Here is a 133,313-nt window from a genome sequence, read left to right on the forward strand (position 1 = left end):
CTCCAATCAAGGGCAACCCAGGAAAAACTAGACAGTACCTAGATCAGCGATCCTTAGCTAGTGAAATAATTATTAGCACCACTTCACAAGTATTATTATTCTCTTTCGTCTTCCGTTGTCGCTGAACAAGCAGAGTAGCAACATCGGAGGAGGCTATTGTTTATTTGTGCATATACAAATTTACGAATTTAACAAATATGCATGCATACGTCCTACCTCATTGATTTTTCATCAACCACTAAACTCACACAGTCACAGTTTTCATTTTGGGGACCACAGACCTAGATAAACAACAATTGCCTGACCTTTCGTAAAACGGATTAAAAACTGTGAACGGTCTTGCTATGATTTACTTGAAATTACTATTATATTAAAAGTGAAAATCTGGATTTGAATGCCAAAGCCCACTTTTATTCAAAAAAGCATTACTTTAGAGACTTAATACCAGCCGAGAGTGAAACCCCAAAAAATTCCACTGTGCACCAACTCAAAAGCAAAGTATAGAGAAAATTGCATGAATGAGATGATTTGTATGTGACTTCCAATTCGCCGCGCACCCACACAAATACAATAGCTTTGTGATTCGGGTGGCGTATGTATGCATGCATGTGGGAATACCTGCTCAACACTCAATCACACACCTACATACATACATATACATATTTGAATTCGCTCTGAGCGCACATCTATTGTGTGTTGGCGTTTAGTATATTCAGTTCGTTAGCACATCAGTTGCTTGAGATATTTTCGCCGAAGCGGATGGTTTGGTTATTTGGTCATACTGAACTCGCGCGTGTGTTTGTGTGTGTGAATGTAGTTTGAGTCTTTTTATAAGCGACACAAACAAACGAAAATTGTATTTAGTAAGAAATGTAAATACAATAAAATAATTATCATTACAATAAAAAAATATATATGTACATACAATATTTGCGCGTTTTTCATTTTGTGGTTAATAAAACAAAATTTTTGGTGTGAAAATATGCAAAAATTTGGTGACGGTACAATTTTGTTGTGCTGAAAATTGTAGGATTATTTGCTTTGCAAGCACTTTTCTGGCAACTGGAAAATATGAAAAAAAATATACATATTTAACTTAAATGTTTAAAAATTATAGATTAAAAAATATAAAACAACAACAAATACACATATAAGTGCAGTGCCAAAAAACAAATTGAAAACATAAAATTTTCAAATCTAAAAAACAAACAGAAACAACAAATTTATTAATAAACAATCAGCCAATTCCACATAAAATAATCAGCAAAATCTACAACGTAACGCTTTCAAAGCTAGCAGTAAGCAATCGCTGCTGATTATGATGAATTATAAAAATAGGTGCTTATACCAATTTAGAAAAAGTATTTTTTTAAATAGCATAAGTCTACTTAAAAAAATAAACTGGTAATTTTAGTATTATAAGTATATATAACTATTAAATAAAAAAAAAATTATAAAAGTGGACTTATGCCATTTAAAAAAAAAGTGCTTCCTAATTATGCAAAAGGAGCTAGCTGCTGTTATACATATATCCTACCAGTTCACCATCATAATTACTGAGTTTAACAAATTAAAATATTTCATTTACTATTAATCAACTTCACCCACATCCCTACCTCCTTGGCCCCCATATCACACACCTCTTTCCACTCAGCTTTTTATGTTGACTTAATTTTTGCTTTTCTACCAATCTGCTCCATTAACAAAAAAAAAAAAAAAAAAAAAAAAACACTCTCAAAGCGGTAAAGTGCTTGCTCACTTGCTTTCCTACGCCACCACCGCCGCACACCGATATCGGAAATATTCGTGTTTTTACCGTCGCACAAGTGCAAATTCATTCATTTCATTGACAAATGAATCCAACACAAAATAACAACAATACATATTATAATGTAAATAAAAAAAAAAAATTATATATATTTAGCTGCTATTATAGCAAAAATAAGCAAAGCAGTTCATGTGGTTGTTTGAAACAACAAAAGCAGGAAATAAAACAACAACAACAAAACATTTACAACACAAACAGACTACTTTAAGATTTAAGAATAAATGTAAATAAATAAGTAAAAATAAATATAAAACCCAAAAAATAACAAAAAAAAAAAAAAAAAACACAGAGAAACAAGCAACGAAACGATCGCGAAAAGCTACAAAAAAAAAAAAAAATAGCTGCGAAAACAAAATCCGCAGGAAGGTGTAAAAGTTAGTTCATCAATATTAAAAATACAAATACTTAAAAATACAACCAAAGCCACAATTTTGAACAGGTGGCAGTCCTTAATAAAAACATCAAAATAGACACTTTTTATTTTAAAATCGGTTATCAGCTATCTTTTGAAAATACGAGCTATTTCCTAATTTATTTGAGAAACGTCCTACTTAAGGATTTAATTCCAAAATGCCTTGTCTCAGAATTTATTTGAAAAATGCCCCATCTAAATAAAAATTGAATACATTTTGACGTAGGAGAACGCATTTTTGAAAAAATTTTGAGATGGGAAGTTCTCGAACCGATCTTTGAATCAAATCCTGGGATAAAGTGTTTTTTTATACTCAGCGTGCTTTGCACACAGAGTGTATTAACTTTGATTGCATAACGGTTGGTTGTACAGGTATAAAGGAATCGAGATAGATATAGACTTCCATATATCAAAATCATCAGTATCGAAAAAAAATTTGATTGAGCCATGTCCGTCCGTCCGCCCGTTAGCACGATAACTTGAGTAAATATTGAGATATCTTCACCAAATTTGGTGCACTAGCTTATCTGGAGCCAGAATAGATCGGTATTGAAAGTGAGCGAAATCGGATGATAACCACGCCAACTTTATATATATAAAAAATTTTGGAAAACACAAAAAACCTGATAATTTAATAAATAATTTACCTAGAATGTTGAAATTTGACATGTGGACTGATATTGACTCCTGAGAAAAATTTAAAAAATTTTTAAAATGGGCGTGGCACCGCCCACTTGCGATAAAATCAAATTTACAAATATTATTAATCAATAATCAAAAACCGTTTAACCTATCGTAACAAAATTCGGCAGAGAGGTTACCTTTACTATAAGGAATGCCTTGAAGAAAAATTAACGAAATCGGTTAAGGACCACGACCACTTTTATATAAAAGATTTTTAAAAGGGTCGTGGACGAATAAAATAAACTATATCTTTGCAAAAAAATGGCTTCATATCAATGATATTTCATTTCCCAAGTGTATTTATAACAACAAAATAGGAAAAACTTTAAATTTAAAAAAGGGGCGTAGCATCGCCCCTTTTATGACTAAGCAATTTTCTATGTTTCGGGAGCCATAACTCGAAGAAAAATTAACGGATCGTAATAAAATTGGGTACACAAATTTTCCCCATAGCAGGAAATATTTCTAGAAAAAACGGATGAGATCGGTTAAAGACCACGCCCACTTTTATATAAAAGATTTTTAAAAGGGTAGTAGGCGAAAATAATAAGCTATATCTTAGCGAAAAAGAGCTTTGTATCAATATAATTTTACTTTCTTAATTGAATTATAACATTAAATTGGAAAACACCAAAATTTTTGATAATGGGTGTGGCACCGCAACTTTTATGGCTAAGCAATTTTCTATGGTTCGGGACACATAACTCGAAGAAATATTGACGGATCTGTAACTCTGGTTTTAGATTAGGTTAAGAAATGTACGATAGTGAAGATAGAAATTAAGTTATAATGTATCAAGGCCAATACAGCTGTAACTCTGAACACAAATAGCGAATTGTATCAGATTAAGAAATGTACGACAGTGAAAATAGGATTAAGATAATGAGGTTGATACAGTTTCAGGTTGGCCGAGTTGTAAGATCATAAATGCAACCATGTCAACCAATGTAAAGAATAAGTAAAAAATACAACCATGGGAACTAATTAATAGAATAAGCAAAAATACATCACTGTAAAAGAAAGAAATGAAAGAAAGAGAAGATGGTGGACTTCGGGTTCATTATTGGCTGCACTTGGAGCACTGAAAAATAAAGTACTGATACAGATCGTAATGAAATTGCGTACATATATTTTCCTTATAGCATAAAATATTTCTAGTAAAAATGGACGGGATCGGTTAAAGTCCACGGCAACTTAGATATAAAACAAGTTTAAAAGGGTCGTAGACTAGAATAATAAGCTATAACTTAGCAAAAAATAGTTTTGAATTAATGATATTTCACTTATCAAGTTTTATTGTAGCAGGAAATGGGGAGACATTTTTTTTTTTAAACGGACGGTGCCACGTGTCATGTAGAAAAGTAATTTATCTGAAATGAAATTTGCAATTGAAGCTCACGCTGAGTATATAATGATCGGATACACCCGAACTTAGACACCTTTACTTGTTTTTTAATATTTTTAGATAGAACGGTTTCAAACTGGCAACCTAGAAAGGTTGATATTCCACTCAGCAGTCGATAATTTAGGCATTCTCTCTCAGCAAACTTCCTTTTTCGGGCATTTTATTTCACATTCTTGAAGAAATAATTCCTTCTTTCTCTACTCGAAAGACATTAGCTTATGTTCTTGCAAAAAAAACATGCTCCCAACAAACCTATTTAAAATTTATGAAATCAAAAAAACTTAGCTGCAGACGGTGTTATGAAAAGAAGTAGTCTAAAAGAAAAATATCTTCTACTGAAGCTAAAGATATTCAGAGAATTCTCACTTGTTGGTTTCTAAAGAGTATTTTATGTTATACCTATATTTTATCCGTCGAGTCGTATGTTTGAAACGCTCAGCTTTTGTGCCTTCGAAAATTACGAGTGAAAATTGGCGTGTAAGCCACTTATTTCAATCAGCTTACCGCTTACATATTAGACAAAAATAGTTTTCTCAGAAAACAATCTGAGTCAGAGCGAATGATTCTAATAATAGAAGGGGTATGCCAAGAGTAACTCACCTGCAGTTACCAGTCAAGTTGAACAAACCCTAGAAGCAACTTTCGTGTAACCAACAAAAATCTAAATTTTACAGTGGAAAGTTTTCAAGGTACAAAATTCTAAAAAAAAAAGTTGGGGCTATCTCACCTTTTGTAAAGTAACATAACGACAAATTTTGTCTCCCAGAATACTTTTGTTTGTTGGTTAGACAGTGTAACTTACACTAAAATTGATTTTAGGGCTCGATATGTTGATTTTTAAAAATACTTATATAGAGTTGAAACGAGTTGCAGAAACGTCTGCTGATATACGGCAATTATGTTGGAAGTCCTTGAGATATACTCACGGCACTTCTTGAGCTGAATATTACTTAATTTGATTTGTGTCCTATACTAAGTTGGGTTCAAGAAAATATATTTTACTAAAAAACAAGTTTCCTTAAAATAGCTAAACACAATTTCTAGAATGTTGAATGCGCGTTTTATCCGTTTTAAGGAATGTCAATAATTATTAATGACTTCGTCGAAACCGAACTTTAAGGCCAAATTTTGAAAATAAAATTCTGCCAGTATCATTCGTGTTTTATAAAAATGTTCATTAAAGATTTTGAATTGAATATAAAAAATTTAACACAAAATAAAAAACTGCAGTGGAAACTGTGACGGACTTTTCCTTGCGCCGGGGTATGCTCAGTCCGTCCAGAATCCCTGTGGAATTAGAGAAGAATCCCTATCGCCTCCTTTTAAAGAGAAAGATCCCGTTTTGTTGTTAAAAAAGAAACGTTATAAACTCTTTATTCCGAAATATTCAAACTACCCTTAAAGCTATGGCGACGGAGGTGGGAAACCACCGTCGGTTCTACGCCGATGGGGTTGGGAAAACCCCCACCGGGAATACGCTTAAACTAAAAATCTCAGACTACTTCGTAAAGAAAGTGGAGGTGGAGAACCACCACTTCCTCCCAGTCGGTGGAGTTGGTAAAACCCCCACCGAGTATATAGCTTAAGAATACCCTGCTCTTTCTGAAGGTTGCGGAGGTGGAAAAACCACCACAATCCCTCTAACGATGGGGTTGGAAAAACCCCCAAAGTTGCTAAAATAAAGAACTCGTGAGATGGAAAAATCCCAGGAGTCCCATTCACCGCTAAACAAGGCGTTAGCAGGCTACTATACCTAGCTGGCTACTCTGAATTTCCTTGTGTGATCTTCCTGTGATTTTACCACCTGTTATCCTCTGGTTGATTGTACTCCTCTCGTGATTATCCTCGTATTGTTACTTGTTTCCCATGAGTCTATGTATTCAGAGTCCCTGCTCGGGCGCCATTTGTGACGGACTTTTCCTTGCGCCGGGGTATGCTCAGTCCGTCCAGGATCCCTGTGGAATTATAATGTTCAACCAAAATATTTACCGTATGCGGGCAGAGAAAATTATTTAAACAAAGAAATTAGATGTTGTCATGAATGTTTACATGTATATTAGGGTAATTCAAAAATGATTATTTTGTATGTGTAAATTTAATTCATATAATTCAGTTTTGTACATTTTACATGCTATATGTATAAATTCATTGTAATTCAAGTAGGATTTATACACGTTTTAATGAGTTTTTGATAAATATTTGTAGGTTCGAATGTGTGGGCTCCAAAGCCGGTGGATTTGGGTCCTCACAAAACTAATGGAAATTTGTGTACTAAGGGATTTGAGACAGAAAGAATAATAACAGCAACTAACCGCTAACCTTTATATGTACCTACATATTATTATTCTGAAAAGCGGCTGTTTTCATGACTAAATAGCTTACTTACATGGCTACAGAGAACAAATATATTGTCGTTCCGATTACCACTTTTAATTTTGCTCTTGGAAAACCAACACAGCTGGTTGGTTATTCGCTTGGAACACATTTCGCTGCTCTGCGTGGAAGGCTAGCACGATTCAATTGTGTTTGTTTTCGACGAAAATTAACGGAATATTCTACCCTTTAATGCAAAAAATCAAAATGTGGGAGTCTGTCATTCGAAAATTGAAAAGTGTTAGTTATCCACGTAACTGAGCATGGCGGACCCATACAAAGTGGCATATATTTTGATTCTATGTCAAAGTGTCAAAATCGTACTACGCTGGCAGTTTAAATCAGTTGGTTCGGCAATGGGACCGACAGTATATTAAAAGAGAGGGCTTGAGAAGTAAATTTTCCACAAATAATAAAAATAACAGTAGGAATATTCGTTTTGAAATATGTGGGTGGAATTAATTTACACTTCGTGTTGAACTTTATAGAATGGTGATAAATAACGATGGTGTTGTTTCAATATGTTAGCTGTGTTTTCTTTCACGACTATATACGTTTACGCTTAAACTTTATATGGACTGCTAAGCGACAAACTTTAAATACACCTCTGAAATTGCTACGCATAAAATTAGTACTCCTAAATTTCAATACGCATTATACTCAGATGCAACTGAAATATGTGTCTGTGTATCACCCTCTGCACTAATTCCATGTATTCTATGCGCGTCCACTATCTACCACAACTGATTCAGCTATATGTGATACACAGAAATACAACAGAGGGTTATGTCTCCGCTCTTCGCTACACCCTGTAGCTGTAGCTAGTTGTTTAACCACTGCCGACAGATGGGTCTCCTAAGCGTTATCTAAGCGAGAATAGGCGTTTTTTTTTCACGCGCAAACAAAACGTATACGCGTGTATAAAAAACACGGCTGTTGTTAATTTATCTGACAGCAAAAAAACAACATCACTTGATTTAGAAAGAAAATTTTGGCTTAGATATAGCTTCGCTTGTTTTTTTCTGAGAAAAAACTGTTACCTGTTATACTAACAGGTTTCCCTCAACTAAAAATAACAGTGAAGGTTGTTCAGGTAACAGATTTATGTGGCACTATGATCGTAAGAAAAACGTAATGAGCGCTGTGAGCGTAATACTGTTTTCACACAGAAGCTTAATGATTTCATTTCACCTTCTAATGAAATCGTAAATTTTTTGCTTTCACACAGAAGTAACTGCTCGATTAGTATGAAGGATGAAATTTCAAGCGAATAAAATGACAATGCTATATGACACAATCATGGCGGAACGATACAAGGTGGCAACATGGTGACATACCTACATACATAAATAAGAATTCCATGTAATTTGTTTTTGTAAATTCGATGGACAAATGTCAAAATCGTACTGCGCCGGAAGTTGATGTATCAAATCAAATAAAAAAAGGTTATAATCAGCTGTTCGATGCGGCCACCTTGTATCGTTCCGCCATGCAGACAATGACATTTACTTTGACAAATGACATTTTTAAGCACTGAACACACCAAAAACTAAGAAATTGAACGCTCCCAACAGCGTTGCATTGTGCTTTTGACTTCATTAGGCATTCGATTAGCTACTAATGAAATAATTATAGATTCGAATTTTGTAGGGAAGATTGAGCTCAATAAGCGTCTTAATGTAGAAAAATGCCTTTATTATTCAATAAGCCGTCTGTGTGAAAACAGTATAAGATTCTTTTTAAAATTGCTTAATAATGACAATTTCTCTTGACCAAAAAATTAATTGAATTGACACTAACAAGATCAGTTCTAACGAAAATTTTTCTACTTATTATTCCAGAAACAAAATACAATTTTCCAAATTTAGAAAAATTTAAAAATAACAATAATTATCATTAAAAAAAATTAATTTTCTGGCCTTGAGCTCGAATCGAACCTTGAAAAATGTTTATGATTTTTAATAAATTTTTGGAAAAATTCCATTGAAGGCTTTTTTTCAAAACAGCAACAAAAAATCCGTTTTTGTTTTGGTTACTTTGTGTTGATGCTCATTTGTATCTGATCCATGTCTATTAACAGTTCGTTTCTGTGGCATGTGTCTCCACAAGTCTGACAGAGTTTTGGTATAAGTTGAATAAGAGAAAATGCAGAGTAGTTTCGAGTGCATGGCGGTTTCGGCACAATAATATTAACTAATACAGTTAACTGAAATAAATGAAGGCCACGGTATCAAGCTGGTTTACAGGATATAGTATAGTATGCAAATAGATTTTAGACAAAACATACCAAAATGATAGCTTGAGAGACTCAACCCCAAACAGCACCAAACAAATTTACAACAATTGCGCAAAAACAAATAGCTTAATATACATATTTATATGTACATATATAGTCACTATTAAATAATAATAATAGTTAGCGTAAAAACAACTTTACAACAATAATCAGCGTAGTCGTATTCGTTGTCATTAATTTTTACGTCTGTCATGTGCTCGGTTTGATTGTGGACCACGCTCTTAGTTAACCAGCCAGCCAACCCAGCTGTCACTCTCTAGTATGAAAGCAATCCGGTTCGCAAACCCTCAAATAGCAACAACTAAATAATCAACAACATTAGTACAATTATGGAAGCAATAGAGATGAACCGACGGTGATCAAACATGAGGAGATGGCGGTTCAGTTAAGTCCTCATCCAACTAATATTTAAACTAAACAAAAAATATGTATGTACATATATACAAGCGAGATCCGAAATCATACATAACTTAGTTTAACATTTGTATATATATTTGTACTATTGTTCGTATAAGTATCAAATGTTCGATTAAAAAACACAAACAATTTTTATGCGATATCAGCGAGTTTGCTTGACTCTCTGTTTTGATCTACTGTTGGCTGAATAGTTAAATTGTTCGTGCAAATTTGTGTCTACATATAAATATACAATAAATATGTACATATGTATTTGTGTTTGTGGGTTTGTTTGTGCCTTCATAGCGAAATTGAAAGCGCAAAAATTGCCCATTCAGTTCATTCAGCATTCAATTGCTGCTGTTCATACAGTGACTGTGACGACGACAGCGACAGCAGCAGCGGATGAGGACGATCAACATGATTAAAAAACACGATCTTCATCAATGTGTATGTATACATATGTGTCTGTGTTTGCCAGAAGTTATAATGAAAAAAACCAACTTCGTAATCACATTTCGCGTATGAATGTACCCAAGAGAGTACGTAATTATACATATATATATAAACGGGTCATTCCATGGCTTTTCACATGGTTTTTTAAATGACTTCTTTTACTTAAATTATTTATTTAAAATACAAATGTGCCTATCAGTGAGCTTTCGTATTATATCAGATTAAGCACTAAATTGCAAAACCAGTGTTCGGATTTCGACCTCTAAATTATTAGATTTACCACTTCGTTTAGTGAATTATAAAATTCTCCAACCTAACTTTGAAATCAAATATGTACATACTTTTTTTAACAAAAAAAATTGGCGTATCTACCTTCAAGCAGGCATAGGCTGAGTTTCTCTTCCAATTTGCATCATGCCGACTCCGACGCAAATAGGAAGAAAAGCTCAGCCTTAAAATCTCTTTGGTGGTTATTGCGCCTTGCATTTATTTTACATTCATACCTAGTAAAATATCACAGTTGCTTTGCGACTGTTCCGGCAATTCTTTACTTTCGCTCACAACTGCCAAAACTTGTCCAAAAATATCGGGAGAGGTGTCAAAAGACGCGGTTTGGACCCAGGATCACTAATACGAAAGCGGAAATTGGTAATTTTATTTCTCTTCGGAGATATTGCAAACAAATTTTAAAATTTTCATGTGGGTGTTGCAGTTTTGTTGATTTTGACAAGAAAAACTGTGGGTAAAAGTGTTTTGCGCGGATACAGTTTTGGCCTCCAAGCCGGTGTTGAACCCACCCAGGGTAATTCTTTATAAGCGCGGTCGAAGGTTTAAGTTTAATGTTTTTGTTTAATTTAATTTTATTATGTTAATTAATGTTAGTTGATTTTCTCTTAAAAGACTGTTGTCTTACATGTACAACCGCTGTTTGTTGTTAAATAAATAAATAAATAAATATCTTTTGACAGAAATAAAAATTTTAATTTCCGCTTTCAGATTGGTGATGCTGGGTTCAAAGCGCATCTTTTGACACGTCTCCCGATATTTTTGGACGAGTTTTAGCAGTTGTGAGCTAAAGTAAAAATTACCACTTTTCCTTCTCGTACAGTGGAGGGTTTCCGTTAACAATAAGCGTCAGCAAAGCAAGTAGGCTCTGGCCTTTTCTCCATCTGCCTTTTTTTGCCGGTCCTAACTCTTGCTTGATGATTTTTTGAAAAATTCTTCATGCAAAATTTTGTTGAATTGATAATGGAATGACCCTCATACATAGAAGCATATCTATTATGAAAACGATTGTAGATCTAACTATATGACTACCAACCCGGTATGTCGGCTTTTATTGCCGTCAGTTGGTAAGTTTGATTGCACACATACATACGACACGTATGCAGTCCATACAATTATGTGGCATAAGTGAGTGTGTGTATGTGTATATATGTGATTTGTGTGCTGGAACGCTCATCCGGCCCCATCCGTTCGCCTAATTACATACATGCGTACAAAGCAAGCACAGCATGTATACACATACAAACGTATATATAAACATATAGACATTTACGTATCTGTACACACGAATCAACGCCGAACAGCCCGACAGCGTATAATGGCCGGTCGTTTGATCGTCGTTCGGTTATATTGCTGCTGCCACAGCAAAAATTTGAGAATGAAAAATTCGTTCAATTAACAAAAACGAAGAACCATAAACAACAACGACAACAAGCAAGTAAAAACTGAAAAGGAATTTGAAAAAAAAATAATAATAATAATAATGTAGAAAAAAAGAGAATATGATGAAGCAAGTTGAAAAAAGGCAAGAAAAAAATGAACGGAAAAATGAAGTGAAGCAAGATCGCTTACGGGCGGCATAAACATACATATGTACATATACATATTTTTACGTGTATATATATGTATGCGCGTGAAAGTATGTATGTATATGCAACTATGCTATACGGGCGAATTAAGTATTTCCAGCGAATTGGACATTAAACACACTTTTCTACAGCTTTCCATATAAACAGGTACACCAAGCAGCAATGATCCACACCTACATGCATACATATACAAACACACGCAAATACAATAAAAATACAAAAATACTTTCATTTTATAAAGTGGTAAACTTTTTGTTGTTGTTGTTGTGCAGCAATGATGGTGATCGTTCGATGGCACCGGCATTCATTAAATTTCATTCAGACCAAATTGAATTCGCCGGAAATGGGCGAACGCCAACACACAGATATGAAAGAAAGAGAGCGTGGAAAGGAGTGTTGGAGAGGAACAATGCTTTAATGGCGTTTAAAAAGGCCGGTAGAATACTCCATGTAGGCGCAAGAGAAAAAGTTTTGAGGGAGATAAAAAGTGAGTGTGAATGGGATGCATTTTTTTTTTTTTTGAGCGAAAGCAAATTGAAATCGTGAGTGTACTTTTATGAGTGAGAGTGGGGTTTTTTGAGAGCGCGAGTTTCTGGATAATAGCACACATTTTATTTTTCACATTGGCAGACATAATTTCATTGAAACGACATTTTATGAGAATGGTTCCAATTTTATGCATAAGTATGAGCGTAATTCTATTCATATAAGTGAGTAAAATGAAAGTCTCATAGTAGGTGTGCAAACACGAATACATAAATGCGAGCTCTCAACATCTTATGAGTACACTTAGGATACTTTGAGTGACTTTTTCAGAACCGGAAACATGCAAAGGCGAATTCTCTCACTTTTTGAGTACTTCTACTCAATTTTCACATGATTCATCTACTCTCTTTGCCTTCGCATTTGCGCTCACTGCCTATGCGCATGTAGTAACAGACTATGTTTTCCACTCATACAATGTAACTTACGCTCATCGCCCACTTCATTTTAAACACCACTCAGCCCTCACTCTTTTTTCCATGAATGCATTTGTGTTTGTATGCGTCACTCTCATTCTCTTTTGCATATAGTATATGTGTGTTAGTAAACTAGTTGGCATGTGGGCATTTGTAGCATAAAGGCAAACAATTTTCTGTCGGTTAGCGGCTAATCGTGCACATTAGCGTAGTTCATTTCGCTTAAAAAAGTTTGTGAGTTAAAAACTCGTCAAACGTAGCGCTCGTCGTGCGATCAGAATTAAAACGTGTGGAACGGATCCAAACGTTTATTGTGGATATTTTTCATATTAATTTTTTATAAACGATTTTTTCGCGTTTGTAGCAAACGAAAACGCTACATACACTAAGAGAAAAAAACGCTGCTTAATTAACAAACAAATAAAAAATACAATTGTTGTAAGAATAATTTTAGAAGTTCTAAAATTTTTACATGGACTGTGTGCTGTTGTTGGAAAGCAGAGTGTAGTGCAAATGAATGAATTTGTGTACGTGCTAAGGTCTATAAAAGCAATATTTGTATATTTTTAATTGAAAAATTAAAAGAAAAAAATTCAAATAAGAAATATAAAATTTGCGAAATTGAAAAAAAAAGTTCTTTACTGAGCGGTGGTGGTTTCGAAAGCATATCCTTGATTAAAACGAAAAATAATAAAATTATCAACAAAAATTCTAATCTGTGCGTTTTCTATATTTCATTTTTAGATGCCTGTAAGCTTGTGAGAAATCAGCAAAAAAATTATTTCCAACTGAATAGCTATGAAATGCATAAAAAGTGAGGAAATAGTGAAGCACAAGCAAATACAAAATTCACAAAAGTAAGCAGTTTATAAAAAAATATATTGACCACCTAAACAAAAAGTTTTCAAAAATATTACGTACTACTGCAGAAAGCAAAATAATTACTTATTTAAAAAAAAAAAAAGTAAAAATAAAACGTGAACCGGGCCAACAATCAGTTAAAAGAAAGCTAGTGTCAAAGAGAAGTGTCAAAACAGTATTTACACCGGCAAGCGGGCAAAAAGTGAAAAAAAATATATAACAAATGTCTGTAAAGTTTTGAAAAAAAAAAAAAAATTGTTTTTTTACTCAATTAAAAATATTCACACAACAACAAGAAAATTTATGAAAATGCATTAAAATAATTTTTTCTGCTAAAAAAAAGTTTGAAAAAATTATATTTTATAAAATTTATTTCAACCACATTGTTGACTGCCGCTTATACAACACTACAACACCAATTTTTCAAAGAATTTTTCGTTGGAGAGGAAACAACGTTTGGATTGCTTTTAACATTTTTTGTAAGTTGTTCCAAACAATTACATAAAAATTTTAATTTTATCGTGAAAACAAACTTTGAGATTCCTATGTATGTATGTATATACACATATTTTAGCAGCTGAACTTTTGAGCTGAAACTGGTTACAAAATAAATTTATATGGAAGTAGAACAGTCTTCAAATTTTACAGAAAATCATTATTATAGAACCGAATATCGAATGATATAAACATTTCATTATTTTTCTAAAAGATATATTATTTAAGAAAAAAATATTGTCAACCATTTTTGGAATTTTATGCGTAAATTTATTTAATATAATTAAAAATCTGAAAATAGGTACAACTCTTAAGCTCAATAAATTTTATAAAGGTGGCTTAAGAAAAATGGCAAAAAAAAAGAAAATTTTTTGTACTGAATTTTCCGGACGAATTTTTTGAATTTCTTTTTCTGAAGGCATAATATTTTTTTCCATATGAAAACAACTGTTGTTCTATGTACATTAGACTGGGTCGATTTATTAACCGATATGGCGCCATCGATTTTTCGATAGGATTTGGGGCCAGGAAAAAAAAGCTCCAAAAAATAATATTCGAGCCTGCGGATAAAAACGGCGAAAGGGTAAATTTTTCGACCAAAACACTCCCCAAAACCCAAAAAGTATTTTTTTTTTTTTTTTTCAAAAAACTGTTATCGCTAACGTTTTTACAACAGTTTTTTGAAAAAAAAAAAATATTTTTTGGGTTTTAGGGAGTGTTTTGTTCCAAAAATTGACCCTTTCGCCATTTTTTTTTTTTTTGCAGGCTCGAAAATAATTTTTTTGGGTATATGTAGTGGAACTTTTTTTCCTGAGCCCAAGTCCTATCGAAAAATCGATGGCGCGATATCGGTTAACTTTCGTCCATACAAATCGACCCAGGTTAATGTACATACATCGAGAAATTGCGACGAAATAAGATTCAAAAAATGCAAGATTTGCAGTATAACGGTTTATTCTCGAGCACAAGCGAGAATTTCAAAACCCGAGAAGCTCGCTAGCTTTACGAGTATTTCGAGATACAAGAATCTGAATCGTGATAAGCCGAGAGGCATTTGGTTAAGTTCTAACAAATTTGGAAGAGTTACGAATTTATTATACTACAAAATATTGCTCTCTGTACAAGGCTTAACATTTCATACGAACACTTGAACTTTCCACTTTTAGTCCTTCCATAGTTTCTTATACACCAGAATTGAAAATGACGAATAAATCTTTAGCAACATGTTGCATCAACACCGATGAAAGGAGAAATCATGGTATTTCCAAGTGTTGGTATGACCCTTAATTTAAAAACAATTCATCGGTTTAAGGCACTTTTTTAAACTTTTTATACCAAATTTAAAACCACTCAATTTACTACTGCGTTTTTTTAGTTTTATTCGGTTTCAATTTGAAACTTAAACAAAACCAAAATTGTGTAAAAAATCCAAAAATTGAATCTTGTAGTCAGTTCTAGACTTGAAACAAAGCCAAAAAGTGTCAAAAATCTAAAAATAGATGTTTTTAAAACAAACCACAAGAAAAAACTTTGTGATGAAAATTTAACAGTAAAAAATTTCACTTGAGAAAAGTCTTGCAAGCCTTAGGTTCTTTTTCGCAACATTTTATATATACAAGGTGTTATGATATGTTTCTTACAAAGATGTGAAAGCTCAGTAGGTAGAGCAAGCTACTAGCATCCGTGGCACGTCGATTCGAAACTAGGCCACCACTCGCATTTTTATTTTTTTTTTTACCTGCAAGTGTAGACCTGTCTAGTTTAAAATTTAAACATAGTTCCATGTATTCATGATATTGAAACCTAATTTTGTTTGGTCATATATGTAGTGCAAAAAAGTTTCAGATTTAAGCCCGAACTTTTAACCGTGTACCAATTTCATTTTAATTTTAATAAACATTGAATTTTCACATTCAATTTTTTTCTTTTTAAACGGTAAAGTCTTTTATAAAAGTTAAGTCTAGATAACACGAAACTGAGGGTAATGTTATAACATTTGCTCAATATAAATTGTTTCTATTCGTAATAACTTACTGAATTTTTTTCCTTACATGATTTGTTTTATTACTTTCGTTTATTGTTTACTGAAATCTTCTCAATTCAACTAACCTTTACTTTTTAGAATTTCCCTTTGAGATTTGCTTAGGAGATACAACTTTTCATTTTACTAAACAACTTTTGTTTAGGAATAGAACAAAAAGACCTGTGCTACATTATACATATCTTCCAAGGCTGCATAACAACGTTATTTTCATCAAAAAAAAAAAAAAAAGAAATGTATTGTTGATAATAGAGAAAAATTACAAAATTAACAAACGGCCATGGTTACTAAGGCAGGTTTCTGAATTTCACTTTTTCATTAGCTAGCTTTTTGGGAGCTTAATATTGAACTTGAAATCTTCAACATTCATAAGGCAGATATGCCTTTATCAACTCAGCTATATGAATGCCACGCTGCAAGTTTTGTCTGTCTCTAAGTATTGCATTTTTGTTGCTATTCCTTTTATACACAATTTTGGTACATATGTATACTACATATATGCACTTTAATCCTAATTGTGTGGAATAATTATAGGCGCGCTCTAAGAGCTTAGCAACATTGGGTTTATAGCTGTGCTTTTATAAGCAGTACTTCCGCTGTTCACTAATATATCAATATTATTATGTGTATTTGAATAGTGAAATAGGCTCATATTGCTTTATAAAATTTTTTTTGTAACAGATATTAAAGAAAAATTACAAAATCATTTTGTTTTCATTTGTTTTTCAATATTCTTAACGTTTTTTTTTTTCAAACGAAAAGATTCCGTTTTGCTGATATCAATAAACAGTCTCAAAAAATTTCGTTTTCGAGCTGAGTATTTTTTCCATATAAACTTTACACAAAAAAAAAGGTCAAACTTCGAAAAATCAAGGACAAACTAAATATTTTGAGTTCGATTTTGATATTACCGAAACTAAATTTTTGTTGATAAATTTTCTTGATACCAATACAAAAAAAAATATAATAATAATAATAAAAAATTTTAAATTTGAAGATACTAAAAACATTTAAAAAATTGTGCTGATTTCTTTGTTGTTGTTTTTCTTAATTTGGACGGTTAAAAAAAAAGTGTTTCTGGTTGAAAAGCAATTTCCTTTTTTATTTATATCTACTTTCAAATATTAAGTGATCTCAAGGCCAGCTTTAAAAGCAATAATTAATGCCGTTATATTTGTTATACTATTTGCTCTGAGCGGTGGTGAAAAAACGAATTTTGTGACATAGGCCTGATGAAGTATACAACAACTTCATGTAAAGAAGTTTAAAACAACTCTCAAGAATTTGAATTAATTTATAAATAATACAACAAAACGACTGCTGGATAGAATATCCTATCTTGGCCATCGTTTCAAAAACGCTTTATTTCATTAGCGAGCGCTCTATCTCATCATATTATTTAATGCCTCGTATATGGGCATACATTTAATAGATGTTTAATATCTATCGTTTATGAAACATTTTCGCAGCCGATATAGGTTGATATTATACTCAGCAGTCGAAGTGTCATTTTTAATTATATAAACAGATATGAAGTCATGCGCAATATATACACATACCCCAACCAATAAAAAAGGTGTGGCCCCCAATTTCAGATTTTGAGAGTGTTTTCGAAATTAAAAGTTCGTATACAGTGTTCGTAAACACGGCCTACAGACCTTTAGCTTGTGGTGTCTCGAAGGAAGTATATTTTCACTGTCACACAATATTTAAAAAAAAAAATTTTTAATTCTAGTTGAATTTTTCAAACTAAGGCTGTGTGCGAGTTGACCTAAATTTCTACCAAAATAGAGAAAAAACCTAAATCACTGGAAACTGTCGGCAAGGCAGTGCAAAATAAAAATTTAGAATTTTTATGAGCATACTTTTCAACCTAAATTCAAATATCAAATTTCAAAAACAAAAATATTGATTTTTCAATATTGTATATGCAAATAAATGGCTCTTCTCCATTCAATTTAAGTAAATCATAGATCATAGAGCGATGATCCCTGCTGCGATTAATGTCCGATCGATTGTATGTGATGGTGAGCTCAATTTTGTTCAAGCTGATGTTGGCGACACAAGAATTGGATCCTTCTCAAATATGGACCACAATCTGAACATATTTGGCAGCCAAGTGCACTAATTGACCTAAATAAGTTATTGGAGGCGTACCAACATCACAGTATTGAATTCGAGATTGTGGAAAAGGTCAATGTGCACGTGCTCCACTATGTCCGAAAAAAAGCCTTATAAAATGGAGCCACTGCATTTAAGCGTGAAAATGTATCAAAAATATCAAATTTCCCGTATTGTTATTAATTTCACAGCAGAAATAAACAATTTAGGTTTTCAAATCAACTCGCACAGTTTTGACAGGTTTTTCCTAAATTATTGCAGTGCTGGAAAGTTCCAGTGGAATATTAGTTTAGGTACCTCAAATTTAGGCGAACTCGCACCCAGGCTAAATAGAACTATTTTTGTCTCTTTAGTGGAAATATATTTTTTATCTCTCCTTGTACTTGTTTCTCTCCTTGAGCAACTTTTATTTTGCAGAAGTGGAGGATTCACACTGAGAGTACCCAAAAAACCGAAAGAAATGTAAAAGTTATTTTCTAATCGAAATGTATCTATCGTGCAATAAATGTTGTTATTATAAACCCATGGCGGAACGATACAAGGTGGCAGCATGGTGACATACCTACAAACAGAAATAAAAATTCCATATACTTTGTTTTTGTAAATTCGATGGACAAATGTGAAAATCGTACTGCGCCGGAAGTTGATGTATCAAATCAAATAAAAAAAGTTAATAATCAGCTGTCCCATGCTGCCACCTTGTATCATTCCGCCATGTATAAACCATTGTTAATTGGTTGAGAGTTATTTCGGCTTGAGAGTTATCAGCTCTGCTAACACGTTCTCCATTTTATATAAGACAAGTGTGATAGCTTCTGCATAGACGCCAAAATTAGAAATAGAACCGATCACCTGAGTTTTTATTGACTATCGTGGTCTCATTCTGTTTCTCTTTTTATCACCCGCTGAAGATAGTTAGCCCTATGCACCGCCATATTCAAAACGCTAAAAAGTAGCCTCATATTGAACATCCTGTCAGGCAGTTGACTGATAAAATATCACACCCGCTCGCTATTTTCGTGATTGATAAGTTCAGTATTTTGAATTTGAGTTGAAGTAAAAAGAAATAGTACCTAATACATTCAAACTATGACTTTTTTAATTATTACATACTAAATAAAAATATATAAAAATAAAATATAATTTTGTACATTTTTTTTTTAAATACATACGACTTAACAAATATTTTCTACAATTTTCTCTCACCCAAAATGGCGCACATAAATGTTTTCTCTATTAAAATCAGTAAATTGTATGCCAAGCATTTGTAACGCCCGGCTCACATCCGGTGTTGCTATGCGCGTAACCAATGTGTGTTTCGTAGTCCATATGTGTACATATGTACAAACAAACATATTTTGTATATATGTATGTATGCCCACATACATAGTATGTATGTAGTTTTGTATTGAAACGTACTTGTTTTTGTGCACAACAACGATCGCCACAATCACGCTTGTGCTCCTCTCCACAGCAAAAAAAGTAAATAAAATGAACAACAACACAAACAACACGACACGATCTACTAATCTTTTGACCTCGACTACGGCCGCATTGCGCTTCGCCTCACTATGCCGTTCCATAGAGCTCAATTATATGAATGTACATATGTTTGTGTGTAGTGATATGTGCATACATATGTATGTGTGTGTTTACTGATTATGTGTGCTTCAATATCGCCATGATCACATTGCCCATCCGCTGCTGCTGCTCGAGTTAATGGTGAACGGTGGAACGAGTAAGCGAGGGGGTGGACGGTTGTGGATCATTTGAGAAATTCATTCATTCATTGTTAATTTTTTTTTTTTTCATTTTTTTTTTTTCATATATCAGTAAGTTTGTATGTTCATTTGCACATTCATTCATTCATACATATGTATATGTTTGTATGTGTTAAATTATTGCTAACATATGAATGTATGTACCATATGTATGCATGTAAATATGTTAATACGAGTTTATTGATACACGATCGAAACAACAACGTGTTATTGATTTGACGCTTGCGATTTCTTGATGCTAATGTCGTATAAATATATTTTGTTCGAAAATTAATACATAAAATAACATTTTATTAATTGGTAGTTGGTTGTTTTTGTATAATGGAACAACTCTTTGAGTTGAATTCTGTCAAAATAGTAATTAATTACCTTTAAATTCCAAGAATTCCATCAACTTCTTGAAAATATCATCAGTGAGAGTTATGTATGTATGTATATATGGGGTATTCCATCCCATTTCGACCAATTTTGAACCCGACCTCTTCTTTTTCTAGCTTACGAAAGACGTTTTTCAGAATTTTTTCAAATTTTATAATCCAACTCAGAAAAAGTTATGAATTTTTAAAAAAACACCGTTTTTGTTTTCAAAATGCTATACCTTTTTCAAAAATTGACCGTTTGGGATTTTTTTTTTTTTAAATTTTTGTTTAAATGTACTTTTCGGAAAAAATACAAAAAATTTTTAAAGTTTTTTTTTTAATTTTTCAGTTGTTCGAGATTTTTCGAGTTTCGCCATTTTTTTTTTTTGTTTTTTTTTTTTTATAAAAAATGTCAATCAATTCTGCAATCATCCCCACTAATACCGGAGTGGGCCGATTTTTCTTATATTTTTTTTTTTATTTGGTTGAAAGAAAAATTTTCAAAAATAAAAATTTTTTTTTATCAATTTTATTTATATAACAAAAAAATGTAAGAAAATGATTTTTAAGTATTCTTTTCTTTATATATTATAGTAATCTACGATTAAAATGACTCGCTTTCGCTGTCCAGCAACTGCATTATCGTAGATTACCATAATGTATAAAGAAAAGAATACTTTAAAATCATTTTCTTACATTTTTTTGTTATATAAATAAAATTGATTAAAAAAAATTTTATTTTTGTTATATAAATAAAATTGATAAAAAAAAATTTAATTTTTGAAAATTTTTTTTCAATTAAAAAAAAAATATATAAAAAAAATCGGCCTACTCCGGGATTAGTGGGGATGATTGCAGAATTGATTGAAGTTTTTTATAAGAAAAAAAATGGCAAAATTCGAAAAATCTGGAAAAGCTGAAAATTAAAAAAAAAAACTTTAAAAATGTGTTTGTATTTTTTCCGAAAAGTACATTTAAAAACAAATGTAAAAAAAAAGATCCCAAACGGTCAATTTTTGAAAAAGTTATAGCATTTTGAAAACAAAAACGGTGTTTTTTTTAAATTCATAACTTTTTTTGAGTTGGATGAAAAAATTTGAAGAATTCTGAAAAACGTCTTTCGTAAGCTAGAAAAAGAAGAAAACTTTAAGCCAGGTCCTCATGGACCGGCCAGTTCAACCTACCTACCTTCCGCCAATTCTAAAGGGGTCGGGTTAAAAATTGGTCGAAATGGGATCGAATACCCCATATATATAAAACTTCTAAATATGTAATAAGGTGTTATCAGCTAAAGGATTTCTAAATATGTATTATTTATTTCAATTTTTGTTTGTTTCTCTGTACGCACATCACGCAAAAACTATTTAATCGAATTATTGTTTTTATTCTCCGATATAAAGCTAAATATGTTATAAACTTTATTTAATTGAAGCGGCTGCCGTGGTGTGATGGTAGCGTACTCCGCCATCCACAAAGAAAATCCTGGGTTCACGCCCCGGGGAAAGCAACATCAATATTTTAGAAACAAGTTCTTTCAATTAGAAGAAACTTTTTCAAAGGGGTCACCCCCCGGCAGTGTTTGGCAAGCACTCCGAGTGTATTTCTACCATGAAAAGCTCTCAGTGAAAACTCATCTGCCTTGCAGATGCCGTTCGGAGTCGGCCCATTTGTAGGAAAAATTAAAAGGAGCACTACGCAAATTGGAAGAGAAGCTCGACCTAAAATCTTCTCGGAGGTTATCGCGCCTTACATTTATTTTATTTATTTTTTAATTGAAGAAAAATGTCCTATTTCCGCTATTTTTATTATTTTGCCCTTGATACAAACTCTTGGAAAACGGCCTATGTCAATCTTTTTTCAAAAACGTCATAATCAGAATTTTATTATTTGATTCCCCTATCTCAAGATTCGTTTGAAAAATGCACTATCTTAGCGTGAATTCAATGCAGTTTGAGTTCCGATAGGCAAGGTTGAACTGGCTGGTCCGGAAGGACCTCACATAGGCTAAATTTGGATAAGTCGTTTTTTTTTAAATATATTCTAAGGAAAATCTTTCTTCAATTAAACTATTAGATAGAGCATTTAAGAAAAAAATATGGTGCATTTTTTGTTCAAGCAAATTCTAACATACGGCGGTTTCGAAATGGAAATTGATATAGTGTGGTTGGTATTCCACTCATAGGCCATGCATAAAATCCTTTTTAAAATAAATAATTCCGCCTAACTTGACATCATCACTGCGCCAAACTAAAAAAGTTATATGTTTTTCTGTTAGCTAAGACGTAGATTTCAGTTTAGAAGAGTGGTCACCAAAATTGAAATTGTGGCTGCTTTGTTAAGCGTAAAATCGTCAAAGTGGTAGTGGTTTTGGTCGTTGATTAACGAGCAATAATGCAAAACGTATGCACGCCTGTCAACCTGGGTAAAATAATTATTACTAATGCCATCGAAATATTGTTTTATTGCTTAAGTCTAACGAAAAATTCAAATAAACTATATTGCTAACATTGGGCCACTAAAACCTTTTGCACTTGAATGTTTGCTTGCAAAATGCTGTAACGCTTTTTACTGCAATTCCCGTTTATTCTGCTAAGTTCGAATCACTAAACTGTTGAATAAATAACTCCACTCTTCAATAATGCAAAATGGCCTTTATTAAAGTACTTCACAATAACGCTTATATTTCGCTTACTGATAGCTTGCTTAACTCAAACTGATTGATAGCTTAAATGAAACTGATTCCAGCGCCTATACACTTGTTGCCTTATATACTGTCTGATTTCAACGTTGCATCTTCTAGGCGCTTCTAGAATCTACTAGTTGCCATTAGCTCTCAAACTTCTCAGCTGTAACTACAATTGCACAATTTTATAGCTTTTCTCATTGCATACTTATAGGAGTATCTCAGATATATGCATGTGTTTGTGGATTGACTCTCCGCTGCTCGTATACGTACATGGTACATATGTGTAGACGCAATTATTGTTTCGTTTATGCAGATACATAAAGATTGAATTATTGATGTGAATTCGCGTCACTGCTTAGCATCGGCTTAGAGATAGCAGCATCCCTTAGTTTTTCTAATATTCGTAACAATACGTTTTGTTTTGAAATACGCAAATGTTATATTAGTCTCCCCGATGTGAATGGAAACGCGTAGGAGGAAAAGAAAAACTTTGCGCTTTAAAAACTTGTTTAGCATATTTCCCTTGCTCCTTGTTTATTTAGGGTGCGACAAAAAGTATTCCCCAAACTTTGGGTCTTGACATATAAATTATACTGTACACATAGGTCAAAACGGCGATCAACTTAAAAAATTGCAATGTTGAGATAACGCGAAAAACCAAACGAACAATGCAATATTTCTTTTCATACTCAGCTCAGCAGAACTCACAGAGTATATTAATTTTGTGCGCATAAAGGAACTCCATAATGGCATAAACTTAATGAAATTTGGTATGAATGTTCTTGGGCACTCATCTCAGATTGTTATTTAAAATGAACGAAATCGGACTATAACCACGCCCACTTTTTCGATATCGAAAAACCGAAAAAGTGTGATAATTCATTACCAAAGAATGATAAAGTGATGAAACTTGAGTGTGTACACCATACACCATATATATCAATAATCAGTAGTGCGTTTCACGGTGTTATAAAAAAAGCTAAGATGCAAAAGTTGTCATATCTGAACAATCGATTTTATGAGATGTATGTATGTACATATGTTTGTATATGAATATGACCACACTTGGTGAATTTTCGAAATCACTATTGGTGAACATCACAAGTAATTTCAAAACCAATTACGAAAATCCTCTTAGGTAAAGAATTGTGCGGGGGATATGATGTGCTCCGACATGTTATTCCATCCTACCAGCTCCAACAAAACTTAATGGAACATAACCATAATGACATACCAAATCGCATGAAGATATTGCGAAAATTGGGTAACCAATTTGCTTTGAAACAGACAGACGGGCGGGAATAACTCAGGTCAGCTAATATTTTTGGTCATTTGGGTATATTTGTTGATAGGTCTATCACTATTGTATCTTAATATAAGATTTTTGGTCAGCTCGCCAAGCTAAATCTACCATTTCACATTCATAGAATTATAATAAGAGAACCAGAAAAATTAGAACTTACAATTTGTACCACTATTTTGTGGAATACGAAAAGTTGGTGTACCCCCAAAGAAATTTCTTTGCTGATATCAAATTTTGGAAGACTGAAACCTCGAATGTTTATGAACACCGCATACTTATTACATAGTAAAATCTTCATAGTAACTAATTTTTCAATGTAAAAAATAAGTTTAAATACACATGCACCTAACTATTAAACATCTTTTTTAGTCAATTCCTAATTTTAACATACAAAATTTTCTCAAATAACTACACATCATTTGTCGTTCATTGACGTCTTTGCAATGAAGGGAACGAAAATTTTGTTAATGTTCAAAAATAAGAACGAAGTAAACAAGAAATTATTTTAAAACGGTTGCAGGAAAAAAAAAGCAACCAACAACAACGTGCAACATGTATGATCACACTAAATTGCAGTCAAAAATAAGAGAAATACAAAAACAAAATAACGAAATGAACAACAAAAACGACAGCAAAGTGAACAACATATAAAGAAATTGAAAAACAGCAAAATAAACAAGACAAATTTTAGTAACAAGAAACAAATAAAGAAAATCGAAAAAAAAATCTATAACATTTGCTCAAACTACACTAACAAATTTGCATATATACAGTGGCTGCATTCATGTTGTAACTTTATGCCATAACTTCTGAACATACGCAGTTCTAATACTTTGGAAACTAAAAAAAAAAACGAAAATGAAATATGAAAAAAATTGGCCACGTAAAAGCAAAATGCACAACGTAAGCAACTGAAAAAATATGTTTTCAAAAAACAAAAAAAATTGTTTTTGTGCACACATCCAAGCGTTTGAAGAAAAAATATTAAAATGCTGCACTGCAACACTTTGCAGCATCAAGCGCAACAATAACAACATATTTGATAGCACAAAGGCAGCATCATATTTTTTTTCTTTTACTTTCTTGATTTTATGCAAAAATTTAAAAATAACCTAAAATTTTCAGTATCCGCTTAGACGTTACGCGCGGCGCTGTGTGTTTGCGGTGGGCGTGGAGGTGGTGCGGCATGCATAAGATGGCATAAAAATAAACAACAAAATGCAGAGCAAAGCGAAGAAAGTTGCCCATATGTGTTTAATATCTGTGTGTATGTAACGTTGTTGTTGCCATTTTTGTGCCCCTTAAGTTGTCGAATTTGCTGCACCAAATCAGTTGCACACATATTAACATAAATATATAGTTGTGCCTACTTTTTGTCATTTTCTTGGCTGATCGCCGACTATGATGACGATCATTATGCCGTTATTGTTATTGTTGTAAATATAGTTTGCAGCTACTATTCGTGATGCAGGTTGACTGCCTAGCGGACTGACTGGCTGGTTGGCACATGACTGCGTCAGCATTTGTCGCACACTCATTTTACGAAAAATTTGTTTGTGGCGAACATAAATAACTTGATCTATCTTTAGGCGCTGCAACTCTTGGCGCGCTAAAGCGTTGGTGGAGGCGTGGTTTGGTATACTTAGTTGACAAGTAGTCGATATGAAAAAATATGAAGAAAAACAAAACTTTTTTAGAATACAAATATTTTCATCATAAAAATAACCTTTGAAAAAGATTTAAATCGGTTTTCCTGTACTGAGTACGGCCTTAAATATGATTGAAAACAAATTTAAATAAATAAATATGTAAAACTGAAATAAAAATTGCTAAATAAAAAAACAGAAAATTTTCGGTAGGATAAAAACAAGTTGAGCTTACATGTATTTTTTGTTAAAAATTTTACTAAAAACAAACATTTTTGCTAATTTCAAAGAAAAAAAAAAATTGGAACTCCACAGTAAATAAATAGTATTTCATAATTTTGTTTATAATGAATAAAAATTATATTATTATATTTGTTGAAAACAAATTTTGAATAAACTTAAAATAGTTAAAAAAAAGTATTCAAATTTTATAGAAATCTAAGATTTTAATTAATTGAAAGTATTTTTAATTGTATCTAAAAAAATTTTATTTCGAAAAAATGTTTCAACAAATTAAGAATTAATTTTAAAAAAATTATAAAAATTTAAATTTGTTTTGAAATTTTATTATTTTGTTGTTTTACCACAAAAATTAGTATTTCATTTGATGAACTTAACGTTTTTTGATAATGGAATTAAGGTTACATTATTTAAAAAAAATTAAGGTTTGGCAACTGAACAATAATTTTTCGAAAAAAAGAAAAATCTTAAATTTGCGTCTGAATATTTTATTCCAACAACGAAACAAAAAATAGCTATTTTTGAAACATATTTAGCTTAAAGAGCTATTTAAAAGTATGAAAAGTAGGCGTTTTCAGCTTATTGTTTTATGGCAAATAAATAAAAAATAAAAAATATAGCATTGAAAAAAAAAAATTATAAACATTACATAGAAAATACTTATAGCCATAAAATATGAAAAATATATTGTATAAACACAATTTGATGTTTTCTTTTTGGTTTTTTTTTTTTCTCGGACGTTGTGGCAGCGCACTGCGCTCAAGTGGCCCGATGAAACCTGGCTAATCCTGTTATTTTTTTTTTTTGTTTTTTTTTAATTCATACATAGTTTTTTTTTATCCTAATTCTTATTTATGTTTTATTTATAATTTATAATTTTTATTGTTACCGAGTCTTTGAGAGGCAGTGGCTTCTTAAACGCCGAGATCTAAAACCTCTCAGCTACAGAGAAACTCATCAGCTGAGAAATATAGATTTACAAAATACAATAGATTAAAAGTATAAATATAATATTTTAATTATTAAGAGAAGCTGGAACCGTTTTTTTATGGCAAAGAGCGAGTTCGAAACATCAATTATTCTCGAGTGAAGTTATAATCTTCACACAAACATAGAAAAGGTTCGTTTAGTTGGAAATTGCTTCTGCATTGTTTAAGAATTATATTTTTATTATGCCTTGAAACTCGGCATGGAACATTCAAGTTTACTTCGTTCAAAAGAAATGGGCTTGAAATCGATCCATTTAAAAGTCTAGCCATAAATAGTACACCTAGCATTTCTCTACGTCTTGCAAAGGTAGGAAGATTAGTGTAAGGAGGAAGTCCTATTGAAGATTTCTCAAGGTAAAAAGTAAAAACTGTTTTTGAATTGATTCTAGTCTATCCACATGAACTTGATAACGCGGATTCCAAATTATCGATCCATATTCTATGTTGAAAAGAAAAAAGACGTATTTAAAATTTTTTGGAAAGGTCTCATAATTTTATTTGTGACAAAAAATCAAATTTATGAATAATAAATTTATTCATAAGATCTTAATTTTTGGAAAAGTAGAAAAAATATTTATTTAAAATTCGCACCTCACGTTATTTAAAATGAACAAAGATAAAAAACCTTTCATTAAAAAAAATCTTTCGAAATTTGCTTACAGTTATAAAAATTTACTGCTAAATTTTTTATTTCAAAAAGAATTGGAGAAATTTACGTTAAAAAAAATTCAGTACAAAAATATTTCCTTTTTTATGGTTTTCATTTTGGACTTTTTATTTCATTGTGCACTTTAAGATTCGAATTTTTCCGTACCAATGGTCACTTCCTTGAAAAAATCAATTGAAGGTTTTTCACTAAGAACTTTCTAAATATTTTTATACTTATATTTTAATGTTGTTGTTGTTCTTGCTTTTGAAATTTGTCTGATTTATAAACAACAAAAAGTACTCATATTCAAATGCAAAATTTTTTGTTTTGAAAATTAAAAATCTGTAATTAAAGAACTATAAATGAATGTTAAGTCGCACACTCATTAGAAAAACATTTTTGAAAATCACTTGCTTAAAACAATTTTTTTTGCTTAAAAAAATAAAATTTTATATTTCTGAAAATTTTTTCTGGAAATTTTTTAAAATCTTAAACAAAATATTCTTAAAATTGATAGGAGGCCACCGTGGTGTGATGGTAACGTGCTCCGCCTACCACACCGTATGTCCTGGGTTCGCACCCCGGGCAAAGCAACATCAAAATTTTAGAAATAAGGTTTTTAAATTAGAAGACAATTTTTCTAAGCGGGGTCGCCCCTCGGCAGTGTTTGGCAAGCGCTCCGGGTGTATTTCTGCCATGAAAAGCTCTCAGTGAAAACTCATCTGCCTTGCAGATGCCGTTCGGAGTCGGCATAAAACATGTAGGTCCCGTCCGGCCAATTTGTAGGGAAAATCAAGAGGAGCACGACGAAAATTGGAAGAGAAGCTCGGCCTTAGATCTCTTCGGAGGTTATCGCGCCTTACATTTATTTAATTTATTTTATTTAAAAACAATTGCATAAATAAATTAAAACTTTGCCATAGGAAATAAATGCATATTTTTGTTGATAAGTTTTTTAAAAGAATTTGTTTTACTGAAAAATAAAATTATGTAAGCAAAAAAGGGAATATTTTATTTTTTTTAAATTCTGAAGAAATTATTCTTTAAATAGTTGAGAAACCTTTTCAGATTAAGATGAGAAAATTTTGGTAGGAGAAATTTTGTAAATAAAAAGTTATGCTTAAAAATATAAGCTATATAAAAATGTTTCTAAAAAATATTGTTAAAAAAAAAAAAACATTTTATTTATTTTATAAATTCAAAATTTTTAATTTTAAAAAGTTTTACACCTACATGTGTAGTTTTGTGTATGAATTTGTAAAAAGGTCCCTCAGGCATTAAAAAAAATTACAAAGCTGAACTGTTTTATCAGCAGACTTTGCATAAAAGCATCTCTCTAGATATATGTACATTTACATTTCGTCATACATATGTATATATATGGTACTTAAGAACGTCTACGACAGTGACTGTCTACCGCATTGTTCATCACCATTGCAATTATTTCTATTGCTGCTGCGAGTGTCGCAGTTCCCTACAATCTTTCGGAAAATAAGCGTTTATTCTTACGTTTTTGTTTTTTCTTTTAAAATTTTTTATTTTTTGTAAGACTTGTTTGCTGCAGTTATTTTCATTTTGATCACTTTTGCTGCTGTTATTTTCGTTGGTGTTTTTCGCATTGCCGTCTCGGTCGTCGTCGTCATCATCCTCATCGACATCAACATTGTCCTCGTCGTTTGTTGTTGCTGTTGTTTAGCCACCGTCTGCTGATAATAAACGATTGCGGCGATTCAACGTTTCAACTTCATTCAGTAAATCAACGTTTTTCGCACCCTTTTTTCTGGTGCTATTGCTGACGGTTGTGTTTATTGTGCTTATTGTTAGTGTAATCGTTGGCATTGTTGTTGATTGCCAGCAAATTTTAGTTGGTCAACATACCATAGCTTTGTGGATGCTTTAAATGGCTAACAGCATAATATATTGCATGTCTGTGAGGTCTATTAGTCACTTTTTCGTCACTCGAGTCACTTGTGTCTGGTAATCAATTTTTGTTTCTTCTAAATTTTTTTGTTTATCATACTTAACAAATTTTAAGACTGTGTTATATACTCATGTGTATATCGTTTTTATTTATAACTAGTACATACATATATCCACAGAGGCTACACATTACGCTCCCCTGATAGCATAAAAATATGTTTAATATTCCGAAACTGAAAATAAATACATACATACAAACATTTGTATGTACAACTTTTATATGCTTCCTTATCGAATACATTATCACAACATTGAGCTCTAATAAACTTGAGGTGATAAATAGATACAAAATGTTTATATTGGGAATTTTATTTATAGAATTTCTTCTCATAACTTATCATTGAGCATAAGTTTCGGGAATTCCATTTAGGGATATGGAAGCAGAAATTATTTTTAGTTGGACACGTTATGTTAAAAAAAATACATATTTTTTATACCTACATACATTCATCAACATTAAGAAAAGGGAAAAGCTGTTAGGACCGTCCGTTAGAGAACAGAAATCTCAAAAAATGTATTCCCATAACTTCTTATGTGTATTGTAATTTCGATTACATTACAATTGCGCTCCGCAGTAATTTGATTGTTTAATCAACACTTGCAGTCTATAGGAACAGGAATTCACTATATTCTTAGTTTTCTGATTGTACAATAAAATGTAATGTTTTTTGGAATTTATATTTCTTTAATTAATTACTTTTCAAAATTTTTTGGAAAAAAAATTAAAATGTCGCTTGCATTACAATTGCATTGTTACATTGCCGTGTAACTTGATATACAGCCGAGAAATATTCGAACAGTCTCAGGTAGCAGAAAACATATAAGTTTTACAGTCCAGCGCTGAAGTGAGAAGGCCGGAACTGTGTTCCTGGAAAAATATGTGTTTTTGGGTATATTGTATTTGTTGTAATGATACTTCACTAACAAGAAATAATAATCATATTTAATTTCCAAGGAACTGAAAAATACAAAAAAAGTAATTAAAATACAGAAATATGAATAATAGACTTGCAAAACAAAGTAACAAGTATAAGAAAAATAAATAAATTAAAAAAAAAAAACAAAAATAATAGAGATTGATTTCCAAACAAATAAAATTATTAAAAAAAATGTATATGAAAAATAAGATTATTGTCGAAACGGGAAAAAATATTTAAAGAGCTAAATGGAATATATAAATGTGAACCAAGAATATACAAAAACTATATTGAAATTTTTTTAATTTTATAATAAAAGAAATAATAATGGTAACAATTTAACAAAAAATCAAAAAAAAAAAATATGTATATTAAAACAATAGTTCATTTTATGCAAAGAAGTATGAAATAACTTTAAATAAAAACTAAAATTAGTGATTAAAAATATTTTATTAAACGGGAAAAACCGAAGTCACATACAAACAAACGCAGGGATAGTCCAATATCAGGCCTGCGGTGTTAGAAATTTTACGTTCAACCCGTTCAAATCTCACTCGCGGAGAATATAGTTTCTAATTTAAAAAAAGAAAGATATCTGAAGAGATCTTTGGCAGGGTAAGAAGTTAAAAAAATAATCTTAAAATTTATGTTTTGGAACTTACTACCTTTTATTATGCAAATAAATATTCAAAACCTATTTAAAAAGAATCAATTTTCTTCAAATTTATCTTAAAACAAAATTTTAAGAAAATGCAAAGTAAATTAAAGTTTAAAATTAAATCAATTAGTTGGTCTAAGTCAATGAAAAAGTTATGCAAATTTGGACTTTTGTCAAGAGACCGCAAAATGAATTTTAGGGAAGTATTTAAATCCATTAGGAAAGTAGCATTTTGAAATAAATTAACTAAAAATGTTAAAATAGGTTTGGAAAAAAAATTATAAAACAAAAAAACATATAACAAATTGAAAGTTTATAATTAAGTAAATGAGTCAAATAATTTAGTCCTGCAGTAAAAAAAATATTAAAAAATTTTAACTTTTTTGGAAAAAAAATACAAAACGTTTTGCAAGAAATCGCAAAATTTATTTTAAGGAAATATTTAAAATCCATTAAGAAAGTTACATATTTGAAATAAATTAACTAAAAACGTATTTGAAAAATAATTATAAAATAATCAAAAAATTTATTTAAAAAAATACATAATAAATTGAAAGTTTAAGATTAAATGAATAAGTAAAACAGCTAAGCACTACTACTACTACGATTTTGTGTGTCTTACAATTCTCAAAATAGTGCCACTATGGGCAGCAACTAAGTTCATACACTAATACAAAATGCATTTTATATACACCAAATATATAAACATACATATGTTCATACAAAGGTTTTCGTTTGTACACAGTCCACATAAATCCAGAAAACTGAGCAATTGCTGTAAAAAACATTATAATAAAAAAAATTTGCGTAGGCAGATTTTATTATGCAACACGAATAAAGTGAGTACATATGTAGTCTGTGCACAAAAACAAAAACCACAAAAAAAATTGCAGTTTTAGCAAATTGCATTTGTGTGTGTCCTTACATACTGCAAGTATAATTACTGAAGTGCACAAGTTCTTAGATGCGTGACCTTAAAGTTATTGTTACTGCAAATATGTGAACATATTTTTGTTTATTAGAATAACAGCAATAATGTTGCATAGCTATGCATGTTTGTTTTGTATATATATGTATATTCGTGCATAGATACTAATATTTTAATATAATATATTGTAGACTCTCATATGGTTGTTGCACAAGATAGTTCGATCTGATAAAGCAGCTACGAATGAAACCATCAAGAATTTTTTCCAGGTTTCTCTGTCTTTGTATTTATTTAGTTTGTTGGCTTTTGCCACCTATCATGATATCGACCCTTTCTATAATATATGAACGTAAATCCCTTTATAAGAGATCATTTAGGGTTCCTTGTATGTGTACATATATACCAGGCATGCTTAACGAACGAAACGATATCATTTCGTTACGATAATCAACGTTAATAAACGAAACGAAGTCATTTCGTTTCGTTTATTAACGTTAAGAACGACAAATTAACGTTAATTTGACGATCTTAACGTTAATAAACGAAACGAAGTGACTTCGTTTCGTTTATTAGCGTTGATTATCGTAACGAAATGATATCGTTTCGTTCGTTAAGCATGCCTGATATATACTCAATACACAGTAGTGCTCTTTGGAACTTGCATGTGTTGGCAGTTGTGATGTTTCTAAGATACTCTGAAAACAAGTGCTTATTTTCTGTAAAAAGACTGTGAGATAATAGAAGTGTTTCTCACAATTTTCGATAGTGTTTCCTGCCTTTTCTAAATCAAATACTAGACTGAGTTACAAAACTAAAACGGACATATAGATAACAGGCAAGAATAGAAGTGAATAAAACAAAAAGCAAACAAACAAAAATATAGATATAAGACAAAAAATAAAAAAGATAAGCTACCAAATAATGCTACAAAGGAACAACACAATAAGAAACAGCAAACCAACTAACAAAAAAAATGAAAACAAGAAAGAAGATAGAAAGGAATAGCAAAATACGAAGTCGTTAAAAAGTAGACAAACAGCTACCTAAATAAGGAAACAAACAATAAATAAGAAAGCAAACACTAAACCAAAGTAAAAGGATAAAACCAGAAGAAAACAAAGGATAAATAAAGACATAAGGCAAAAAAATGAAATCAGAAAACAGCAAACAAAAAACAAACAAAACACAAACAAGGAAACTAATCAGAAAGAACACAGAAAACAAATAGCAAAGAACGAAAACATTCAAAAGGGAAATAAACTAACTGAATAAGTAAAAAAAAAAAAACAAAATATTATTAAAAGAAACAAACAAAAAATAAAAAAGGAAAAAAAATTAACAAACTAAACCAAAAGATTAAACAAACAAACCGTCTAAGCAACTAAATAACTAAAACACAACAAGAAACGGGAATATATGACAACAGAAACAACACCAAAGACAAGCACGCATAGCAAAAATGAAATAAAACAAATAACTTACAACAACAACAAAAACAGCAGCAATAAACCAACTGAGATGAAGTCCACAAAGCTTAAACAACAGCAAATATATTAACTTTAATAAAGAAGCCAAAAAATACATATTTATTTAATTTATTTTAAAACAACTTGTAGATGAATTAAATAAAAAATATTTTAAAAAATTCCAGCTCATATTAACAAATTAGAAATGAAAGTGAGCTTCCTGATACTAACTACTTAAACGTAACACTACCAAACTATTTGTATTTATCTAAGTCTTTCACTCACTTTCCTGCCATAAATTATAATGAAGGCAAGAAGCTAAAAAAAAAAACAACAAAAAATTAAATAAACCTCAAAGCCAGCTCTATTAAGTCTCCAAGTCTCAATAAATAGGCCTCAAGTGTTATAAAAGCAAACGAAAGCACAAACATATACATGATACTTAATATACATACTGACAAACTTACGTTTAAACAAAAACACGCAATCTTATTATGGATGAGTTTTTTATTCAGGTTTGTTTATTGTACGTTCATTTAGTGTGTTGAAGGTTTAGAAAATAAGCCACTGCATACGCACCATTGCTTGTGGCAACAACTGGCCGGTAACAACAACTGGTAGGTTAAAAGATAGCAATCGTACCTGCATATGAGAAGTAAATATGAGTACAAATATATGTATGCCTAGTTTATGGCACGTTTGTATGTATGAAGATATATTTATAAATATGTATGAACTCGTACATTTGTAATGTCAGCACAACAAACCAACCAAGTCATGCACTCAACAACAAAACTGATCCCACAAACGATCAACAACACACAATCAGGCATTCAGTGAACTAAGCAAAGAAAACAGACGTAAAAGAAGTTAAAAGAACAGTATAACAAAAACAAAAACACTACAAGAACAACAATAACAAAAAAACAGAAAACACGATGAAAAAAATAAAATCAGAAAAATCAACCAACAAACTATATACAATCCTATCAACTATGAACCGGTTTGGCCACTCCACAGTTACCTACATACAAACATATATGCATGCAAACATTTATACAAGCTTAAGTATTGTATAAAAAATATATTTTTTGTTTAGTGTATACCCAGTTGGAAGTTGTGCCAATTTAGTTAGTTAATATTGTTTGACATTTGTTAGCAGATTTATTATGTTTCGAGAATATGAGTTGTGCTCCGTTTTAAGATTATCTTAATTTTGTATGACTTTATGATGTATTTTGTAAAAAAAAATACTATAAAAAACTCACAATAACAATAACAACTATGTTAGTAAGTACTCTAAAGTGTTTCCCAAATAATTTTCAGTTCTGAAGGAGCTTTGTTTTATAAGTACCCTAAGATGACATTAAGATCTGATGATTTTTGAAATCTTGTACAGTAAATAACTCAAGTTGAAAGAAACATGATGAATTATAGGGCACACAAGAACAATATTTCCAGTAAGAATGTTAATTTTCGTCATATTCATTTTTTTCTTCAAAACGACGTTTTTCCTAAAACATCGTAAATATTTTCTTCTTCATTAACTATCTTCATTACTAAACTGATATGAAAATGCCAGAGCCCACAAAACACACCCGTTTTCTTTGTTTTGAAAAAGTTTTTATTTGAGTGTGTAAAATGTTTAATTTGAAAAAAGAAATTCCTGAAAAAAAAAGTGATTTTGAACGATGAACTCAAATTTTTTTCAAGCACAATTTTAGTTCTGATGCCGAATTCAAATACGTGTTTGAAAGTTAAAAATGAGAAAAATTGTGCTTAGAGACAATTTTATTTCCGATGTCGAGTTCGAAGTCAAAATTTACAAGGATCCGATTCTTAGCAGAATATTGTATATATACTAAAAACTGTTTTGAGAGCAAAGAACTACTTTCCCAGAACTGGTTCAAAATCAAAGAACCTCATAACATTATTGAATAACGTGTCCAAGCAGAGCTACAGCGAAAAAAATTTTATATCAGAGTATTTTTCAAAGTGCTCCTACATCGGAATGAATTTAACATATTTTGAGAGAATATGGGTCTTCTTCAACCATATATCTAATACTCCTATATTTTGCTACAAAAGGCTAGGTTCATTCCCAAACATCAGAGTGCCGATATATTGCTGTTCAAACGTTTTTGTTTTTCTTTTCAATAATCGAATGTACCTAAATTTAAATTTTTTCTTGTCACACTTATGCTGCTACAATCACAAAAATTTTATAGGCTGTATTGTTTTGATTTCGAATTCAAAACACATTGCGAGCATTTTCTATTAGCAATATAGGAGTATTACATATATGTCTTCAACCAAGTGCTGACATAGTTTTTTTCCCAAACAAATTCGAAATATGTATGTAGCTATCATATTTTTGGAAAAAAAACTGAGAAGTTCTTTTATTTAAACAAATGCTGCAATAGAGCGTTTTTGAAATGGCTGACGATTTGAATGACCGTTTTTTTCAACCGATTTTCACGCATTTAATTATTTATTTATTGCTGTGCAATGAATATTGGTGGCTCTTCAGCGCATCGCTTAACAAATATTCTCTTTCAATAGCCAACACACTAGACAACAGGATATAATTTCTAGTTGGGTCAACGCATTACACAATTACATACATACTTACATTTGTACATACAAGCATATTTACACACAATTTCAATAGATATACAAACTACAGCTGCAAGCAGTAAGCAACAAAGGCAACCTAATTGTTCATGCAGTTCTATATGAATCTGTCTATATGCTGGATGTAAGCACGAAGAAGGCAGAAACAGTAAAGTTGATGTCTTAGAATGTTCAAGAACAATTATAGTTGTATATATTAACAGTACAAAATAAAAATTTTTAGAATATATTAAATAACTTCTAAATAAAAGCTGACATTAACAATAGTTAATAAGTAAAAGTTAAATTTGTAAAATGATAAACGAACCAACAAAACTTATCTAAGAAAATCTAGTTTGCGAAAATTGGTGCAGCAAAAATAAATGGTATTTTAATAGTTAGGTTGTTCTTGAGAAATAAGAAAAGTATTACAAAATAATAAAGTTGCCATTCCAACGCTGATCTTAATTTAAGATCAACAAAATTTTTTTTTTTTGGTTTTTCCACTATTTACGCAACCATTCTCTTGATTTGAAAAATGTCTAAACACTTTTATTTGTAAAGGCATAATTTTATGGCGTTATCTATGTATGAATGTATTCCATGTTATATTCCAAATGTGAACCCAGCAAATTGAAATTTCGTTCGTAAAAACCTTATCCCGCAATTTCCCGCTCTTTAATTTTTTCGACGTTAATAATTTATGTATATAAAAAGCATACAAACTTACATTGATATCAATAGTAGATATCAATGCACATATTAAAACGTAAATATCATATATGTAAGTATACATATATGCCCACTTAATCACACGTAAATCTACTTATCTTCTTCCGCTGTTTCTGCTGGCGCCGATCATTGAAGCCGTCTTTGCAATAAAATAAAGGTAGGCGGGCTGTTTTACAAAAAAAAAAACACCAAGCACACATGAAAATCACTACAAATGCGGATGTACATAAATATGTTTGAATGTACATAATTATAAATGTGTGATTTTTATAAATATTACGAATCAAAAGTTTATAAATAAAATATATTAATTATTAAATATTATTTAAAAAAAAAAACAAATATGCTAAAAATGTTACTATTTTCATTAACCAAATGAAACGGTTTAGCAAAAATATGTGGTCAACAAATACATATATTATTTATTACAAACATACATACATATGTACATATATACACTTAAACGAGTATATGCCTACCTTACGCTCAACAAAAGCTAAAAATACATAAAATCAAAAACAAAATTGTACCGTTCTGAACTGTGCAATGACAGCAAAATTAATTGTATACTAATAATAAATACAACAACAAATATAAGAATCATAGCGATTTCAAAAACAGCAGATTTTTCGCAATTACAAACAAACATCAAGTTAATCAATTTAGGTCTTAAGTGTAACATATAGAACAAATGTACGTAAAACTCTGAAAAATAATTCATTTTGTGCTGCATTACAATGTTGTTGTTATCATGATGAGATAATTTTTTCATATTTCCTGTATATAATTAGATGCCAAAAAGTGGCTTTCCCTAACGTCAGACATGCCACGACGACAAATTTAGAATTATACTATGTGTGTTTATGTATATATAGGCAGCACAGCCGATTAATAAAATGAAGGCGTCATTTCGCGCATGTGACCACAATTTTTGGGTGTGTTTTTGTTTTGTTTTGTTGTCCCAAAAGATATTTTGCAAATGTAAATAAAATAAAACAAAATATAATGAGATAAATTATTACGTTCGCAATTTGCGGTAGTATTTTGAGGGAAAAGGAATGAAATTAGTAACAAAAAAAATTGATTAAATGAATTAAAATAATAAACAATTGAAATGGAGTAAAATAAAAAACTTAATAATAAACAACAAATTCAAATAAATAAAATAAAATAAAATAGTATTAAATAAATTATAAAATAGTATAAAAAAGTAATATAAAATACAATAAAATGAAAAAAAAAATAACAAAAATAAAGTAAAACAAAACAAACAAAATAAGCTAAATAAAATAAAAAATAAAAATGAATAAGATCAAATAAAGTAAAATTAAACAAAATCAAAAAAAAAAAATAATAATTAATATGAAACGCAATAAATAAATATATAATCAAATAAAATAAAATTAAAAAATAAAATAAAAAATTAATATAATAAATTAAATTAAAATGATATGAAATAAAGTACAAGACAATAAAATTAAATAAAATTAACAAATAATAAATAAAATAAAATAAAATAAAATAAAACAAAAAATAAAATAAAATAAAATGAAATAAAATAAAATAAAATAAAATAAAATAAAATATAATGAAGCTTAAAAACACAAAATAAAATAAAATAAATAAAAATAAAATAAAAAAATAAATGAAATTAAATATAATGAAGCTTAAAACCACAAAATAAAATAAAATAAAGTACAATAAAATAAATAAAAATAAAATAAAAGGTAGTATCGAAAATAATTACAAAATAAGATAATATAAACAAGTAAGGACGGGACTGTCTTCGGCTGTGCCGAAGACTTCATACCTTTCTTGAATGAGGCTGAACAATAATCTTATCCCGTTAGTAATCTCCAAATAATCGGATGCATAAGATAAGAAATATATAGTCAAGAAATGTACATACCTAAACGATTTTTAAGATAAACATAAAATAAAAATGGCAAAAAACCACTAATCTGAACGATCGGTTGTATGGGATATATATTATATATAGCTCCGATCGAAATGATTTTTACAGGAAATCTTCTATGATATATTAGAATAAATATCACCAGGTTTAACGTTTTTATATTGGAAATTAAGGGAGAAATGGCTAAAAATCTTTCTATCTGAACGATCGGTTGTATGGGATATATATTATATATAGCTCCGATCAAAGTGATTTTTTCAGAAAATCTTCTATGATATATTAAAATATATATCACTGAGTTTCACGTTTATACTTTCTACCGGATCCGACAAATGTCTAATATAATTCAAAAATACATCCTTGTGGCAAATTTCATTGGGATATCTCAAAATTTGAGGGACTGGTTTGCGTTGAAACAGACAGACGGACGGACAGACGGACATGGCTATATCAACTCAGTTCGTCGCCCTGATTAATTCGGTATACTTAATGGTGAGTATATCTTCTATATTTCTCAACCTTACAAATATCGGACCAAAGTTAATATACCATTTCATGTTCATGAAAGGTATTAAAAGAAAGTTAGAAATAGAAAAGAAAGTGACGATATAGAAAAAAAAGTTGAAATATCGAAATCGGAATCGATACCAGAAAGAAACCGAAATAGAAGCGCAGCAAAACAAGCAGCCGAAATAAAAATGAAAGAGACAATGTAATCAAAATCAGAATCAACCCCGATAATGTTGTTAGAACAGGAATCATACCAGAAACAGCCCCGTAACCTGAGCAGAGACCGGAAACCAAAACCGGGTGTTAAATCAGAAACTGAATCAGAAAAAGGACTTAACTCCAAACTGGAGGCAGACCCGGAACTGAAACCAGATTCGATTGGACAAACACCAGAACCAGAACTTCAGATCCAGAAAAAATTGTGGGGAACTGAAATCGAAATCGGCACCGGTACAAAAATCAAACATATAACTGGTACCAGAAGCACACAAGGAACTGGAACCGGAAGCCTAAATAGAACTGGAACATTAACCAGAACCGAACGAACGAAATGACCAAAACCAAAAATGGTATTAAAACCAAAATCAAAAGTCGGGATAGAGAACAAAATTGAAACCGCCACTGGGTGTGAAGTTTGGAAAGCGGAGACTGAACTTGGAACCGAAACTGGAACTGAAATCGGAAATGAAACTGAAATACCAACTAACCCTACCCCAACCAACAACCCTACCCCAAGTTTAATGTGGCCACATAAATCATTCGCGAAATGGTCGGGCTACCACCTTAATGGTGCTGTGGTACCGGAGCGTACCGGATCTGTATCCGGCAAAGGACCATTACATCGATAACACTCCCCCAAAGCCTTCGGGGAGCAACCTTATCGCTACAACAACAACAACTCAGCTCAGGAAAAAAAGCGGTATTGAAACTACAACCAAACCAGATTTGAATACTGAAATCGAAACCATGTTAGAAATCACAACCAAACTTAAGCCGGGTATCGAAACAAAATATAACTGAAACCAAAATCAGCATTAAAGCCGGAACTGAAAGGTACATCGAAATCTTAACCCCCTTCTGACGCCGTTAAAGTAGGTAATCTCCTAACCTCATTTTCCAATGGCCAAAGAATTTGTCAAGTTTTGATATGTCTACAGAATTGAAATTGAGCCTTTCACCACGCCTTCTATCGGTCTTTTATAAGTCTTCTGAGTGACCCATAACGACTAAAAATGAGTCAACACAATTTTTTATTTTCTATAAAATTTTTTAATTTTTTTATTTTTGAGAATCGACTATGTGTCAGGAATGTCCAAATGGATTAAAATGAATAGTCTTACCACGTTTATAAAAGTAATGCATGTATTTGTTTATTTAATTAACAAAAGGTTTAGGTTAAATTATAATTCAAATTTTAAGGAAATTGATTGTACCACGAACTGACTACCGTTCTGCTTCAAAGTCAACCAGCGAATGCCCTCAATGCTCTCACAAGCAAACTGTCGGTGACATATGTAAATGTGCTACTATATCAACAATAACCGTTATTTCCACACCAATTACATGCCAACGCAGGAAAAATGAATTTATGCTATGACTCAACATAAATCAATTTGCAAAATATAAAATGTGCGAACAGCAAAAAATAAAAATAAGCAAAAGAAAGAATAGGATCAAAGCACAATGGCCGCAATGCCTGTGTGGTGCTTGGCTAAAAATAGCAAAACCCTAAAAGTTGAAATTTGCAAATACTTTCATACCTATACAAATAACATTTCCACTTTATCATTATTCAGCATTTATTGGCCTTTCCAGTGATGAGCAACTTAAATCATTCAATTAACAAGTTGTCAAGCTTTTTATAGCATTCCTCAAATTTGAACAACTACAACCTAATCACATCTCAATTATGGCGAAATGCAAGTAGAAAAGGTGGGATTTAACTAAGGAGTATTGAGTAGTTACAGCTTGGGCGTTTGCTTGCTTTTTTCCAGTTTTTCGAGTGAATCATAATTTCAAGGAATTCATAGTTGCTTTCATTTGTTTGTTTCCTTTTCGAAATTTAGCTTTTCTTATTTCTTACAAAATATTTGTATATATTAATTATGTAGACATTGGCATACAAACATATATCAGCACGTATATTTGTAAGTGTGTGCATGTAAAATCATTTAAGCGGTAGACTGCAAAACGCTTGATGAGCTACAAAATAAATTATATTTCAAAGCATACATGAAGGCGTCTGCGCATGGTTGAGCATACAATGCATACACCAACACAAAAATATTTACCATTAAGCTTGCACACACACATAAAGGTATGCTTTCTTTTTAAATATGGCTGCTGACTTTTCTATGTATTCTGCTTTTTTGTTTTAGATTGCAGGGTATGGAAGATTCAAGAAATTTGTGTGTACGTGATTGACTAACTGCTAACTAAGCGTAGCGTCTAACTAACACCAATACAAAACACGTGCAGCATTAAAAGGAATATTTTTGAAATTATAATAGCTTGCTCTAGTGCTTATAAAGTTGGTTCACTTAGAATGTGATTTTTGTAGGAGAACAAAAAATTTTGTTCTATAGGATTGCTTCTAGTTTCGAGGTTTATTATTTTAGATGCAATTTTAGCTGTACTGAACTTGCGAACTGATTTTCAAAAAAATAATGAAAGTAAAGATTTAAAACAACTGTTATTTTCTACCAGAGAAAATTGCACAAGCAAACTATTTATCCATGATTCAAAAACTTTTTCGAAAAAATTTGAAACCCCCATAAAAATTTGTATGGGATATTCAACGAAATTTGCATAAACCAATTTAGAAAACTTTTTGGAAAAGTCGATGAGCTTTTAAAAATCTTTATGAAATTTTTCAAAAATTGATTCAGATAGTAATTTAGCTGCAATAGAGTTCCAAATAAGTTTAAACTAAAAATTTAATGCGATTGGCCCAGTTCATTGTTTGTATTTGTTATTTTCACACACATCAAATTTAAGTCAAAATTTAGTTAATCTTTTCGAACTTAAAAAATTCAAGTCCGGATCCAACTGTTATTTTCGAACACACATACAATAAAAATTCCATAATACTAAACTTTAAAAGCTGATAGTCAACTTCTATTGCCGAGTTTAAGAAATTACATTAAAAGTTAAAACACAAAAATATTAAATCTAACCGAGTTAACTATTATTATCGAATTTTATATATTTAAACCGTAATTTTACTGTTCGATGATACTTCAATACTTGCGGCCACCGTGGTGTGATGGTAGCCTGCTCCGCCTATTACACCGAAGATTCTGGGTTGACGCCCCGGGCAAAGCAACATCAAAATTTAGAAATAAAGTTTTTCAATTAGAAGAAAATTTTTCTAAGCGGAGTCGCCCCTCGGCAGTGTTTGGCAAGCGCTCCGGGTGTATTTCTGCCATGAAAAGCTCTCAGTGAAAACTCATCTGTCTTGCAGATGCCGTTCGGCGTCGGCATAAAACATGTAGGTCCCGTCCGGCCAATTTGTAAAGAAAATCAAGAGGAGCACGACGCAAATAGGAAGAGAAGCTCGGCCTTAGATCTCTTCGGAGGTAATCGCGACTTACATTTATTTATTTTTTTTTTATGATACTTCAACAACTTAAATTTAAAATCAATTTATATTTTCGAAAATAGAAATTTAAATTTCAGATTTAATGGTTATTTTCAAAGTTAGAAAGTGAATACCCACATTTCACATATTCGAGCATAGACTTAAATTTTATATAAATTTTCGAACTTAAGAAATAAAAGCTTAAGTGTAATCGCATGCATTTATTTACAGTTGCATTTAAGGCTTGCTTTGGCTAAAATTGCAATTCATGGAATAAATTTTCAAAAGCATATTTAACCATAAAAAAATTCCTTGAAATTTGACTCGTCCTAATGTATTTCGTGATTATTTTCGCGAATAATATGCCACTTAAACGGCCACAAACGTGTTTTGACTACAAAAATATACAAATTTACATGAATATATGTATGGAAGTTTGTATGTGCATGAAAAGCGTTTTCCTTTTCATCTATATGCCTGTAAATACTTGGTTTCTTTAGAGATGGCACACCTTCCAAGAAAACTTACATACATATGTATGTATGTATGTGTATGTATAGCCACGAATACAAGCATATTTAACAACTACAAGCAAAACGCATAAACTTGCGGACTCTTTTATGTATGAAGTCATTTATGTTGTTAGCTAGCTATGTTCAATTTACTATATATGTACGTACATATGCACAAAAGGTCGTTAAAGAATGCCCCTTTAGGCGCATGACGCTACTGAATTGAAGTTGCTTTTTTTTGCATCACTGACGCCTACTAAATATTTGCTTCTTCTTATCTTCGCACGTGTTGTCTTTATGCTTTGCTTTCAAGTACATGCTGTAACATGTACATACAAATATATCTATGTGGATAAGTAAGTTGTTAGAATCAAAAAAAAATTAAAAATTTAAACAAAACTTCAAATATAAATGCGCGTGCATAGTGTTATATTCATACTAGAGATATTGCGGAACTTCGATTCCGACACTGTTTAAGACGAAACATGAGATTGATTAAGCGCTCTGAGTACGATTTTAGTGTTTTAGGTTTGTTGTATAACATAGTTATAAAACTCAACTAAACCAGTTCATCTTACACGCTTCATTTGTATTCGATTTTGATTTCCTCTAAGTAAATCACTTTTGAAGGAAATTCGAAACCGATTTCCGTTCATAAAGCTCACTTTTCCAACATCCCTAGTTATTCCATATATGTAAAAAATATGTAAGTGTACTCGTGTTATTAGGTTCCTATGCATACTCGTACGTGGCTAAGAATATTTCCGTTATGACACTCCAAAACTTCTTCCTACACTTACACGCATCAAGAGACAACTGCAGCCTTAAAACAATTGTATGTAGTAGCTATGTATAGAAAGACGCGTTGAGGAATTTTTATTTTTCTTTGCTTCGAGTGAGGGAGTATTTCAATTAAAGCTACAAATTAAGATACAATTGAAAATTCCTTTTAAGTAACTTTGCTGCTTCATTAGCTTTGATTTAGTAATGACTTTATTCTTATTAATAATCTTATATTACAAGGAGCATGCTAACTGTAGCTCTCTTTTGTGTGTAGCTCTCTTTTACACTAGTATAGTGTATGCAAGTACTCGAAAATATGAAGCATATTTTTACTTAACATAATTTTTCTTCCCATTCATTCTTGAGTACGGATTGAGTTCTTAAAATTGATTTAAAATTTGAGAGAATTCGTAAAACTTTACATTTCATTTTGTTTTCTTCCTTAAAAAAGTCGAAACGCCTATCGGGGGTACTTAGAAAATAAAAGTCCGGATTCAACTGTCGAACATAGTATTACAAGTCCACCAACATTAAAAGTTGATATTTAACTTTCATTTTCGATCTTGAGATTCTAATTGTTAACTGTTGTTTTCGTCCAAACTTACCTGCTTTTTTGAAATTTCAAAAGCTAAATCACTGTTATTTTCAATTTTTAAAGTCTGGGTTCAACTGTTACTTGTAAGCTTAAGTAGCGAGCAAAACCAAATTTGAAAAATGAGCACTTACTGTGAATTCATTTTCAAAACCAACGCAGAAGCAACTTTAAATTATCTTGGCTGCAATTCAATATTCCACGGGAAGGTGGCTAATTTTTTTCATCTGAAAATATAGTTTAACAACATGTTGTTTAAAAACTGCCGCAATAAAAAAAGGTCGAAAATTAAAAATGTTCGAAAGTTTTTGAAATTTTCAAAGTCTCGTAAACTGAAAATACAATTCTCCACAAAATGCAACCTTACATGTTTTAAAAATCGCCTTGCTAGAAAAATTTCGAAATTAAAAAAAAAAGGTTTAAAAAAATGTGTTTAAAGTTTTCAAAATTTTTTGAAATTATTAAAAACTGTAAATACAGTTAAACACAAAGTGCAGCTTTAACGTTGTTTAAAAAACCACTTGGTAGACAAACTTCTAAAATAAGAAACGTCGAAAACTTTTGAGATTTGCAAAGTACCGAAAATAGAAGATACTGTTTTAACTACACAAAATACCATTTTAAAGTGGTTCAAAAAACGCCTTCATTAAAAAACTTTGAAAATTAAAAAAAAATCGAAATGAAAATACAGTTTTACACAAAATGCAACTTTTACATGGTCTCATTATCGCATTGGCAAAAAATTTCTAGAATTAAAAAATTGAAAAATGAAATCAAATTTGAAATTAATTAAAACTGAAAATACATTAAGTTTTGATAATTTCATTGCCAAAACTAATTCTTAAAACTCAACATGATTTTAAACTTAACTAGTGCCTTTAAATTGTGGCACTAAAACTGACAAAGCTGAATTCTCGGTTGATTAAAAATATAAAATAAATTTTAAAACTTTTAGGCCTTTTTTGATTTTTCACCAATCTGCAGTTTAACATGGCTCTCAAATAAGAATTTTATGAGAAAAATATTGAAATTAAATATAATTGTATAAATGGTTAAAGCATGTCTAAAAAGTATACCAAAGAATTTGGGTATATAACAAATACAAAAACTCGCTAAATCTACACATGTATATGTACCTAAGTCGTTGTAGGTACTTGGCAACAAATTTCAAATTATTCTCTTGCGGATAAAAATTCCTTTGATGCGTATAAAAAAGTAAATGATAAAACTGCAAAGTTTATATGCGCAAAGTTTTCATGTTCTAAGATACATAAGAATACCAGCTTTAAATATACTACATTTATGCACACCTACATAATTGTAACAAAAAAATATTCCCAAATATGTTGCTTTCATAATACATACATATCCTTTTATGTATATATTTTCATTGACGTCATCACTTTTGTTTGTATTTGCAATTTGTGCTCTTTATGCGCAAAGCTTAAACGCACTTATATACTGCGTTTCTTTTGTATACATAATTGTATGTATGTATTAATTTATGTATGTATATATGCATGTGGCGCTAGATTAACGATGATGTAGCCGATTATGTATGTATGTACGCATGAGTGTCATACAATTTTTCCAATGCTATATATAAAGTTTTGTAGACAAAGAGTCACGCATAGCCTTTTAGGTGGTACATGCGTACGCCCATTAATCCTTGTGTTGTTCTAAAAATAGTTTCCTTTTCTTTCAAGTGGTATATATTCTTAATTTTGTTGGCAAATTTTTTCGGTTTTTTGTATATGTGTGCACACATACACAAATATCTGTTGCCCACAAACAGCTGTTGGCAACTGCTGTATGAATGAATTTCATGTCTTTGTGTTGCGTATGCTCTATGGGTGGCAACAAAGATAATAGAAAATATGGTCGTTCATTGATTTGGGGGCGCGTTGGACAAGTGTGCTTTCATGGGTTTGAGTGTGCGTGGGATTTTGAATTTATTTTATGTTTGCACGTGGATTTCAAGTGCTTACACACATTTGAGTTGGACTCAAGTAATTATTATTTTTTCGTCTTAAACCTAAAAATGTAAGTTTACATTTATGAAGTTTTAACTTGAAAGGATTAAGAGATTATTCAGAGATTGGTTGAAACGCTTGAAGGCTAATAGATCTGCTCAGATATCAAGTGAAAAAATTACAAAAGACCGCTTCCAAATTTAGAGTTTAAGTCGCGGAACAACCTTTTTTTCAGTTTAATCCTTGTAAATAAAGCTCAAAACTGTTTTGGTTATTTTAAATTCTATCTTCAAAATAGATGTCGTTCTATTAATCTTAGGAAGCACTTTAATTCCTTACAATGTCCTTTTAAGCTCTCCAGTCGTTTTCATTTATTCATCAAATTTGATAAAACGAGAAGCATACTTAAAGGCGCTTAAGCTTAGTTAGCTGGCAAAACTGTGTGAAAATGGTTTTAAAACTCAATAGGAGATAAGAAGGAAATATAGAACTTCTCACAGCTGATATATTGCTATATCAATGTTAATAATTGACCATCGAATAACCAAAACTAGTTTGGCTGTTTTGGAAATCCTTAAAATGTTTGTTTTGATATAATGGTCACCCCTATGTATTTTTTTTTTTTTTCTCAAGAATGCTGCTTAAAGCGCTGGTGTGATTGATACGAGTATGAACCACTCACTCACATATGCATACATATTTATTAACATACTTACCTTCATATACATATGAATATTTAAACACGTTTCCAAAATATGCCGTTGAGTTGTAGTCATATGGTTTAAAATTTTTCGATTTCTTTCTGTTATTGGAAACCTCGCTATGCTCGATGTCCTACGCGAATTTCACTGTACCTGCATAGTTTTTAATCCTTATGCCTCTAATACTTTCTTTCAATACTCCCTCATCTAATCTGCGCTCTCACTTCACCTTTTCTTTACCTCCCTTTCGCAAAATAAGTACATACAATTTTTTTTTCGAAAAATCCGGTCCATAGTTCACTTTCTAAATATAAGACTAGCCAAAAAGTTATGTATGTACTAAGTTTCAAGCTAATGAAACCATAGATATATGTGACCCGGCCTATTAAAAGGTGGCTTATGACTCAAAAAAGAAATTGCGAGAAACAGCTGTTAAAGATAAACAATGCATTTCTTCAGTTTCTGACCGATATTTTGGCTCCATTGCGATGGAAAAAAATGCCATCAAAAAAATCTGAAGATGCTTCACCAGCCAACAAAGCGGCATCGAAGGAACCAAAGGCTTCATCGTCCTTCATTTGTGCTCTTTTTTCTCTACATTTTTAGTACACTTCTAAGCAAGTTAGGATTTTCTAGTTTTCACCACGTGAAAGAGCGTCTCAAAAATTATCGAAACCAGAAAAAAAGTGGAAACAATTTTTTTTAGTCATAGCCACCTTTTCATAAACCTGGTTACATATATGTTTTTTAAAGTCGCTTCTTGATCTACTTTCTGCAAAAGGAAACGTCATTAATATAACCTAAGGAATAGCCGCTGAATTTGTTGAAAAACATAAGGGTACCACATCTCAAATTCTAAAATGAGTTCGCTCATGGACGCGGGAGATTATACCAATATTCCCTATTAGAAAGTCTTGACTGAAAGTGAAGGAGGCAGAGTCGAAGAGATTTTTTTCAAGTAAATTTCAACCTCTAAAAGAGACACATACATACATAAACTCTTATTCAAAATCGTATTAGTTGAAGAATACATGACAAATATTGAGAGACCGCGCTATCTTTGCAGAGGTGATAATATGTTGCCCGACCTTCTCACAAAATTAACCAAGTCTGCCGTGTGGCTCCTAACCAAGGTTATAGTCAAGTGTGTCACTTTTAAAACAAATCAATTAACCCATACTATTCTTACTTGGATTATTATTAACAGAAAGTTTGCAGGCCAGTTTATCAGTTGGCTAACCGGTTACTTGACTAAAGTTGTTACTTATAATTTGACTCATTCTTGCATACAAATCGGTTAAGTTTACGAAATAGGGGCCAATATATAACTCAAAGCAAATAATACGAATTAAAGATAGATGGCAACTCTGCTTAAAAGTATTCCTTTTTGTCTCATGCCCATATTAGCAGTTTTAATTACATGTTTTTGAATTTCAAACAGACAGCAATGCGCATCTACTCCTTTTTTTAAGATTGTGGCCAGTTTATCGCGCAATCAATATATTATGAGATATAATTAAGATTAGGTGGCAACCTTATCTTCCCTTTCTATTTCTTTCCTAAGCATTTTTCTAGCAGTCTTATTGCGCTCATGGCAACTCAAATTACGTATTTCTTTGCTGGCTGTATTCGGAGAGTCATCACCAGCATCGCTGTCGAGTTTCTAGCCAGTATGTTGGTCACTCTACAAACTATTTTCGATAATATAGAATCACTCAAAAATGTAGAAAAAGTCTCTAATATTTTTTTGATTAAGGAACTTTTCGGCTAAGATTTTTCAGAAAAACTAAATTTTTTGTAGTTATCTCACGCGTTTCGATATCTTTCACTTCTTCATCAGGGAGTCTATTTTTTTTTGTATACAATGGTTTAAATATATGTACGTGAATGTACAAACAAACCAGAGCTATGAAGAAAGTGTAAAAAAGTAGCAAAACGAGTAGGAGAAAACAAAAAACTTTAGCTATTGATATTAGAGAAAAATTACAATTGTATAAAGCAATTTGAGCATGTCTCGCTAATTAAATACAGATAATAATATTGATATAATAGTGAACAGCGGATGTATTGCCTTTAAAAGCAATGCCATAAAAACCCAATGTTACTAAGCCCTTAGGGCGAACAATTTAGATTAAGAAGTATGTATAAAGAATTAGTATGTACCTAAATGGTGAATAAAGGAATTGCAATTGCAAAGCCAGATTCGGGACATTCATATGGCTGAGCGGATAATGGCATCTGCCTATACACTAGTATAAAGTATGAATGTTGGAGATTTCGAGTTCAATACTCAGCTCTCCAGAAGCTACATAGCTGATGAAGAAGTGAAATTCAGAAAAATGTCTTAGTAAACATCGCCGCTTGTAAACTTTGTAATTATACCCAGCTGTACTTCTACACAGGGTATTATAACTTTGATTGGATAACGGTTGGTTGTACAGGTGTAAAGGAATCGAGATAGTTATAAGACTTTCACACGATAACTTGAGTAAATATTGAGATATCTACACATAGTTTGGTACACGAGCTTATCTGGACCCAGAATAGATTAGTATTGAAAATTAGCGAAATCGGATGATAACCACGCCCACTTATGCATATAACATTTTGGAAAAGACAAAAAACCTGATTATCTGGTAAATAATACACCTATAATGTCGAAATTTGACGTGTGGACTGATATTGAGAAAAATTTTTAGAAATATTATTAATCATAAATCAAAAATCGTTAAACCTATCGTAACAAAATTCGGCAGAGAAGTTGCCTTTACTATAAGGAATGATTTGAAGAAAAAGTTACGAAATCGGTTAAGGACCACGCCCACTTTTATATAAAAGATTTTTAAAAGGGTCGTGGACGAATAAAATAAGCTATATCTTTGCAAAGAAGAGCTTTATATCAATGGTATTTCATTTCCCAAAGGGATTTATAACTATAAATAGGAAAAACTTAAAATTTAAAAAAGTGGGTGTGGCACCGCCCCTTTTATGACTAAGCAATTTTCCATGTTTAGGGAGCCATAACTCGAAGAAAAATTAGTTCAGAATAGAACCATATGTATATGTATTATTGCACTTCAAGTGTACAGCTGGGTATGCAATGTTCGGTTTCACCCGAACTTAGACTTCTTTACTTATTATACTCAGTTGAGCAGAGCTCACAGAGTATATTAAGTTTGATTGGATAACGGTTGGTTGTACATATATAAAGGAATCGAGATAGATATAGACTTCCATATATCAAAATAATCAGGATCGAAAAAAAATTTTATTGAGCCATGTCCGTCCGTCCGTCCGTCCGTCCGTCCGTCCGTCCGTTAACACGATAACTTGAGTAAATTTTGAGGTATCTTGATGAAATTCGGTATGTAGGTTCCTGAGCACTCATCTCAGATCGCTATTTAAAATGAACGATATCGTACTATAACCACGCCCACTTTTTCGATATCGAAAATTTCGAAAAACCGAAAAATTGCGATAATTCATTACAAAAGACAGATAAAGCGACGAAACTTGGTAGATGAGTTGAAATTGTGACGCAAAATAGAAAATTAGTAAAATTTTGGACAATGGGCGTGGCACCGCCCACTTTTAAAAGAAGGTAATTTAAAACTTTTGCAAGCTGTAATTTGGCAGTCGTTGAAGATATCATGATGAAATTTGGCAGGAACGTTACTCCTATTACTATATATACGCTTAATAAAAATTAGCAAAATCGGATGAGGACCACGCCCACTTTTAAAAAAAAAATTTTTTTAAAGTAAAATTTTAACAAAAAATTTAATATCTTTACAGTATATAAGTAAATTATGTCAACATTCAACTCCAGTAATGATATAGTGCAACAAAATACAAAAATAAAAAAAAATTTCAAAATGGGCGTGGCTCCGCCCTTTTTCATTTAATTTGTCTAGGATACTTTTAACGCCATAAGTTGAACAAAAATTAACCAATCCTTTTTAAATTTGGTAGGGGCATAGACTTTATGACGTTAACTCTTTTCTGTGAAAATGGGCGAAATCGGTTGATGCCACGCCCAGTTTTTATACACAGTCGTCCGTCTGTCCTTCCGCATGGCCGTTAACACGATAACTTGAGCAAAAATCGACATATCTTTAATGAACTTAGTTCACGTGCTTACTTGAACTCACTTTATCTTGGTATGAAAAATGAACGAAATCCGCCTATGACCACGCCCACTTTTTCGATATCGAAAATTACGAAAAATGAAAAAAATTCCATAATTCTATACCAAATACGAAAAAGGGATGAAACATGGTAAGGTAATTGGACTGTTTTATTGAAGCGAAATATAACTTTAGAAAAAACTTTATAAAATGGTTGTGACACCTACCATATTAAGTAGAAGAAAATGAAAAATTTCTGCAGGGCGAAATAAAAAACCCTTAAAATCTTGGCATAAATAAATTAGCGGTATCCAACAGATGATGTTCTGGGTCACCCTGTTCCACATTTTGATCGATATCTGGAAAACGCCTTCACATATACAACAACCACCACTCCCTTTTAAAATACTCATTAACTCCTTTCGTTTGATACCCATATTGCACAAACGAGTTCTAGAGTCATCCCTGGCCCACCTTTATGGCGATATCTCGAAACGGCGTCCACCTATGGAACTAAGGATTACTCCCTTTTAAAATACTTATTAACACCTTTCTTTTGATACCCATATTGTACAAACAAATTCTAGGGTCACCCCTGGTCCACCTTTATGGCGATATCTCGAAACGGCGTCCACCTATAGAACTAAGGATTACTCCCTTTTAAAATACTCATTAACACCTTTAATTTGATACCCATATCGTACAAACGCATTCTAGAGTCACCCCTGGCCCACCTTTATGGCGATATCTCGAAAAGGCGACCACCTATACAACAACCACCACTCCCTTTTAAAACCCTCATTAATGCCTTTAATTTGATACCCATATCGTACAAACACATTCTAGAGTCACCCCTGGTCCATCTTTATGGCGATATTTCGAAACGGCGTCCACCAATAGAATTAAGGCCCACTCCCTTTTAAAATACTCATTAGCACCTTTCGTTTGATGCCCATATTGTACAAACAAATTCTAGGGTCACCCATGGTCCACCTTTATGGCGATATCTTGAAACGGCGTTCACCTATGGGACTAAAGATTACTCCCTTTTAAAATACTTATTAACACCTTTCTTTTGATACCCATATTGTACAAACAAATTCTAGGGTCACCCCTGGTCCACCTTTATGGCGATATTTCGAAACGGCGTCCACCAATAGAATTAAGGCCCACTCCCTTTTAAAATACTCATTAGCACCTTTCGTTTGATGCCCATATTGTACAAACAAATTCTAGGGTCACCCATGGTCCACCTTTATGGCGATATCTTGAAACGGCGTTCACCTATGGGACTAAAGATTACTCCCTTTTAAAATACTCATTAACACCTTTAATTTGATACCCATATCGTACAAACGCATTCTATAGTCAACCCTGATCCACCTTTATGGCTATATCCCTAAATGGCATCCACCTATAGAACTATGGCCCACTCCCTCATAAAATACTCTTTAATGCCTTTCATTTGATACACATGTCATACAAACACATTCCAGGGTTTCCCTCGGTTCATTTTCCTACATGGTTATTTTCCCTTATGTTGTCACCATATCTCTCAACTGAGTATGTAATGTTCGGTTACATCCGAACTTAACCTTCCTTACTTGTTTTTCTCTAATATCAATAACAAAACAATTGTTCAAAGCAATTTGAGCATGTCTCGCTAGTAAAATACGAAACAATTTTAGTTTTTGTCACAGAAAAATCTCCCGAAGGGCTGCTTAAGGAAATAAATCTAAATCCTCACGAAAAAAGGCCAAGCTTATAGGTTTTCCGCCATTTCATAAAGTTATTTGTTTTTTATATTTTGTAGTAAGTCTATGTGTATATATGTACAAATGTGTATATGTATGTATATATACATTTTACACGAATATTAACACCTACTCTGACATGTACAGATAAGCGCATTTAATTAGTAATTGTCATGTAATATCAACTAGTCACGCTATTTTTGACTCTCGCATAGGAAATATTTACTTGAACTAAAGTTTGTGACCTATTACTATACAGAATTATAAATTTAAATTAAAATTACAAAAAAATTGACAAATTAGAACGTATGTAGTACATACATAGATATGAATATTTTTTTGTCAATTTTGTTTACATCATTCTATTTCTTTATTTATTACGAGAGCATTGAAACTGTTAAATACGTAAGTTTGTTTTTTTTTTAATTTTTCAAAGTCACACGCTCAGCTCAACAATCAACACAAAGTACAATGTCTCTGAGTTATGCGGGTAAATGCTTATCGTCACGAGAACAAAAAAATGCTCGCGGCACTTTAATTTCTTTTGACGTTATTATTATCAGACGAGAGCGGAAATATAATCAGCAGGCGACTTTTAAAAGTGGCAAAACAAAAAAAATATGTGCAAATACACAAATAAAATGTAGATATGTATGTGTAATTTGTATATGTATCTATGCATAAAAATATGAATGTATGCGTTAATTACTTATGTGGGAAATAAATATTTATATGGATCTAAAAATAAAAATTAATTTAAATAATCTCAAGTGAAATTATTGACTTTGAGATTGATTTTATAAAATTTTTTTTAATGAATGAAAAAAAATTTCGGCAAGTCTCGTATTAATTTTTTATTTTGTTTTTCATACAATAATTTTTAAGGAATACAATTATAAATGTCACTATCTCTGCATAGCAAAAACTGCCTCGTATTTCTGACATTTTTCTAAGTTGATCTCTTTTCCGTCACACACACACACACACACACACACACGCATACCCACCTCCATACATACTCATAGCTTTGTGCACATCATCATGCACAAAACAATTTAAAATATTTTCCGTTTCCTGCTCAGAAAACAACTAGAATTGCTGCACTTATCGCACTTTAAGCAAACAACTTCGACTACCTGCGTAGCGGATGCTGTCAAACAACAACAACAACAAAAAATTGTGAGTAATAACAATAAAATGGTTGGGACGACAGCTGCCACCAGCGGATGCCAATTGTGCGTCCAAAAACATAATTGTTGCCGAGTTCATCAGTCAGACACACACACACACACACGCATACATACTTAAACACACTTAGAATTTCATTCTTCTGCAAGATAAGTGTTTGAGTGTGTGATGTTGCACTTGCAACAAATCTAAGAATGCAGCACGTAAATAAAGAAAGACAAAAAAATGAAAAAAAGGAAGAATAAAAACAAAGGATGCTGTACAGTGTCTTAAAACGTATACAAATCGGAGTAAAAAGTGTTCTTTCTATTTGTTATAAAATTTAAAATTTTAAAAGGCTGATATCTGTATTTTAAAGGTATTGAGAATCATTTTATGGCGGTCTTTACTAGTAGAACATAAGCAGCCAAATCAATAATTTTTAAATTATTTTTCTAAATATCAATTTAAATTAAATGCCGCTTTTACCAAGGTATTACTAGAGCTCTAACTTGAGATATGGCATCCATGCAAAATTCAATTTTTAGCGAGGTAAAGCCAGAATGACACAATTTTCTTTTTACTTTGCCAAATACTCGTAGCACTGCAGCCGCTCTTGTGGCATGTACTTCATGTCACAATTCTTAAAACGTGTATGAAATCGACTTAGCCCAATGCTCTCTTTTATAGTATTATTTGGGGGAACGATAACGAAATAGTGCCAATTTGATTCTTAATACTATACCGAAATGCTTAAGAAAGCCAATTCCAAACCATTCCACAAAATCTTGAAGCGATAACTCGAGCGATCCCGCATCCACACGAAAATAGTGCCGAAAAAACGCCTAAGCGGTTCGGAAATATTATCGAAATAGCCGTGTATTATGAATCATAAACAGTTTGGGGATAGACACGAAATAGTCTCGAAATGATTCGGAGATCGTCGAAATAGCTCCGTTATTATCATTACAATCATCCTGAAATAGCCTCAAACTCAATCCCGAAATAATGTCGAAATGAAGCTGAAATGCCCCTATATTATGCGTACCAAACTTCATCCAAATCCGTCAAATATAAAAATTTGTTTAAATTTGAAGAACCCGTTTTTCCTGCAAGTGTGAAATATTTTTGGCGAGCTCATTATAGCTGTTTCACGCATTTGTTTCCACAATATTTTCGCTATTTTTTTGAAGAGCTAGCATTAAATATACACAATTTTTTTTTTTTTTTGTTTGATAAAAAAAATGTAAAAAATTGAGCTATACACAAAAAATTTAAAAATAAACTATTTCTTCTACACAATATTTACTGGAAAATATTTTTAGTCTTTCACTAATTTCCGTCAAATTAAAAAAAAAACAAAAACACCGAATAACTTTGAATGAACATCAAGTAAATATTTACGCATTTAGATAATTAACGCCATAAATATTTAATATACCACATAATTTTACTACATGTTTTACACATTCTATTAATTTATTATATATGATGTATTTAGATGCGATAAAAATATTAACAATAGCCTTCTATAAAATACAACAACACATAAATAATAACAATAACATTTATCTAGAAAATGAATGAAAACTAATGCTACAACCAATAAAAATCAACATTTTAATAGACGCCTACTAGCAATTAAGTACATAAAATACAAATAGCAAAAACTAACGAAAGAAAACAACAACAAATATAAGGAACCGCAAAAGAATATTTAGCTGAAAAACAAGAAAATTTCAACAAAACAAAATTTAATTTAAGTCATAACAAACAAAAGCTAAACGAAAAGCGTGCAGCCTATAAAATACTCAATTAAGAATACTGTAACGAATTTACTGCAATTCCGCTTCTTCCAAATCTTCTACTAACGTTCGAATCACTAAACTGTTGAATAAATAACTCCACTATTCAATAATGCAAAATGGCCTTTATTAAAGTTCTTCACAATAACACTACTATTGCTCGCCAGATGCGTCTTAAATCAAAACTGATTGTCGCGCCTCTACTGTTGCTCCTTTTATACTGTGTGATTTCCTCGTTCACATATTTCTAGGCGCTTCCATTTCTAGAACTTACTAGTTAGTGCTATATAATTATAACTACAGATGCACGCGTAAAGCTTCCCATATGCGCGTGTATTTGTGAGCGACACTTCCACAATTATAATTGTGGGAGCATCTCAGATAAGATATTTGCATGTGTTTGTGCGTCTCTTCTCCGTTGCGTGTACGTACATATGTGTAGACATAATGATTGATCTATTGATGTGCATACAAGTCAGTGCTTAGCATCGGCTTAGAGATGATGGTATCCCTTAGTGTTGCTAATATTCGTCACAATATAACTTTGAATTAATCAGAAATTGGCAACCGATAACGAAAATCATATATTATGAAAAAAAAAAAAAATATTGTGCAAAAATGTTTTAAGATGAATTTGATATAGACAAATAGTGAAAAAAAAACCGACACGAAATCGTATGAAACTGTAATAGAAGAACTATTGGGAAATCTTTTTAGAACAAAATATAAAAAAATGCGAGAAAGAAAAATATTTTTTTTTGTTTAAATATCTTAAGCACTAAAATGAAAAATACTTTTTTAGATGTCTATTAAATCTTTTCCCATTTCGTTATACCTACTAATCAAAAATTACACAAAGATGAAAGTTAAAAAACTTTGGTTTACCAAAATAGTATTACAACATCCAAAGTACTAATATGAAAAATTCGATTTTTTTTGAGAATATTTAAATATTCCCCTATTTGGCTATAATATTCAATAAGTACACAAAAATGAAAGCTAAAAACTTTGGTTACAAAAAAAGTACTAAAAATATTCAAAGTACTCTTAAGAAAAACTCGAAAAATCGTGTTGCGTTAATAATTCCAAAACTTTCTTTAAACTAAAAAAAAAATTTTAAATAGAAAATTCGTTTTATTTCTGGTCCGCTTTACCAATTTCACACAAAAATAAAAGCTGCAAAAATACTGATGAGTAATTCAATGTACTAAAATAATTACTTAATTAATTTTTATGTTAATTGTTGAATTTTTTACAAGTCTAGCCCCCTGTAAATCTTACTCAGCCAAAAAAAACATTATGCAGTGACTCTGAAAAGTACATACCTGAATGTATTAAATTAAAAAATTTTAAATTTTATTTTTGTGATTTCTTAAATTTTCACAAATGTGTTGTATTTTCGAGAATTTTGCACATACCTTTGATTCAGCAAAATGGACTATTAAATATTGAAAAGTAATAAAGTAAAATACTGAAAGAGTGTATGAATTGTTTTCACAATTTGTAAATTTTCGTATATTTTACAAAAAACAAAAACTTTAAAACTTTTTTCAGTAAAAGCAATACAAGCAGCCATTTTTAAACTACTAAATTATAAAATTTGAAAGATTAATGAAAAAATAATTTTTGGGTTTCTTTTATGAGTTTTCGTAAACTTTCATACAAAACTACAAACAGCAAATCTTGACGCAACAAAACAAGTACTAAGTAGGTGTTTTGAAAAGTACTAAAATAAAAATTGCAAATTTTATACTTTCGTAAATAAAAGCTAAAAACTTAGAATCAGCAAAATGAAAGCAATAAGTATATGTGACACGATCTATGAAAAGGTGGCTTATGACTCAAAAAAGAAACAGCTGTTAAAGATAAACAATGCATTTCTTCAGTTTCTTAGTAGTTTTTCTTTTGCATTATTTTTTTTGAGTCATAAGCCACCTTTTCATAGGCCGGGTCACATATATTTCGAAAAGTACTAAAAAAAATGTATTAAAATTTTTTTAATTATAAAATATTAATCTAAATAAAAATTTAGATAACAAACTTCGAATCAACAAAGAGATTACTAAGTACTATAATTATTTTTTTATATTAACATTTATATATGTTATATTAACCTTAAGGTATGTTGACATAACACGACTTTTGTCTTATAAAATACCGAAATAGAAAAGTTTAAATTTTTTTATAATAATTCTTTGTTTTTTTTTTTTGTTTGTGATTATGCGTTGATTTTGATGAGCGTTAGACATACTTCTTTCATACAACTTTTACAAAGTCTTTTTTACCGCATCTTTCCAGCGACCCTTTCAGATCTGACTATACCATAGGCTATCATGATTAAGAAAAGGCGTCTCTTTTTAAAAACACCAAGAACAGCAAACAAGAACAAAATCTAGTAATACGCGCCTGAATACATTAAGAATAAATTCGATAGCCAAATTTTGTATTCATGCTCATGTGGGTGTGTGTATATTTTCGAAATGCATATTTTATATTTAAACATTTCATGTAATCATTGCTATTTTTCAGTCATTTATAAATTTTTTTTTTATTATACTCAGTTGAGCAGAGCTCACAGAGTATATTAAGTTTGATTGGATAACGGTTGGTTGTACATATATAAAGGAATCGAGATAGATATAGACTTCCATATATCAAAATAATCAGGATCGAAAAAAAATTTGATTGAGCCATGTCCGTCCGTCCGTCCGTCCGTCCGTCCGTCCGTTAACACGATAACTTGAGTAAATTTTGAGGTATCTTGATGAAATTTGGTATGCAGGTTCCCGAGTACACATCTCAGATCGCTATTTAAAATGAACGATATCCGACTATAACCACGCCCACTTTTTCGATATCGAAAATTTCGAAAAACCGAAAAAGTGCGATAATTCATTACAAAAGACAGCTAAAGCGACGAAACTTGGTAGATGAGTTGAACTTATGACGCAGAATAGAAAATTAGTAAAATTTTGGACAATGGGCGTGGCACCGCCCACTTTTAAAAGAAGGTAATTTAAAAGTTTTGCAAGCTGTAATTTGGCAGTCGTTGAAGATATCTTGATGAAATTTGGCAGGAACTTTACTTCTATTACTATATGTACGCCTAATAAAAATTAGCAAAATCGGAGAAGGACCACGCCCACTTTAAAAAAAAAAAATTTTTTAAAGTAAAATTTTAACAAAAAATTTAATATCTTTACAGTATATAAGTAAATTATGTCAACATTCAACTCTAGTAATGATATGGTGCAACAAAATACAAAAATAAAAGAAAATTTCAAAATGGGCGTGGCTCCGCCCTTTTTCATTTAATTTGTCTAGGATACTTTTAACGCCATGAGTCGAACAAAAATTAACCAATCCTTTTGAAATTTGGTAGGGGCATAGATTTTATGACATTAACTGTTTTCTGTGAAAATGGGCGAAATCGGTTGATGCCACGCCCAGTTTTTATACACAGGCGTCCGTCTGTCCTTCCGCATGGCCGTTAACACGATAACTTGGGCAAAAATCGACATATCTTTAATGAACTTAGTTCACGTGCTTACTTGAACTCACTTTATCTTGGTATGAAAAATGAACGAAATCCGACTATGACCACGCCCACTTTTTCGATATCGAAAATTACGAAAAATGAAAAAATCCCATAATTCTATACCAAATACGAAAAAAAGCATGAAACATGGTAAGGTAATTGGATTGTTTTATTGACGCGAAATATAACTTTAGAAAAAACTTTATAAAATGGTTGTGACACTTACCATATTAAGTAGAAGAAAATGAAAAAGTTCTACAGGGCGAAATAAAAAACCCTTAAAATCTTGGCAGGTATTACATATATAAATAAATTAGCTGTATCCAACAGATGATGTTCTGGGTCACCCTGGTCCACATTTTGGTCTATATCTGGAAAACGCCTTCACACCACTCCCTTTTAAAACTCTCATTAATACCTTTAATTTGATACCCATATCGTACAAACTCATTCTAGAGTCACCCCTGGTCCACCTTTATGGCGATATCTCGAAAAGGCGTCCACCTATAGAACTAAGACCCACGCCCTTTTAAAATACTTATTAACACCTTTCATTTGATACCCATATCGTAAAAACATATTCTAAAGTCACCCCTGGTCCACCTTTATGGCGATATCTCGAAAAGGCGAACACCTATAGAACAAAGGCCCACTCCCTTTTAAAATACTCATTAACACCTTTCTTTTGATACCCATATTGTACAAACAAATTCTAGGGTCACCCCTGCTCCACCTTTATGGCGATATCTCGAAACGGCGTCCACATATGGAGCTAAGGATTACTCCCTTTTAAAATACTCATAAACACCTTTCTTTTGATACCCATATTGTACAAACAAATTCTAGGGTTACCACTGGTCCACCTTTATGGCGATATATCGAAACCGCGTCCACCTATGGAACTAAGGATTACTCCCTTTTAAGATACTCATTAGCACCTTTCATTTGATACCCATATCGTGCAAACGCGTTCTATAGTCACCCCTGGTCCACCTTTATGGCGATATCTCGAAAAGGCGACCACCTATACAACAACCACCACTCCCTTTTAAAACCCTTATTAATACCTTTAATTTGATACCCATATCGTACAAACATATTCTAGAGTCACCCCTGGTCCACCTTTAGGGCGATATTTCGAAACGGCGTCCACCTATAGAACTAAGGCCCACTCCCTTTTAAAATACTCATTAACGCCTTTCGTTTGATGCCCATATTGTACAAACAAATTCTAGGGTCACCCCTGGTCACCTTATGGCGATATCTCGAAACGGCGTGCACCTATGGAACTAAGGATTACTCCCTTTTAAAATGCTCATTAACACCTTTTTTTTGATACCCATATTGTACAAACAAATTCTAGGGTCACCCCTGGTCCACCTTTGTGGCGATATCTCGAAATGGCGTCCACCTATGGAACTAAGGATTACTCCCTTTTAAAATACTCATTAACACCTTTCATTTGAAACCCATATCGTACAAACGCATTCTAGAGTCAACCCTGATCCACCTTTATGGCTATATCCCTAAATGGCATCCACCTATAGAACTATGGCCCACTCCCTCATAAAATACTCTTTAACGCCTTTCATTTGATACACAGTCCAGGGTTTCCCTCGGTTCATTTTCCTACATGGTGATTTTCCTTATTTTGTCTCCATAGCTCTCAACTGAGTATGTAATGTTCGGTTACACCCGAACTTAACCTTCCTTACTTGTTTTTATTTTTATTTTATTTTTTTTGTTATTTTTGGATATTTTTACGTTCATGGCTGTGCCTTTGTGTGCATTAAATGTGTGCCTCTGTCTTGTGCGCGTTCTTAAATAATTTCATTAATAAGAAAAGAAATTTATGAAATAAATTTTTTCTTGTAGCACAGCCAAAAAAAACAAGAAAATAAATGCGAAAAAACTTTTTTTGTGTATTTTCATTCAAAAAGTCGTGTTAATGGAAATTGTGTTCACATGTTTATGAGTTTTTCGAAAACTCAAATAGATTAGGCACTATAGAGGTATGATTTCTTGGAAAAGTATTTCATTTTTATGGTTATAAAAAACCTAGAAAAAATTATTAATTTTACTTTTAAATTTTTATATTGAAGGCTGTGTTTTTTCTTTTATCTTTCTTATTTGATTCTTTTTCTGTCAAAAGGCATGTATAAATTATTCATTATTTTGACAGGTCGTGCAAATTCTTCCGTAAAAAAATGACTTAAACCAACGAGAACTTGGATATTTTCAATTAGTAATATTTTTCAGCATAATAAACTGGTATGTTTAAGAATACCTAAACTTTCCGGTCATACGGGAACATATACTTGCAAAATCGGGCAAAATACAGCAAAACGTATTTGCAAACAATTTGTATTGTATTTATGCTGTTTACATGAAAGATAGGGAAAAATGACTGCCAAACGTATAAATGCAAAATTTGCCGAAGAACGCTTTTTTGCGAGAACTGACAAAATGCATGTTGACCAATGAGTGCGTATACAGTCCTAATGCCTCCAAACGACAGTTAAAGTATTCAAAAATAAAAATATGATAAAAAAAATTTAAGGACTACCTTTATATAAATGGACCAAAAAACAACAAGCAATTTTTCCTTTAAGACAGACATAGTCTTGTTGAATTTTGACTAAAACACTTTAACAATAGCTCTTGTAAAAGAATTTTGGGATTTAAAATTATAAAGGTGGAGCGCAATCTTTCAATTTAAGGCAAACCATGTACTTGGGATTAACTAATTGATTATATAAAATTTAAACACGTGCTGTACCTTTATAATTTTAAATCCCAAAATTCTTTTACAAGAGCTATTGTTAAAGTGTTTTAGTCAAAATTCAACAAGACTATGTCTGTCTTAAAGGAAAAATTGCTTTCTGTTTTTTGGTAAGATTAGCAAGATTTAAGTGAATTAGTGGAATTTTCGCAACAAAACACAGAACTCCACCTCGCATCATTGCAAGAGAATTCCTCTTCGTTTGTCAGCTACTTAATTTGCACAACTGAAAATCGTTGTGAAATTCGCATACACCTGAAAGTCTAAAAGAATCGTGGCGAAAGTAGCGTACGCCTAAAAGTATGCAAGGACGGGCATTGAGTTGGGCCTTCAACGAGGTGGAATTCTACAACGCCTGCAACATTCAGGAGGCTAGCCATGAAGTCATAGCCTAATCTTCTAAATAGTTCGACTTGTGCGTTACGTAGCTCAAATTTTTTGATCAAACATTGCACTGTCACCTAGTTTTAAACTATATTTCAGATTTCAAGTCTCTAGATATCCAGGAAATTAGTTAAAAATCGATTGCAAGATTTCCAATTTAAAACGAGTTTTCTCAATATCTCGATCCATGCGCCACCTAGCGGAATTTTTTTGATAAAATATTGCATTGCCACCGGGTTCTGACTTACGGCCCAAGTTTCATGTATCTAGCTCATCGGGAAGTTACTCGAAAATCGACTGCAAGATTCCCCCCGTTTTTAAAGTATTTGCAGTTATCTTGACTAGCGCGCCACCTGGCGGAACTATGTTTTCTATAAGTTGTATTGTCACCAGGCCTCTAACTAAGATTCCCAAATTAAAATTTGTTTTCTTACTATCTCGTTCCGCTGCCACCTAGCGAATTTTTATTTTTTTTGATCAAATATTGCATTGTCACCGGGTTCTGACTCACGGCCCAAGTTTCAAGTCTCTACGTCACCGGGAAGTTACTTAAAAATCGATCACAAGATTCTCTGCGTTTTTTCAGGGATTTTAGTTTATCTCGATTCCTCTGCCATCTGACGGCATTTTGTTTTCCACGAATTGTAGTGCCATCGACTCGCAAACTATGTGCTAAGTTTCAAGTCTCTGGATCACCGAGAAGTTGGTTAAAAGTCGATCCCAAAATTTCCATTTTAAAATGAATTTTCTGTATATTCCGTTCCGTGCACCACCTAGCGGATTTTTTTTCACATGCATTGTAATGTCTTCCAGATCTGAACTATTTTCTAATTATTAAGTGTCTAGCTCAAGGGGAAGTTACCGAAAGAGACTTTTCCGCGGGTCAAAATTCGTATGGAAATGAGGGGACAATCATGAAAGGGACTTAATGTAAAGGCAATAAAATATCACAAAACTAAATGAATGTATAAATTAAAATATACAATAAAACATGCAATAAATGTTTAATATCAACATATATGCATAAAATACAAATATGCGCACATATGTATGTACAAATTTATTAGGGTGTGGCGAAAAATATTTTAAATATTTTAAATATACTTTTTCTTGGTAATAAAAGAAAATTTTTAAAAATCGTATCTATGTAAGCTGTTACGTTTTAACTATGAAAATGAGTCCTCATGTTGATTTTGGTTTGCTTTCAAAATAATATTATTTTTCAAAAATTCCAAAAATGTTTACTTTTGTTTAATTATTATATTTTTGCACAGCATCCATATATTTTTTTAATAACTTCTTTTTACAACTAACAAATTAAAAAAAAAATTTAGTTAGATTCACTCTAATATACGAATATCAAAAAGTATATATTGAAGAACGATCAACCACATTCCATTCAAATGAACTCAAATCTTAAAATTCCAAAAAGCTACAAAATAATCAAAACGTCAAATGTTCCGAAATTTTTAATTATTACCAGAATTATAATTATGTTTTGCTATGCATATTTATGCAGGCCGAAATCGACTGGATAGAAGTGTAGAAGATCAAGAATTGAGAGTTATTTATGCAGGTGTGGCAAGACAGCAAAGACGCATGTTTATGTATGTATTTTTGTACTACACACATACATGCATATATACAGTGCCTGATAGCTGAAATCAGACAAAGTGTTAAACAGCATTGAAAATTCATATTTTTAAATGAAAAAAATTGTCATCAACAGACTTAAGGAAATTTGTTCCAAAGCTTTCAAATTTCAACAGGAAACTAGCTACGTTTTTTCTAAAAGTTAATTTCAGAACACACACAAAAAAGATTTTTCTCAAGATACTGAAAATTAAAAAACAAAATTATATAAAATTAAAAAAAAATATTCAAACTTAAGTAACTTTTTAGCCAAAACTTGATATTTTTTCAGCTTAAAAATACTAAAACTTTTTTCTTAAAAAGAGAATTGACCAAATTAATTTTTTTTTAATAAAGAAAAGAAAATTTATCCAAATTTTGTTTTTTGACAAGGCCAATTTTTATAAACAAAAAAAGTAAATAAAAAAAAAATTTAAAATAATCTTAATTTTTTTTTTTTTGAACTAAATTTGAAACTTTTTAACCAATTTTTTTAATTTTTAAGCAAGTTTTAGAAATAAAAGCTGTTTTCTAACTCTGAACTAAATATAAATTTTATTTTGCGTAAACTTGACTGCTTCAACTCGTGTTATCGCCGAATGGGGAAGGTAGGATGGTACCGAACAGTCTCTATTGTTCAAACCGATTGAGAAGAATAAAGAATATTTTGCCCATTATATACAAGTAAGAGTAATGAAATTTCCATTTGGAAATATTTAATACAATAAAAGCAATTATACGCAGTTATAAATAGAATTTCTTTCAATTTCCTGTGAAAACTTTTAAACTTTTTCTTGTTTGTACCCATTCACCTTGAGCCCCAAAGGCATATCAACAAATTATAAGCGCAGAGTAACCCAGCAGAAAATTGAGCTATTGTAGTACAAATACAATTTAAATTCAAACTTAAAACAAAATTTGACATAAATATGGCGAGAAAATTTTTTTCTAGAAATAATAAATCTTTACTTTTGGCAACTTGGGTTTTTTAGTTGCAGATATTTGTAAAAACTATAAATATCAACACGTATGGGAAAAACCTAAATATATAATTTTAGTTTTTATACTCTGCTGGGCAGAGCTCACAGAGTATATTAACTTTGTTCGCATAACGGTAATCCGCAACGGCATAAACTAATCGCGATAGATATAGACTTCTATATTCAAAATGATCTGGGTGAAATAAGAAATTCATTTAGCCATGTCCGTCCGTCCGTCCGTCTGTCCATCCGTCTGTAAACACGATAACTTGAGTAAATTTTGAGGTATCTTGATAAAATTTGGTATGTAGGTTCCTGGGCGCTCATCTCAGATCGCTATTTAAAATGAACGAAATCCGACTACAACCACGCCCACTTTTTCGATATCGAAAATTTCGAAAAACCGAAAAAGTGCGATAATTCATTACCAAAGACGGATAAAGCGATGAAACTTGGTAGGTGCGTTGACCTTATGACGCAAAATAGAAAATTAGAAAAATGTTGGACAATGGGCGTGGCACCTCCCACTTTTAAAAGAAGATAATTTAAAAGTTTTGAAAGCTGTAATTTGGCAGTCATTGAAGATATCATGATGAAATTTGATAGGCACGTTACTCCTATTACTATATGTGTTCTAAATAAAAATTAGCGAAATCGGATCACGATCAAATTTTAACAAAAAATGTAATATCATTACGGTATAAAAGTAAATTATGTCAACATTCGACTCCAGTAATGATATGGTGCAACAAAATACAAAGATAAAAGAAAATTTCAAAATGGACGTAACTCCACCCTTTTTCATTTAATTCGTCTAGAATACTTTTAATGCCATAAGTCGAACAAAAATTTACCAATCCTTGTGAAATTTGGTAAGGACATAGATTCTATGACGATAACTGTTTTCTGTGAAAATGGGCGAAATCGGTTGAAGCCACACCTAGTTTTTATACACAGTCGACCGTCTGTCCCTCCGCTCGGCCGTTAACACGATAACTTGCGCAAAAAACGATATATCTTAACTAAACTTAGTTCACGTTCTTATCTGAAGTCACTTTATCTTGGTATAAAATATGGCCGAAATCCGAATATGACCACGCCCACTTTTCCGATATCGAAAATTACGAAAAATGAAAAAAATGCCATAATTCTGTACCAAATATGAAAAAAGAGATGAAACATGGTAATTGGATTGGTTTATTGACGCAAAATATAACTTTAGAAAAAACTTTGTAAAATGGGTGTGACACCTACCATATTAAGTAGAAGAAAATGAAAAAAAGTTCTGCAGGGCAAAATAAAAAGCCCTTGGAATCTTGGCAGGAATACTGTTCGTGGTATGACATATATAAATAAATTAGCGGTACCCGACAGAAGATATTCTGGGTCACCCTGGTCCACATTTTGGTCGATATCTTGAAAACGCCTTCACATATACAACTAAGGGCCACTCCCTTTTAAAACCCTCATTAATACTTTTAATTTGATATCCATATCGTACAAACACATTCTAGAGTCACCCCTGATCCACCCTTATTGCGATATCTCGATATCACCTATAGAACTAAGGCCCACTACGTTTTAAATAATCATTAACACCTTTCATTTGATACACATATCATACAAACACATTCCAGGGTTACCCTAGCTTCATTTTGCTAAATGGTGATTTTCCCTTATTTTGTCTGCAAAGCTCTCAGCTGAGTATGTAATGTTCGGTTACACCCGAACTTAGCTTTCCTTACTTGTTTTTAACTACATTTTTGCCTTCACCTGCTAAATATTAGGTTACTTGTTGTATTTTGGGAATTCACTAAAAATGTTTCACTTTTACATACATGCAAACACGTAACACATATTGATGTATGTTTGGTGTTATTATAAACAAAAGTAAAAAAGAAAATATTTTAAATTTTTTGAATATCATTTTGCATATTTCTCACACTGAGTGTTTATAATAAATTGTGCTTATTAAAATTAGTATGGAAAATTTTTTTAGATTATTTTTAGTAAATGCCATATCTCAAATTTACATACGTAAACGAAATCGAAAAGCCATTAGTGTAAATAAAAAATTTTTTGAGGATACGTGTTTGTGTTAAGAATACTTTGGCTTTTTATGCAGTGTTGTAAGTCTAAAGAGTTTTATTTTTTTTAGCTTTTGATTTAGTTTTATTTTTATATTTTCTTTTGCTGAATTTTTTTTTAATGTCCCTTTTTCACTGTCCCCATATCATTTAAACTTATTTCTTGAATTTTTTTGTACCATAACCTTTAGTTTTTTCTGAAATATTTTTTTAACTTTTTTAATCTTTTTCAGTTTTTTACATTACTTTATATAATTTTTTTTACTTTCATAAATATTTTTTTTCTTTTATTTATTTAATTCAATTATATTTAATTTTTTTTATATATCTTAGTTAATTTTATTCCATTTCATCATGTTTTATTCAAGTTTCTTTGTTTTATTACATTTTATTTAATTTTACTTCAAATCATCATTTAAAATTTTTTGTATTTATTTTATTTTATTTGTTTTCATTTTTTGTTTATTGTATTTGATTCTATCTTATCTTACTTAAGGTTCTTTTATTTTATATTTTTATATTATATTTTATATTATTTTATTTAATAGTATTTTATTTTATTGTTTTTCTTTTATTTCTTTTATTTTGCTTTATTTTATTTTTTTATGATCTTCTACATCTCTACGATCAAGTCCTTCTCTCAAGATCGACTTCAGTCTGCAAAATAAAATTTAGCAATTTACCGTTTACGCTATTGCTTTAAAATTTGGTTGAATTATTCCCCATTCTTTCTCACGGTATTTACAGAACAGCAAAGCCAAACCTTTCTCTTTCACTGGAGTTTTATTGACGTTGTTTGTGTATATGAGTTAGTCCATTCTTGACAATATGCCCGTAACTGCTTTTTAGCTCGCTTCTTAAAAAAAAGTGTCTGCGCTTTTCTCCCAGACTTCAATACAACAAAAAATCGGCCTACCTGCCTAGAAACTTAGTAAATAAATATAAAATATCACTCTTTTCTAAATTTAAGATTGAGTTTTTTTCCAAAATTGAAATATAATCTTTTCTAATTCCGCGTCTCTCTCTCTCTCTCTTTTCATTACAGAAAGCCAATCACATTCTACATTGAACGCAAAACCAAGTGATCGAGCATCAAGTGATCATTCCTTAATTTGCTTGGTGAGATCAGAGCCAAAGAATGTGGGAAACTCTTGGTACACGGCAAAGATACCGAGGGCATTGAGGTTTGTCAACACACAAGTTTGCCACACTACATGGATTGTAGAAATGGCGGCGATATTTTGGCGCCACCACGGCCCCCAAAGCACCTACCACGTATACATCGTCCTAGAGCACCTGAGCCAACAGAGACTTTATTAAGTGTAACACAAATGCAGCATCAGCAGCAGCAGCAGCTACAACAACAACAGCGAGAACAAGCTCTACAGCAAATGACGACGAGGTTGACGACGACGGCGGCAGCGACAGCGACAGTAACAGCGACGACGACAGCAGGAACCGTAGGAGCGGCGGCAACAACGGCGACGGCAGCAACAGCAACGAGCACCGAGACCACGCAATGTACAAATAGTAATAATCAGCATATGCAACAAAATTTCAATAGTAACAATTATCCAAGTCAATATAGTATTACGAGCGTAGATCAACGTGGTTTACGTGGCACGAGTACGAGTGCGAGTACGAATACGAGTCAAAATGATAATAATACGAACGTGAATCAGCTAATACAAACAGAATACGAAGATAACGAGATACATCATTTGACGATACTGCCACAACGGCCGACAACGCTTAATCTCAGCCGTAATAACAGCCACGTCAGCACGACATCCTCATCGACATCGTCATCTTCCATAACAGCAGCGAATACGTTTACGCGTCGTAGACAATTGCCGCCAACGCCAGGTGCTGCTGCGCGTTTACTTGTCAATAATAATACAAGTAACAGTTTTAGCAGCAATAACAATTTAAACAACAACAACGCGCGTAATCAAGCGGCGAACAACAACAACGGTGGTAGTGGTGTTGGTGTGAGTAGCGTTTCGGGCATCACAAGCAGTATCACTGGTTTACTCAGTCATTTCCATAATAACGAACCAGCTGCCGCTGCTACATCATCAGTCACGCTGGCTCAACCGCGCCCCGAGTCGCAGCGACTCACCAATGAGTATGTGGATACACCGTTCCGAAATCAAAACGCTGCAAATGCTATTATCACAACAAATCAGTTACAACTGCAGCATGCTTCACGTACGCAACATCCGGCAGGACAGCATGATGGCGGTCAAACGACAACGCATCATTTGCTCTTGCTGCCACAACGCGAATTCCGACAACAACAGCAACAGCAGCACCAACAGCAGCAGCAGCTACATACGCAGCGTTTGGTGGCGTCAACGGCGGCGGCGACGACGTCAAGTTCGGCGTCTATCATAACGACGGGCATTGACAATACGGACGGCTTCTTACATTCGCATCATAAAACACCAACGTCTACTACAGCGTCAACAACAACAATTTGCCCGGATACGGGCAAGATAATTCCAGTTGCGCCAAATGGACATAATAGCGGCGGCGCTAATTTAGGCAGCTTTCATAATTCAACGCAACAGTCACAGTTCGCACCCGCTATTACAAAACAACCCGCCTCAACGACCAACCAAATGTCTACGCATCTTATTGATGGTACGAATTGTAAATTTGCTAAAGAATTACCCGCATTCGATGAACTATTAACAATGCATAATATAGCGACGGGTATTTCCACGCCACAAGGTATGATATCAGCGGTGCATGGCGCTAGTCCGCTTGGTACGCCGATCATTATAGGTGGTAGTGGTAGCGGTGATACATCATCATTGAATCAAATTATCTGCCCACGTTGCGGTCATTGCCGTTGTGAACAGTGCCAAAGTCCACCACATCTACCACAAACATGGCTCTGTAATAAGACGTGCTTGTGTAGTGCCGAATCAGTGATCGATTATGTATCGTGTCTATGTTGTGCCAAAGCGTTATTCTATCATTGTGCACGTGATAATGATATGGATTGCGATGATGGTTCGAGTACACCCTGCGTTGATAATCCTTGTTCGTGTGGTCCCTATAAACGTACACAACGTTGGGGTTGGTTGGGTGCATTATCTCTAGTGCTACCCTGCCTTTGGCTATATTGGCCTATGCGCGGTTGTGTATCGTTTTGTGAGAAATGTTATGGTCGTTTTGTGGGACGTGGTTGCCGTTGTCAACAAACGGATTCACCAACAAATATTATACCTATATCACAATTGGGTAATGGTAATGGTAGCGGTACAGCAAGCATATTAAGTGGCAACAATGGTGGTGTGGATTCGTTAAAATCAGCTGATGCACATCATCATCATCATCATAGTAATCATCATCATCATAGCCATCATAATCACCATAGTTTGCGAAAGGGTGACGTGACGCCCAAGAAACGACTGCTCGATTCGAATGGCGAATATTAGTAAGAGTAACTAAGAATAACATCAGCAAAAAAAATACTATTTAAAAAATGCTAAAAAATGAGAAAAATTATAGTAACGAAAACACATTAGGGAATATGCCATTTAAGCTAGTTTACTACCATTTTGTGTGTAGTTAGAGACCCATTAAATTGCACCACAGTTTCACCACTGCTGGCAGTGGGTTGTAGCGGTAGTAAGAGGTGTTAAGGAACAACGCCATGTGCATCCTTCCAGACAGCTAAAAAAAATTAAATGAGAGTCTGGTACGCCTAGTTATAGAGTTCTGCCTTTAGCGGCGGTGGCTATAACGTCTTCAGCGAGCGAGAGAAAATCGTATTTTTTTCTGTAAGTGCGCTATCGTACATCCAATATTTTAAGGTACAATAATTTGCATTTAACAATCAAATTTGCAAAATATTCTCGCTCTCTCGCTAAGCACCACAATTCAGAGATCTGCATGAACCAATTTTTGCGTTCTACAAAAAGTTTTTGAGCACGGGTTGCTTACAGTGTTGCCAGATACTTGTTTTTTTTTCATTCAAATCCAAATACAAGTTTGACCTTAAAAACTAAATTAAAAGTAGCAATTTATAGGAGAAATGCTGGGTTTATTAACAGCTGGCTTAAGTTCGGAAGGCTTCATGTTTCAAAATTACATGACACGTTATTCAAAATTTCCGAGCTCTCCAAAATCTTCCCACTTCATCAGAGCTTTAGTTTTTATAAAATTTTTTTTTTTTTTCAAAAAATTTAATCATATCCAATTGCCGAGTTTTTGTCAGACAACTTAAAAATTTTCAAAATGTATGAGGAAAAATTAAAATAATAAAGTTGTGAAAAGAAGTTTTGCAAAAATCTCGAAATCCTTCCATTTTCTTTCTGAAATCTGGCAAAAATATACAACGCGAAATAGAGACAGCTACATTTTTGTTGCTTTCTCTGAAGTACTTCAAAAGAGCGCAAATAGAGAGCAAATATCCAATACTAAAGTCAACGACTCAAAATCCACCGCTGCAACCAGTGCTCAGTCAGTAGCATTCGTAGTAGCGTAATGATCAAGAAAACAAGAGTAGAAAAAATAACTGCAAAATTTTATGAAATCAAAAAATAATGCAGAGTCAAATAAATTAAACAAGTAATTAAAAAATAAAAAAAAATTTAATTTAAAAATTAATTATGAAATGTAAAAGTTGGTAAAAACGTAAACGGTTAGGAATTCATAATTAAACTATATACATATATTTTAGAGTAAAAAATTTAATAACCAAAGACTGCAAACAGATAATTATTAATTATTAGAAATGTTATTTAAAACAAAAAACACGCACGAAAATATGAAAACACAGCAACAACAGCAATTAAAAACAAGCATTACGCTTTCCAATTGTGAATAACTGTTTATGTATGTGTAATTTTATTTTACAGTGATATAGAGTTTTTTTAACACATACAAATTGCAATAGTGAGAATTTTGCTGAATACATTTTTTTTTTTTAATTTTTTTTTTTCTAAGCTTTTACTTTTTTATATATATTTTTTTGTAAATTTTTTTTAAAAATCAAGCTTTTTTTGTATTTATATTTGAAAATAGTATTTTATTTTATTTTTTTTAACTTTTTTTATTTTTTATATTTTATCTTTTTTGTTCCACAACTAAGTCAGGTCGCATTGTCAAAAACTGACACTTAATTGATTACTTTATTAAATAATTCCATTGTAAAGAAGAACAAAAAAATCATTTGTATATATGAAACCTGAAAACCAGACGCTTTTATAGTTTTTTGAAAGGAGAAAACTAAATTTAAAACTAAGAAAGTAAAGTTTACCAGAGAACTGCAAAACACGTTATGCGTGTATGAAAACGCTGCAAAAGCGCTGTCAAAAACTAATTTGGGAAAATTTGCTAGTGAACAAATGAGAAAGAAGACTTGCACACACACATACACAGATGATATATTTATTTGGGCTCCTAATAAAAAAATGTAAAAATCTGATTCCAAGCTGAAAGCTGCCAAAAGCTTGTAAAGTAATATATTTTATTTAAAGTTTTGCTCATATTTTTAATGATTGCATGATGAAAAGGGGTCTAATACGAAAATGTTACTTAGATAACAAGTGGCTTCACATGCGCTTAAAAAGTGGAAAGAGCTTTCTAAATTAAAAATACATCATATTGCAGATTGTGTTAGCTTTTTTATTTTCCGGAAATTTTTCACTTCAGAAAAACTCTAAAATAAAAATTTTGCAATAGCAATTTTGTTAAAAATCTTATTAAAAAAAAACATAACATAAACATCCCTTGAGAGCATTGGTAATTGACCAGAAATTGCTACTTTGTTCCTGACAATTAAGTTATGTTAACCAAAAGCTCATTCATTTGACGGAATTTTTATATCTAAAGCTTTTCAATATAAAAAGCTTTAAGGCATACATATGTATGTATGGCAATGACCTTCTATTTATTTTTCATAGTTTCCTTCAACTTTTTGCAGTTAGCTTTTTACATTGACGAATATAGCTCGTTTCTTTTTAAAGCTCTCCCCACAAGCTAAAGCATTTAAATGCAAGTGCATGAAAGGAAAATCTAGAGGTTATTCCAAAAGCTCTGGCTGTAGCAAGCTTTTGCTTATGCAATTAGTAAGCGCTGAAATCTCTGAAATTTTTTCTTTAATAAAAAGTTATAAAGAATTTATTTTATGAGATTTAAAAGAAAATATGCACGCAACGAAACTTGTTTTAAATAAGTGAGGCTTTTTTAATAGTAAACAAACACTTCACTGTGGAGAAAAAGCTTGGTAAGAGTTTCAACTTTTTTATAATAATTTTTTGAATTTTTAAAGCGCTTTATAGAATACTTCATTAGTAGCTCCTATTTTTTTAACACTTTGTGCTTTTTAAAACTGAAGATATTTTATACTGGCCGGTTTACAAGAAAGCGCTTAAAGCTTTTACAATTTTTTAAGCAAAAATTTTAGTATAGTAATTTTTATGAGTTATGAAATGAAATATTCATTCGCGTTTAACAACTAAAAATCTGATCGGCATTTTTAATTCTCTGAAAGCTGCGAAGAAGCTTGTTTTTAAAACCGCACTAAAAAAAGTTTACTTTGAAGCTAAATTGTTAGAATGTGCTTTTTAGAGTTAGTTGAGGAATATGCAAGTAAGAACAATAGCACACATAAAATATATTATTTTGTTTTTTGCAAAAAGCTTTAAAAGCTCTTCAATAAAACATTCATGCAAATTTTTTTTAATTATTAATACTTGTTAACTTACTTTCAAATTTAAAAGATTTTAAAACTTTTTTCTAAACGCTCTGAAAACCCTCGTTTTCAAAAGCTCACAATTACTGTTTTTTTTTTTTACAAATTATCTCCTATTTAAATTTACTGTATCTTCTATTTTCTTTTAAATACATTTGTGCCACGAAATTTCATTCCATTGCAAAAAAGCTTCCACGCAATTTTGTTTTTGTTTTTAGTTTTCAAAATAATTTTCGAGTAAAATTCAAATAAAAGCTGTCAACACTTATGAAATATTTAATTTGTTCTGCAGCATCAAATTTGTTTACTTTAAACAAAAGAAATTGAAAAAAAATTACATTTGAAGATAAAAATAATTAAAGCGTTTGTGTATGTGTGTATATGTGTGCTTGAGGGTATATACAAAATTGTTTGACGTAAATGCGAAACTAATTAAAAACCGTCTGTGCACAAACTATATATACACACACGCATACATATTTACATGTGCAAACATTTCCATATACATACAAAAAAATTATGTATGCTTTATAAACACGCATAACACATAAATTTAACAAAAAAAAAAATAATAATAATTTTGAGATCCAACACCAACTTCAAAAGTCCAATTAAGCCTTATCACTGAAAATTAAAGACAGATATGAACTGGAAAATTTTTGAATGAAAATTTTTTTTAGACAAAAAAATTTAAATAGCAATAGCGCGAAATTTAAACTACTAAACTTATTTGTAAGTACAGATGTACATATATTACTATATACTATTATATATACATATATATAAATAAATAAATATAAATGTCACTATCTATAAATTAAATATAGTTATTATTTAATAAATGAACAAAAAATAAAAAAAAAAAACAAAAACAAGCTAATTTTTAGTTATGAAATTCAATATTTTAATTAAAGTTATTATTATTTAAAAAAAAAATTATATTATATTGTTACATAAGTGTAATAAAAACAAAAAAAAATACAAATTGTGCGAACTAAAATTAAACTGTATATGTAATTAATGTAAAATTGAGACTAATTTAAAAATAATGTAAAAAAAGCAAAAAACGAAAGAATTTCAATTTCAAACTATAATTAGAAATTTTACTAAAATTGAAAAGAATTCTCCAACTCCTCATCTTTGTAGCAAGATTTTACAGTATACAAACACCAACACAAACACTTACAGCATACATACACACACATTGAAACACTCAATGCAACAGTAACACATGCATATAAACATACCAAAATAAAAAAATTTATTGCATTGCAATAAATTTTAAATTCAAACTTAAAGCAAAGAATATTGGAAATTTTTAACTGAAAAAAAATTTAATACATTAAAATTGGCAAAATATTTTACACTTAAAAGAAGAAACTTTTTTTCTAAATCCACAAAATTTCCATAAAAAAAACTGTGTGGAGCAAAATTTATCTAAAAAAAATTAAATCATTTACAAATTTGTTTATAATTTTTGTTTGTATTTAAGTTCGCTTTGACGTATGTATATTATTTATTTTATTTGTAATATATTTTACTACTAATTAAAAATTGAAATAAAGGAAAAATAGACTCAAACAAATTGTAAATTTCAAAAAAAAAAAATGTAAAGTTAAAAAAAATTTGTATGTATAAAACATAACTGCAATGTGTGTACTAGTATGTGACATGTACATATGTATGTACAAAAATAAACACATTTGAAAATAAAAAAAATTATTAATGACGAAAGTAACCAAATTGTTTTTTATACACACACACATACACGCACAAACACAAATCCCAACATACATAGCTCATATACAAACACATACATCAGAAACAACTACATACACACATATACACATATTCATGCTTACTAAAGTTAATGATGAGAATGATGATGATGTTGCACTCACAGAGTTGAAGAAATTATTATTATTATTAAATACGAAATAAATATGCAAAAAAATCATAAAATACTAAAATTTAAATATTTGCACTTTTTATTCAAAAAAAAAAAAAAAAATTGGATTGCAACCCTTTTGTGTTTTTAGAAAATATCGTTAAGTGGCAACTTTTATCTGGTCTCGACGCATTCAACGGTATCATGTAAGTATTGCCGAGAAAGTTGATTGAATGGGCATAACCAATACTCTTCACCACGGAAGCGAAATTTCCTGGTATGTAAGGGTTGCTCTCGCTGCGTAAACAGAAACGTACACTTAGAGCTATTAGCCCGTTGTGATATCACTAGCAAGAGCTCTAGCTATTCTAGCCTTCATCAAGAACACATGTAACTGAACCAGCGTTCTTATTTGGTATAGCGTAGTATGTCTCCCAGTTAAAGTGCTTAACACTTGCAGAAACGTTGGTTGTCGAGGCCATGGAAACGACAGAGGAGATGTTTAACATCTTATAACTCATCTTCATCACTGCAGCTGCAGTCGAAGACAATTGTCGAGAGTCCCATGCGCTATAGTTGGACTCCATCAAGCAGAGACAACCGAACTACTTGGAAGAAGAAGAAGTAGTTAGTATGTCTAACATTCAGTTTACCGATGTCCAGTGGACTCTCTTTTGAGGAGTACGTGCATGCATTGTGATGGTATTTGACAAAAGGACCTTAACCAGTTTCACCAGATTCTCTTCTAGACCCACTCATAACAGCGATACAACCACTGCGATTGTTGATCTTATTGCATGGTGAAGAGGTAGGTATTTCTGAAAGTGCGGTACATGTAGGTAGGCTTATTTGACCTTAGTTACCAACGGGCTCCATTTTTTTTCTCTTGGAAACGGCAGCCTGTGTTCTCTTAGGTTTCGCCACGTGCATGACAGCCTGCAATAAAAATTTTTATCTTTCCTACGACGAAGTACTGGAAAGGTGGCTCTATGATTTGACATACCAAATTTCATTCAAAAGAAATGCAAAAACTTATGGCCAAGTCAATTTCTATGAGTCCTCATCGTTTTTACCTTCTTCTACCAGCGGTGTGCCGACCGCTCTCTTCCTTTCTTCCATAAGCGGATTCCAATTAGAATACCTTCTTAGTCGAAACGAAATTTTTCGTTCACGTAGCATGGCCAAGCCAGCGTAGCCGCCATGTTTTAACTCGCTGGACTATGTTGATGTCTGTCCAATGCTCGTACAGTTTATTAGTAGGTACAGAGAGTATCGGTAAAGGGGAAGTCATTTCCCTTGATATTTTTCCTCTCTTGGGACTCTCAGGTCAGCAACGATGGCATAAAGCCTGTTAAATTAGTTGAAAGACTGGATCTTAAATATCCCGTATGGATATGCCCTTTGTCCGATTCGGCTTACAAGGCATCGTTATATACAGAGTAACGAAATGGCAGATAATCCCTGTGATTCTTTAAGGCTAGTATATCTCAGCTCTGGGTTAACAAGTCTAACTATATATTTAAAGTATCCAAAAGTAAGTGAATATCATACAACGAAATGTGGTCTTCAACAGTTCTTAAGACAGTCGGAAAATTTCTTATAGGGAAACCGCTTAGGAGGCAGAGGAAGAGGCGGTCCCCAATCCGCTAGAGGGATCAGGTGAAAACGATTTAAATTTCCTTGATGTTATCAATGGGCATGAATGAGCCCAGCGAAGGATCGACTGGTGCTGCTTATTAAACCGCACCAATTTACTAGGTCAGTAAATAAGTCATGCACGATTTTTTGTTGAACAATAAAGTGAAACCGTTCAATAGGCACAACCAATCTAATAACTGCCATTAGAAACCCCTAAGCTCAAGAAAGCTGTTCCATCCATAGTGAAGTTACAATTAGAGCCATTGTCTCCACGTTTCAACTTTTGAAGAGGTTTTGAGGCTGCATACAATATTTAGGTGGAAGCTGTGCCACAGTGATAAGGTTCTCTCTGGGAGTTCTGCTTTCTATTCTACAGAAATGAACTAGCGAAATACAAGGTATCGTGCGCTATGACTCGCTTTGATGGATTGGTTTAGCAAGTTTTGCCGTCGGATTCATTCACGCCCATCACTAATGACAAAGAACAGTAAATATTGGTAAAATTTGTTAGGAAGCTTGGCCGTTTTGGACGGCTTGCGCAATCCTTGCGATGATGATGGTTATTTGTGCAACACAGTGTTTATATGTGAGCGTCTGTCTGAGAATTCTTCATTTGACCTTATTTTTTGTAGGGTTGCGTCGTTCATTTTAGTCTATAAGCTATTTGATCACCTATTTTAGCCCTCCTGATTTAATCATTCACCCACTAAGTATGCAGCTTCTGATGGAAAATACGACGTGACGAAGCTGGCCAATTGTGCTTTCTTTATAACCGTCCCGAATATTTTTAAAAAACAAAAAGTCTTCCAAAAGTCAATACGAAACCGTCACGCCAAGAAGTTTGTCGTAGTTGGATATCAATTTCTTACCAGCGCGCGGTACTCGTCTCTTTTGCGGCATGGTGAGTTCAGGCTAATAAACGATCACCTCCAACGGAGTTCTACTTGTGCACCTGTAAATGCAGAGTACAAGTAAAGGCTTACCCCTCCTGACGAGCGAACAGGAATTAATTTTTGTCGCTGTGCCGTGCCAAACTATCTCAATGCCGGCTATAAGATGAACTTTTATTTTCGGGATACGCTGTTATATAGTATGTATGCATGTAATATATAAACATTCATTCATTCATTAAAAATATGTCTAAAGAAATCCAAAAATTGTATTGCAGAGGGCAAAGAAAAGCAAGCAATGGCAAAAATAATGGCACACGGCTACAGCCCACCAGCACCAGCACCACCAGTAGCAGTAGCAACAACAACCAAGAAATCAAAATGCAAAAACAAAAATTAAAAGCAACAACAACAGCCACATCGCCCGCGACATACATGTAACATAGTTGGGGGTAGTGCACTAAATTATGGTTGCATTACACTTCAAACTGGAAAAAATTTGAGTGCGCACCAATTTTTTTCAGCTTAGTGATAGTGCCTTTCTCCACTATGACTAAAACTGCATTGCAGTAATTTTATTTATTCACTACCACTCAGCTGAGTCACAAACAAAATTATATTAATAGAATTTTCCTATACCTCCAATCGAATGAATGAACAAAAATGTCTGTGCACTAAGCTGAAGCTGATAATGTTTTCACTACCAGCTTTTAAGTTTAAGTGGAGCATTTTTCAGCTTCACTACCACTTAAGCAGAGGGAGGCTAACATTTTTGCATTACCCCCAACTCTGACAGGCGATAAAGAAAAATAAAACTAAAGCAGCTGCTTCCGGTGTTTGATTGATAGTGAACTGGCAGTTTGTTTATCTCTTGGATTTGAAAGCAAAACAACAACAATTGCACACAACAACCGACCAACAAAGCTGTAGTTATAGCACAGATATACGAGTAGGTACAGAGCTCCTCCGCACATTTAGGAGGCAGCTAAAAAAAAGTCGAATTGAATAAATGAAAATATTTTAGAGCGGCAAGAGCACACGATTTTATGTACATATAAAAATTTTTATACATTCATACATGCATACATATGTATTCACATTCATCGGTACTTTCATACGTCCTACATATGCGTAATTATTTGTCCCGTAAGTGCATATGTAAGTATGTGTGCATGCTTATTTGTGTTTATACAAAAACAAAAAACACACATATGTGAATGCGCGTATTTATGAATGTTTATTTGTAGGTGTGTGTGTTTGTGTGTGTATGCGATAGGGTGTTCAATTGCCTGCAGCGATAAGCACTATAGAGTACCTACAAATTGAGGAATCGCAATCGGAGCGATGCAGAATGAAACGTGACGAAAAGATGCGAATGGGACAAGGAACAAACAACGCACAGTGGTCGATTTAGCCTTGCTAGCGGCAGAAAATTAATTATTCTTTAAATGAACTAGAAACCTTTACTTACTTACTTACTTAATTGGCGCTTAACCGTCTAAACGGTTATGGCCGTCCAACAAGGCGCGCCAGTCGCTCCTTCGCTCCGCCAACCGGCGCCAATTGGTCACACCAAGGGAGTTTAAATCGTTTTCCACCTGGTCCTTCCAACGGAGTAGGGGCCGCCCTCTACCTCTGCTTCCATAGGCGGGTTCCGATAGAAACACTTTCTTGGCCGGAGCATCAAATTTCATTCGCATAACATGGCCTAGCCAGCGCAGCCGCTGCGTTTTAATTCGCTGGACTATGTTGATGTCTGCGTATAGCTCGTACAGCTCATCATTAAATCTTCTTCGGTACTCGCCATCGCCAACGCGTAGAGGTCCATAAATCTTTCGAAAAACTTTTCTCTCGAACACTCCAAAAGCCGCTTCAACTGCTGTTGTCATGGTCCATGCTTCTGCCCCATATAGCAGGACGGGTACGATAAGTGACTTGTAGAGTATGTTTTTCGTTCGCCGAGAGAGGACTTTACTTTTCATTTGCCTACCTAGTCCAAAGTAGCATTTATTAGTAAGATTGATTCTTCCCTGGATTTCAGTGCTAATGTTGTTGCTAGTGTTGATGCTGGTTCCCAAATAAACGAAGTCTTTTACTATTTCGAAATTATGGCTGTCAACAGTAGCGTGGTTGCCAAGGCGCATATGCGCTGACTCTTTGCTCGATGACAGCAGGTACTTCGTTTTATCCTCATTCACCATCAAACCCATCTTTACCGCTTCTTTTTCCAGTTTGGAGTAAGCAGAGCTAACAGCGCGGGTGTTTAGGCCGACGATATGAGGCAGTAACACTCTTGATAAAAATTTGTGATAAATTCAATTTTACAAATATTATTAATCATAAATCAAAAATCGTTAAACCTATCGTAACAAAATTCGGCAAAAATGTTACCTTCACTATAAGGAATGCTTTGAAGAAAAATTTACGGAATCGTTTAAGGACCACGCCCAATTTTATATAACAGATTTTTAAAAGGGTAGTGGACGAATAAAATAAGCCATATCTTTGCAAAAAAAAGCCAAGTGCATTTATATCAATAAATAGGAAAAACTTAAAATTTAAAGAAATGGGCGTGGCACCGCCCCTTTTATGACTAAGCAAATTTCTATGTTTCGGGAGCCACAACTCGAAGAAAAATTATCGGATCTTAATAAAATTGGGTATACAGATTTTCCCTATAGCAGGAAATATGTCCAGGAAAAATGGACGGGATCGGTTAAAGACTACGGCAACTTAGATATAAAACAAGTTTAAAAATTTGGAAAATAAAACGAGTTTCTAGGAATGCGAAAACGAAGCTTTTAATAGGTATCTAAGCTATCCATGTGGGAAAAATTAATTTTTTTCGTCATTGGAAAAAAGTCCAAGAGGCAATTATATGTTTTTAATAAATAGAAAATCAAAAAATTAAAAACTCTTAACGGAAATTATATATCTTTAACCCCATTTTTTTTTTTTTTTTTTGAAATCTGAAAAATATATATGACCTTATTAAATATTTAATAAAAAATAAAAAAAATATTTTTAAAAGAGATAAAATATTTTTTTACCCTCGTTCAAAAATTTTTTTTTCTTTAAGAAATTTTTCTGGCCACCGTGGTTTGATGGTAGCTTTCTCCGCCTATTACACCGAAGATTCTGGGTTGACGCCCCGGGCACAGCAACATCAAAATTTTAGAATAAGTTTTTTCAATTAGAAGAACATTTTCTAAGCGTGGTAGCCCCTCGGCAGTGTTTGGCAAGTACTCCGATTGTATTTTTGCCATGAAAAGCTTCTCAGTGAAAACTCATCTGCCTTGCAGATGCCATTCGGTGTCAGCATAAGACTAGTAGGTCCCGCCAATTTGTAGAAAAAATTAAAAAAGGAGCACGACGCAAATTGGAAGAAAAGCTCGGCCTAAAATCTCTTCGGAGGTTATCGCGCCTTCTTATTGCTAAGAAGATGCAGATCTTATGAGATTTATAGCAGTTGCTTTTCGGGTAAAGCTGTCAGCTTGCTTATTTTAAACCTTTCTTAAATCAAGAAATATTAATTTAAAGTCAACTGTTTCAGGGCCAAAAATTTTATACTGGATGTCTTCGAGAATGGGTCTCCTTGCGAAACAAGAATATGGTTTCGGTTTGAGCTTTCAACTTCGGAAATATTTTAAGAGACTTTATCGAATTCTTTCCCAAAATTTATTTTACAAGTATCGCCCCTGAGAAGCTGAACGAGTGGCTACTGCGCTCTCAGTAGCACTGAGGAAAGATCTGAAAATTTCCTTTGGTAACTTATTTTGTTTTGCTCATAGAAGTGGAGAATAGTATAGATACAAAATGAAGAGACATATTTCACATTTCTGCGCAACAACTTCATAATTGTAGATAAAGTTATGCACTTAGCAGTCTATATAACATTTAAGTGCATATGTATATACATGTAAAACAACACAGCTGATATGTATTAATAGCTTTCAGATGATTAAATTTTTCCTTTCGTTTCTTTAATTGACATTTGCATGCGCTTTTATATCTCAAGTGACTTTTAAAGATATAGCTTAGATTTGTAAGAAATCGTATTTTCCTTATGATTAACACACATTTGTTTCCATTTTTTGTTCAAACTCATGCCACTGTCGCCGGTTGCGTTATTGTGCACTCTCGAGCGTTGCACTGCGGCGAGACACTTATTTTTAACAGCATGCAGCACATGAACTCCTACATAAAAATTGTATAAACGTACCCTGCAAAAAATCGTGCGTTTAATCCCTAAGGGGAGCGGTCTGCGATGATCTCTTTGGGGTAAAATTAATCGCCTCTTGCCCCTTTTGTGTATATTTGGCATCGGTCAGTTTGAAATTTATGTAGCCAATTAAAAAATAATAATAATAAAAAACACACAGCAACGAAATTTATAAAATAGAAAGATTAAATGTGATTGAATAGAATTATTTAAGAAAAATACGGAGCTCTATACCGAACCTAAAATATTAAGACCATATGTTCCACTATCGTAATATTTGTTTTTGTTTTTTATTATTGTACAAAAACCAATACGAAAAAAAAATTTTGAATATGGTATTAAATTTTAAAAAATTGTAAAATCTGTAAGAATTCCCGTACGAGTAGAAAGAGCACTTGTCCGACAGTACCCATAGGCGAGCAAAGAGAATCTGTGCGACAGAACCCGCAGGGGTACAAAGGGGATGCGTCGAACAGTACTCGTAAGGGTATAATGGAGAGTAGAAAAAGGAACTGTCCGACAATACCCGTAGGGATACAAGGAGAGCGTGTCGAGCAGCACCCAAAGGTACAAAGAAGAAGTGTCGAACATTACTTAAAGAATCTGTCCGACAGTACCCGCAGGCATATAAAGGGGACCAGTCGGACACTACCCGTTCAGCCATAAACAGGTACAATTAGTCTCTCCATAGGACATGCAAAGGGATCACCCCAACCCATATAAAGAGATCAGAACTGGCTATAGTCGCATATTCCTTTGGGACTCATCCCGGATTCATCCTAGACTAATCGCATTTTTTGCAGGGTAGTTACGCAATACACATATATATGTTAACATAGAAATATGAAAATAACATGAACATACATACATACAAACGTCTAATCGAACACAAACCCACATATTTTTTTTAATAAATACGCACGGATGTTTGCTTAGCCCTATGTAAATATATTTTGCCTACCGACATTTTTACATACAAATATGAATATACCAAAATAAAATATGCATTTATTAGGGTGGCACTGCAATTGAAGTGTAGAAATATCAAAATATTCTTAGATTTCATTTATTTATTTGTTTATATTTATAACGGACTCACAATGATGGTGGGGTGACATAAGGTCAATTGGCCATTATGTAAAATGGCCATAAGGCCAACTAACCTTTAGGCCGTTGATCTTATGTCAGCCCTCACACAAGGATACCTATAGGTTCTTCTAAACCCACCGTATTTCTCCGCAGTAATCAATTAAGTATGATTATCACAGCTTCCCCAAGTTCTCCTTCAGATGTCACCCTCATCCATTTCCAATCCATCGGAAACGTAAGTATAAAAGTTGTATCCCGGGAGTACCACATAGTGTTTTGAGAAACGTTGAATACCACATCCCTTTTGAAACATTTACCAAACTACGCCTAAAAGTATACTACCATAACGAATATAATCTTCTGCATTTAGAGTTATAGATTTGGTAATTTCAAATAAATCGCCGCAGTCTTTGTAGAATACAGTTCCAAAAGAAGCATTCACTGCCGGCTACCAAAGGTAAATACCCATTTTGTTTAAGCAATTCAACCGTCACGTCGGCGCCGCCATTGGAACGGCCCGTCGGTCTACCGTTGCTACTGAAGTCAATCGCAATGATTTTCAACTGTTGTACCTTACTTGCTGTATTGGAACTGTCGCCCGAGTCCTACCCTTGGCCGGCTTCAGCTGTTGTAGTTCTTTGACGAGGTTTACTGCAGCACAACTGCTATCGACAATCAATACTTCCAATTAATGCAAAATCAATCTCCGATATCAAGACCGGATTCGTATCGATGCCGAAAATTTTCAGAAGATAGAGCCACCATTAAATTTATAAAACCATATGAAGGGAGACTCTTTCTTGGTACCATAAATTGACGCTGGTTATTGCAAAGCAGAAATGTCTGTTTTCTCTAGCTAGGCACCCGATGAAATTGCAAAGATGGTCAAGCGCCAATTAGTAATCGTAATCAAAACCGAACCCACCTGTAGCTCTATAAATAATGGGATGAATAGGGTGCTTTGGGATATACTTACCCAACCATCTGTTGTCGTGTGGACCTCTAAAGAAAAAACGGATTTGATCTTCTTCACTGTGAGGTTTACGGTCCCGAATTGGACTGAACCTAAGGTAGCAGGGGTAACTCAGAAGGAGACACATGGTACAATAAATGTGTATAGAACTAATTTTAGACATGCGGTCGATGTGGTGCAGTGGTAGTGTGCTGGTCTAACTAACTAAAGGTCCAGAACCCAAAATACGGGAAAACTTACATTTAAATAGTGAAGAAATGTTTCTTAAATTGCGTCGCCCATCGACATTTATGCCTGCAAGCATCGCATTTACAGCGATTGAGAAACCTAATCTTTATTTTGAAGTCCTACGTTATCCGTATAACGGTAGCTTCAAAAGACATCCCTACAGCAGAGCTGTTTGGCATTTAACCTATCCCAACTGAATATCTGGTAACAGAGAACATTGCGATAAGAAATGCAAAGAAACTTAATGTCTCAAAGCAGCTTGTTTCAGCGCCTACGCTTCAATTCCTAAAACTAAAATAAAGGTGAAAATTTGGCTTAAGGATACTGAACGGATGAAGGATAAGAGGCTCAAAACCCTCAAGTCTCTCGCTGGCAGCATTTAGAGTAAATCTATTTGGCTAGCCGCTCGGATGCTAGGCGTCTACAATATTTTCGCCGAGCTTAAAAGAAACACACTGGAGGAAGCTGCAAGCCTGTCAAAACACCGCGCTCAGAGCTGCCACGGGATATCTTCTTATGTCACCATAACATCATCAACACAGTGAAGGGGGATATTCTCCATAAAGGAGAAAGACGAAATGCTGAACCAACATTTTTTTTTAAATACTCAGACATCTTATTGAAGTCATCCCCGTAAACAGTTTGACGCAAACCTGCGCATCAGAGCCTGATGAGCATAAATAGGCACTTAACCTCATCCGCGATGAGTGCGCAAGGTCCTATGCCGATAAATTTCCGACGTACCCTGTTCTCCAAGTCCAATACCCGAAGCTTGCATTTTAGGAAAGAAGATATTCCAGGGAGCGCGTCAAAATGCTACAAAAAAATGTTAAACTCTTACTTATCTAGAATCAACCCCTGACATACGCAATGTACACATGTCCCGAATGTAATGTATCTTCATAAAAGCTGCAAAAGTAAAGCAGTGTCTTTCAAGCTGACGTAGTGATCAAGGCATTCGAAATACTATAGGAAACAGTATGAAATGTAGTTGCGACAACTCTTACACTTAAGATGACAATCTTTCACAGCAGAGTATCACGCAGTGTGTAAGAGTCCACGGAATTGAAGGTAATGAAAAAGCGGGTGAGGTAGCAAAGAAAAGTGCAACTCTTGATAGTTATACGGTTAACGTTTCAATCAGATTGGACGAGATAAAAGACGAGCAAGAAAACTCATGAATAACCAAGCACGAAATGCATGTCATGGAATGTAGTATTACGTCATCGCACCAGCAAAGTTACTGTTATCACTAAAACAAGGAGGACTGCAGGGTCAATATGGGCGTCGTGATAGCAGATGTGGAAAGTGCGGGATGCAAAGAAAAAATGATTGATCACATTGTGCATAAGTGCCTTACGCTCGCAAGATTACTACTGCGGCTATTTAGAGTAAGAGTGTGAGTTATTTCCTAACATAAATCCTACTTCCTGGATATATTCAGTGTATCTGAGGCCCTTAGGGATCCGCCAGCTCAGCCTGTTAATTATGTGCCCACCACGAAACCACCCCTGTTTCGATAAATCAAAGAACACTCTAATGCCTGCTCGTACCATTTATGTACATATTTCATGGAGGAAAATGCTCACATATCCATCGGCGATCGCATCGAAGCGATGTTGAATAGATCGTTTGAAACGTCGTCGTCGTCCAGTTGCTGGGGTGCAACATGTGTGAGCGGACTCATATGCCCCACTGTACTAACACAGGAAATCAGAAAAATTGCAAAAACAACAAAACAAACAACAACAACTGCAATCATCAAAACAGCAACATCCGCCAGTGCAAAAGAAATTATGTAGCGCAAAAATTATAGCAACCGAGCTCTACACATAAAAACATAGAAAATGCACGATTATGCTACAGACGAAGGAGATGAAATGCATCGATGGCAGTCAGCATCCGCTTTAAAGGAAAATATATATATAATGTAAGAATGTTATATATATAATGTAAGAATGTATATATATAATGTAAGAATGTTGCGGGTATGATAAAAACGACTAGGCTGAAACTAACCACTTAGAGACTAATTGCAAACTAGTATGTGAATGGAAGATATAATGCGAGTGTTAAAAATTATACCGCCTTTGGTGTGGACCTGGAATCTAATTCTTTTTTCGATTCCATAAAAGCTCAATTATAAGGGGGTAAATTAGTTTCCGTTGAATTAGGTTGAGTGGTAGCTATGCACCTCGGAAGGATGAGCTCACTTAGACTACATGAAGGTCTTACTTACTTACTTAATTGGCGCTTAACCGTCTAAACGGTTATGGCCGTCCAACAAGGCGCGCCAGTCGCTCCTTCGCTCCGCCAACCGGCGCCAATTGGTCACACCAAGGGAGTTTAAATCGTTTTCCACCTGGTCCTTCCAACGTAGTGGGGGCCGCTCTCTACCTCTGCTTCGATAGGCGAGTTCCGATAGAAACACTTTCTTGGCCGGAGCATCATCTTTCATTCGCATAACATGGCCTAGCCAGCGCAGCCGCTGCGTTTTAATTCGCTGGACTATGTTGATGTCTGCGTATAGCTCGTACAGCTCATCATTAAATCTTCTTCGGTACTCGCCATCGCCAACGCGTAGAGGTCCATAAATCTTTCGAAGAACTTTTCTCTCGAACACTCCCAAAGCCGCTTCATCTGCTGTTGTCATGGTCCATGCTTCTACCCCATATAGCAGGACGGGTACGATAAGTGACTTGTAGGACATGAAGGTCCTTTGCTATATAATTTCTTGAAGACTCGATGTGGGCTAAGATTATCTTTAAAAACTACTTACATGGACCTTGAATTAATCTTCCAGAGATTCAGAAATAGCTGGGCGGTCAATTATTAATTGACTTTACGGTATGACCTTATCATTCAGGGATTTAAGAGGTTGATAAGCGGAACACAAAGCTTTAAAGTGCAACGAATTTTGGGAAATTCCGCTTATTTGCAACCTTCAAAATGGTCTTTATTAGACTACTTTCGCAATAGCACTTCTACTTCTCAACAGATAGCGTGCTTAAATCAAACTGATTCCTGATTCTCAGCTTTACCTCCTTTTATACTCTGTGATCTCCCCGTTCGCATACTTCTAGGCGTTTCTTGGATTTAACTTAGTTACCAGCTATAAAATTACCAGCTATAACTAAAGATGCACGTTATAGCTTCTCATATGCGCGTGTATATGTGAGTGATACTTGCACAAATGATTGCCTACTTTTGTGAGCATCTCAGGTAAGATATATGCATGTGTTTGTGCGTTTCTATCCGCTGATTGATTCTTTTATGTAGATACAAGTGACTGCTTGCTTTATTGTTGTTGTGGCTTTATTTACTTAGTATCAGATTAGTGATGCGAGTATCACTTAGTGTGATTAATATTCGTCACAATAGCTTCACAGTGTCCGCCATCCGATTTTCAACCTCACCTACCCGAGGAGAATTCTGCTGCGAATATCAATATATAAAACTTATATTTAGTAGGTGAGGATCTCGCAAATTTAAGTTATTCATGGAAGTACAGGGTGGGGTGGAATGTCCTAGAATGTGTCAATGTGGTCATGTTAAATCGTTATCGAAATGGTTGCACTGGCGTCTTAATGGTGCTTGTTATCGAAACGTACGGGATCTATATCCGGAAAAGAACCGGAAAAGGATGACCCTATTATCATCCATGCAGCTGTAGCAGACAGGATTATCCGGTATGTTAAGGTGTACAGCATGGACTGCCATTGAACATCGACCCCTCAAACCCCTTATCTCTTTTGAAAAAAAAATATTTTTTGGTTTTTGGGGAGTGTTTTGGTCGAAAAATTTACCCTTTAGCCATTTTTTTTTCGCAGGCTCGAAAATTATTGGTTTGGGTATTCGTAGTGGAACTTTTTTTCCTGAGCCCAAATCCCATCGAAAAATCGATGGCGCGATATCGGTTAATAAAACGACCCAGTCTAATACACATCCTGAGAGTACCATCACGGTTCTCCATAAGATGTAATATCCGCCCAGCTTTTACTACGAAGTTGATTCTAGGCACACATCTAGAGCAGATGACCATAAGACGATGGCGGTACTCCAAACTCGTGCAGTATAATACATCTGCCTGACAGTTGCCGAGGATAATATCTTGACGCGGAACGAAAATAATCTTAATTTTTGAACAGACCACCTTTAATCGCACCACAGTTGAGGTCAGGGCTTTAATAGCCGCAGGACTCCCCCAGTAGAAGCACTTGGTACTGACAAAAATCCCTCCAAACAACAACCAATCCGTAAATATATTAACCAGTCCATTTACTCCCCCAAAGGCTTGGGGAGTGTCTTTGTCGATAAAAAAAACAACAACAACAGGGCTACTTACGTCTGTTGAAAGCTCTAACGTCGTCGAGTGATTCCGACTTGCGCTTCCCGCTTAAATTTTCTTAGGGCAGGAATGTTGAAAGAAGTCGTTGCATGCCGACCTAGAGTTTTCAACCAGAGCGTTTATCCTAATTTCGAACAAGTCCGGAATCACGAAAGGCGACTCAGGCTACACCTTAGGGTAACTAAAAGATTTATTACCAGGACGTACTTCATTCACAGAGACATGAATATCTGGTCACCCAGAGAAGGAGGGCTCGTTAAGAAACACAAGAATATTGAAGTTCAGAAGCTCCTCGCGGGTCATCCCACACAAAAAATTGAATTTAAATTTGTCCCATATTCACTGTGGGTAAATGTATGCCTGCATGTATGTATGAATGTATGTATGTATGTTTGCCCTAGCTCCTTCACCATTTCTGACAGCGGATGCGGCAAAGTAGAATAAAATGTTGTTGCTGCTCCCAATTTTCTCTACTTGCCACTCACTATTACGGCAATGAAAGGGAAATAAAGGTGATGTGAGCGCAACGACAACAACAACAACAACAACAGCAACAACATCCGCAATTGGCAACGTCAGCATAAACATCAACATAATCAACACCAACATCAGCATTAGCGGCAATAGCAATTTAAACAGCAACAACAAAAACAACTGCAATAACGCTAACGTCAGCATCTTTGTTGTTGTAATTGTAGTTGAGTGCGCATGAACTATCGCAGATCGTGCAGCTGTTGGTGTTGACTTGACTGTATCTTCAGTGATAATTTCATTTATTTTAAGTTTTGCTTATTTTTATGAAATGAGAGATTTACAAAAAACACAAAAACACAAAAAAAAACTTTACACAAACAAATAAATTAATGGCAGATATATGTATGTTGGGAGATGTGTGTATGTGTGTGTGTGCGCACCGATGTTTTGATATGATGCAGGTTTATATTCAGTTTAAATCTTTTTGGAATCGATTTCCCTTTGCTCTGTTCATATTGGTCTCCTTTTCAACACCCTTTACCACTGGTGAATGCCCATGACGTTGCCGTCTATGGTCGCCGATTAGCCCACCTGCTTACGTTAGGTTTGAGGTTAGATCGAAATGATGGCATAGAATCTACCAAAAAATGTTTGTAAATCAAAACTTTTATCCCTTAATAAAAGCAAAATTTCAAGAAGACAAAACTACCAGATTTAGCAGGCCCATTTAATAATGTTCTTCCGCAAGTAATCGCTTTCGTTTTAATGAGCCCACAAACTCGGCACTAGCCTAATGGAGTTCATCTGCACACCCAAAGGATCAGCGGGGAGATAGGTGAAAATACTGTCCCAAGCTGGTAAATAGATACACCCACTAGCAGGAGGCTAAGGAGCTAAGAATGCTCCCGCGGTAGGCATACTTCTCGTAAGAGGTGACTAGGGGCCAACTAAAACGTATCCCCAAACGTTTGCGGCATGTTTTCCTGATAAAAACAGCAACAACAACAACGTGGTGTTTTCTCTCCGCTTTTTTGCGTTGCGACTCCTTACCGATGGAACCACGAACGAAATTTGTGCTACTATGCAGGGAAAATTTGTTCACTAAAATTACATACAGTTCAGGATTTCATCGACATATCCCCCTGTCCTGAGATAAGGGCTTTTATAAATCTTATAAGGAGTTTACAAGGCGCCAACAGCTGTCCAGGGGCATACCTGGTTAGATCAAGTTTCAGCCTTGTGCTCTAAACTTAGGAGGTTTAATGTGGTCATATTAATCGTTCACGATATGGTCGGGCTAGTGCCTCAATAGTGCTTGTTACTGGAACCTACCGGATTCACCAAAGAACCATCAGCATTAATAAAACTCCCCAACACCTTCGGGGAGTGTCTTTATCGTTAATACAACAACAACAACAATACCCCCGCTCCAATGTTAGAGCTGTGCACGGTTTTTGATTTGACACTGCTCGGGCGCCATTTGTGATGTAGGTATTTGGAAAGGCTGTGAAAGCGCTCAGCCAATCCAGAGACTTACATTATTTACTAATGAATAGACGTTATTTGTATGGTGTTTTTTGGACTAAACCCATATACACACACCATGGCGGAGAGTTGTAACTTGCCGAGTGATGTGAAGGCAGAAATAAACGGAGGATAACCAAGCCGCTGGTTGAAGGTGACGGGTAAGGGGAATGGTCGTCCGCATTCGGACGTCGATGCAAACTGGAAAATACCTTATTACCAACCTAAAATTATGAAAAACAAGTACTTTCCCCTTAACCTCTAAAAGCGATTAGACCTGAAGTTTAAGTATTTCCAATAAATCATCAAGTTAATTCCGGTGTATATTTTTCATGCAATAGCCCTATAAGGCTTATGCCTACGCAACTATAGCTAAGTGTTAGAAATGATGTTGGAATTAACTAAATTCCTGTAGAACATTCCTTCTTATCAATTAAATATAAAAAAAACCACAACAATTAGAATTGAACTGCTAAATTGAATTTTAATGTAAACTAGTAACAAAGTATTTTTCTATTATGACCTTTGAAATTATTTTTTTTTTTTTTGCCGATAGTGTCACTTGAAGTATTTTGTTTACCAAATACTTACAACATTAGCTGTATTCTTTTGTTACGAAGTTGCTAAAAATTGCACAGTAGATTTTTGATATACACGAAATTTACAGTCCTACGCGCGTGTAACGAAGAAAATTTAAAGGCGAAGCGGATGAGTATTGGCTACACAAGGCAAGGCGTCCGTGAAGTTCGGTCGGGCAACTACCTCTTTCTTTCTTTCATCTTTCTTCTCATAAAAACGTTAGAGTACTTGCTTGATTTGCCTCCAATTAGATTAGTCGTAAAGATTTTGCTATGGTAACTAATCCTTTAATACGGTTGTAGAAAACTCGGACGAAATTTAGAATCTTGATATCGATTTTGAAGTAACTTGCCGTTGAACTAGACTCTTGGAACATAGTTAGAATCCCTTGACTATGTGCTAACATGACAGGAGGGGAAAAAATACCGCGATTTGCAATATATTTGGAATATATTTGATCTCAACCTCTATACAATTTTTCCAACTATATTTTAGGAAGAGGGCAAATTTTTTAGAGATAAAGACATATGTAGATGATCTATAGATCTACAGTAGATCTCAAAAACAACGCAAATCAATGGTGAGAGGAAATAATCTGCAAGGACGAATTATACGCTGCTTTTGGACCGTTTCAATAAGGATGGCATCTAAAAAAAAAATTATCGCGTTTTTATCACCTGATATCGTGACCGGAAAATTGATTTAGACATAAAAGCATATATTTACCGTCGTATGTCATACCTCGAATGCGAATGCTACCATGTTAAAAAAAAAAACAAAACAAATACAAAAACATCGTACCGACATCTGCATTAGGTGCCAGAGTAAGCAAAAAAAGTCAAAAAAATCAATACACATAAATAAATAAAACCACATTCTCGCTTACTGTCGTGTCCTTCGGAGCGGAAGTCGTTTGTGGTTGCACGCACATTCATATTGTAATATTTTTATACTTCAAACGATAAATTTTCAATAAATATATTGACGCATTGGTAGTTATCCCTCCATCTTTTTAACTTCCTTTATTCGTACATTTCCTTTTCTGTTCGATCCAACACTGATTTGATCGCGGTAGTTTTGTTCCTCCCTTTGTTAGATTGTTGTTTATATTTGATTGGTAGGCATACAATTTTGTGTTATTTGTATGCAACAGGTGTATTGATGATGCAATTTTTCTTAGTAAATATCCGGTAGAGCGCTTCCTTTAGCGTCTATGTTTGCGTCTTTGGGGTTCTTTTTAGCGTCCCGTTTGCGCATAGTAACTACGGCAAGTTAGTGTGGTGACTATGCAGGCCTAACTAGTGTGAGGCCGATGGTATATGGGGGAGGCAGAGGTCTCTGATGGAGTATTCTTTCCTAAAAATGTAGACGCGGGTTGTAAAATAGCCCATAGACTGTTTGGCGATATTACTAAATGCGTCAGTAACACCATCCCAGGGATGGAGAATAGGAGCAGGTAGTATGGCGCTTTTCCAGGGAAGAATGGAACCGAGTAACCAGTTCTCTATATGCGGCCTATATGATCACAGTAAGGGACTTCCAAAGGCAGTATATGCGTGATGTTTCCATGGTTTTAGGCTCACAGAGTTGCTGAAAAGCAATCAGCAAAAACCTTCAAGATGTTATTGTTATCTCCGCTACGTGTAGTTTGGGAAGGGGCAAAGTTCGAAATCAGAGAAGAATATTCCTCTTCCACCCAAGGACTCCGGACAGTTTCTGTTCTGTAACTGACCGTCTGCAATTGCTAATTGTACCAAGGGCTCCTGAAAGTCGATCAGCATCCAGTCTGTCAACTGTAATGTCGAGCACTTGTTAGAGAGGGTAGAGGATGTGAGTATTTTGAAGTCGGACTGGAAAGTTGCTGAGAAGGTAACAGCTTTATTCAACGACTGACCAGTCTTGTGCTCTACTCAAAGTAGGCGATACATTTTCGATAACAAATTGATAACTTTTTGATAATATATCGATAATTATTGACTAAAATGAAAATATTCGATAACTTTATGATATTAAACCCAAAATTTTCGATAGCAAACCGATAACTTCTTTATAACATATAGACATTTTTTAATAAATAATAGACAGCTTTCGAAAACAATTCAATAACTTTTCGATAGCAATGCGATAACTCTACAATAAAAAATCGATAGCTTACAGAAAGCCTTTGTTATCGATAGCAAGTTTATAACACTTCGATAACCAATCGGATATAGCCCTGTTACAGGAGCTGGTAAGTGCAGGCATAAAAATGGGTGAGATGAAGACAGCAGTTCATAATTTGTTTGTACACTTTGAACCAGGTAGGTCAAGATCTTTCCAGTCAGACCTATTTTCTCTACTGTGGAGCCATGGCTCTATTTCTGTCCAACTTAACGTCTAGTCTTGAATTTCTAACTTAATTTTATATTTTTGATAATACCGTCCTCGTTATGTTACAGAGGGTTTCATAAAATCATCTGTGCATTACAACACAAATATCGTTCGTGTTAGCAGTCACTTCATGAGCCTCCGCCTTCCTGAGTCGTAGGAATTGCTTCACTTTAGCTAGTGTGACATAGACAGTGCTAGTTAGAAGGGAAGGTTGGTGAGGAGGTTTTCTGTCAGAACGTCAAGTGGAAACTGTGGCGATTAAGGATACACTGGACGGAATTGAATACAGTGATACTGTGGCCAAAAGAATTAACATATCCTCGGATGTTATTAGATGAAATCATCGTATAACTTCATACTTGACTTTTAAGCTTTTTCCAGAACAAATGTAAATTTGTCCGGTCTTGGCTCAGAAAATATATAAGGCTCGAGATAAGTCTTGGTACGCAGCGGAGAGAAGGCCTCCCTGGCGGAACACGTGGCCAATCTACGAGTATGTAGAATGTTTCCATCAAGCTCCTTAGTAATCCATCTTTTTATATACATACAGTTTATAGATGAATGCTATTAGGCACGTGTCGTTTCGTAGAGTCGTTATAGTCATAGTGATAGCTTCCGCAAATTTTTCTAAGTATTACTATATAATTTTATTCACACAAATTACCTAATTAAATACAAATATAGGCATAAGTACATATGGTATATATGGCCTAAGTTCATAGCAATTTTAAGTGATTTATATTTGATTAACTTGATTTGAATAAAACTCAAAATAAGTAAATAACTAATCTCACAATCATCACAACAGTCGGTCACAAAAATATCAACAACATTGGCATTATTGGAAGGTAAATACAGTCACATTTCGCAAGGCGTGGAGTGTTAAGAATATCACTTCGTCTGTGCCACACAAACATTGACGTTCATTGATAACCTCACTTTTGGTTTGGGGTCAACGTAGCTTGTTGTTGTTTTGTTTTTAATTTAAAAAAAATTCAGACTCACAAAAACAAAATTATTTTTTTTAAAGCAAGTAATTGAAATATGTTATCAGCAAAAACAAAAACTTTAGACTTTTATTTGCATTCAATGACTTTTTTTTTGCTATATTGACTAGATTTTTAATTTTTTTGTCTAATGGCGTCTAATGGGTTAATTTTCGTAGTAAGTTTAAGTCACGTAGCATGTATTAATAATTTTAATGACGTCGAACTAACTAGTTTAAGATTATGTTCACCTGGGTCTTAGGCCTTAGTGGTATTCCGGTAAATTGTTACGTGAGCCGGTCTGGCTAAACGGTAGGGAATTTGAAGTTTTGGTGGTGCCTCGATGGGCCTCGAATCAACACACTAAACCTACTGCACGGTAGCAGTACTTAACCGAAGTGGATTGCAGCCAGCTTGTGAAAAACTTACGTTCGCCAGAACTCATCTATTAATGGTGATTGAGGTTTTGAGGCATTCAATGGGCAGTAATGCGGTTTGATATGCCGAAAATCCCTCCTGAAGTGGAATCATCGAGGCATGTGCCAAAACTATTCGCATGTGTGTCGATCCCTACTCACTCAGGTCTCCAAAGGATTTGTCCATAGTAGGGACTGGTCCTTTTCGAAACTAGATTGTTGCTATGTAAAGATTCTCTACGTAGCTATATTTTAGGTCACCGTTTCTTTTATGGTCACATACCTTCATGCTATTCAAGTAAGCTTCTTCTACCAGGATAGGCTCCACCTATCCTACGCCTGAGCAGCTTCTCAAATATTTTTACTCAACGGTCTGGATTAAGTTTGTCGGGTTTTGCACCGAGGCTTCTAAACATTCGACACAAACACCAGCTACTTTGCCAAGGATTTCCAGTCTGTGAATAATGCAATCCCTTATCTTTGGAGAATTCGGATGGGCCATTAAGGCTTAGAAGTTCAAGGGGATAAATAGCGTTTTAGTGAGGAGCTGGATTTCTCGAGAGCGGTTTTCGGAATCTGAACGCGCCTATTATAAAGACAGGTCTACAGAAATGGGTCTTTATTCGATTTTCAAGTTGTGCTTGGCAACTTCCTTGGCATCGAAGAAGCCTCCCTGCCACTGGCTACCAAATAGGACCTCTAATAACACCGGTAGTCGAATCTACTGTAGTAGAATTCATAAACAGACTGATGACTGAAAGCGGCTTAGGGAGAAATGACTGCTTAGTTAAAGATGTGACGTACCTACAGGGGTATTTATGTTCTCGGAAATAAATTTTTCTGAATAACAGTGAGACATTTTGCAGTAGTGCTAGGTACAAGATCGTATAAATTACGCGGATTTGCGTTCTAACCTGATAAAACGGAACTGGAGCTGTTCAAGATGAGGTATAATATCCTTGAATTTGAATTTTGATCAGTTGGGGGAGTTTCATTAGTTCTATCTAACAGAGTTAAGTCCCCTGGGGTTATTCTTGGCAGCAGGCTGTCATGAAAGCTTAACGCGGAAAACGGGGTTATTTCTGGTCCCTTTTTGAAGTCAATTGGCAAACGATGGTTGCTTTCCCATTTGGTTATAAATTGATTGTATGATATGTTAGTCAAGCCGATTCTCTTCTATTGTTCCTGATCTGGTACACAGCGTTAGACACTTATCGTCAATGCGATAGAGCTTTTAGTTCAATCGGCGGTTATCGACTAAATAATTTGGAGTCAGTATCACTGCCATAAATTATGGGAACACAACTAGTGATCTATTCTTTAACTGCGTCATCCAACCTAAACTAGCAATCTCGCCTTACATAAAGAGGATAGGCATACGGATGGCGAGATGTGTAAGGCGCCTTCTCCGTAGATCAGCCATCGAGTTGCACGTCAATACTCTTTGAGGCACCGGTAGCTCTGCTCTCAAAATAAGCAAATACTTCTCATCTTAAATAACATCCGCTGCTACAGGATTTTGCCAGAGCTTTAGACAACCCAGACGAGTTTGGCTCCAATCAAGAGGAATTAAAATAAATAATAATTTTACTTACAATTTCCTGAAAAGCTCGATTGAGCTGAGCTCCAACAAACATAATTACGCCATGTAAGTAATTAAGATAATAGCTTTGAAGGGTACCTATATAAGAGTCAAATGAATGCACAAGTGCGTGTGTGTGCGAGTATGTCTATATCTTTTTGCTTCACCAGGTTCACCGATAATATATTTTATCTCCTTTTTACTATTTCGACTTTCGTTTAGTTATTATGGTCGTTCTCACTTCTAAACAGAAAAGTGCCTATTCGTAGCTCGTTCGACAATTTTCTTTTTTCAGGGATCGTAACAATTTTAAGTGTTATTACAAAAATCACTTTTTGTTTTGGAAAATAAAAGTAATTGTATTTAATTTATTTCACTTTTATTTTGTTTTACTTTATTTTATTTTATTTTATTATATTTTTTTTTATTTAACTTTTCGTTCCTTTATATTGTTTTACTAGCAGACCCGACAGACGTTGTTCTGCCCTAAATTTGGCCTACCTGCATACATTTTAAAAAGCTTTTTCCGTCTAACTCTGCCCTCCCCCTCTTCACTTTTTACTAATCCTTTTATTCACTCCTCCCTCCGTCTTTTTCGCTTCATCTACCTCCATCTTCGTCTCATTCTATATCTCTCTCAGTCTATCTCTTTTGTTCCAGTCCCAGTCCCACTCCGAGTCTCAGTCCCAGTCCTAGTCGTAATCACAGTCCCAGTCCGTCTCTGGTCGGAAAAAAGGATCGTAAACACTAATATAGGCAAATTTATATACCAAATTTCAGGCAAATCGAATAGGAAGTATGTAAATAGGTATGTGGGTATTATTAATTCATGTCTCTATTTCGGCTTCGCATGCATATTTATCAGTTTTGCCAGGTTGATGCGACTAAATCGAATATCACAATGAAAATTACTTTAGAGCTCTCAGCAACAGCTTTCATTTGATATCCATATTACCCACATATTCTAGGGGTATCGGGGTCTACGTTTTGGCCTATATCTCGAGACCCTAGTCACCCAGCGGTATAATATATTACTCTGTACTAAAGCACTCAGCAACACCTTTCATTTCTTTTCCATATTGTATAAATACTGTCTAGGCATTCACGGGCCCACTTTTGGCCTATATCTCGAGACCCTAATCACCCAGGGGTATGAAAATTACCCTCTACTAAAGCACTCATCAACAGCTATCATTTGTTATCCATATTCTACAAACACATTCCAGGGGTACCCTGGTCCACGTTTATATATATATAGATTTTTATTTTTCACACTTCGCTATAATATTAAAACGAAATGCAGATATTCATTGCTTTTGAAATTCGGCTTAAAAATTGCACATGGAACAACTAAATATTCTCCTGAATTAAAAAAAAAATGTTTTAGTACCTCTAAATCGAGGGGCCCCTCAGAAACCCCGGTTCCGAGGTAACCCCCCCCCCCCCTCTCTCGAAGGACCTGGTGATGTGCTATAATTGATATCATTCGCTATATTTTTTATTGCATATATAAGCAGGTTGTTTAATTAAACAACAAGCAATTACACGGAATTACATTCGCACCACTTGAAATTATGAGTGCCGCTGCGTATGAGTGCCGCTGCGTATACGTAACATTTTAACATTAAAAAAAATGCAATAAAATAATATTTCGAATATATACTGAGATATAACCTATCCTATATTTCAAGTTAGATCAAACTACACACGGGATGCAAAACAAATTCAAAATCGGTTTAGTAGTTTAGGAGCCCATCGCGGACAAACATAGTGACACGTGATTTTTATATATAAAGATTTAATTTATTTATTCTATTTTATTTTTTTAATCTATTTTATTTATTATTTTTTATAAGTTAATTTATTTTATTTCATTTCATTTTATTTTGTTTTATTTTATTTTTCTTAATTTTATTAACTTATATTTTGTTTTTTTTCTTAGTTTAATCACATTTTTTTTAAATTTGATTTCTATTTTACTTTATTTTATTTTATATATTTAATATAATAATATTAGTTTATTTAATTTAGTTTTATTTTATTTTATTTTATTTTATTTTATTTTATTATTTTAGTTTATTTTATTTTACATTAATTTATTTTATTTTATTTTTTTTATTAAATTTTATTTTTTCATGAATTTTTTTATTTTACTTTATTTTATTTTATTTCTTTATTTTAAATAAAATAAAATTGTTTCATAATTTTTTTTATTCCTGTTTATTGCATCTTATGTCATTGTATTGTATTTTATTTTACTTTATTTTATATCTTACATATTTAATTTTCAATATTTTTATTTTACTTAATTTTTATTTTACTTAATTTTATGTAGAATTTTTTTACATTACTTAATTTTTTTTTATTTTTTTTTTTAAGTAGTTATAATTATAATTAAAAACGATATTTCCAGCGAAAAATAAAACTCAAAAAATTACTCATATTTTCCTAGCGAAATTAAAGACTAAAAAAATAATTAGAAAGTAAAACCCAGTAGGTACGATCTTTTGTTTGTTTGAGTTTTAAGCAGTAACTGTTTCTTAAATCCCTGATTTTTCCCACTTTTTCTCGCTTACTTTTTTATTATTACCATCGGTGAGTCGTCGTCGTCATTGCTAGCGCTATAATCGGGCATCAACAAGCTGCATTTGTCCATGCGCAAGCCGTTGTCGCACACAGTGCAACAAGAACAACAACACAGCACTCAATGCTCAATGGAGAAATGGAAAAGTCAATGACCCGGAAATCGTGTCTGAAAAGTCTGACGGCAAAACGAACACCATATGAAGGGCATTGGGCGTTGGGCGACAGACAGTAAGCACCAGTCAGCAGACAACAGTCAGCAGAGCAGAAGCGATCGCGACGGCGCATTACGACTACATAAAGTGGCTCGATGGCTGGCTGATGATAGTGGCGTAGCAGAAGTGCATGTGCCCGAGTGCGTGCGTATGTCTACTTACTCACAAATGCGTTCATATGGACAGACACGTAAATTATGCATAGAGAGGGACTAATATGTAGGTAGAAAGCTTCGAAACGCATCAACAATCAATGGCAATGGAACAACCGACGCATTTTATTTAATGCAGGAAATATAGAACTTCTAGTAGCAGAGCAATTGAGTAGAGAAGAGTATAATCGAGTAGAGCAGCGTGCAACTGGTGCTTGCGTGCTACAGCGGCCATTAAGGCACTTGTTATTGTTATACATAGTAAAGTAGAATGCTGCCTATTCGAGGTAATCAAATGCAATTAATGTGACGTTGATGCCCATCTATCGATAGACCCCAGCCAGACAATAATGGTCCAGATCGCTACGGGATGCATAAGACATAAAGATGCATACAAACACACACACGCACGCACCCGTGCCCAAATTATAGGCTCTACACATTCTCTTTTCCCATTCACGCAATGCGCTCAATGTGAGTTTTATAGATCGCGCCACAACGTTTTAAAGCGTGAGTATGTGCAACACATTCATACATACGTACGAGCACACAATTTCCATAAAAAAAAGAAAAGTCCAAAGGCAATTGGATAGCGATTCAGATTTGCATCGCGCAGGTGATGTGAATGGTCACGAATGCAACGAAATGTCGAATTAATATAAGACTTCTTACGGCTCATTCACGTTGAGTTCTTTGAAATTCAATGTGGATGTGTGGAGGAAGCTGTTGCGTGTTAAGTACACTGCGCGCCAAATGAAAGCGTACAAGCAAAAATAAAATTTTTTTAGGACACCCGCTCTGATCCTTACAGTTTAATGGAGCTTCGGACACGCAACTTGCTTTTTGACTCCTCTTGAGTGAATAAATAAGATTTAAAGTAGCTTAACGTTTTTGATGTGAAAACATATTTGATCACGATATAGGGGAGTTCAGAATGTAATCCTAGTTAAGTAAGTGTAAGCGTAGTCTTTGGAAATGGGAATGATAAAAGGAGGGGAAAGGAAAGATTAGAAGTCAAAACCCAAACGGATGGCGTGTTATCAATTTGTTTTCGAAGTTCAAACGGTATGCTACTGACGAGTTGTCGATATTATCCATTTCTCCTCGAGGACTTATCGATTTATTATCGAAGTTTTATAAATTTCCTATCGATATCAGAGGTTATCAATTAGCTGCCGATTTTGTATACAGAAATTATTGATTTTTTATGCAATAGTTATCGATTATTTATCGAAAAGTTATTGATATTATAGTTATCGATTTGTCATTTAAAGTTTATCGATATGTTGTCAATTAGTTATCGGCTTTGTATAGGGGTTTGTTATCGGCATGCTATCGAGAGGTGCTGGGTTTAAATTCGGGCGAAAATTCAGAAACAAGTTTTTCAACTAAAAAAAAATGTGTTTTCCAAGAGAAGTCGCACCTCGGAAGCTCAACCTAAATCTCCTCGGAGGTAAATCGCGCCAAGTATTTACACTTTTTAGGTACGTTGGCGGAGGGCGCACCAGTGTAGATAAGAGAGGTACGAGCTGTAGGTTGCATTCACTACTGAGCCCCGAATGTACCAAAAGTAGTTGATTACTAAATTTAGCAACAAAAGTGGTTATTTAAAATCCTATTCATCTTCTTCTTGTAACGACGAATATTATCAACGATGGTTTTGGAGAGTGTTATCGACGCTAATGGTCCTTAGCCGGATATAGATCCGGTACATAGTTCTATGAGGAACATGGGGTCGCCAAAGCCTGATCTGCTAAAAATGTGTATGATTCACTTGTCACGCAGTGTACTTATTTAAAATATGACTAAAATCTACTATGTGGCATCGAACTATTTATGTATACAGGGCGCATTTGCTCCCCAATCTCCACTAATAATAATGCTCGCACTTCTTATGCTGTTCCGACGAATCTTATTTGTGGTTTGTTTTTGTTTAGCCTTTTTTTGGAAATCTATTTTTATTCACCATTGAACTGCGGGGGCAGGTCTTTTCTGGTCGATTTTCAGAAATGGCAGCAACAACTACTGAGGTTGTTTGCACAGAGGCAAGTGCGATACACGCAGCAGCAGCAAATTATATTCGTTCATTGGGCTGCCTACTGACGGCAAAGTGCATTGATTCACTAGACGGGGCGCATTATTCTGCAATCGTTTTGTGGTCTCGTTGTTGCCAGTAAAATTTAATTTTTTTTTTTTTTTTTGTAAATGTTTTCTTGTTTGTTTGCAATGAAGTCGCTTTCTATTATAATTTATCATTGCATTTATGTATAGTTTTGAAAATGTGTTGTTATTGTTGTTGCTTTTGATGTTATTATTTATTTATGTCCGTCGGATTGATTGCTTTCTATTTCCTTACAACTCAAGCGTTAATGACGAATGTAACCCAACTAATTAGGCAGAGATCGATCAATAATAATGATGATGATTTAATCTTTTTTTTTCATATGAACACACATATGTATGTACTATGTAGCATATAAGCAAATTAGTAAGTATAGTTGCCCTGCAATCAAACCTAAACGATCTTGACTCTATTCCCCTTATTTATTTATATTTAATTATATTAATTATGGTTGAGTATGTTTTCGGAATGGACGGGATTTTGAGCAACATAAGATCGTAATCTGGCGATCTAGCCAAGAAAACTTGTAGGTTATTACTAACAAAGTTTTTTTATTAATGATGCTGTCGGAATGAACGTAGTTTCAAGCAGGAGAGTATAAATTTTCCAAAAGCATTTATGGTTGCTTTGCAGGGAAGATTGGAAAGGTCCCACTTCCAAGATACCCAAACTAAAAATTATTTTAATTATTCAAGGCAGTAAGTATATGCTTTTCAATTAGGAAGAGCGAGTCAGAGGTGACAAAATGATAACAATACTAATAAAAATCCGCGCACAAACAGCGGAAAGCTCATGTATTTCAAAATTTGAATTCCATGTGCTTAAGACAACCGGCTGAAAATGTTTCGATGACCTGAACAGAACATTGATGTTTAGGCATATGGAAGAATGGAATTTGTATTATTTTATTGAACAGGCCAATCTCCGTTTTATGGGATTCATCTCCTGTACTGTTTTCCCACCTGTTAGTAGTCAGTCTCAACGCCGACTCCCAAGAGCATTCCGGGTTCCAGAAGCTACTCAGTTAGAGAAGAACTAATGCTTCTTTGCCCTACTTAAACACTATTCGTTCATGGATATGACACTAAAAATACTTACGAGTTAACATTAATTACCAAACGAAGTATATCTTTAAGTATGTATGTATGTATGTATGAACGACGTGCTTAAAATCTGTGACGAATACAAACATTTTCTTAATGAAATGAAGAAAGTCTCAGGGGTTGTTTTAGTAGGCGTGTATTAAACATAACGGTATATTGAATCCCATTCATAAATACTTCCAAATATGCTTACTTACAAATACTTAAGTAAAATACATTGAGGTACTTGAAACATCCTGTCACAAGAACAACATTGGAGAAACACTTAAAGAAATTGTTAAGCGGATGTGGTTGTGAAATAAACCATCTGTAAGTAGGTATGCTAATATTGTATGTACATTAGGGTGTGTTTGAAATGGGTGTCGTGGATCCATGGCACTTTAAATATATATTCGATTAGATTCCAGACGAAAGCTGAGCTACAACAGAATTATATTTCTTTGAACTGTTATACCATTCATTGAATGATCGATAATTGGAACCAAAATCGCAGTACGAACTTTGCTGTTTACCTCAAAAATTGTCGGAAAAATTTCTTTGATGTACACACAAATTCACTGCTCTATTTAAAATCGAACAGGAAGACTAATGTGGCCAATCTTTCAAAGACACTCTCTCACTTCATTTATTTCGATGAATTAAAAACATATATTAATATAATATTTTATATAATATTTCAAAATTCTTCGCACACCCTAATGTCCAAAAAAGTACAATACACATATACTACTCCCAATCAATAAGACCAATTTTCCAACAGATGGACTACCCTCCGAACTGCTTACACTCGAAGGCGATGAGTACGCAAAGAGTAGCACCAACTCTTATACAAAATGTTGTTGTAAGTCGTCTCTTCTCGACTACAAGAAAGGCGATAATGCAAACCAAACCTGCTATCGACCAGACTGTCTATAGTTTGGATAGAGAGACGAAAAATTGGGCTCTGTGTTGTATGAAGGCACGACGTAGTCACTGTCATGGCTTAGTAGCCACTTTATTGTTCACGGATTAATTTCTAAGCTGCGAAAAGCTTTGTCTAATTGGGAAGCAGCATCAACTGCGAAAATAATGTTATCCCAAAAATCCAATGGCCGTAAGGCTTTGTTGAGAATCGCGGGCGTTGTCGAGAAGCGATGAGATCCCACTACCTACCGGATTAAAGGGCTTAGAACTTTATGCGGTTGGCTTCTAAATCTCATAACCCCAAGATTTGGGGGGGTAAATGAAGTATCCAAGGAAACAGTGGGGCTAGTCCCAGAAGGTACTAGTACAGAGCCAAACCATATTTATATCCGGCAAAAGAGATGACATTTGCAAAACTCCCCTAAGCCTTCGAGAAATGTTTCAGTGGTTAAAAGAACATCAACAACAGCGGATACCATTTAAGGCATTCGAAACAAAATTCCTCCGAAGTTATATGGTGCTTCCCGTAATATCAATGCTCTGTATCGAACAAGTCTTTATATGGAGCTATATTGGCTTCACACAGATACGAACATATTGCAACAGATAAAAATCTAAAGGCTTTGCTACCTGGGACATGTCATGTGAATGGAGAGGCAGGTGAAGGAAGATAATGCAAATTTACAATTTGATCTAAATTTACCACAAATCACTGCATCATCATAAATTGGCGCTTAACCGACTACTCAATATTAGCCGAGCGTGTTTTATGAAGCATTGTCTTTCTTTTGAATTGTGTAAATAGAACCAAACTCAACTTTGGGTTGAGCTTAATTATATACAAAATTAAGGCTGTGGAAGGCACAAAATATATTTCTATAGATGCACAGTATATTTCGCAGTATTGTTATTACATTTTTTTTATAATTTTCTTAATTTTATTCTCTTGCATTGTTATTGAAATAAACTTTTCGCCATTGTAAATAAAATTTGTGTTTGTTTTTGTTTTTATCATGCAATTGTACAATTTATTGTTTTTAATTGTGTACTGAGACGTGAATATGATTAACTCCAGCGACTGACAGTCTGCTGACAATCAATATACAACCAGACATACATGAAAACATGGATCCACAATAGCGATGAAACATCACGAACCAAAGTAACAACTTTACAGCATCAATTATGCCATTGCAGACACGCATATATGCAAATTTTTGTACATTCACACATACATAACTACATACATACATATATGACAGAGAAGATACTTCTTTTGACGATCTAAAGCTTGTGATCGCTCGATTTTTTCGTTGTGCGAATTTTATAATTTTTGTTTTTTTATCAGTGGTAAAAAACGAGAGCTAAACGAAAATTTATAGCGGTTTCTTATCGAGAGATACCTTTTTTCAGCAAATGAAGATTTCTCACTAAGATTGAGTGATACATTTTTTTTCCTCAAAAAATAACTCTTGTAGTTAGTTAGTTGTTAGTAAGCGCTAAAACAAACGTAAAAATCCGTTGAATTTTTTCCAAAATTCTTTGGGGGGTCTATACCTGACCCATTTGCCAAGTGAATGTTTCAGATTTTGCGTTTACAAAACTCAGCCCAGTCACCAATCCTGAAACAGTCCTGAAGCAATCCCTAAATAGCTTCCACTTGATTGCCCAACAGTCTCGAAATAACTTGGGTAGTATCTCGAAACGATCCACAGATGGTGATAGAATGATTTCCAAATATCCATAAATTATCTTGGAAGCAATCCTAAAATGCAGCGGAGATGGTTTTGAAATTATCACAAAAACTTTGCGGAAGTTATCACGAAATGACTAGGAACTAACCCTAAAAGGTCGTGAAATGATTCTGTCATTATTTTGAAAACCAAAATCTACTTAAATGAACCATGAATAAAACGCGATTCATGGAATCAGCATAAAATCTGCTTGCTTTGTTAATGGCCAGCATATTATATTACTTCTACTGTAAAGCATCAAAAGAGATAAATGATACTTAGAAAGTTTACATTCTAAGCCGACGATATAATACTCCTGAAAGTTTGGACGCCTGTTTACCTGTATGACTGAATCAAGCCAGAGGTGTGAAAAGATTTTGAAAAGAATATCCCAAAGAAACTCTATTGGCTATATTTTTTTAAAAAGGTGGGAATCTCTTGATTTCCTGGGAAAAAATACTTACGAAATGATACTTAGATTGTTCGGAGCTATGCTCGAAATAGCCCGAAGCTACACTGAAAAAAATTCCAAAATGTTCCTGATGTAGTGCGGAAGTCAACTGAAAACCTATCCAGAAATTATTCCGAAAAAGTCGAGTTATGAATCTTAAAACCATCCCGAAATGGCCCACAAAAACAATACCAAAACTATCGAAAGATAACGAAATTTCTTCAAAACAGTTTTGAAAGGACTCCGGAAATAATCCCAAAACTATTCCGAACATGATACCGAAACATTCATGCAAGAGTCGTGAGAATTCGGGAAACAGTGCATATTTTATCTCGAAAGCATTCCTGAAATTATTTCGAAATAGCTCTGATACATTCTAGAAGCGATCCTGAAAACAATGCCGGAATAATCAGAAGGCGCTACCGAATTGTACCGAAACTATACCGAAAATAATCAAGAAATTGTTACGAAATAGTCCCGAAACCATCAAGAATTATTGCATTATACTAATAGTAACAGTCAACTGCAGTGTAAGCTGCAGGTTCTGTGTTCATTTCCTACGTTCGCCAGGTCAAGGCTCCAGCTATTAGGGGCAGACGAGCTGTCAGATCTTGAGGCAGCAATTAAGCTGGGTCCTAGAATACTGCTAGTATTTGCCAAGAGGACGGAGTTATTCTATAACATATGTCCGGGCACCTTCCATTTGGTCGTCATACAAATTCTGGTAACACTATGGACACATTCAGTCTATGTGAAGTCTTTGTTGACCGCCCAGTTCAACCCAACAGAGAACTTATCCAAAATTTCTCACAGTGAGTAGGTGTGAGAGCCGAGTATATTTGTCTGTCTGCGTCGCAAGCAGCTTCTCGAAGGCATGATTCCCATTTGTCACTGCGTGCACTTTCGTTGCTGCATAAAAGCGTGTGCGCACACTGGCTGCCACAAGGTAGAGGTCCGATTCGATATTTAGATCTCGTCGAGTACGCTTATTCAGAAAAATTGCACAATGCATGCCGTTGATAACCGCCAGACCAATTTTTCTCCGTGTGCTTTGATCACAGCCAATCAGCTTGGTGTAAATTTTTATACAAAAACATGGCACTGCTGATAAACATTTTTCGAGTATGGGCTACATCAATTTCATCTTCTTTGAAAATGCTATTTTGTGAAAGACTCAATCGTTTCCCACCCTCTGTCAGGTCCAAAAGTACCTTACATAGACTGACTGTGACCATAGTGTTGACCATGGCGGTATAACTGCTATAGTGTGTATTTTCTACTTTCTCTTAGTGAGTTCTAATTCACACTTTCCAGGTACATATCTTTAAATTGTTGTTCTTAAAACGGCTGCCTTGGTCTTCATCAGAGGCTTGTTACCTCCTCTTTTCATTGGCAGGCCTTTTACTTGGCTGTCTTAAGCTTAACACACAACCCGGGTACGGTATTTGGATTTTAGTCGCCTCCTACGACAGGAAAATTTTACGGCAGGTATATTCTAGTCCCCGTAACCCCCTGGCTAACCCTGGTACTGATAAATATAAGATGTCACGATCGCCAAACATCGGTTAGACGTTGGAAGTACATCTTAGAACAATAAAATAATTGTATCTTTCATTGTCATCAAAAGGGCTAGTTTTTTACGGACTCCAAAAAATCCATCTGACATGGAGGAGAACCATCGGCATAGCATGGTAGGTCATAGGGACTGCTATGCAAATTTTCTCAAGAATAATTCAATCTGCGGCACTCAGTCACCATTTGGCGGGCCCTACACAATTTTACTCGTGTGGAAATTGATATACTTCCAAACAATATGACCTTGGCTAAGAAAGAAAAAGATCAAGATCTCATCATGACACTCCATTTATGTAGGCCGAAATGTTGGCAAATTAAATGAAACAATGTAAATTCAGTGACGTAACATAACAACAAGAAAGAAAAAAAAAACAAAAATATGGCAACATAAGAAAATTTAAATGTGAACTATCAGAAGTCTCGAGTTCAACATTATCAAAGACCGAACGAAGGTAATCTGAATCTTATTTATGGCAATATTCTGTAAGTTAATGTTGTTGTTGCTATGCTACATTTAGTTGAACTTAAGAAAGTTGAGAAGAACGAACACACAAATTGGAAACTTCAACAAATCACTATAAGCGGCATATATGTACATACACGAAAACAACAACAGCACTTCATAAATGTAAAGTCTTGTCAAATATGAAAATTAAACTTTATGTCTCGGTGCCTCGCACACGACAACCGGCGGCCGACCAGCTGCATCGACGATACGGTAAGGAAATAAATGAGCACAGAAGTGCAATGGAGCACAAAAAAGGGATTGCAAATGTCGCATACTAGCGCTCGCACACCCAAAAGCTGCACTCAAAGAAGGGAAAATGAACTAAAGATTTTTGTTAGCGATAAGAATTTATGAATGTACTTTAACACGCGATAGGCTAGTACTAGGTAGCGCTGCACTGCGTTGCCTTATTGCGCTAATACCTCTGTAGGTATTGTATTGAGTTCATCATCTTCTTCTTCTTGTAGTAAAGCTTTGCCCATCCAGTAATTGCGATCGCTCCCAAATTTTCATCGATATCCTCTAACGGAAGTGCCAGAAAACGTGCAGTTTCAACAGGGTTGAACCAAGAATACATGGGTGTTAGGGGCCGTGGTTCCACATAGCATTTGAAAAGATGGATAAGCTATTAAAGTATTCAGATCAAAGTTGTGCCAGACTAAAGCACGTCTCCCTGGGAAGTCTGCTTTCCTGTACTGCGTGTTTCGGGTAGTGGACCCTGAGATCGCGGTTCGCCTGACGACTTATCGGCATACGATTTTGCCGGCTGAATTCTTATGTGCCGGATTTTTTCATAGTGTTTGTGGAGATGACTCTTTATGTACCTGGGAAGCGGGGCATATTCAATCTGATGCCTGTTAGGATGCCCAGGTTTCTAAGTATTTAACAGAAACTGTTTGTGTAGCATTTGTTTTCTATCCGCTATTGGGAGTATTCCCGCCTCACTGCATAGATGATGTTCTGGCGAGATAAGAAAACATCCCGTGGTAGTTTTGAGCGTGGTGTTTTGACAGACCTGTATTTCTTCCAGCGTGCTTCTTTTACCTCGGTGACCACATTAGCGGTAATTTCTTTTTATTTATATGTAGCTTTGAGCGGTTCTTTGTCTTTGTCCCAAGTGCTACGGCTCTGAACTTGAGGTACAATTGCGGCTGCATGGTCGCTAAAATACAGTTTATTACCCCATCTAGTATCTTTTTTGAGCTAACTGACACTTATCATATAGTCGCGACAGGGAATCTGGCAGAATTATGCTCCTTCAGTCGATTGGATTGTTGGGTGTAGATTTCTCTCAGTAAGCAGGTGCGAGAGTAGAGCAGCATGTGACATACTTTCGTTCCCACAGTGTATGCTCCTCCTAAGACTTATGTCTATCCTAACTGCCACAAGGTGGAAAGATGAGTCGATATGGCGTTGTGGAATAGTACACACATTCAGGATGTGGGGGCTATGTCTATCATCATTCAAGGTGTAATCGTTTTGGATAATAGGCAGACAGTAAGTGTCTTATGACCATATTACAAGTAGAAGGAACTTCACTCAGTCTTTGTCCTTTGCTGGGATTAGAATATACATACGGTAAGGAATTCTTGTCTTAAGAGGCGACTGCATAACCTCGTAAGAACTTTCACCAATAAAATAAAAATCCTCGGATGGGAAGACCATGGCAAATGTTTTGAGGATTACGATTAAAGGCGTGTTTCTACCTGCAAAGTGCGGTCTTCTGGAGGATAGGTCAAGTGCTCGTGAAGGCTTCCCAACTAAGTGATTCAGAGATCGTGATGGACGGAGCAAAGCCCAACGCCAAGTACCGCAAATCCAAATCCACATCCAAGCGGAGTTTTCAACAAAAATTTATTTGCACATACGCACCAATAGATTCTGTGGACGACAAGGATATGGTATCATTATAGGAGGAACTAGAAAATACATAAGACGACTACCCTCGCTATGATATTAAACTCCAAGGTGGTTCGGTCCTTCAGCCGGAAAATTCAGCCTGCGCTGGCACTCTATGGATACCATAGGTTTCAGCTGGGTCTAGAAACCCCGCAGTCGAAATATAGTCCTACCTAAGGAAAGGAGGTCTATGGGAGAATTATCATGGCATGAAGACGAAAGAGAGCCGCCTACTTAAATGTGGGTGCGAAGAGCTTTGGATACTGGCTGATAGGTATATTGCCAGATCAATGCGAAATCATCTTAGTATCACATAAATTGCAACGTTTGTACCAGGTCCCAAAGTCGACAAGCCCTGCGCACCTTCTCAGCGCCGCTTCTTTGTCGACTTCAAAGCCACTACAGCGCAAAATAAATATTGCGTCGTTACCAACCTCCACAATGGAAGAAAAAAAATCGAACAAACCCTCACACGTACGCATATGTGTGTGTATTATAAGTTTACCTGTGGCATACTTCATACAGTTGATTGTTAAGGTCGTCTTCTTAACTCGGTTCCCGATCGTCAATTCATTGATTTGTGCGCGATCTTGGGTTATAAGTGACAGTAATGGGGGCAACATTGTACGAATATGAATGCTTGGAATGTCTTTGGGTTAAATTATGAACGAAATGGTAGAAATATTTCAAATATTTATTGCTTATAGAGATATTAACTTTTGTTTTAATATTGACACGAGTTTACATCTGTGACATGTTCGAGGTTGAGTTGCACTGCCGTACAGCAATGGATAATGATTTTTTTTCAAAGCTTGCTAAGCTTACGGCTTACAACTTTGTTGTGTTCGGTAATTTAGCAGAGAATGGATTTTTTAAACTTCCTTTTATATCAGTTGTCACCAAAATTTAAACTATGCCTGTGTTGGTAGGAGTAAAATCATCGTAGCTGCCTGGTTGTTGATTAACGAGCAACGAGGCAAGACTTAAGCAAGCATGTTTGTTAACACCTCTTCGTAAATATGCCGAGAAAACATTAAGGCAATTCAGAGTTTTGTGCATTTGATATTGGAAAGACAATCTACGAATAGTGAACAACTTTTTTCATTTTCAATTTTTTCTTTACACATTTTTTTTGTATTAACAGTTACTGATTTGCTATTCTATGTTGAAAAAAAGGACGTTTGGCACTCGGGGACTGCCGCGGTAAAGCTCTTGCATATTATCAACTTATGCAATTATAATATTTATGCAACATTTTGTTTTATTTGATATTAATTCAAGTTTTGTCTTTGTATTAATTCAAGTTAACCTTGTTAAGCGTGGTGACCGATAAGAAAACAAATTTTTTACTTTTATTGAATAAATGAGAAGTTAATATTTAACTTTCACTTTAACTTTAACTTAAACTTTAACTTTCACTTTTACTTTAACATTCACTTTAACTTTAACTTTATTTTTAACTTTAACATTCACTTTAACTTTAACTTTAACTTTAACTTTAACTTTAACTTTAACTGTAACTTTAACTTTAAATTTAACTTTAACTTTAACTTTAACCTTAACTTTAACTTTAACTTTAACATTAACTGTGACTTTAACTTTAACCTTAACCTTAACTTTAACTTTAACTTTGACTTTGACTTTAACTTTAACTTTCATTTTAACTTTAACTTTATTTTTAACTTTAACTTTAATTTTCGCTTTAACTTTAACATTCACTTTAACTTTAACTTTATCTTTAACTTTAACTTTAACTTTAACTTCAACTTTAACTTTATTTTTAACTTTAACTTTAACATTGACTTTAACTTTAACTTTAACTTTAATTTTAACTTTAACTTTAAATTTAACTTTAACTTTAACTTTAAGTTTAACCTTAATTTTAAGTTTAACTTTGACTTTAACTTTAACTTCAACTTTCACTTTAACTTTAACTTTATTTTTAACTTTAACTTTCGCTTTAACTTTAACATTCACTTTAAATTTAACTTTAACTCTAACTTTATGATCCGGGGTGGGCGTGAGCTTAGCACCTGCTAACAAGCCAACCTAATATAAACGCACGCAAGTCATTTTCTGTCAAAAATGTCTCATGCACATACAACTTGTATGAGAGCAACTCAATTTGAATTTGCTGCGTGAAAACCTAACTCGATTTCCAATTTTTGTTCTACGTGACATTTAGATTTGACGTTTGCACACATGCTTTACATTGTCGCAACGCATGCTTATTTAGGTTAGGGCAAAAAACGCCGGTTGTTTGCGTGAGCTAAAAAAACGCAGTGCGGTTTTATTCGGTTGGCTTGTAAGCGACCATATATGTAATTGTGAATGATGACAAAGTGTGATCTCTTCTGCATAGACGTCAAAATTCCAAAGTGATTGGATCACCTGATTCCTATTTGACTATCGCTGTCTCATTCTGTATCTCTTTCTATCACCCGCTGAAGATAGGCGCCGCCATATTGAAGAGCCTGTCAAAACCCTGAAAAGTAGCCATATTGAACAGCCTGTCAGGCAGTTGACAGATAAGATAACACACTTTGTCATCATTCACAATGATATATGTATACGATAAGCGATAGCACAATGGCTACTTCGTGAAAATCAACGACAGCTCTTTTAGTTTGATTTCGATGCTCGTACGGTGTGGGAGCGTCACACGCGCGCTTAAAACAGAGTACCAAAGAGTGCATGTGACACGTGTTCAAAGATCAAACATTGAATTCAAATCAAATAAATAATTTATTCTGCTTTCGTGTTCGCTACGCGTTCGTGTTTACTAACACATTCTCAATTTGGTAACCGTGTAAATGATAGAGATCCAATTTTATGTATTTGGCCTATTGCTAACACCGAACCTTTACGAACATTTTCGAGCCTTTTCGGATCTTTTTTGACAAATATTCGTTACGGTTTTTTTTGATTTAGTCGCCAAGCCCGCGATAAAATTTATGCAATAGCTTAAAAATATGCTACAATTTTTTATGTTGCGTATTTACGGTGCCACTCCTCTGGAAGGACCAGGTGGAAAACTACTTAGACTTCATTGGTGCCCAGTTGGCAGAGCGTAGAAGCGACTGGAGCGTCTTGTTGGAGAAGAATTTTCAATGACATAGCAAATATATAGCCATATACTTTGTTATTGTATTGTGTAAATATACTAGACAAATATGCAAATACAGTGATCCTAGACCATTTTCACAAAATCCTGAACCTATTCCGATTTGCTACTCTGTTTTTTAAGCGATTACTTAAAGAAAGAGAAAAGAGCACTTACGCCTAACGTTTTTTTTTCTACTTAGTAGGCGTATATCTTCGCTCATTGCGTCACGGTATCCTTTCCATACACACAGTCATTCCCACCCCGTAGCTGTTTTTGCGTGCTCACTGGAGATCAGTGTCAGCAGGGGTAGTACGTAGTGAGTGAGAAATGTGGTGGCAGGTCGAAAATTGGTCTCAGTTAGCAGGATGCCTTACTAACAGTATATCCTTATCGCCTAAACCTTCTAGATGTCATTATAAAGGAAATTAATACTTCGAACACTGGTCTTCCTCTTTGGTTCAAATAACAGCTTCGTTAAGCTCATATATACCTACCACATATGTATATGCATATCATTTACGTAAATATTGTTACGAATATTAGCAAAACTAAGGTGTGCTGCTATCCCTAAGCCGATGCTAAACAGTGATATCATGCACATCCATAGATCAATCATTATGTATCTACATAAACGAAACAATAATTGCGTCTACACATATGTACCATGTACGTATACGAGCAGCGGAGAATCAATGCACAAACACATGCATATATCTGAGATACTCCTGAAAGTATGCAATGAGAGAAGCTATAAAATCGTGCAATTGTAGTTACAGCTGAGAAGTTTGAGAGCTGATGGCAATTAGTAGATCCTGGAAATGGCAGCGCCTAGAAGATGCGAACGTTGAAATCAGACAGTATAATAGGCAGCAAATGTAGAGGCGGTGGAATTCAGTTTGATTTGAGCTATCAAGCAATTTCGATTAAGACGCTATCTAGCGAGCCATAGCAGTATTATTTTGAAAGTCAGTTTCATTTAAGCTATCAGTTTGGTTATTAAGCCAGCTAGTTGCAAAGTATAAGTCTTATTGTGAAGTACTTTAATAAAGGCCATTTTTCCATTATTCAATATTGGAGTTATTCATTCAACAGTTTAGTGATTCGAACTTAGTAGAAGGGCAAATAAGAGGATTTGCAAGTAAATTCGTTACAATATGTATATGTACATTTCTTTCACTTTACTGCAACAAAGATGGTAAAACCGGCGAATAAACTGAAGAAGTAGAAAAATAACTAAGAAGATAATAATTTTTTATTTATTTATTGTATTTAGCTGCTGTTGCTTGCAGTTTTACTGATTGCTCAAAGTAAAAAAGGGTGGTGCAATGGTTAGTTTTTGGACTTTCGACTTTTAAAGGTTTTGTTTGATGTTTCGATTTTTACTGATCGAAGGCTACTATCGCAAGCTCCTCAGCTCTGAAACATACATGAGTAAAGGTGCTTCCATACAATGACTGCATTGCAATCAGACATAATTGGCCACCAAAATTTTTCATTCAGTTGAGATCCATAGCTTTTCGACCCGCTCCATCGAGCGAACCCTCGGTAGGAGCCAGAAGGAGTTCGTGTCAAGCCTCTGTGAAATGACTTTACCTCTGAGTCCTTTTCTGGAGTTTTGCTTGGTCCAGAGAACTCCTAGATCGAGTCATAGGCAATAAAATAATTCTATGTGAGATAAAATCTTGCAACTATATATGAAGCACGGGTTCCTAATTTCTGAGGGTCCTATCAACCGCAAGGTTAGGGTTTCAATACTTCATAAGCTCAAAGATCTAATAGCGCTCACTTTTATCCACGGCCTCAAGCAATGCTTCCTGCCAAAAGATTATCCTTCTGAAAAATAGCGCTGATCGATCGTCTACACATGTAACCTGCTGTAAACCGTGATATCATTCCGCGCAGGATGGCTGATGGCCGGGAAACGATCTAACAGCTTCCATATTTGTATACCTACTCCTGACTAGTGCGCTAAGAGTGAGGGAGTCAGCTTTGCCAGCCCCCATCACGATGGAGCAACTCCCTGGTGTCATCCTGATCTAAGGCTGGGTTAAAACCGCGCTCCTGTCTCCCTCCAGCATGCTCAGTTCAGACAAGTGATCTTAATAAGGAGGAAGGCTCATCGATGCCTGCCTGCGAAGCAGCCCAGAATTTTCGCAGGCAGGCATCGATTTAAGTGAGCCTTCCTCATTATCCTCGTAGGCTTACTCCTCTCTGTGTTCTTCGATTTTTCTAAAACGTCTCAATCCAAAGAATCTAGGGATAAGCTGGCATTGTTGCGCGCGAGACCATCCAAAAGAGTGCGAGTACGCGTCGCCAATATTAGTCGAATTGGTCGAACCATATTGTTTTTCCATCGAGTCGTCTGCTGCGTATAATTTGATCCACTATCAGCGGATTAAGAGGCTTAAAATATTCTTACGGTATGCATACCTGTCGAAAGAAGCTACTAAAATCAACAGACCTATAAGGTCCGACATGGTCAGGTTAGTAGTTTAATGATGCTTATTTCCGGTTAATATCTACTCTTCCACACCTTTGGGGTGTGCCTTAAATATACAAGAAGAAGAAGGCGAGAACTCATAGCTGTGATATCACTTCATTGATGTGCTCCTATATTAGGATTATATTTTCCGCTCTCCGGCGTGCTCCGCCTACTACACCGGATTAAATAGAGCCCGACGCAAATTGGCTCGGCCTAAAATCTCTTCGGAGGTTATCGCGCCTTGCATTTATTTATTTTCTCTCAAACTTGACTCCCAGGCTTTGGATTGTTTGAACTGAAGTTTCCAGACTTTGTTTTAACTAAACCAATCGACGTCGTACCCTTTACAAACAAATTTACGTACTTTAAGTTTATTTTACTTATCTTCTGGGTCTTTAGGTCTTTTGTGCTCGTCCATACCAACAATGTGGACGCGTGCTCCAGCAATACTTTGCGTAGCACAGTAGTCAGGCATGCCGCGCAGCAAATATGCCAAAGCGAACGACTACTTAATGCAGTAAATCCAACAACGTACTACAAACATACAAACAGACATACAAACATATTTATACATATTGACATTATACATTAGTATATACGTACATACATTCATATAAAGATACGAACTAACACCTACAAAAATCTGAAGTGGAAATATGCTCAGTAAAGTGGGAACAACATTAACAACAGACTGACTGACAAAAGCAATAAGTATTCGCTCGCCATAAAACATCATCAACAACATCATAACACTCGAAGCAACAAAACAGCAAAGCAATACCCACACTCGGTAACAAAAATTATGAATTTGATGATGATGATGATCGTAAGAAACAGTAATACAAATTTTGGTGAAGGGATTTTTATTTTTGTGATGTTCATAATGTTATTAATTATGAAGTTTAATTGGTAGTAAGAGGGGATGTATATATACATACATGTATACGTTTATAGTAGACTCATCTACAATATATATTGATACTTCCTAACATATGGTTAGCACGTTTTTTATACCAATAAGACTAGAGCATATAAATTTATACAAAAAATAACAACTCAATCGATCCCAGGTCTACCTCATATTATGAGAAAGACCTATACCACATTCCGTTCGTCATGTAACATGGAGTTTAGGAACCTCGCCTCGGGTATGAAAATTGTCTTATAAACTTAAAAAACATTTGAAAAGTACTTACAACAAACTAGCCATATTAAAAGTATCAAAACTGAAAACCAGTGCTTGGTGATAACATGGAAATTAACTCTTATGCGGCAACAATGTGGGAAAAGAGTGGGCATGATTCAAAAACCAAAACCAATCAGGAATCAATTTTTAGCCTTGGGATCATCGGGCGTGTGAGTAAACGAACGAAACGAGCTAGCGGTTTACTTACACAAAACACAAGTCATAAACCAAAAGCTCAGGATTTGTAACCCAGATCCAAAGCCCGGGAAAAGCAACATCAAAAACCTTTAGAAACGGTTTTTCTAGGCGGTATGCCCCTCGGCAATGGCTTGGCAAACACTCCAAGCGTATTTCTATTATAAAAAGCTTTTCAAATTACTCGGCCTGGCAGATGCCGTTCTGAGTCCTTATGTAATGTGTAGAGCGTGCCCCGCCGCCAATTTGTACGAAAAATTAAAAAGAATCATGATACAAATTGGAAGAAAAGCTCACTCTAAATTTTCTCAGAGGTATATCGTGCCGTGTATCTATTTAGCAATTGGCCGCCATTCTCTCCGAGTTTATAAAGTTTATAAAACCTCTTATCAATGAACCATTGTACAAATTGTATTTTTTTGCTTAATTAATAAATTTTGCTGTCTTTGCTAAACTCTGCTGTGTTGTTATTTTTAAATTTTGGTTATTGTTGCTTTTTGTTCGTTTCTTTTAGTTTGTTTGTATCGTCACTATCTTGTTGTTTCTTCAATATTTCGTGTGTATACCTTTGTGATTCTTCGTTGAGTTTCTTGTTTGTTTCTTTAGTATTTCTTTTTAGTTCTCTCTTATGCCTCTGATTTTTATTTAGCTTCGTATTTCATTGCCTTCTGGATTTTTTTCGAAACTTCCGTCTTTTATTTTTACGGTTTTTACCTTCAAGCTTTGTTTTTCGTTTTTATTCTTTATTTGCTGTTTCTTCGTTTCTTTATTCCTTGCATTTGTTTTAATATCTTCACTGTTTCTCTACATTTTTTCTTTCGTCAGTTGTTTCTTTTCCCTTGGCCTTTTCCTCATTGTTTCATTGTGGTAACTCCGCAATTTTTTTTTTTTTTGTATGTTTATCTACTGTCTCCAATACTCTCTTTGTACCCTCCCACTTTTTTCCCCCTGACAAAAATCTTTTGCAGTTCCCTTAAATTTGTTTTCTTTATTGTTTATTCTCTGTTCCTCCATTTCCTTGTTGTTTGTTTTCGTATCTTCTTTGCTTATTTATCATTTATTCCTTTTCAGGTGTTTCTGTTCCTTTTTTAAGCCTTTTCTTCATTGTTTCTAAGTTGAATATATCTTTGCTGATTCTGTTGCGCATTTACATATTGCCTCCACTTCGCTTTCTCTCTTCATTGCTTATTATTATTTATTTATTTTTTTATTGTTTCTTTATATTTACATTTTTTTATTTGTTGTTTCTTTATTTTATTGTTGTTTTTTTGCTGTTTCTTTATCTCCTTTTTCTCTACTTTTGTATATTTATTGTTTCGCTATCATTTCGTCCACAGCTTTTTGCCAGTTCCTTACTACATAGGTCAGGTCAGGTTGGGTGGTAGCTTCCCTGATGAGAGGAAGCTCACTTGGACAACATGACGGTCCGTTGTGATACCACATATAATAAACTAAACTAACGGTGACGTAGATATAACTACTTAGAGAATCGTTGGGTAGCAACGATAAAGTTCCGAATGATCCCGATCTCAACCTTGGATAGCTCCTCGGGAGATCCAAGTGAGTCACGACCAAAATACTTTCGCCTAGTTCTGGCAAAAGCTGGGCAGTCAAGCATAAAGTGATTTGGTGATTCCACCTCATCATCCTCCATACAGCTGCAGCAGGATGGAGTTTCCAATATATTGAGACGTACCGCATGGATACCCATGGGACAGTGCCCTGTCAAAACCCCAATGACCATTGATAGGTGAGCCTTAGTGAACCCAATTATTTCAGCAGACCTCCTGCCATCCACTTTCGGCCAGAAAGATCTTGATATCCTACAAGACGTAGTGTCCGCCCAACGTTTGCTGAGCTGACTCGAGGCCCAGCTATGGAAGAGCAATCCACAGGTGGCTAGCGGAATCCCGAAATCCCTACAGCCATCTTCATCCGGTTCAGTTGTACCGATTCGGGCTAAGAGATCCGCTTGACAGTTACCCGGAATATCACTATGGCCCGGGACCCAGATAATCTTAATTGTAAAATAATTCGATGCAATCGCAAGTGTGGTCAGGCACTCCCAGACCACCCTCGATCGCACTGTAGTTGAGCTCAAGGCCTTTATAGCCGCTTGGCTATCAGAGTAGATGTTAAATTCCCTAACCGTAGTAGCGCTGGATAGCATTTCATCCACCGCATCCTTAATCGCAGCAACTTCCGCTTGGAATACACTGCAGTGATCAGCCAACTTAAACTTGCGGCTTACATTTAGCTCTTGACAAAAGACCCCCCCGCCAACCTTTCCGTCCAACTTCGACCCATCCGTGAACAAGTTAACCGGTCCCATGCCCCAGATAATTCCTCTTCTCCACTCCTCCCTCGGGGGAATGACTGGGGTGAAGGTTGTATAGGGAGCGGCCACCGGCATGCAATAGTCCGTCCTGTCCGGGATAAAGTCGAAACAAGTAAGAAGGCTAGAGTGTCCGAAATCAGAAAGCATATAACCCATATCACGAAGCCTGACCAACGACCGGGCCGCGGCTGCCTTTCCCGCAATATCTACTGGATGTATATTCAGCATGACATTCAGTGCCAAGGTAGGTGTTGTTCTCATAGCGCCACTGATGCCGATAAGCGCCGTCCGTTGCACTGACACTAGCATTTTGGAGGTGCTCGCCGTGTCCAGTGCTTTCCACCAGACCAGCACCCCATATAGCAGAATCGGTTTGACAACCATCTCATAAAGCCAGTGTACTACTCCTGGCGAGAGCCCCCATCTCTTTCCGATAGCCCCCCTGCAGCAGTACAAGGCAACCGCGGCCTTCCTGGCCCTATCTTCCACATTGGGCCTCCAGGACAGCTTCTTGTCCAGAACAATTCCCAAATATTTAACCCTGTCAGTAAGTACCAACGGTACCCCTCCAATCGAAGGAGTTCTGAAGTCGGGTATCTTATATCTCCTTGTAAAAAGAACCAATTCTGTTTTTCCCGGGTTGACCGCCACTCCACATGATTCAGCCCACCTAGCCACAGTATCCAGGTATCCCTGCAGAACATCGCGCAGGGTGCCCAGAAATTTGCCCCTGACTAGGATAGCGAGGTCATCTGCATAGGCAACCACCCGACAGCCATTGGCTTCCAGCTCCACAAGAAGCTCGTTGACTACCACAACCCAGAGCAGAGGAGATAGGACACCTCCCTGTGGCGTGCCCCTGCACACCTTCCTCCTTATTATGGCTCCTCCCCACTCCGCTGCGACAATTCTGCCGCATAGAAGTTTGCTAATAAATTCAACCAGAGCCGCTTCGACTCCTAAACCCACCAGAGCTCTTTCGATTGCCCCCGGTAGAACATTGTTAAAAGCCCCCTCGATGTCTAGAAAGGCACCCAGAGCATACTCTTTATGTTCTAGAGACCCCTCTATTTGCTTTACAATCGAATGGAGAGCCGTTTCCGTCGATCTGCCTTTGCAGTACGCATGCTGTGAAGCCGACAGTAACCCCCCAGGTATCCTTTCTCGTAGGTACAGGTCAATCAGCCGCTCAAGCGTCTTAAGAAGAAACGACGAGAGACTGATTGGCCTGAAATCCTTAGGTGTTACATGAAAGCCCCTGCCGGCCTTCGGAATGAAGATGACCCTAACCGTGTGCCACGACCTAGGGATATAGTTAAGCCTGAGGCAGTTAGTGTAGATGATGGCCAACCAGCGGCAGGAAATCCCTAAAGACCTTTGAAGTTGCGCAGGAATGATGCCATCCGGACCGGGTGACTTATAGGGCTTGAACGAATTTATAGCCCAGGATATTTGACTTTCCCGTAGTGGGATGGCAGGCATTTCTGCATGGCCAGCAACCGCCGACCACGCAAGCGAAGATCCCTGCGCAACTGGGACATCGGGAAAATGATTGTCCAGTAAAAGTCTCAGGGACTCCTCGCTACTCATCGACCAGTCCCCACCATCATCTCTCAGATACCCCCGAGGGGCGGGATTCCTAGAGAGTATTTTTCTAAGCCTCGCGGATTCATTGCAGCCCTCCACGTTTTCGCAGAAGCTTCGCCATGAATCCCGCTTGGCTAACCTTATTTCATATTTATAAATCCCCAGACTCACCTTATAGAGCTCCCAGTCCGAGGGTAGTCTACTCCTCCTGGCTCTATTAAAGAGCCGCCTACTGGACGCTCTTAGGTCGTCAAGGGAATCAGACCACCAGGGCGGCTTTCCCTTCCCCCTGTAAGTTTTCAGTGGGCAGGACTGTTGAAAGGCGCTATTGCTTGCCAAGGTGAAGTTTTCCACCAGATCGTCTATTTCAGATTCGGACAGGTCCGAACCAGCGATAGGCGCCTCAGGCAATAGCTCTCCCAACTTCCTACAATACAAGTCCCAGTTGGTACTTTTAGGGTTCCTAAAAGATATTTTACCGGGACGTTCTTCATTCACCGAGAACTGAATATATCGGTGATCAGAGAAAGAGTGCTAGTTGAGAACCCTCCATCCAGATATCCGATCTTCCAGTTCTCTGCTAACCAGGGTGAGGTCCAAGACCTCCTCCCTTACCGCAGTAATAAAAGTCGGGTCATTCCCCCTATTACATATACAAAGTCCCTCATCTACAATAAAAGTAAATAAAGACTCACCTCTGGTGTTCGTATCCGAGCTCCCCCATATGCTATGGTGTGCATTAGCATCGGCACCTATGATTACGCCAACACCTCTCCGCCTTGCTTCAGCGGTGATTTCGCCCAGTATCACAGGCGGTGGTCCCGTTACGTCCCCATGGGGCATATACGCTGAGACCACCCACAATTCGCTACTGCCTCGCTCGAGGCAGACCGTGGTTACGTCAGCATTGCTGAAATTAGAGAGAATAAAAGCTTTAAATTCCTTTTTAATAAGCACACAGGATCTAGGCCTACCTGCCTCCCCATGCACCAAGGTGTTGAATTTTCCCGTCCTTAATCCAGAAATTTTTCCGCCGTTACTACTCAGCCACGGCTCCTGGACAAGGACAATATCCACTCCGCCTTTCTCAAGACAGAGCAACAAGTTTGCGGAAGCCGCCTTAGAATGCTGAAGATTGATTTGACGGATTTCCATCAACACCACTCTTCTTCTTCTGCACCCCATCCTTGGCGGCTTCGCCCTCGGAGACTAGGAGATCCTCCTCCTCCACCAACAGACGACTTACACTGATGACGGATCCCGCCATCGATGATTCACCCTCGGAGGCCAGGAGCTCCTCCTCGGCCCTATCAGCCAGACGACTAGCACTGATGACAGATCCCGCTATTGACGGGACGTCAACAGTGCTTTCGCTGTTCAAATTAGCGGAGTCAGCATCCACAACCATGGGTACTGGCTCCCCTGCGGACGCCTCCACCTCCCGAACAGTCTCTGTGGGAGAGGAACCATCCCCCCTGGAATCGGCGTGGTAGATTTTAAGAACCACACGCTCGAGGCCATAGGAGATAACCCCCCTCGTGTCAGAGAGAGGACCGGTGGACTCTGCGTTTAGCAGAATCAGCACTTGCCGACGTGGCCCAACAGCCTCCTCTACTCTGAGGACCCTCCAGTTATGCGTCGGAAGGTTCGGGTTGCAGTAACGCATTAGTTCGAGTATTTTCTCCGGCTGAGATGGCCCGGCAGGCAACCACACCCGAGCCCTCGGTCGAAGGGGGAGATCCCTCCGTTCCACGGCCTCGAGTCTGGCCCCCCTCCAGACCTCCCCTACCAAAGAAATTATTTTCTTAAAGATACAGGCCGACCGCTCGTCAGCACAAGTAATCAGTCTAAAACCATGATACCACCCCGAGTATTCGAAGCATGGCCGCGTACCTGGGCTCTCCATAACAGCGGTCATATAGGCCGCTGATATGGCGCTGGCGACCCACGGCCACTCCTCTCGGGAGATGGCACCATCCTCCCTACTCCTATCCAGGACCCCGAGGGTGATGGAGCCTGCACGTTTAGCGATTTCGCTAAACGAAATTGCGTCCCCACCTCCTCGGGCCCTTTTTGTCGTTGAGGCATTCCGCTCATCCGACCTTTGCCGCTTCATAGCCCCCAACCCCTGCTGCTCACCCGCATCGTTCGACACCGGTGTGTGGTCGTCGCAAGCTACGACGCTCCTGGCCCACTCCAGCGTCCGGGAATGCTTCTCAGACATCTGAGCTGCATCCCTTCCGCCGTAGCGCTCCAAGATCTTCTCAGCTAAGCGCCGATCACCCAGAGCTTTCCTACACGGCGTCGATCGCCTACCTTTCCCGGCAGGCTTCGACCCCAGGGCTCCCCTTGGGAAAGCTCCTCGCGACAGGGCTTCCTTACTAGTACTGGGCTGCTCCGTCGCATTCGTCGGACCTCTGCCTTTCCCTGTCACAGCCCCATATGGGCCTACATTGGGTGTCGGTTTCGACACCCCTCCACTAACCGAACTACCCGTACCTACGGGGTTTGAAACCAAACCCCTGCGCTGATCCGTCTGATCAGCCCTTTTGACCCGCCGGGAGCTTTCCCGGCTGGCGGCGACCTGCTTCGGAGCACTCTCCGCACCTGTCGCGTCCCCCCCACCATGACGACTTTCGCCGTCACTCCTACCCTCCTTTTTATTCGTCTTCGTGTCCATTCTAAGAAGTCCCCCCTCAAGGCCGCTATCCGGAGCCGATTGTGTAGTCGCCCTTCAATGGTCCCGTGGTTATCTATGCTGCGCAGGGAGGCCACGCGAGGGTTGACGCATTACCTTATGAGTAATGCGTTCAGAGCCAGACCGGACGCAAAGCGGGAAAATCTTCAACCGCACCTACACCACCAACTTAACGGCGACGGAGCCGGAACGTACCTTGAGGCCCGCCACGGTTTTAACGGGACGTGGGCAGGTGCAGCATTAGCCTACCAGCCATTTCGATAGGGTTTCACCCCGACCTACTAAGGTGGCAGAATACTGCACCTACCAGCCCAAAGTCATCAATTCCTATCCATAGTCAAAATCAAGTCCCTAACAATCCGGTTCGTCACCATTAAGTACCGATCTTGACTCTTAACAGGGTCCTCCCTCCCCTGAGCTCGGCACAATGACTCAGGGGTGCGGGTTTTATCGAGTTGTCCTCTCTAGATCCGCCATTATCAGTAGAAGCAGGGGCACCTCGTGCAGGACGTGACAACCAATCACGTGTGACAATTCGTCACTATGGCCGGTCTAAGACTGATACCAGTCCCTGATCCAGAGCCTGGAACCACGTATGATATCCAAGCCAAGTATCTTAACCCCCTACTACATAATTTCTTACTGTTTCTTTTTTGGTTCTTTTCTGTTCTTTGTCGTTCCTTTGTTATCGCACATTTTATATATTTTTATTACTTTTTACTGTTTTCTTTTTTGTTATTTCATTGTTTTCCTATTTTTCTTTGTTTATATGCCGATCCTGTCTAGTTTGCTTAGTTCGTTGTTATTTTTTCTTACGTTCTTGTTTCCTTCTTTTTTCTTTGCCGTTTCTTCATTCCTTCTTTGAATCTTATCATTTTTTTTAATATTCTTTTTTATTGCTTCTTGGTTTTTTTTTTTGCTGATTCTTTGTTATCTTCTTGTTGTTTCTTTATTCGATATATATATACTTTTTTTGTTCTTTGCCTGATCTTTTTTTGCATCCTTCGTTTTGATTTCAATTTGTCTTCCGTGCAACTTTTTGCTCTTTTATTATCGTAAATACTTATTGGTTCTTTTATTTTGTAATTGCCGTTTTTTCATTGTGGTTTTTGTAGTTTCTTTGATGCTTCTTAAATTTTTGCTATTGTTTCTTCGTTGTTTCTTTATGGTTTCTTTCTAGTTTTATACCTATATAAGTTTATCATTTCTTATTTGGTGCTCCTTTAATACTTTATTTTTTCTATTCTGATTCCTGATGTTTCTTTATGGATCACTTCTGTTCCGTATTTCACGATTCATATAAACTATACAATGATGTACCATGATATATATGTAATTAATTGAATTAGCATAAGATTATGTTTTGCGACAGAGTTTAGATGACACTTGATCACTTTGCTTCTAGAGTCCTATCATATTTGAATTAAAAAATATCGGCATTTTTTGATCATCTCTTTGCACTTTATATGGTCCTTCATTCAGACTAGCATTGTTTCTGAAACTATAAAGATCTGTTTAATCATATCACCCTATACCAGCAACGATCTAGCTTTTTGCTTATATTTCAGCTTATTTTTACTTTGGCTATGACTCTCTTTCCGCTTACTGACTCTAAGCATACATACATATGTATGTATATACGTGCACAAACTAACATACATACATGTAAAGTTTTGTATGCAACCAACCTTTTCTTTTCATTCTTTTTAACCATTTCAAAGAAATCTCAACTTTTATTGCATTTTGCTGCCTCAGCTTATCGATGATATTGCCAGAGTGCTGTTTTGCCGTTGCTGTCTGGTTTTGTTTTGCACTTGCGTATCGTCGTATACTTAATCGAGTATGAGTTGGTTGGGATGGTTTGTTCTTTTCATTTCTTTGTTTTTTGAGTTTAAATTTCAATTTTTGTTTCTGCTTCATTCGTCCTTTAAGGTCATTAAACGTTACGATGCTTCGTTTTGCTTTCTTGACCATTTTCCTCTTCGTCAATCGCACCACACTCTCCGCCTTTTCATTCTTGATTTTTACAGCCACTTTTAAACGTCTCTTTATGTTTTTTTACACAAAACGTGTCAAGTGTTTTTGTATTTCTTGCATATGAAGCGCGATCTTTTCCAGCGAACCCGCGGAAATACTCATAATGCGGTCTGCAGTGAGTGACATTGTCGTGTGGTGTGAGTTTCTGAAGGCAGTCTATGTTGTGAAAAGTGTGCTGTAAGTTGTCAAATGGATTGTATTGCCCTGGGTTGGGCCGGTGAATAATTTATGTATGCAAATATTCGTTTGAACGAAAGTTTAAACCTCTGTGACGAAGGTATTAAATGAAGAATTGTATGTAAGGGTAATTATTCTTCATTATTTCTTTATAAATCATCATTTGTTTTAAGATTACTTAATTGATTCGTTTTTAAATCCTAGCTTTAAGTAAGCTTATACTAATTACATTTTAAAGATAGCCTTTTGTCATGGCCCCAGCATACTCCCCAGCTTAGGATAGAGTAAATGTCCATTATGCCCCTTTGTCCACCGGGATCGAAACACGAGCCCAGCTCCTGCCTTGCTGTATAAGGTGGGTTATTTCAACTACTGCAGTCATTTAGTTTGTTTTACAAAACAATTAAATTTTAAAACTCAGCTCATTATTTAACTACAAAGAGAAAATGAATAGACCTTGGGTGGTGGTGAAAATATTTCTTTTTGCGATACTTCCCGTGAACTGTCGTGTAGCCTCTTTATCTGAGTAGTGACTCAAATATTTGTCATAGGAGACTAGGGAAGAAGTTTCGATAGTCTCATAGTTTCAAATATCTGAGCATTCGGACCTAACTATCGAAAATTACGATCTCTCTACATTTTCCTTTTTCTCTTACCTTTTCATATTTCTTTTATTCTTTTGGTACTCTACGTTCTTATTCGCCCTTATCTTTATCTATCTCTTACGGATGTCCTTTTTCCCTCCATTAAGCTGTAAATCGACTTTTCTCCAATTTTCCTCCACCTTATGTCTTCTGCATCGAAGGTCCTGGGTTCAAGTCCCTGGTAAAACAACAGCAAAAATTTTTTAAAAAATGCTTCTAACTAGAAAACAGTTTTTCTAAGCCGAGTCGGCTTTCGGCAGTGGTTTGATAAAATTCCGAATGTGTTTCTGCCATGACAAGCTTCTCAGTAAAAATTCATCTGCCTTGGAGCTACCGTTCAGAGTCGCCATAAAGCATGTATGTCCCGTTACGCCAATTTATAGGGAAAATTAAAAAAGGAATAAAGAAAATTACAGAACTTCTCATCGCTTCAAGTATATTTTTTTTTTTGTATGGCTGTTTTTTCACATTTCTCCCACTCCTTCTTTTTATTCCGCTTCTACTTGCTGCCCGTTCTATCTACCATTCCACCTTTAATTTTCTATACTTCATTTCGTTTCTACCTCCCGCCGCCATTCCTGCTTTTCTCCATTTATTCGTCCACTTTCTTCCCACTTCGTTTCGAAACCGTTTCCGTGTCCCTTCCTTATACTTTTTATTTCCTTTTCCCTCCCTCCTTTCCTTTTTCAGCGCCCACTCCACCTTTCCTCTTTCAAAATTGGTAAACCTGGCGCGTATGACCTATTGAAATAACGTTTTGAAATAAATTCGTTGGTGAAGGTGATTACAATTGGGGAGCTGGATATGATTTCAGTTGGTAGATACATAAAAATTCGTTAAATAAAAGTCGCTGGTGGATTTTCTAACAATTAGTGGAGTCGGTGAATAGAAAACAATCGGTGACTGCGTTAATCTTACTAATGAATGTGAACTAGCTTAATTTGCTCACAAGCAAAGAATATCCATGAAATACTTAATGCTGTTGGCGAATTCGATAACATTTGGCAGAGTTGGCGGATACGACAAAATTGTTGAAGAATTTGAACAAACAGCGCTGGTGGATTTGTTTAAGTTTGGCTTCGGATAATCCACTCTATGCTGACGAAACTACATGAAGAAAATCTTCTTTATCTCAATTACCATTGGCCACACGATAAACTGCTTAATGTTACCAGGCTGCAGTGGACAATGAATATACCGGCCCTATGGTGCGGTCTATTGTCCTACCTTACCATAAGTGGGTAGCGCAAGCTTCCAAATATGGAGATATCCAAAATAAATTAGAAATTATTTCAATGGAGACCATTTAGTGGCAACAGAAAATTCGTAAGGCACTCAGCAGAAGATATTCAAATAAGAGGTCTTACCCCCGTCAAGTGTTTCAAGGAGCTGGCGTGGCCAAAATCTTTAGAAGAGGTCTTGTTTAAGCTGTAATCGTTTGAAGTCCACAGTGGTAGGGAATTTCGAAACAACATAAAAACAGTCATCAACCATTATTCTTGCTTTCGTTCAAATATATGCCTTAAAACCAAACATCCGCTACATATTATCACTTCGAATCAGGAAAAAAGTAAGCGCTTTTGTATCCCAAAATTAAAATCAACAATTAATTCTTATTGTTATATGCTTTTATATACATTTTCCTTATAAGTGAGGGTTATGGCCCAAGTATGGATTTAATGATTTACAAAAATGATAAATTCTTTTTAACTTCAATGTACTTGCAGAACATTTTATGAACCATATTTATGCGATTGTACATTCGTGTGCCATGGCATGTCTTAATATTGCGTGAGCAACCGCTAAGGTATTTCCGTTGGCACCATAAATGTCAAAGTTTATTACTCATAGCTACTTAAATCGAAAATCAAAAGCAAAAATCAAAAACTTCGCAACAAAAAAAATGTAGAATTATGGTATGTAGTGCAGTTTTAAATGTATGAATGCAAATATATTTATACATTAGGGAGGAACATTTTTGAGTTTTTCATTGTCAAACCACGCTAACTATCCCCATTTCGCAATAGCTGAGGGCAGTTGGTGCAACCAAGGGAGAAAATTTTTCATCACTGCTTTCAAATACGTCTCTCGATAGGAGTAATTTTTTAGTCCGAGCTACTTCTTTTATTCGCATAACATGATCTACTCACCGAACGCCTTGGGCTTTTATTCTTTGCGCTAAGGTCATGCCTGAGTAAAGCTCCCATCACTTAACCTCCTCCTATTTACACCTTTGGCATAACGGACAATACCATAAACCTTCAGAAGAACTTTTCCCTCGAATAATTCAAGGGTCATACCTTCCCCCTAAGCACCGTCAATGACTCATAGCTTAAAGTAACCCAGGTATGATTAGAGACTTATAGAGCGTGATTTTTGAGCTTTACTTTTCAATTGCCTACTCAGTCCAAATTATCACTTGTTGGAAAGAGTGGGTTTGAAGTTTTGGTTAGAGAAGCTAAAGTATTGCTTCAATCAACACTTGAGTCTTTTTTTTTTATCAGAAATTGTCAGATTCAGAGATCGCAAATAACAGTTCCCGAAACTGATATTTCCAATTAAAACAGTTATTTGAAGACCACTCTTTAAACAAATTTAAATATGAGTATTGTTGGTTTCCATTCCGTTTTGATAACAAATCGATAGCCTTTCGATAACAAATCAATATTTTTTCCAAAAAACCATATTTTTCGAAAACAAATCGGAATTTTTCCACAACAAATCGATGGTTTTTGGTAACAAACCGATATTTTATCGATAAATTAATTTTAACGAATCCTGGAATCATCATTCCTAATTAGTAATAAAATAATTCCGAAAAAGGCACTAACATATTTCAGTACTTAATTCGAAATGGCTCCGGAATGATTCCAAGATGGCTCCATAATGGTCTCAAAATAGTTATGAAATACACACATTCCAAAATTTATCTCGCAATAGTACCTAAAAAATTCCGAAGTTATCTCAAAATAATCCCAAAATGATCCCAAAATTACTACAAACAATGCTCGAAATGATCACAAATTATCTCAACCATTCCAAAATGTATCCAAAAGTGGTCCTGGAAATAGTGCTTGCATGACCCCAAAAATATACGATCGGAACGTAGTATGACTTTTCTAGCATACTTTTCTAGGAATAACAATTATTTGCAAACCCCTTATAATGACGTAATGTTAAGCTTAATTCTAACAGGGCATAGAAATTAACCATTCCCAAAACCTATTTCGATCACGAAATATTTAACAGTTAAAGGCGTTGCCTATTTTTTAGAATATAACAAATTATTTTTAAACCCTTGCGCAACGTACAAAAAGCCCAACACTTTTGCCAGAAAAGAAAACGATATTAGTTAACCGTTAAATGCAATCACCGTTCAGAATATTATGATCACACCACGTACCATTCAGTCATGTTTGAGTCAGTATTTAAAAAAATAACAACAACGAAGTAGTCCTTACAACATCGCACATTGCTATGACAAATAAAGAAACATAAAAACAGGGTGTCAAAAGGTGACGCTAAATTAATTAATCGAATTGACTTTGGTGGCCGTTATGTGAAATTCCCGTTATGCCGTGATCGCTCTGTCGCTAAATGACGCATTTCATTGGCTTACTAACTTTTATTCGCAATAACTACACGCTTGGACAGAAAATGTCATCTTGGAAATTACAAAAGACGGACACCAACCCCGATGCTTTCCTTTGCGACAGAACATTTACGATTCATAACTGTTTCGACTTTGCAATTCGGCGAAAATTGCAACGCTGTTGACACTGACACTGACAATGTTAAACAATCGCGCGGCGGTAATGATGTAGCTCACCGTTGATCAGTATGGTATATACCATATGTGGATCTTACAGATGCAGTCCCGGAATGGATTTTCGGGATGAGTTAAGTAAAAAAGCTAGGTTAGGTTAAAATCGTAGAGATATCACATAAAAAGAACGAATTCATTGTGCTACCAGAGCCATGACTTAAGGTATAACACGGCTTTCCTTTCCTGTTTTCTAGGACCCACACTATTTTCTGCTTCGAAATCTGATAGCTCTACCACTCCTATACCTGAAGCGTTAACCTCTAGAAAGCCAAACAAATATTTAATTTATTCACGATTCCGTTCTATTTAACAAGACGAAAAGGAATATTTTAGAAGGCACGTTGTGCCATCTTCAGTGTTCTTTTTCGTTCTACAAAATCCTAATGTTTCCAACAAGGTAAGAGTTTGAATTATTTTAGAAGGATTTTTCGTCCTGTTTTGTAAATATTTGTATAGAAGCGAACCGGTTTTGGCATTGTGCCATCTTCCGTGTCTTTTTTCGTTTGTAAAAATATTTAATTTTTACGACACATTTTGAGTTATTTTAGAGCGATTTTTCGTCCCGTCTTATAAATTTTGGTTTGAAGGCCAACCGATCTCTGCGTTCAGCTATCTTCAGTGTCCGTTCTCAAAAATTTAAATGTTTCCGACAGAGTAATGGCTTGAATTGGGTTGAAACGATGGTCCGTCCTGCCTTTGAATATTGATTTAGAGGCAAACTGGTGTAGGCGTTTGACCACGTTCAGTGTATTTTTTTGGAAGAAAAAAGTAAATAGGGTTAGGTTACATTGAACTGGCCGGTTCATAATGACCATGCATAGACAGATTGTGTCCATACCATGTTAACAGAATTTGTTTGACGACCAAACATTAAAAACCCCAACTAAGTACCAGGACGTATGTAATAAAATAACTCTGTCCTCTTGGCAGCTTCTAGGACTGACTCGAGTTCTGACAACTCTACCGTTCCTAGTCGCTGTTACAGAAAAAATGGTAGTGGTCTTAGTAATATTATGTCACTCTATTTATTTTAGTTCCCGAGCTGTAATCCCGACATTCCGCTATCCCGACTTCGACGACCCTAATAAGTATGCCGTTACAAATATATGGTGAATGATTGCGTTTATATTCCTCAAAGGCGTAGTTGTTTTTGGTGTTACTTGTTGACTCCTCTTTCAATGATTAAGTAGCTTACCCCCAACCGAATATGAGGGTCAAATTTAAGGTTAATTTTTGTTAATAGCGCCTATAAAAATTTCACGGAAATATTTATTTATGTAAATACATATGTATATGTGGCAGATATGACTATGATTAATGAATGAATAAAATTAATGAAAGTAGAAAGTTGTTGCCAGAAGCCTCTTACATTTCTAAGAGAATAAAAGCTAAAGAAAGGCTCTAGAAATTTGCTTATGTGGAAGCGGGGGACATTGAGTTAGAGAATGGAGACGTTGATACCTTGGCAATAAATTCAGTGGCCTGTTAAATGGTAATGTAATCGATCTCCTGTGGTAGACAGCGCACACGTTTATAATCACTGATCATGTGGCTCTGGAAGCTGGCATTTTCTTTACAAACTGGAGGGGTTCTAGAATTACCCATCAGAACGTCGAAGAAATAAATTTGGTCAGAGCTCAGTTCACCCAAGAGCGGCTGATCGCTCATGCAAACATTAACTCTAACATATATTTAAAACAAGGTCAGGGTAGTAATCGTTGAACACATGTAACCTATTTTATTACCTACCGTCAGAGCGGAAAAATTGTCCGCAGGGAGTTCCTCCTGGGGGTTTGAGAGAGTCTCGTTTTTTTTTAATTCGGCAGCAAATGAGATCACCAGCCCGAGGCATCATCGACGTTCGTAAAAATATATTTTCTCCATTTATGTGCGTAGTACAAACT

The 133,313-nt window shown here is 34.7% G+C and overlaps 1 protein-coding gene across 4 annotated transcripts; it reads left to right on the top strand.

Moving 5' to 3' along the window:
* The first annotated feature begins 296 nt into the window (after positions 1–296).
* On the top strand, positions 297–72,158 carry sty (sprouty). Of its 4 annotated transcripts, none has more exons than XM_067789929.1 (3): positions 297–1,338; positions 13,428–14,023; positions 69,016–72,158. In XM_067789929.1, exon 3 carries the CDS (start codon positions 69,185–69,187, stop codon positions 71,417–71,419), a length of 2,235 nt encoding a protein of 744 aa, XP_067646030.1. In that variant the 5' UTR covers positions 297–1,338; positions 13,428–14,023; positions 69,016–69,184; the 3' UTR covers positions 71,420–72,158. The 4 variants fall into 4 exon arrangements, with proteins under 4 accessions (XP_067646030.1, XP_067646033.1, XP_067646031.1 ...); XM_067789932.1 differs by having other exon boundaries at positions 297–872; XM_067789930.1 differs by lacking the exon at positions 297–1,338 and adding an exon at positions 8,782–13,222.
* Positions 72,159–133,313: the final 61,155 nt, after the last annotated feature.

This window comes from Eurosta solidaginis, chromosome 5 (assembly GCF_040869045.1).
Source record: "Eurosta solidaginis isolate ZX-2024a chromosome 5, ASM4086904v1, whole genome shotgun sequence".
Classification (NCBI taxonomy): domain Eukaryota; kingdom Metazoa; phylum Arthropoda; class Insecta; order Diptera; family Tephritidae; genus Eurosta; species Eurosta solidaginis.

Bases quoted from the DNA above. Each gene is read 5' to 3' on its own strand.
- sty (XM_067789929.1), top strand. From the start codon at position 69,185: ATGGATTGTAGAAATGGCGGCGATATTTTGGCGCCACCACGGCCCCCA.